This window comes from Nipponia nippon, unplaced genomic scaffold, assembly GCF_047370975.1.
Source record: "Nipponia nippon isolate SJK-2023a ecotype South Korea unplaced genomic scaffold, ASM4737097v1 scaffold_2, whole genome shotgun sequence".
NCBI classification, from domain to species: domain Eukaryota; kingdom Metazoa; phylum Chordata; class Aves; order Pelecaniformes; family Threskiornithidae; genus Nipponia; species Nipponia nippon.
The window spans coordinates 47,939,678-48,083,856 of record NW_028262336.1 but is presented as its reverse complement, the minus strand read 5'-3'; the positions used below and the strand labels follow the sequence as shown (position 1 = coordinate 48,083,856).

The 144,179-nt window shown below is 40.4% G+C and overlaps 2 protein-coding genes across 9 annotated transcripts; one reads left to right on the top strand and one right to left on the bottom strand.

Moving 5' to 3' along the window:
• Positions 1 to 23,011: 23,011 nt before the first annotated feature.
• Positions 23,012 to 116,678, bottom strand: CTPS2 (CTP synthase 2). Of its 8 annotated transcripts, XR_015705177.1 has the most exons (23): positions 116,541 to 116,678; positions 113,603 to 113,808; positions 111,092 to 111,262; positions 110,706 to 110,806; positions 108,761 to 108,877; positions 107,277 to 107,360; positions 100,614 to 100,694; positions 97,301 to 97,452; positions 96,915 to 97,047; positions 92,614 to 92,702; positions 91,726 to 91,820; positions 90,832 to 90,894; positions 90,157 to 90,200; positions 58,955 to 59,051; positions 56,812 to 56,867; positions 55,022 to 55,118; positions 51,469 to 51,613; positions 43,035 to 43,145; positions 41,305 to 41,347; positions 35,040 to 35,171; positions 34,254 to 34,362; positions 29,791 to 30,291; positions 23,012 to 26,847 (listed from the first exon to the last, which is right to left on the bottom strand). XR_015705177.1 is itself a non-coding variant. In XM_087759408.1 (19 exons), exons 2-18 carry the CDS (start codon positions 113,766 to 113,768, stop codon positions 43,076 to 43,078), a joined length of 1,761 nt encoding a protein of 586 aa, XP_087615534.1. In that variant the 5' UTR covers positions 113,769 to 113,808; positions 116,541 to 116,678; the 3' UTR covers positions 39,758 to 41,347; positions 43,035 to 43,075. The 8 variants fall into 8 exon arrangements, 3 of the variants coding, with proteins under 3 accessions (XP_087615534.1, XP_087615535.1, XP_087615536.1); XR_015705178.1 differs by lacking the exon at positions 29,791 to 30,291 and having other exon boundaries at positions 23,013 to 26,847; XR_015705176.1 differs by lacking the exon at positions 23,012 to 26,847 and having other exon boundaries at positions 35,040 to 35,117.
• A 178-nt stretch (positions 116,679 to 116,856) lies between these two features.
• SYAP1 (synapse associated protein 1) lies at positions 116,857 to 141,282 on the top strand. The gene is made up of 9 exons (XM_087759412.1): positions 116,857 to 117,200; positions 122,840 to 122,958; positions 125,275 to 125,341; positions 127,046 to 127,119; positions 127,471 to 127,610; positions 129,977 to 130,122; positions 135,258 to 135,316; positions 136,327 to 136,474; positions 138,026 to 141,282. The coding sequence occupies exons 1-9, from the start codon at positions 117,005 to 117,007 to the stop codon at positions 138,151 to 138,153; spliced, it is 1,077 nt and encodes a 358-aa protein (XP_087615538.1). The 5' UTR covers positions 116,857 to 117,004; the 3' UTR covers positions 138,154 to 141,282.
• The last annotated feature ends 2,897 nt before the right edge of the window (positions 141,283 to 144,179 follow it).

The window sequence follows — 144,179 nt, the reverse complement described above, 5'->3', positions numbered from 1 at the left end:
AGGGGGCTTATAAGAAAGATGGGGACAAACTTTTTAGCAGGGCCTGTTGCAATATGACAAAGGGTAATGGTTTTAAACTAAAAGAGGGTAGATTCAGACTGGATATAAGGAAGACATTTTTTACAATGAGGGTAGTGAAACACTGGAACAGGTTGCCCAGAGAGGTGGTAGATGCCCCATCCCAGGAAACTTTCACGTTGGATGGGGCTCTGAGCAACCCATTCCAGTTGAAGATGTCCCTGCTCATTGCAGAGGGGTTGGTCTAGATGACCTTTAAAGGTCCCTTCCAACCCAAACTATTCCATGTTTCTGTGAAAACCTTCAAGGGTCAATACACGCTTATTCCTCAATAAGTGATATTTCCTCCCCTCGAACCTCGAAAAGAAAATACAAACTAGCAAGCTCTCTGACACAGGTCTGTGTGCTCCTGAGGGTGTGCAACACCTAGCACAGCTGAGCTCAGTCCTGATGGAGTTTGCAGACACTAATAATAATTAGTCAGTTAAAAGCTACCGTATTGAAAGAATACACATTAATTTAAGAAATTCCAGAAAGAAATTAAAAAAAACACATTAGCTTTGAAGCTGAACTCAGTCTGTCCAGCAGTGTCAGAGCCTGTAAGGACCTCCCAGGCATTCACCTGCCTCTCGGGGGTCACAGAACCATGGCTAAAAATGAGCTGCCACCTCCCTTGCAGCACTGCCATCTCCCGAGTGCACCCGTCACCGGGGCTCTGCACACTGCTTCTTGCTCTCTGTTTGCCAGAGCTTCACAAACTCTTTGTGAGGCATCAAAGCAGAACCTTAATTTCCGGAAATCAGTTTGCTCTTCGAGCAACTGATAACTTTAGCTTGAGTTGCAAATAAGGAGTGAGCAATGTTTTTAGTAGAAATGTTCTCTGGGCTATACAGCAACACAGTAACAGTGGAAATGTTCACAACAAGGTGAAGTTGTCTGTAATCTACTTCACTGGTTTCAACATTGAAATTTGGTCTCCCCCAGCAGACATGCTAAGTCCTTACAGTGCTGAAAAATTAATATTTAGTGTACAGTTCAGAGAAGGAGAAGTTTTGCTGTTTAGAGGCTTAAATTCATACAGCATGTCTAAGACAGACAAGGCTTGAATATCTATGGATTCAAACGTTTAATTTTCTTTTCCAAGTATTTGAATCCTATGCTTAAGCAGTTTACTCTACATACAGTTTTCTAAATCCCTTTTAACAGACATAAATAACCTTATTTTTAGTTCACAGTGTTCCAAGTTTTATCAGCAGAATACTGTGTCTCATATACCCTTCCAAAGTCCAAACACAAATACATGCTGAAAATAAACTCTGCTTACTTTGCTAGCTCTACTTACTGGGACATTCTTGCCTGTTTTTTTAACTCTAAGTACTGCTGCATATTCATGGATTTGAATACACACAGCATGAAAAGGAAGGCAAGTGGATTTTCTAAACACCTTCTGTAAAGACCACTCCGAAACAAAACTCGAGGAAAGCCTGGCCTTGCTGCAGGTTTGCCTGTTCATCTGCCATAACTGCACAGTGGAACAATTTTTTAAAGTCGGAAAAGACATGCTGGACAAAGGGAGCTTGCTCCTGTGGTGACACATGGGGTTCCCTTTCCTTACAGGTGAAGTTAACCAAGTGCTCTGCTACGTTTCATCCAGTTTCCTCCAGAAGTCTCAGGACTTCTTCTAGAGAAGCTGCTGCAAGGAGTGCAGACAAACAAATCAGCATGTGTTACGCAGGACTGCAAATACCAGTAATCCCAAGGAGGGCTGTTTTGGGCACCCCAGGAGCAGAACTGTTGTGAAATAGGATCAGCATCTGAGACGAAGCCACACTGGGCAGTGAAGTTACCATCACAGCTGAGCCCTTGTCCCTGCAGCAATACAGGTTTTCCCAGTGTGGTTCCCACTCCGAACCAGAAGAGTTTTTCCCAGTTTGCAGCTAGCATGTGCTACCTGGACCGCAGGCACCGTACCGCTACCGTGCCTTGCCGTGCTGCGGGCTGCTTCCCTGCCAAGACTTCCCTGGCAGGACTAAGGCATTCTCCCAAATGAGCTCAGTCCTGAGAAGTGGTAGAGCCTGGCCCAAGTTCTTACATGCAATGCTTAAAGAGTACTTTCTGCTCTGTTTGGTAAAGCATTATTGCCCAAATGGTCTTTTGAATCAGGAGAGAAGGAGGAGCTGCCCCTTTGCCAAACAGCTGCTGCCAGTGCCTAAGGTGCAGGGAAGAACCTGCCATGGCCTGCAGAATGGAGTGACAAGAGAGCCCGAAACGCGTGAAGACAAAAAAAAGCTTGGAATTCCAGCTTGCTACAGCCTTCTGGAGGTCATGAGCTTCAGGTCTCCGGAGCTGAGAGATGACTGAAAAGCTGTCATGAGAAACCTGGCCCCCCAGAGGTGACCACTGAAATAACCTTTTGTCTAGAAAATTATGCGTATAGTCTATCCATTCCTCCTTTCGGATGCAAAAGTGTCTGCTCCCCAAACATGAGCACCTATAACCTCCCAGATCTGCACAGATCTAGGAGGAAGGCTTGATCTAGCTGAAGAAGCTAAACCTGTGGCTAAAGAGGGTGCAAGGTAGAGGAAGAACAAGGTCAGAAGAAAGACGTGGGCTTTCCAAATTGTACCTGTGTCCTGCAGGGCTTTGCAATGCCTCAAGAGGGGGAAAGGATCGAGTCCCCACTTTGCCTCACCCCTTTCCCTAGGGTTTGCCAGCCAACTAATCTACAGCAATATCTGTTCAATTCTGCCACTTCTTGGCCCTAATTCATCCTTTTTATAGCAAACTTTGGCTTTGGCAATTACTGATTTCTCCACAATTCCCAAAACAGTACAGAGGGCTCCTTGGAGGCTTCAGGGTACAAGAGCAGCTGGATACATGGTTTGGAAGAGAAATAGGGATGGGCAATTTCTGGGAGACTGTGAAGAAGTAACAGTCTTTGGGCCAACAAGGGAAAAGCCTTTCTTACTCTACCAGCTGCTTTTCTGATCTCAACAGTCGTTCCTGACTGCCCACGAAGTTAATGATGAAATTACTTTTTGCCCTGCAGTTCGCTCAGTCCCACTTGGCAAAGCGCGTCATCGCGCTGTAGCTATCCCCACAAGCGAGTGCAGCCCCACACCAGTGGTCCACTCTCCCCAAGCCCCGCAGGCATGGGTCCTCTGTCAGAGGAGCAAGGGGAAAGAGAGCAGGGGCCTCGGGATGGTGGAGGAGCCGCTCCTGAGCTGGTGATGTGAGGAGAGATGGGCTTGGGGCAGCCTCACTGAGACGCAATGCTGCGCCAACAAGGATGACCAGCGATCCCCACTTGAGGAGTTTGGGTCAGAAATAGCATTTGGCTGTTTTATAGACATTTGACCCCAGGAAAGGGAGTATTGCTTTAAACATCCCAAACCTGTGGGGAGAAACAGACCCAGTCTGTGGGAAAGGACTGCCCACAGCTCTGGGGTGGGGAGGGAGCCCGGCTGTGCCCCAGGGAAGGGGAGAAGTGCAGGAACAAGAGCATCTGAGAGCCAACGGCTTTGCTAACGTATCTTCCAGCTATGAAACATCACAATGATGTCAGGTATCACCGTGATAAAATAGGCTTTTCACTGGAAGGGAGCTAAAAGGGACCTAGAGAACATTTTTTGCACTCTGTTAAAGTCTGCATGCTTTATGGTAATTTCTGTTGAGTTTCATTTTCCCTGTAGTTTTAAAACTTATCCCCCAGAATTCTATAGTTAGTTTGTCTTTCTTTTAAAGACATAAATTGGCTCAAAAATCCTCTTCAAATATTATAATTTTCTATGAAGACTATTTAGGGGCCATCCAAAAAATCCATAATCACAGAAACTCTGATTACATAAAGAGCACACATGGATATTTTACAGGTATGTATCTATACATAGTAACTCATATTATGCAAGTTTCTCAAATCAAACAATCCATGGGAGGGAATGAAGAAATTATTTTCTTTACCAAATTTTTTTTTATTTTGTTTTCTCTGGCTAATGGAAAGTAAACATCTTAATACACATCATGTGTTCTAATAAATACAGAAATTGACTTATTTCCTACATCTTCAAAATACCACTCATTATTGTCAAATCCTGCCACCTCATACCAAATAATTTATTAATTTATAAGCAGCCAAAGGGAATGGATTTAGATAATACCTTGATATATAATTGATGACCTCAGCATTGCAGATACCTTTGAATCAAATAGCTGGACCAAGCTACTCCAGCCTGGCTGAAGAGGTTTTTAGTGAAATGTCACAAAAGCATGCGATGAGTTATTGCCCGTCAACACTGTATATTGGTTGGTCCGCTAATTGGACAGCTACACACTGCCTGCAGCTGCTGCAAGTCCTCCGTACTTGCAGCTTTTAATATGGTGCAGTGTCTGCAGGCTCTGATTTTCAATAGCTTGCAGTGAATTACATTGTCCCAGCTGTGAAGTTTACAAAATCACAAAAAATAATCTCTGTTTTCCATTTTTAAGAAAGAGGTTGGGCTTTGTTACATTCATTGAAATCATTGCCCAGCCTCACGCCTAATGTTTTTTCTAAACTTCGTTTTCAAAAAATCCTAAAGGCTCTGACATTTTCTTGCACTCTTAAAAGGTATGAAGTCTCCCAGGTTTTTATTCTCAAAAGGAGAGAGATGGGAAAGAACAGACGAAAATCTCTTCCTACCCCTTCCTCCTATTTCCCCAAGCTCTCCACATCTCCCCCATAGTTTGAAAACCAGATGTGGCTGCAGCGGCAATGGAAGCAGGTGGGGGTAGAGACGGTGTCTGAGGCGGCTTTGATGTCTTCTAACTCTCATGCCCGTCAATGAGCAGTAGAAGTGGGTACGCGTTCTCAGGCCTCTCCAGTGCAGCCAAGGAATGGCTGAGCATTTGCAGGTCCATCTCATGGCTCCTGCTCCCTGCAGTGCTGACCCCAAGGCAGCAGGACAGGGCAGGGATGCTCTGAGTTGTCAGCATGCTGGGCTCCATGTGGACAGAGGAGTTCAGGGGCTTGCCTAGTGGTGGTGGTCCTCACCACCAGTCAAAATTTCTCCATCCTCCCCATTTCTGTGAGCCGGAAGAGAGAACCAACCAACCTGAGACATTTCCAACGTTATTGGCCAAGACCGTAATGGGAAGCATTTTTCCACTGGCAAATCCTGACTGCGCTTGCTGTTACATAGCATGCCACAGAATAAAGGATACACTCCTGGGTGGCCTAGAAGGGAAAATAAGGTGAAATTTCTTTTTATACTGCAAGATATCTCTTGTGCAAATCAAAGCCATGACTGTGGGATTTAAGTTGTACTGAAAAGACCTTTAGCTAGCACATTAAGAACATTTTCCTAACATTAGCAACCCCCTTTTCAATTCCTCTGCCAGTTTCTCTCCTATGGAGCCTGAAATTTAGCTACTACAGAGCAACGCAGAGACTGTCCCTCACAGCTGCAAACTGTTTGGTTTTTATTTATACTTAAGCCCTATTGTCAATAGTCATACAGAGAAAAAGGCACATATTCTTTTTCCAGGCCAAGGGCGCACTGCTGGGTGTGACACAGCCCAGGTGCAGTCCTTTCAAAGAGAAACTGATTCAAGTTGAATCAAATGGGATGAGAGAAAATCATGTAAGACACTCCACACCACTTAAGAGTTGATCACTTTTCTTGGGTAGGGCAAAGAGGGCACTAAGGGGAAGAGAAAGCTCTACCTTACCCCTGTTGGCTCAGTTTGGCCTGACTAGTGCCATTTAAAGCAATTGCTCTATATTAGCCCAGGGAATGTCCATTAAGGTCACTGGGAACAGGTGATTTCACGGTGTTGTAGATCAGATCCACATTCATTAAGCTTCAGTGGTCTCCACGCGCTCTGTCTTCTCCAAGCAGTGTTTGCTCTCACCCTGCCCTGCCCCCTAACAGCCAAAAGTCAGTAGAAAGCCTCCTGTGGTTACCCGTCTTTAAGATGATGTTACAATTCTCTCACTTCCATTAGCAGAATAAAATATCTGGGAGCTGTTTGCACTAATACCAGTGTGGAAAATGTGAATACATTTTGTCAGCAGCATAGGAACAAACTCTGACAATGACTTGGCTTTGATTTGGGTGTGTGAGGTTGTATCAGTGAGAGTAAGTAGATGTTTTAATTTTCATCTGTAGCAAGATTTATACTGAAGAGTTAAAATATATGCTGACGTATGCACACACATACACATGCACACAGACCGCTGCCCACAAAATTTGGTCTGCTTAATTCAAAGCATATTAGAACATTCTGCCCTTGGGTCTACAAACAGTTCATCCCTGAGGGTATCAACATGTATTATGCAGTACAGAGAATTAAAAGTAAAAATACCTGTACTGGCATTGCACAAGAACAGGCACTGATACTGTAAACAGCTGAGCAAGAAACTAACTCCCCTTGTAGGAGCAGACAGGGATGTGATTTTTCTCTTGATGCGGTATCTGCCTCTTTTTAGGATCCTATCCATTCGATTCCCTTGGAGCTGTTTCATTCCAGCAGTGGATGTCGCACAACTCACCACACAGCTGTTGCTAATTAATAACAACAGAATTTTATAATAAAAAGATAGCCTATTAGTTCACATCCTGCTTTATTTTCACGCCACACTCTCGAGAAAGCCAATAGGCAGCTGCTCTGTGACTTTAAACTGGTCTCTATTCATTTCCTACAGGGTGTGTCTGGACATTGAAATGTATTATGCATGCACACCAATACAAAGGAGCCTAGTTCTTGCTTCGAGCGTGTGAAAATAATACATTGGATTTGATGGTTATATAAATAGTAGAAATTATGCAGAAAACAGCCCATGTTCCCTCGGTAATGGCACCTCATTAATTTTGCTGAAAACTCACTAAATTATAGCAATGAATTCTGCTGTCAGGTTTTGATTTGGGTTTTTTTTGTTTGTTTTTCCCTTTCATGAGCAAATTGTGCCCTAGAAGAGTAAGACGGGAGCATTTCTGCTGGGCTGGAACGGACAAATTGCCCATCATATAAAACAGTGGTGGGAGAGAGGAAGAGCTGTGATGGATAGTACACACTAAAGCTGTGCTTGCTAACAGCTGTAGAGAAAGTATTACTTTGACAAAAAAATTCAAGAAGTAGTTTCCAGAAGTGGTGGAGCCCAGTTTCAAATGGATTTGTGTCTTGTGAGTAGCTGACTTGTGTGAAGGTTGCAGCATGGACTCACCGTGTCAGTATACATGAGAGAACCCTCTGAGGAGAAAGAAATAACATGAATTTTGAGAAAAACTGCAATTAGCCAGTTGGGTTTTTTTTAAATATTAGTAAATGCCAGATAATCTCCTTAGGAGCCAACAGTTGATAGAGGAGAGGACTCTTCACTTGTTACTGACCCTGTGCGTTGTGCAGCTGAAAGTCAGCCATGAAGCACAAATCACTGCAGGCCTTGAAGGCAGCCAGAGCATTCCTTTGGTCTCCATATGGATCCTCTGGCAACTAGTACAATTTGAGCTCAGGCTGGAATATCTTTCCCCCAGTAAGGAAATGAGTGGAAATGTAATGTCTTTGAGGCCTTCAGCAGTCTGTCAAATCTAGTCAAAACTCAACAGCAAGTTTGAAAGTTATTGAGAAGGGAGCTGATGGTGGACATATCTGTGCAGCAATGAAGCATGAGCTTAGTTTCTTCAGAAACCAGGCTAATAAAGAGATACACTTTCCTTATTGTCACCTTTCTGGTTCCCAGGGCTAGCTGATAATAGTGTCACCAAGCTGATGGCCTCTTCCTAAAAGTCTAAATGTATTCCTCTCAACCTCTCTGTCTTTGGAGGTCTAGGCCTTTAATATATGCATTTATTTTCAATGGACACACTCTCAAGAAGTAGCCTTCTACTCTCTAAAATTAAGTATCAATCACATAAATTTTCACGTGGAAAATTGCCCCAACTCAATGGATAAAATGAGTGATCAACATCAGGACAAGACACCATTGGCAAGTGCATTGTTAGAGATCAGTTTGCTTGTGTGCTGAAATAGTCAATGAAAATGTATCTCCGTATATGTGGCCAGTGTTCACAGTGCGGCCTGGGAGCAGGAGGTCGCAGAGACTCCTTTCTCCTCAGGCATGGAGATGGAGCAAGCAACTACTGCTCCAGTGACATTGAATCCAAACAGCCTCAGCACTTTTCAACACATAATTATCTCAAAACATAATTATTTCAATCTTTATTCTCACTATCAAAGACTATGAAGAGGCTTCTTCAAAGACTGAGAAAAGACTCAAAGCTATTTTGATTCTATTTACAAAATATTGGCTAGATAACTAACTGCTAATATATACACTACAAATCCCAAGGGTGTGTGAAATTTTGTATCCTAAAAAGGGTTTCTTTCGCTTTGCATTTGGAAGGAGGGGAATTGTAATTGTAGAGCCTCCTATACAAACTAACATTGATTGTTAAGTAAAGTGATTTTAATGCATTTAATTTTATTCTCTGTACTGGATGCAGTAATAGGAACAGCTAATTGGGTTAATTCTCCATTGTTGCCCTGCTGCACATACAGAAGCATGCTGATTCAACTGCCATTTCTCAAGTTTGCAACTTCAGTTAGTTATTGGTGTTTCTGATTTATTTTTTCAATCCTCTGTTAGTTTTACCTCATTTAACCTTGTAACTCCTGGTGAGGAAAGTTCCCAAAGAATCCCAAGAATCAGTTATTTCACAAGTGTCCCTCACTCCCAACTATGTCCCAGCTTTCACCCTGTCTGATTCTCATAACTGAAAGTGTTGATGAATGCTTTAGTATTCATGTACGCCATGTCTTTCTGTCTCTTGTGATCTGCAAGGTGCGGCTATACAACGTCACTGTTTTACTTCGTTCTGGCTTATTCATTTCTTTCATAAATTGCATGCCTGCGATGTGTTTTCCCAAACACTTCTCAACAAATATGATTGTGGTAAAGAATCTTGATACAGAAAATAGTTAATAAAAGTGTAAAAACAACTATTAAAATATAATCTGAAAATATGAAAACAAAATTTGTGTAGATGAAGTAATTGGCATGAGTATGTGGTATTTCTAAGAAGGCCAGTGAGAAGGTCGGAGAATAGTAGGGAAATCCCTGGGCCAGTTCTCCTTTCTATTGCAGGGCTAGAAGTGTACTGTTTATTACAGCCAACAAATCTGTAGAGCCAGGTCCTCGCTTTCAACTCAGTTAGTCTGACATTTAGAAATATTGAGTATATACAGACAGTTGACTAGAGGTAGCAGTTCTTAGTGACTGTAAAAAATAGTGTTTTCTAAATTAAATCTCCAAATGGGAAAAATATCAGTCAATGCCTTTTTTAGTAGCTGTTTCAAATTATTCTCTTATTTCATTGTACTGGGTTTACGTGGCAAGGTTTTGGTAGCAGGCAGACTGCAGGGATGGCTCCTTTGAGAAGACACCAAAAGCCACCCCCATGTCAGACAGAGACAGTTCCAGATGACTCCAAGACAGACCTGCTGCTGGCCAAAGCTGAGCCCATCAGTGACATTGGCAGTGCCTCTGTGATAACATATTTAAGAAAGGGTAAAAAACACTGTGCAGCAGCTGGGAGAGAGGAGTGGGAAATTGTCAGAAAAACAGCCCTGCAGACACCAAGGTCAGTGAAGAAGGAGGGGGAGGAGACGCTCCAAGCACTGGAGCAGATACCCACACTGCAGCCTATGGTGAAGACCATGGTGACACAGGTGGTTGTCTCCCTGAATCCCATGGAGGTCCATAGTGGAGCAGATATCCACACTGCAGCCCATGGTGAAGACCATGGTGACACAGGTTGTCTCCCTGAATCCCATGGAGGTCCACAGTGGAGCAGATATCCACCCTGCAGCCCATGGAGGACCCCACACTGGAGCAGGTGGATGTGGCCTGAAGGAAGCTGCAGCCTGTGGAGAGCCCGCACTGGAGCAGGCTCCTGGCAGGAGCTCCAGCCTGTGGAGAGGAGCCCACACAGGATCAGATTTTCTGTGGCCACAGGTGACCCATGCTGGAGCAGCCCGTTTCTGAAAGACTGAATCCCATGGAAAGGATCCATGCTGGAGAAGTTCGTGAAGGCCTGTATCCCATGGTAGAGGCCCCACACTGGAGCCAGGGAAGAGTGTCAGTTCATCACATGTTGTCTCTGCCGCAACCCCCATTGCCAGTCACCCTGTGCTACTCAGGAGGCAGAAGAGTGAGGAGTGAAGCTGAGCTTGGGAAGAAGCGTGGGTGGGGGAGACGGTGGTTTTGTTTTTGCTTTATTTCTGTTTTATTTCTCACTATTCTAGTCTGTTACAATTAATTGGCAATAAATTAAATTAATTTCCCCAAGTGGAGTCTGGTTTGCCCATGACGTCAATTGGTAAGTGATCTCCCTGTCCTTATCTCAACCCATGAGTTTTCTTCACATTTTCTCCCCCTGTCTTGTTTATGGAGGGCCTTGGTGGGCAGCCAGCAGCCAGCCAAGGTAAGTTCACCACATTCATTTATATAATGTTTACTCTTTTTCAAAAGTCCTTCTGCGTCTATTTACTCTGTTAGTCTCCCTATCTGGTACACCTTATTTTCTCTCTCTTCTGTTGCAGTGTTTCTTACGTAAATACATAACCACCCATGTTTTTACTAAGCTTTAGTTGCTAAAATTGCTTCATTTTTATTCACAAGTTGTGCTACTTAATAATTTTATTTCATTTTGCTTGACCTTTCCAAGTCCGTATTCAGTCTTCACTAGTGCAACACATTATTCATTCAATTCCTGAGGTACGCATAGTACTTTCAACAAATGCAACGATAGTCTGTCCTCTAACAAGTTTACAGCTGAAATAATAGATGACAGAAGAAGCCTGAGCTGGGGGCAATCAGGGAACGATAAGATTTGCACAGTATACACTTGACAATGAATTGGCCACAGGATATATATAGATCATCACATCCTTGATGGCATGTAACCATGTAATCAGGGTCTGATAAAGGCTTCAAGACATCAAAGCGATGAGGTTTTAGAGCAACTTTCTTGTTAGAGTTGTGGGGACAAAAAAATAAGTCATCCTTAAGCTGGAGCCTCGTGCGTTTCCAAAAAGGACTGCATGATGCTGTTGCTTGCAAGCAGCAGGACAGTGGATCTTTTTTTTCCACAGTTTTTTTGGAAAGGAAAAAGGGAAGGGAAGGGAAGGGAAGGGAAGGGAAGGGAAGGGAAGGGAAGGGAAGGGAAGGGAAGGGAAGGGAAGGGAAGGGAAGGGAAGGGAAGGGAAGGGAAGGGAAGGGAAGGGAAGGGAAGGGAAGGGAAGGGAAGGGAAGGGAAGGGAAGGGAAGGGAAGGAAGGAAGGGAAGGGAAGGGAAGGGAAGGAAGGGAAGGGAAGGGAAGGGAAGGGAAGGGAAGGGAAGGGAAGGGAAGGGAAGGAAGGAAGGGAAGGGAAGGGAAGGGAAGGGAAGGGAAGGGAAGGGAAGGGAAGGGAAGGGAAGGAAGGAAGGGAAGGGAAGGGAAGGGAAGGGAAGGGAAGGGAAGGGAAGGAAAGGAAGGAAGGAAGGAAGGGAAGGGAAGGTAAAGGGAAGGGAAGGAAAGGGAAGGAAGGGAAGGGAAGGGAAGGGAAGGGAAGGGAAGGGAAGGAAGGGAAGGGAAGGGAAGGAAGGGAAGGAAGGGAAGGGAAGGGAAGGGAAGGGAAGGGAAGGGAAGGGAAGGGAAGGGAAGGGAAGGAAGGAAGGGAAGGGAAGGGAAGGAAGGAAGGGAAGGGAAGGAAGGAAGGAAGGAAGGAAGGAAGGGAAGGGAAGGGAGGAAGGAAGGGAAGGGAAGGGAAGGAAGGGAAGGGAAGGAAGGAAGGAAGGAAGGGAAGGGAAGGGAAGGGAAGGAAGGAAGGAAGGAAGGAAGGGAAGGAAGGGAAGGAAGGAAGGGAAGGGAAGGGAAGGGAAGGAAGGGAAGGGAAGGGAAGGAAGGAAGGAAGGAAGGGAAGGAAGGAAAGGAAGGGAAGGAAGGGAAGGAAGGAAGGAAGGGAAGGGAAGGGAAGGGAAGGAAGGGAAGGAAAGGAAGGGAAGGAAAGGAAAGGAAAGGAAAGGAAAGGAAAGGAAAGGAAAGGAAAGGAAAGGAAAGGAAAGGAAAGGAAAGGAAAGGAAAGGAAAGGAAAGGAAAGGAAAGGAAAGGAAAGGAAAGGAAAGGAAAGGAAAGGAAAGGAAAGGAAAGGAAAGGAAAGGAAAGGAAAGGAAAGGAAAGGAAAGGAAAGGAAAGGAAAGGAAAGGAAAGGAAAGGAAAGGAAAGGAAAGGAAAGGAAAAGAAAGGAAAGGAAAGGAAAGGAAAGGAAAGGAAAGGAAAGGAAAGGAAAGGAAGGGGTCTTTTTAGAGTGTAGGTTTGCAGAAGGTGAATGTCAAAGCTGCATGCGTGAATGGATGAAGAAGTGTTAGCACAAGATCTAGTGAGAGAGCAGGTTCTTATTAAATGGCTTTCCAGCGGCTTTCCCATCTGCTGCTGTGCTAGCTCCTGTCCATGCTCAAGAGGTGAAAGTATTGAATTTACAGCACAAGAGATAGACATTGTGCATTAGGCAGAGTATTGCTGTGGAACAGCCGATCACGGACTAACCCAGCCACAGCTGCCAATGTGCTGTGCAGAGCTGTTCGCACGTGGCACCAACCTTGCTAACTTGCTGAACCACATTAAAATAAACGATAAACTACTTTCCAAATAAGCAGTTTCTCTAGCTTTTAGAGAGCTAATAAAGGCAGAAAGAAGAAGGAAGGTGGTCTGCTGGGTGGGTAAGAGAAGGGGGGCATGGCCAGACAAGATCTCACAATTGACTGTGATCTGATTTTCAAAAATAGTTTGTACTCCATCTGCAAACAGTATATTTCATAATAAATGGCTCTGCTGGTAGAGTGGCTAGACGTTTTAAGAAAAAATTAAATGGTTTATTTGGTTATATAGGCATAAAGGATTTGCTCAGGCAAAGCATAATTAAATACCAAGTTCTTTACAGCCCTCAGAACATTGCTGCAAGGTTAAGGTACTGTCTTTTTCCCTTGTGCACTGATTGCTTTTTGACTACCCACACACGGACACACACACACACACACACGTTCCCCTAAACCTGTCAGCTTGCTGGATTTGCAGTTTGTTTCCTGATTTGAAATAACCTTTTCCTGCTGGAGAAAATATTTTTATACCACTGCTGGTAGCTTCTCAAATACTGGTAGCATTCAGGAAGCAATGACAGGTAATGGTTTATTCACCCTGTGTGCTTCTGTCACTGATCATACCTAGAGACTGAATCTTGTTTAAAATACAGCTTTATTTCCTAACTGTTTGCCTAGAAAAACAGATATCTGAATGAAAAAGGCTAACTTAGGGGGAAGGTGGGGTGTGATATCAGCCTTTAAGTTTTTTATTGGATTCCAAGTAGTAAGAATTTTCCTATGATGCCAGATGACAGGGAAATCCATGAGTGTGCAGTTACTGCACAGCACCTCCTTGGTGGCTTCAGAGCCCCAGGTCCCAGGAGCCACGCTGGCATGCAGTCAGGCTGTTGACTTATGCCCTGGTTTCTGCTGTGCCTTGATAAAAACTGGGCTGTCTCCACTGAATGTTTAATTTTCTGTCTCTCTGCAGAAGCCAGGCAATGCTGTTTTTTTGGAATTTTTCAAGCACCTCTAGGCACTCCAGCACATAATTATTTCTGCAAAAACCTTCTTCAGCTCTTTCATTCACTGCCTACTTCACTCTCCTCCCTAAGTCCCCTTTTGCTGCATGCCTGCTGAAACCTTGACACGGCAACGGCACCTGCTGTTTCTGCAATTGCTGTCTACTGCCCTGCCCATCTGTCCATGTCTACCCATGGAAGCTTGTCAGCTAATTATGTTGTCCAATGGGGGTCAAGGATGGGCTTTGGCCAGCACCCAGCACGCTGAGATCCTGCTCTGTGTGTCATGGTTTAACCCCAGCTAAGCAGCACACAGCCGCTCACTAGCTCCCCCCCGGTGGGATGGGGGAGAGAATCAGAAGAGTAAAAGTGAGAAAAGTCATGGGTTGAGATGAAGAGAGTTTAATAAGTAAAGCAAAAGCCGCGCATGCAAGGAAAGCAAAACAAGGAATTCCTTCACTATCTCCCATCAGCAGGCAGGTGTTCAGCCATCTCCAGGAAAGCAGGGCTCCATCACACCTAACGGTTACTTGGGAAGACAAATGCCATCACTCTGAACGTCCCCCCCTTCCTTGTTCTTCCCCCAGCTTTATGTGCTGAGCATGACGTCCTATGGTGTGGGACATCTCTTTGGTCAGTTGGGGCCAGCTGTCCCAGCTGTGTCCCTTCCAGCTTCTTGTGCACCCCCAGCCTGCTCGCTGGTGGGGTGGGGTGAGGAGCAGAAAAGGCCTTGACTCTCTGTAAGCGCTGCTCAGCAATAATGAAAACATCCCTGTGTTATCAACACTGTTTTCTGCACAAATCCAAAACATAGCTCCATACTAGCTACCAGGAAGAAAATTAACTCTATCACAGCCAAAAACAGCACACTGTGCAAGCACTCCTGAGCACAACAGCAACACAAACGTATCGACAAAATAGTACTTGAAATAGAAATAGGACTCCACCACAAACATTCTCAAGAGCTCCTTTCCCCTCTCTCTTGTTGTGAGAATAGGATTTTGACCTCTCTCCGTGCACTGCCTTCAGCAGATATCTTTCGCAGCACACCCAGAGGGTCAGTGGGCCTGGGTTATTTCAAACAAAAGTAGCTGCCTTTAAAAGCATTCCTCTCCAAATGTGTATCTTGAATGCAGACACAAAAGTAACGTCTCCCCCTTGATTTTCTAGAAGAGTTTCGTTATTGCAATTCATACTGTTTTGACTTGCTCTCTGTTATTTATTCTTAGGTGTCTTTCTGGCAACAAAGATGTATTTTCCTCCATGAGAGAGCAGAGAGTGTTTATTCCTCAACTCTATAGATCTGCTCCCCCTTACTCCATCTCTCTCGGGATAAGCCATTGCTAGCAGGCCTGGGGAAACACAGGACATTGAACTTTCTGAAGCTAGGCAGGAGCAAAAAATCTTGGGTGCGATGGTTCAAGCACAGGATGTCACATCACTTGTGCCATGGTCTTGGTGAGGGAAAGGAGAAGAATTCAACAGTCCTCACTGCTGAGGCCTGCAGAGAAACTTCTCGCTCAAATCTGGGGGTGGCATCCACAACCTGTTCTCCCGAAGACCACTGATGGTTGCAGGCCTGGCAAGCTATGGCATATGCCTCTTAATTCTTGAGGAAAAATACCCAAAAGCCTTTGTTTAGAGACATAACATGCTGAACTCCCTGAAAGGAGGGAGAAAAGGGGTAAAATGCAGGATGGAAGAGGAAGTGAGAGGACTGGATGGGACAGCCATCCTGCCAGCAAGAAGCATGGTCAATGAAAGATTCTCCAGAACATGGGGCTACACCATTGCCCTGGGCATCAAACGTCACCTTGCTGTTGAGCAGATTTTTTGGCAGTCGGTTCTGTGGGGAGGTTTTGTCCTGGGAACTGTTCACTCATTGCCCCACCTCTGGAATAAAAACAGAGAGCCTGAGAGAAGTTTCAGGTTATAACCTGATATCTTCAAAGGCCTTCCCAGATAACATAATTGTAGGTGCCATCAAACAAAGTTCTCATTGTCCAGCCTTTGTCTGGAGAGACAGCTTCTCCCTTGCCACTCCAATCAACTTCATTTCAGTCACCTAAAATAGGTAATGCATTATTCCTTCATGTTCATATACAGATAATGGCACAGAAGGTGCAGGCACTGTAATATCTTAGATTTGTTTCCAGCTCAGCTTTGTTTCAAAAATAATTGCAGTTTCAGATTAAGCCAAGCTTTGCTTTTGTCCTGAGTATGGACTTCAGACCAGAATCTCTTTTCAATATGTGGGATATTAGGAAAAACTGATTCACACTGTTACTCTAGGCAATTAAAGAAGTCTTATCATGTTTTCACAGTTTTAAAATTCCTGGCTTTCAGTTACTGAAGCGTCTTAAACTACACGTCATTCCCTGTAGTTCTAACAACATCTGTAGTTTCCTTGGGAATACTTCACTTGTCAGAAATTAAAATTCATTATCACTAATGAGATATTGCGATTTCAGATTGTCATTTCCGTTTCTAAATATAAAAGTAATTAACAGCACATACAACACCCCTAATGGAACAATTTTATCATCGTTCCCGGAAGTAACATCAATACTTTTGTTGTTTCTTGTAAATGAGAACCCTTTCCCATATGACCCCCTGATAGTCAAGTAGAAGCTATTACAGAGATACAAAGGAATGAAATAATTGCATCAGCTATTTAGCAACATTTTCTACTTACAAGAGCAAGAAATAAATACAAAAGGGCAGTTATTTAAGTTATTATGTACAGTTATATAATGCAGCTTTTGGTTTTGTTTCCAAACTCATGGAAAAAATGATGCAAAATATGCAGCTGAGACTCGGAAAACTGCAGCAACACCAGGCAGCGAAGAGAAGTTGGTGCTATTTGTAAATCTCAATAAATAAAATGTTCTTTCCTTTCAATTCATCATGCCAATATCTCACTTGGTAAACTATACAGCTATTCACAGGAGGCCTTTTAAAATACGAGCAGCAGATTCAGAAATGAACTGGATTTCAGGGATAATCATCTTGTCAAGGGCAAACCTGACATCTGTGTCCTGAGGTACCTCTCCTTTTTCAGCATACCTTTTGTAGTAGGGCAAAAGTTTCTGTTAGCATCACCATCCCTTTTACCATTTGGCCCTATCAACCCTGTATGCTCTACATTGAATTTCCTGTGTTTGATCTAGAATATCACAAGGTGTCTAAAAAGAGAGTCACTCAAGTAAACAGACATTTATAGACTCTACCTAACACTCATAGTTAAGATTATCTAAATAATTGCTGCATTCTTATACAACCTGTTCCTGCTCTGTAATTGCACTGGGTATCCCTGCACATGACTATACATTATAACATACCTCTGTATAGCCCCATCCATGTTTTACAAGTTAGATTTTTACACTAGTAATATTGAATATATTAAGAACAGTGGTTGATTACATAAGTTTATCAAGGACATTTCTTCATTACTTACTACTTTTTACTGAGAAACTCTATTTTGTACACATTGTTTGGGTTTATTCTAATAGGAAAGTTTTTCAGAATAAAGCACCCTACTGGGTATCTGATGAGAACAATACTTAGACATTAACTATGTCCCCTGTTCCCATTCCCATTTCACACCCATTTGAAAGACAGCAGGACTTGATGGATTTTTACCCAAATTCTTCTCCTTTTCCTCAGCAAAAGACCATGGGAGGAGATTGATTAAGAAAAGAAGACTGGAAGGATGTTCTTGGATCATCAGATCTAGTCTTCTGTCATCTCTATCAGCCATGTCATAAATATTTTTTCATAAAGAGACAAGTACATAACATTTTTTTTACTCCTATCGGAAATCAGCTACTGGTTAGGAACACTGGGCTCATTTCCACTTTGAAATTATTCTTGTCCGTGTTTATTTGCAGTCGTTCTTGTACCAGCATTTAGGTCAGTTAAATGCAGCAAGGTCCTTTGGTTAACTGCCAGAAAAATGGGTTTTGCTTTCTTCTGATCCTCCTCTTCCTTTTGCCCCAGTCCTTACTCCTCTTCAGAAACAAATGATCATCACAACTGTGCACAGTGTTTTGGGTGGGAACTTACCAGCAGTTCACACAAGGTAAATAAGACTTTTCCAGTCTCTGCTGGGGGTACTCTGCTTCATCCAGCCAAAGGCCCCTTGTTGGCCTTCCTGCAGTCGCATCTCAACCTGTTCACCCTACAGCTGCTGAGTATAAAAAGGGCTTTTTCCTTCCTCCTTTGTTTCCAGCTGATGAATTCCAGCTTACAGCAGGAATTTTTGCTACTTAGCAACCTTATAATTTTGACTTTTACCATTTCACTAGTTCGCTATTATGTCAACATTTAAGGTCATCCTGTTGTTCCTGTACAGCTCCTACCTCCCAGCTGTTACCGTCAAGAGTTCATCAGCATGTTCCTACTTTTCCTGCCAAATTCTAAGTCATTTCTGAGTCCCACATCCCAAGGAATTCAGGCCTTCTCTTTCCTCCTATTGATTAGTTCCCCTCCATTGCAAGCCCGCTCTCTGCTTCTTGGCCATTTCCTTAGTTATCATATACTAACTGATGCACAAAACTCCAGACTGATCAATCATTTCCAGTGAGGAAATGTTTTACTGAAGTACAGACAGATCGGAGCTATTTCACTTCCCTTGTATCAAAAATTAATTGACTCACGAGAGATAAGTATTAGGTTAGACTGGCACAATCTAGTGTCGGGAGAGTGTAAATCTGTGTTGTGTTTTATCCCATTCCACACCTAGTTCCTTGCCTTTAATTATTCTTTCAGACTTCTCGGATTAATATTGTCTGACTTTCTAGTTTGACTGCATTCAGCATTTTGAATTCATATTTGGTTATGGGAATTAGCGTATTTTACCATCGAGTTCAGAATTACTGAGTTCAGCTGAAGATAAGGTAACACTTAATTATTTGTAAGGCTATCTTTTGATTTTATAATATGTCTATTTCAGCATCTATACTGCTGAAGAAACTTTTCTTATATGTTTTGAAGTTCATTACATAGTCTAAATGAGTGCCATTTTTCTGCAGTTCTGACTTCAGTCATAATATTCTTGATTTCCAAATTGTCTTTTTTTTTGTTGATCTACCCCTTCTGTTTTTGCTGATCAGTCTGACAAGTGTCTGTCTCTCCATACAGATTCTAAAGTGACTCTCAGTGGCTCAACTGTAGCAAGTCTTCATCAGCATTGCAGATGCCTGAAGCCAGAAAAAATAAAAAACAGCCTGAGGATCTTTCAAAATACACTGTAACTAATTCAGAAGCTATGGACTTGATGCATAATATAAGGCTCTAAGGCCTGTTTGCGAAAATCATGTATATGATGCTAATGGTCCCGTTGGATTTTTTGTAGGTAATTAATGAGGAAGCTTGTCACTAACCACATCCAGGAAAATTGTGCCCCACTGTTATTACCATGGCTCTTCATTCTGCACCTGAGAAGGCAGCTTCCTCATTCATATTGCAATTCTTAACATGTTTTTAACTTGAAGAAGTACTCAAATATGAATGTACCCAAATGCATTCACACAAGCAAGCACAGAGATAAACACTGGAAAAAAAAAGGCAAAGATGTGTGTGAAATAATTCTGCAGCACACTACAATAGCACATTTGCTTTAGTAAAATTAGTAGAAAAAGCCCTTCTCATTGCCATTCTTACTAACATCTCTATAGTCACCTGAAGCATTTAGCTTCAGCCTTATTTCTGGTGTAGTAAGAAAACTAGAGAATTTGACCTAGTTGCTAGATTTAAGAGAAACAAGACAGACGAAGAAGCTGGAGGTTTTTAAGGCAAGATGTTGCCAGGGTTACAGGAATTTGCGCACGCAATGCTCTCCACCACACTCAAACCATCCCAGGGCTGTTTCCTGGGCCCACAAATAAGCGCATATGCACAGGTCTTGAGAATGTCATTTATAGATGATGGGAAATACAAGATGCTGTGTTCAACATTGCTTTCAGCTCATTTTGTTCCTTATTCCTTATCAAACTAAATATTCTATGTCAAAAAAAAGAATGAGGTGACCTCAGTTTGAGGAAGTTAATTGGATTGTCAGGATGTTTCAGTACTGTTCCCGGAATGGCATCATTTGAGTAGACTCTTAATATTTTGTAATGGACTTCACAGCAGTGCTGAAGAGTTTCAGAAAAGCAGACCTACTTTTTAAGTCTGTATTGATGCATATGTGTTCAGTTTTGGGCCCCTCACTACAAGAAGGACATCGAGGTGCTGGAGCGTGTCCAAAGAAGGGCAACGAAGCTGGTGAAGGGTCTAGAGAACAAGTCTTACGAGGAGCAGCTGAGAGAACTGGGGTTGCTTAGCCTGGAGGAGGCTGAGGGGAGACCTTATTGCTCTTTCCAACTACCTGAAAAGGAGGTTGTAGCCAAGTGGGGGTCGGTCTCTTCTCCCTAGTAACAAGCAATAGGATGAGAGGAAACGGCCTCAAGCTGTGCCAGGGGAAGTTTAGTTTGGATATTAGGAAAAACTTCTTCACCGAAAGGGTGGTCAGGGATTGGAACAGGCTGCCCAGGGAAGTGGTTGAGTCTCCATCCTTGGAGGTATTTAAAAGATGGGTAGAGGTGGTGCTCGAGCACATGGTTTAGTGGTGGACTTGGCAGTGCTAGGTTAACAGTTGGACTCGATGCTCTTAAGGATCTTTTCCAACCTTAACGATTCTACAATTCTATGATTCTATGATTCTATGATTCTATATTTCACCTTATCAGCATCTGACCAAAACCAAATGTTTGTTACAAAACAGTACGCTGTAAAACGCCCTCAGAGAAAATCAAGTGTTAAGATTTGAAACATGTAAACCAGGAGCTTCCCTAGCCCTGCCTGTGCTACACCATAGGTCCCTTTCAGCTGCGACATCCCTTACCAACTGGGCATCCTGGTCACCGTGGTGTCCTAAGTCCTGCCTGGCCCTGCCTCCTCTGTGAACCTCAAACCCACATCACAGCCCTGTCTCTGCTGCTGCCAGCTGGACTCCTGACCTGACTCACTACCTTGCTTCATCTGGGACTGTTGGTGGATCCTGCCACTGTCACCAACCCGGACCTGATTAGACCCTGCGGGACAGCGCCCCATCGGGGAGGGCAAACTAAACCTGAGCTCCAAAGGCAAGAGGGCTGACAAATTGGTGCAAAGAAAGCACAAGCCCTGTAGGAGATGTGATGAGCATGAGCCTTCCCTGATTTTTGGTTCTTCTAGACTGCGCTGGCCTTCCAGGCTGAGGATCAGTCCAAGCAGGCAAAGCCTGGCTGAAGCTTGCCTACGCTTCTGCTACAGCTCTTCTTTCGGACTATCGTCTGTACAAAAAGTATTATGGTGGTGCATATGCAGTAATTAGCTTTGCATGGCAGCGGAGAGTTTACTTCTGCCTGGGAACATCCTTCTCTTGCCAGATTACACCCACCATACCATAGCAGCTACCAACCACACTCTCCAGGGTCCCCTGGGAATCCACAGGGCCCAGGAGAAGCCAGCAGTACGTAAAGCTGGATTTCATCTCAGACATACCCAGGGAGCTCTCTGAATGCTGATTGCTACAGATTCTTACCACACCACAAGGTGTTAGAAACTAATCTCGGTTTCCGTGAGTGCTCTGTAAAGCATTCCTCTCCTTCTCAGATCGTGCCGCTCATTCTAGTCCTTGCTTTGTTTTTCATGGCTAGTCAATGATTACCCTGTTGATCGATGCAGACGGCTGTGAGGACAGGTTGCTTTTGACATCAAGCAACTTTTTAAAAAAAAGTCTTTATTAAGGAAAGTTGAAGATGTGGTTTGTCTGAGGCCCATATGGGTAGAGCCAAAAGACCTGTTAGACCCATAAGTAAAGTTGAGACCAGAATGATCTCATAGGCTATATTTTCATTAATAAAGTGCACTCCAGCAAAGGGTTAACATTATTTGAACATGTCGTACCTGGGTTTTTGTGAGAATACTTAGTGCACTTCCCAGCACATCTTAGGCTTTGAAGTACTCTGCCATCACACAGAACGGGGGCAGGAACAGGTTCAACCTGCTAGCGAGCAGTCTGCCATCGCGAGCACATTACGGTGTTAAACAAACGTACTACCAACAGTCCCAACATTGTTCAGACATGTATGCATAAATAAAATGCGGAGCGTTCAGAACAGAGGCATTACACCCTGCCTTGCATCACAGTGCACAGCCCAGCACAGCCCAGCTGCCTTTTGCGCAACCCCGCCCCACAGCCTCTTAATTCCTGACTGCATAAGCAACTCCTAACACTCAGCAGCAGGGAAGAAGGGCAGCAGGCAAGCTGTGCTTTCCCCACCTGCCCCTAAAGGCGGCTCTCCTGGCTCCCAGCCCTGCCTTAGAGAGGAGCAGGTTTCCTGTTTCGTGTAGGGGAGGGTGTCTTAATCCGTGGAGGAGGAGGAGATGAAGGAAAAGATTATGACTGGGTGAAGAACTGGGGCAGGAGAAGAGAACTCGTTGGATGACCTTGAATAGCAATATTTGCTGTGGAGACACATCACCTCTCCTTTGTTCCTGTTCCAGCCGGGCACTCAATGTACCAGTTCTCTCCTAATCGGCATCACCCTTTGTGAGCAACACAGGAAGTTTCCCATTTTCTAGATACAGCAAAATAAGGCCTTGATTGAATTTCCTCCTTGGAGAGAGGCAGAGGGAGAAAGACCTTCTTCCATCTCTGCCCCTACACTAAGAGCCCCTTAGTGCAGCATTATCTACAATACTCAGAAACAAATTTAGCTTGCTACCTCCAGAACTGAAAAACAGGGCCATCAGGAATAGCATAAAATCCACGCTGTCGCTGCGTTAAAACACCCTTTGACCGACAGCTCTTAAACCCGCCGTCAGAATGGAGGCATGTCCAGGCACTGAATGACTTAAGATGCTGTGTGACAAGGTTACAAAACGTAGACTCCTCCATCTCATTTGTTCTGAAGTTTATCTCCATAGCATTTGATTTGCTAAGTAACTGTAAACACCCACGGCAGCTAGTTTGTCTTTTTAAAGTGAGAGCCTAGTACTGTGTGAGCCTCAGCACTAGTAGTACCATGGCTAAAATACCCTAATTGGATAGGGGTAGTATATGCCTGCCAGACAATAAATATATCTTTGCCAGCAGTTCCCATTGGAAGTCTTGGAAATCATTCAGCGTGGTTACTTAAACACTTGGCTTAGCTACCGTAAAGAGACAGCATTCAGGTATAAAAAGACAATATCGGTTTGTGGGAACTTTATTCCATGGTTTAATGGTGCTTGGGGCAGCATAAGTGAAGCTATGCATAAAAAAAGAAAACAGGCAAGTAGGCAGTGGTCCTGGCAAGTGGCATAGTCATTTATTCTAATTAACTGAATTAAATTACAGGAGTCAAACAAACTGCCTTTCTACAACCAGCCAACAAAATCAATACCAAGGATTAGTCATCGCAAATTTAGTAGTGTTGCTTGTTTTGAAGGTGGCTAGACATTTCCTATTAGAAGACTGACTTTTGAGCTAATTATTCCTTGCAAAACTTCATCTGTCTGGACTGAAATTTTCCATATGCAGTATCTAATTTTGACTGATCTTTCTGGAAAATTTTAGCAAGAAGAGTCCAACCAGTTCCAAGAATGAAAATAGTCAGTACAATACTGCTTGGCCATCTTACTTTCCAGGACTTTTCTTTCCACCTTCTTACCCTTTGCTTTGGAGGAGGGATTTGAAATGCAGTAGAAAGTGGAAGCTAGCGTCAGGAACCGGACTTGTGCCTCCCCATAGGGTCAAGCCAAGCCCAGCTAAGCTTCACAGTCCTCAGACACTCCACAGATGCTCTGGAGAGTTTGATAGGTGTGATGCCCAGAGGTCCAGCCCTCTCCAAGTGCGCTGCACCCAGCTCCCTCACTGACACAACCCAGAGGAGCACTCGACATGCAGGAGCAGTGGGAAACTCCCCTCAACAGCTGCTCTCAGCCATTCTGGACCTACCTGGGATAAGCAAAGAATCTGTACTTAATTGTGCCTTTGGTGGCACTCAAGCAACCTGAAGGAGGGACCAGTCCCACTTTCAATAAGGAAGGGATGGAAATCAAAATAACAAGAAAGGAAAAGACTGGGCAGGTACAGAAGATTCAGAGGACCTAGGCCTGGGACTGGAAGAAAAAGAGACTGTCACAAGAGGAGCAAGAGGACCACGTTGAGACAAGCACCCAGGCAATGGCCCAAATCCATACTCTGTAGAGGCCCCGGCACATATCAGCATCCTCTCCAGGGTGGCTTTCATGTGGAGAAAGCTCCCTAGGTGCAAGCCAGACAGAAACTTCACTGCAGTGCAAGAGGTGCCGACCCAGTGTGATAAGGAAAGCCAGGACAAGAGGAGGAAGGACGACTAGAAGGCAGCGGAGGATATGGCACATCACCAGGCAGGAGAGAACGGTGCTGTGAGTGACAGAAAAAAGATGAATATTTCTTATAAAATGAAAGTTAAAATCAATAAATATTAAAAAGACAGTAAGGCAAAATTAACACACTAGTTGTTATTAATCCTCTTGCTCTTCTAGCAGGTGTGCTGAATATTCCTGGCCCACAACACAAGAGGTAACCAAGCATTATCCAGTCACGCAATGGAGCCATCAATAACTCTGTTGCCAGGATGCCTAAGGGAATTCTCTCCTAACCTGTTTAAGTCCCAGTGAGCTTGGGAGTAGCTGTCAGAGCAGACTTTGATGATCTGTTCTAATCATTTTTTCAGGCCACTGGGAAATAAATAAAACTTTATTATCTGACTTGCTGTGGGTTTGGGCTTGGGGTTTTTTTCATTTCTTATCTGAGAAATCCAACCTCCAAAAACTTTCTCCTCTCTTCCTTGGGTTGGGGCTTCAGAAGCTAATCCAACCGTGGTCAGATGTGGTCTGCAGAAATGACTGTCAATCCATAAGTTATTGCTTCCCTGCTGGAAGTGAACACTTCTCCATCTGAATCAGGAGAACCGACTGTCAGAGTTCTCCTTAATCAGTCCTGTGCCAGCTGCTAGGTTGATTTAATACTCACTAGAAGGCAGTTTAACCCACCCTGGCTTCCTTTGCCCTGAGGCGGATGAAGAGACCTCATGTTTCCTCCGGCTGGGAGAGCAATCACCTCTGAAATCATCACAGGTATTCCAGCAGGAGTCGTCTGCCTCCAACCTAAACTTATGTTGTGCAAATGCTTAGTGCAAAGTTTATGTCCCAGAGCATGTTTGCTGCCACAATTTAGCCCACATAATGCTGAAAAAAAGAAAAGTGAGGACAACCCAGGTGCTGCTGTGTTTCAGCAGCTGACATTCGGGTTGGAGATGTTGGCAGGGTGGCATATAAACACCTGTAGATGAGCAAAGTAATGTCCACTCTTTATCCATATTAGGGTTTCCTATAGTGGCTATCTGTCATGCAAGAAGGCTGGCCTGTTCCCTGTATCTCCTCTCCTGTGAATCCGAATTCTGAAAATGCATGAAGAAAAACAAAGGCAATTCAAATATGCATTAGGTCATGCTTTGTAAAAAAATGATGTAAATTTGCATGGTTTTGACACAAGGAAAGTATCTGAATGTGGCACACAAATGGGCAAATCTCTCTCGGATTTACATCTCAAAATAATTTGGCTTCAGTATTCTTAACAAGCAGGTGTCATTGTACAATACTGAATCAGACATGCAGAGTTGTGACTGATGATGCTGTGATGCTGATCAGCCAGCAATCCAGCCTGGCATTTCTGATATTTTCCTTCATCAGACAGAGCCATCGATGCAACTGCTACCTGTCTATAGCCGTCATGGAGACAGGCAGGGTGGCTGTGTAAGTATTACATCATCTCCCTTCAACTTCCCTATCCACACTTGTGGGAAAGGAGCTACAAAACAAGTGGAAACACCCTAAACTCTTAGGATTCCAATTCTTTCTTCACAAAATAGATTGAAAACCAGAGATCTTGTTTCAGTCTATGCTAGCTATCAGATATCCTGATTTTTTCAGGGCAGCTTTTGAACTGACTCATGTTTTGTGGGAAAACCATGGTGCGAGGACCACTCCCCAGCCACCTTTAGAAAGCTGTCACTGTGGTTCCAGCCACAGCAAAGGACTAATCCCATTTCAGGCAAGTATAAGGAAGGGAGAGAAGAACAGAAAACCACTTTCCTCTCTTCATCTCAAGTTGCAGCATTTAACGGTGTCAGCAGTGCAGTGGTCAAGTCTGGCCGGGAACCCCCACCACAAGTTGTTCCATGGAGAAGAAGGAAACTCAGGAGATAAAAGCCAAGATAGGCATCGCACCTATGATCCTCTTGCCTTGGCAGGCACAACTGGCTTTAGAGAGTGTATGGGACTCCCTAAGGAGGCTACAGCAAGAAGTTTTAAGTATTAATAACTCTTCATCCCCTGCACCAATTCATTAGAGAATTGCTGCCTTTTTTTTTTATTTGGGACATTGTTGTAATACTTTGATACAAGAAAATAATCACTGATAGGAGCTGGCAATTACCTGTTGCAGAGAAGACAAGAAGAAAAGAAAGAAATGATAAAATGCTGGCGATGGTGCAGCCCGTTACCTTGATACCTTCTGGTTATCAAATTCTCCTCAGCCTTCATTTCTTTTTATTTTAGTTGCTGCAACTTATCTCTGTGTGGCCTTCTATGGTTCCTGCTCCCTTGCATCCAAAAGGCATATATTAAACCTCAGAACTGTGTTAGGCTTTTTTCCCCATGAACAATTGCCAAAAAAGAGAAATACAACAAATTGCCAGTTTTTTAAAGGCAGTGCATAGCCTTACCCTCTGGCCTCTCATACTTCCAGCCCCAAACTTCTATTCATGTAAGGATCAAATAGACAACATTCTTGTTTTCATACAATGTGTCTTCCTGGTTTCATTCCAACATGCATTTATTCTCGTACTTGTAGAAATAAAACATGCAGCTGTTCATGACAACAAGAACATGACTTTTTAGCAGAAAAATAGCTCAGGGGACTCAAATTTCTGTGTTCCCTCCAGTCCTAGCCTCCTTCTTTCACCCTTGGGATGAGAATACAGACAGTTTGACCATTTGAAGGACATTACAACCTTCTCTTTTTGAATCCCAGGTTGTTACACTGCTTCCCAGCTGACGCCTTAAGAAGTCCTTCCTTGCAGCTGTCTTGATGCTGACTCCCTCCATCGGACTGGCTTGCTGGCGAGGAGACAGCCCTGTGCTCTTCACCACCCACTGAAAGCCAGCAAAGAAAACCAGCGTGAGTATTTGGATATTTAAGCAGCACGCACTCTCTAACCCCGAACCCTGTGACAAACGGGGAAGTTTAAATGCCAAAGCTCTCATAGCCTCATACCTATGGCATCATGAACTATTTCACTTCGATAAGCTGCGTTAGTGCTTCTGTGTCTCTCGCGGCCAACGCCAGCCTTGATCTAAAGACCCAGCAACCGTTTTGGTGACACCTGTGCCCAGATTTTCACAGTGTGCTAAACTCTTTGAAATATCTGGTTCCATTTACATCAAAGAGGAGATCTGGCCTCTTAATGGGTGTACCATAGTAAGAAAGTCTAATGAAATCCATGCTGGGATATTTCATTATCTTGCAGGCAATAAAGCCATCAAAACAAAGCCATTCATTATCTTTCCTATTAGGGAAGAAAACAAGTGATCTATATAATTTAGATTATCTCATTGTCCTCCCTGGTCAAAAATGATAGCAGCATAATGAACACTAAAGCAAGCAATGTATATTATTCACTTGTTTGTTTCCACAGCAAGAAAGCAGTGCCTTAGAAGTAAGAATAAGCTTGAGGGCTCAGCTGCATAAAAACAGTCTATTTTACAGCTCATTGCATTGTTAAGTAACATTACAGTGTAATTTGGGCTTTGGGATGTAGTTTTACATAGGGTAGACATAGCACTTGCAGATTTTTTTTTAATGTCCCATTCCCCCAAATACGTTACACATAACCAAATTAAATATTTGGATTTTTAAATCTGCACTAAATGGAAATTACTATGAGCATACACGACAGCAGGCAGCTTCTGGACTCCAATTCTGAAAACATAATTGTTTCTAAAGTGATATATTAAATACTTTGGAAATGCTTGTCTCTGTTGTATATCTTGTTAAAACAGATTATAAGCTCTTTATGGTAAGAGCTCTGTCACATCAACATGGCATAAGGTTGTGATCCTAATAAGAGATCTGGGATGCTAAAAAATAAAATGATAATAATAATTTTTGTCCTGTTTCATAAGAAAAAGAGAATTCTGTGACTGCACCATTTTTTCCCCATCTCCTCTCTGCTGGTGAGCTTCTCTTTACTTTGGGAAATTTTCAATCATCAGGTGCAACAAAGAAACAGGGGTGTCAAGACTGTTAAGTTCCTCCAAACTTTGTGGAAACAGGCCAGAAATAACTATGTAAAAGGCAGTTATTAGTGTCAAAAAGCACCAGAGAGCCGGGCAAGTGCATCAGCTAGGTGCAGGCTGTGCTGACCTGCACTGCTACCAAGCCAAGTCATAGCTGGAGCTCTTCTGGCCTGGAGTCACAGGCGACTGCTCTGGGGCTTATCCCCTCATCTCTGATGGTAATGAGAATGCTCAAACAGGGCACACCTTGCTCCAAAATACACGTCTTCCACAGCTGTCTAGAACACTCGGGACAAATAAAAATAGTAACTCAGTTGTTGCAATGTTTATTAGACATGTTCTGCTTAAGCAGCAGAAGAAAATATACCCAGTGAGGTGTTCTCCCAGATGACACCTTCCTGCTCCTCCTTTGCGTTCCCTGGTACTTACTGCAAGAAAAATTATATAGATGCAACTTCTGTTCTTGCTTTATTCTTCCATATAAATATCTGATTAGATAACACTGTATTGTGCTAATAAGCCATACTAGCTTATCAGGACTTGTTTTTCAGGTCACCCTCTAAAAAGGCTTAGCCATGTCCAAGGGAGTACCTGTAGCCAGCCATCAGATCCTAACATGCGAAATGTGTCCAGTCTGAGACGGATAGTTCTCAGCTTTCCAAGCTTAAAATGCACCTTTACCACAGCAGAATCCCTATTGGTTGCATATGGAAGACACTGAGTATAGACACTGTATTTAATGATGATTAAAGTAGACCAAGGCAACCGTGGAGTAGGTTTATCCAGTATTTGGATTCAACAAGGCCAGGATTTTACATCTAGGAAATGCTTTTTCGCAGTTTCCATGGCATTTTTATTTCAATTAAGCCAGAATGAGATTCTAGTCTCCTTGGCTGTGGGGAAGTAATATGAAGCCAGAATATATGGCTCAGAGGCACCAGCTGAAATCAAAGGGAAATTCAGAAGAATGTGTCATTATGATATTGCCCATCTCTAGACAACTAAAGAAAACAGCATCTAAAAGAGGAGCAGCATATATTTTACTTTCAGACTGGAGTCTCCTACAAATAAATGGCAAAGAAAAAACTGTTGGTAGTAAAGACAGTCAGACTGTGTGAAAGCAAGAAAGCTCCCGGTTCCCCCTAAAAAGGAATTTCCATACAAAGAATATGGCTAGCACAAATAATTTTTAAAAAGCTTACCTGTAAAAAGACTTTTTTTAATTTAGTAGAAGAAATTAAAACTAGGAAGAAAATTGTGAAATTTCATTTCATGAAGGGAAATTCTGCCTTATGTTCTGGAATTGAATTCTTAATAAACAAACTTATTATTGAATAGCTATTCGTTCAGGCAAGTAAAATGGTTATCCTGTAGTAGTGCTTCAATTCTGTATTATTAAACAGATGGAATAAAGGTCATTCTCCAAAGTTGGACACTTATTTTCACATTCACCATAATGCACAAATCTTTACTTGTAGGCCAGCAGTAGATGATTCTTTGTGGTAATTTAGCTTTAAAGCAATTAAGTTCTTAATGCCACTGTAACATAAATTTTCCCTACCATTTCCAGCTTAGCTGAAAGGAGAGGGCCAAATGTTGCCTTTGGGCACATTAGTGTAAGTAAGTTACATAGCCAGATGAATGAACTTCATTTGGTATTTGAAGTTATAAATTCTCATCTGAATCCAGAAGAGCTATATCTGACTCTGAAGCTGTTATCTAAAATATATCTCAGCTTAGGTCATTATGTATGAAACCATAATCATTCTTAAATGGATTTTTATCACACCAAATACTTACATAGTACTTTTCATCCACATCCAATGCTTTCAAAAGGACGTCCCTCTGGGTAAACTGAGGCATACACTAACAAATTCAGTCACTTAAGGTCGTGCTGTGAGGAATAACATCCCATCTCTCAATCCTCACTTCTGGGCTCTAGCAAGAAAGCATCTTCTCCAGATCGTAAACCAGATATGATCATATATCTATCCGACAAACTACAATACAGGTCAGAGATACTAATGCTACCTTTAAATAAGATCTCACAGAAACTGCAGACTCACAGCGATAAGGAGCAAGACATACAGCAATATTGGGAATGAATTACTGGTTCCACAGGTACTATGGACAAAAAGGTATCATTTTCTCCACTGTAGATTGCAGTTTTACAAAGTAATAAAACTAAGAAGAGATGGGGTCCATCTGAGAAACATGGAACAAAGCATACTAGACATCCAGTTGTTGATTCATCAAAGAGGACTTCCAACTCATTTCAGAGGGAATTATGGCTAAAAGCCCCTGGGTAAGAGAAATTAGAAACAACATATAAATAAGTAAGCCCTCAGATAGCTGGTCAAAAATCTGCAATGATGTGTGAGAAAATTCAGCAAGAATATTTTGCCAGAAGCAATGTTTATTTGTCCAAACACAAAGCCTTCTTCCTTTAAAATCCTCCTCAGGAATCTCACTTATTCAGTGATGGTGAGAGTTGAGATACCTGAAGTGCATGACTTGAGATAAAATAAGAAAAAGATGGCATAATATGCTATGTTACAATGCAATCTTTTGGGAAGTAGCGACCCTCTAAGTCAAATAATTGAAAACTCTATGGGGAAGAACATAAAGTAAAAGAATGCTTTCTCTAATATTGGGATATTTTTAATGATCAAAAAAGGTAGCCTGGGAGACTATGTAGGGTGTCCTTCTGTCTTCTGTTGTGAAGCAACAGACAGAGACAAGCACAGCAAGTCTCAGCATGAAGAAAAGCACTCATAGTGTTGGACTTTGCATCACTGATGCAGTTCTTCAAATCCAACCTGAGCAACATCAAAAAAAGTCTGGTTTTATTACCAGGCAAAATTTCTCAGTTTCAGACACGAAAAATGTCTTTGCCTTTCAGTATAAAGAATGACTTCACCTTGTCCCCAACCCAAAACGTCCATACTATTGAAAATAATTATGGGTAGCATTTACTGGCAGACACTTAGGAATCCATGAATTAAGGATTCATCTTCAGTGTTTATTTTGTGACGATTATAAGTCAAATAATTTTCTGGCTGAAAAACAGTAATTTTCAACTGCCAGAGCGGTAAAAAGTGCAAATATTTAGCTTATTAAGGGAGTGTCACAGAAACACGAATGAGAAACTGATGATAGATCTATTTATGGTTTTTATACTGAAATACCTAAAAACTTACTTAAAAATCTGTTTACTTCTTTAAAGAATAAAAACAAGGTAACGGAGCATCACAGACCACCCTAGAGTAGAGAGAGAGAAATACAGCAGAAAAATGCTGCTAAATTGTTACAGGGTTGTTGTCACAGCAATGATGAACTGAGGGCAAAGTGAGGCATGATTTCTGGGGAGAAGTAGTAGTTTTATTAGATCAAGTTATATTGGTGGGAAAAAACAAACTAAATTTCAGGTACACAAGCTCTCCCTCAGATGACCCAAAAGCTTGTCAAAACTCTTCCAAATAAATCTTTTCATTTCATGAAGATTGTTACATCTGCCTTCAAGTTTGTTTCTCCTTTTTAACTTCACAAAGTGTTAACCAACGTGTCAAAGAGCCAGCAAAGCACAGGGTATTAGTTCAGACAGCAGCAAACACCTGTTCTTTTATCAGGTTCGTGCTGCTGAACACTGCCATAAATATTACCAGAATTTTTACAAGTCTCTGCACTAGAAAGGAAAATGACATAAATTAGGACCCTTGTCAGTTAAGGCTCCTTACTGTTAAAGAACAAAGCAAGCAAGCAAGCAGAGTGGGTAACAGTCTTTTACCCCTTTCACACCCACATATTCCTCTGCCTCACACAACGAGATGACCAACAGATGTTGAAGGTATCATCTTAGAAAAAGCAGTTTCAGAGAACTGCCACTGGCACATTTTATTTTGTACCTAGATTTTTACTTTACACAGTCATATTTTAAGCTATGTATAGGCTCTTGTTTAAACTTTTACATTTGCATCACTGCAACATTAAATATAAAAGCACATAAGCATAAACTTGGTGCGATTGCTCTCAACTAAAACAACCCCAGGAGTTCTTCCACACACTTAGAATCATAGAATCGTTAAGGTTGGAAAAGACCTTTCAGATCATCAAATCCCACCATTAACCTAGCATTGCCCAGTCCACCACTAAACCATGGTCCTAAGCACCACCTCTACCCGTCTTCTCAATTTAACAAGCAATCATGTCTTTGTTCCCCAGTAAACTCAGAGCTGCATTACCCTGAGTAAAAAGCAGATCATTACATGTATAACCTCATCCCTAATTCACTTAGTTATGCAAGTAGCGAATCTCCTCATTCGTGCCTCTCAGGAGGTCTGATTCTCTCCTGCTCACAATACTGTGCTATCTAACTTCACGCAGCCAGGAGAGCTTTCTATCTTCAATTAGTTGGAGAGAAATGTTTGTTGGTCAAAACCTTTCTTTCCTGAAGCTTGTGTAAAACTGAAAGAAGATGCTCCCAAGGCTGGTATCCTTCTAAGTCTGTATACACAAGTCTGGCAATAATAATGATGTTACCAGTAAGATAATGTACACAGAAATAACTCTAAATTGGGAACCTGCTTTATACTCAACTATAAACTAGCACTGATCAAACTTTGTAAAAGATGTCACATTATGCTCCCAAGACTAAACACAAAGAAAGTACATTAGCCAGCCACAAGCCTTAGAAGTTAATGTTTTGACTGTTCAAAATTTTGGATGCCTATTCAATTTCTCAAACCTTGAGACTCAACAAAGGCATATTATTAGGCAGGTATGTTAACACTAGTTCAAGCTCTTCCAGGTAGTCCTTGCATTGGAACTATGCCGAGAACAGTTTTCTTTTATGTTTACAAGCTTCCTTCTATCCCTTTGGAAAAAACTAAATTAAAATCCTGTGTAGGACAGAGGAATGAGTGGCACACCCAGCAGAGGAAAAGATAATAACCGTTCCCCAGCCTGAGGCTGGCACTAGCAGAGGCAGAAGCTGGCACGGGCTCTTACGAACCAGCAGGGATAATAACTGGATGGACAAAGCAGTGATGCAGCAAGTTCCAGCCATTAGAGAGAAAAAAGAGGTGCTGTCACTTCTTGCTGCTGAATCTGTGCCACCGCAGAGAATAGGGTTCAAGGCTTATTCGGTCAAAAAGACAAAGCAAGAGGGCTTCTTTAACCTATTTATTATGGCACTGGTTTAGCAAACAGGAGTCCTGTGCTCTGGCTCCTTTGACAACAACTGTTTCTGTCTTTTGTTCAATAACTACTTAAAATACATACACAGTCTAAAGACCTGGGCTCAGGTGCTCTCCCTGCCTCCCTCCCTCCCAAGGAACCTCCTGTTGCCTCAGCTACACAATCATATACTTGCTGTTTCTCCAACACAGGACTGGTGGGTTTTTTTGCAGATTGCCCTAACGTTGTGATGACAGCAATGAACATCGGCATTGAAAACTGGTTTTAACCTTGTTGAGTGAGCAACACTCCCCCAAAGGAGAGGGGGCCTGGCTGCCTCAAACTCAGGAGGAAACTGGCCTCCTACATCCCAGGGGAGTGCTCTGGGAAATGGATTATTATTCAGCAAAGGAGGGAGGCACAGTACATGATAACACACAACAGCAGATGCTGCTGCTGCGTCTTGCGTGGAGCTGGGCCCAGCAAGGGCACTCAGAGAATGCTCACCTGAGCACCCACACTGGGGAGACACTGGTACGGGGTCCTGGCTGGGCTTAGACAAGAAAGAGTTGCTAAATTCGAGGCCTTGCCTAACATGGAGATGGCTTGAGGCCCATGGGAAGGATGACTGTTGTACTCTGGGGAAGTTTAGGCTACCCTGGGGTGAGTCTGCTTATCTGAGCCCCCAAAACCAAGGGAGCTAGTTAAATCTAGCTGATTAGAAATGATGAGCTGGTGGTAGTGACTAATCCTCACTGCAGCACCTACCTCCCATCAGGAATAGGATCACCTGACGTAACATAGATATCTGAGCCATTTGGGCCAGGATCTTCTTTAAGGTTCATGACAAGAAAGAAGCAATCACCCACAGGTGATTCATCCAATCTGCTAAGGATGACTGAAAAGCACCTGGTTTTTTTCTGCTGATTATAAAAGCAGCCTGTGGTGAGTAGCTCACATATAGGCATTGACATATAGCTAAACTGATACCGTGCAGGTCCTTAGATGAATGTGGTTCACCTATTTTAAAACAAGGACTGTGGTGCTGCATTTTGCATAATGTCGCACCACTCAAGTAGGACACTTACCAAGCTCAAAGAGGACCCAGATCAGGCCATCCGGGGTGGCTCGAGCACTGTGCTGCCTGGTTTCTGGTCTCACGTGGGAATACAGCCCCAGCAACTCAGAGCAGGATGTCTGTGTGGAAGTTTGAGGAAGCTCTCAGTGAAAAAACGGCCAATGTGAAGGTGAACACAACACCCATACAGGAGAGGAACCATTTTTGGGTGTCACGGGAACACTCGATGGTTTGAGAGACGTCTATTGGCACACACTCATTAGAAGCATGTTGGAGGCACCCACGGCAGTGTGCTTCCCCCGGTGGGTTCAAAATTGAATCATGCCAGTATTTGGAATGGATCTTCAGTTTTATTTTCTCCAAAAGAAACTGAGGTCTGGTGCACAACTATTGTTGCGGGAAACCAATCACGTGTAGTAAAGGGAGAGGGTTTGCTTCACAACTGCACTATTCCTCCAAATTGCTAATTTAGACTTAGACAATGAGGAGCATGTTCCAAAAGTAGCAAAAGTGATATTCAAACTAAAAGACACCTGAGGTCATATTTTTATTTCTCAGATTGACTCTGTGAAATCAGGAGTTTATTGAAGCTGTTATTGCGTGAGGTTATGTTATGCAGACTATCCTAACTATTCCTTTAAATATATGGAGTTTTGGATTATGCTTTAATCCAAGACTTGAGTCAGTTCTTAGGTTATCCAAACTACGCTACTGTTAACTTCACTAGCAGCTTCCAACTGTTAAGTTTCTTAAATTATTAACAGAGAGCCCATAGAGGTAGAGAAGATAGACTTACCTTTCCAGGAGCACTCCTGGAACGCACAATGTTGTCTACACTTCACGCAAGGCTGGTTTTCTAGGCTCTGATCCAAATCTGTGAGAGCATGTTATCAGGAGTCCAATAAGGCAACCAATTTCCTCAACTGAACTAGGATGTTACAAGCAGAGAAAATATTTCATATACAAACAAACCATCAAAGTGTAAAGATTAAAGTACACAGTTTTTACAAGATGAAAGAGAGTTTAACAGACATTATTCTAGCAGCAGGTCAGCTAGGTCAGACCAAGATGTTACATCCTGCAATCCACGAGGAATTTTAAGGAGCAAGGAACCAGACAGTACTGAAGATGACTCACATGTACACAAATAAAGAACAGAACTGGTCCACCTCTGTGCTCTATGAAAAGTTAATTCACATTAAAAAAAAATATAGGTTTTTTTAAAAAAAAAAGCTTACAGATAAAAAGCAAGGGAATCAACCAGAGACTGGAAAATCAACATTTCTGGAATTGCTATTCAGAATGAACTTCCAACTGAGACAACATAGACATTTTCTTTGGATATCTGATAGATGCCTATGTAAATATTCTGAGTCATTTTAGGGGAATTACACAAGTATGAACTTCTTACATAGTAGAAAATAAGTAGATTCTTTTCATATCCTTATTTCAGATGAGTCCTTAATTGATTTCACCCTGTCAGCACATGGTAGCTAACAATTCAGATACAGTTGAATATCTGAAAAATCTAGACAGTACTGAGAACCTGATACAGGGAGAAATATATGAGACACTAAGTTCATTGCCATCAAAAATATAAAGGCTGCTAATTGGGAAAATGAGTGAAATCCTTGAAAGAAGCATTGTCAACAGTGGGGACAGGGTGAACGGGTAAAAGAGTGAGTCTGTCTGGAAGTTATCACAGAGCTAACAGCTACCAATTCACTCACATAGGCAGACAGTGAAGTTGGGGGAAATGAGCTTCAGCCAGTCCCACACAGGCTTCCATAGCCCCTGTTCACTTCCATGCTGGTCTGGCTTCACTGCCAGCTGTAGCCACGCTGACTCAGAAGTCCTATATGCTGTAATTACACTCCCTATTGTCATCAAGACACACACAGAGCTTGAGGAGAACCTTTCATTTGCATTGCTATGGTAACTGTAACATAGCTCCCACGAGGAGGTTAGCTCAGGTCGGTAAGCCACTTGCTGCTCTTTTGCTTGATCCTCCCTTAACCTCCTCCACACCCTTGTGGGCAGCAAGTCCCTGCCGTCACCATCACTGCCAATCTGCCTTTTCTTTCCTGAAAACTTTGTTTAGCTTAGGGCTGCAATTCCTGCTCTACACAGGTTCTTGCAGAGAACTCAGCCTTTACTTTCAAGCTGTTGCTCAAAACCTCCAGTGTCTTCCTGGCAAGCTAGGGCTTAGACACCTGCAGAGGAATTTAGGAGAACCATGCCTGAGTCCCATGAATCCCAGGTGACAGTGAGCACTCTTTGGTACCACTCTGTAATCAACAAAGTCACACTTTGTGTGAGATGAATGTGGCATCACTTCAGTGGCTTCAGAAAAACAGCAAGCTAGCGCAGGATCTGGCCCACCCTTCCACAAGTACTCCCTAATGAGGAATAGTCTGGTTGGCCAAGCAAATCCTCCTCAGCGTCTCAGGAAAACTTAGATATATGCCTCTCCATTAGATTCAACCTCTGCAGGCATTACATTAGCACATGAAGGCTATCTCTCCAAGCTACTAAATAAACTAAAAAGAAAGCTCAGCTTCAAGGTAGTACATGTTAAAGTATGTTGAGCAGATGCTGAAGGACTTCACGTATAAAGCTTACAGTGAAACAGGAACCTATGCTGCTAAGATGCAATACTTGACTAGAGATAATTCAGTAAGATACAGCTTCGTCCACAGTATCAGTTAAGTGCAATACCTACCCCACATCCAAACTTGGATGCTGCTCCCCTTGTTTACAAACAAACACAGCCTCTGGTCCAACTCAACCAAGCTACTAAACTTTCTGTGAGGGAAAACCTGAGCGTAGCTGGCGTATCAGCACAGGACCACTTTCTGCATGAGGTAGGAATAGATTTTACGTGTCATCCTCCAACACACACAACAGATCTTCCCAACATCCAACAGATCTTCAGCCCCCAACACCCACACCCACCGGACCTTCAGTCAGGTTTTCCCAGACAGAGCGGCTTAGCTGTCTCTAGGCTGTGAACTATACAGGCTCACAGAACATGCCAAGGAACAGGTACACGATCATCCGCTCTGGCAAAATACAGCACAGCTTTGTCCCAGGGTATCTAGCGCTCTCCCCTAGGCACCCTTCTGAGAGTTAGCATGCACTAGGGACCTTTCCCAGCAGGCAGCCTGAATGTGGGCCCCCTTCTTTAGAGGTGAGTTTCATACAATCACAGAATAGTTGAGGTCAGCAGGGACCTCTAGAGATTGTCCAGTCCAAACCCTGGCTCAGAGCAGGGTCAGCTACAGCAAGTTGTTCAGGGCTGTGTCCAGTTGGGTTTTGAGCATCTCCAATGATGGAGACTCCATCACCTCTGTGGGCAACTTGTTCCAGTGTTCAACCACCTGCACCATAAAAAAGTTCTCTCTTACCTTTAAGCAGAATTTCCTGTTTCAGTTCCTGCCTGTTGCCTCTTCTTCTGTCACTGGGCACCACTGAAAAGAGTCTGGCTCTGTCTTCTTTATTCCCCTCGCATCAGGTATTTATAAACATTGGTAAGATCTCCCTTGAGCCATCTCTTCTCCAGACTAAACAATGCCAGCTCTCTCAGCCTCTCATCATAGGAGGGATGCTCCATCTCCATGGTCCTTCACTGGACTCACTCCGGTATGTCCACGAAAGTTTAGCCGTATGGAAGCAATCTCAGCCACTGCAGTTGGGCTCAAAAGAGACTGCTGTCCCTTCCCTAATTTACTATTACAAATACAGCCCTTGAGCCTAAGCGACAGTCAACTGAGCCAACATAGGATGGAAAATACAGATTTCAGATCTTGCTATGCTCCAAGTATATGCTAAAGAGGAGTTTTAACCAGTGGTACTGACCTATACAGCTTAGTACATTAGGTTACCTGCTCAACAGTTCACGCTTCCCAAGGAGGAAGAATGGATCCAAGTCTATCAAGACATGATCACGCAATGTACAAATGCAGATCAATCCTCTCAGAGTAAATATCTTTCTTTCTACATCTCGTTCATTACATACCCCATTTTGGAATGAAAACACCAAAACAAACTGCTTTGTTTCATTGTTATCCCTTACAAGAATCCAAATTCCATTATTCACATGCAAATGAAAAACATATAAGCAATCTTGCTTTGTTAAAATTTAGTGTGTGTTTCTGTATTACCAGGCTGTCTTTCTTCTCCTGCCACAGCACTAACAAAATACTGCTCTCTGCTAGATTGCTGTATTAGGTGTGAACATAAAAATGGAAATGAATACATTTCCACTGAAGGACCTTACTCGAACAGGATGACAGGTCTGAAATAACACAAAAGCACGCTTCACAAACATTTTGCTTCAAAAGGATAAGTCAACCCTCAAACTTTGCCCTCTACCCATGCTTAGGAATTATTTCTTCAGACTTCAGACTGTGTGTGTAAGGTTTGGCTTTTTCACATCCTCCTCTCTCTTCAGTGAGAGAAGCCTAGCTACAGGTTGCTTGTGACAGTCATGCTTCATTTCACAGAATGGTTGAGGTTGGAAGGGACCTCTGTAGGTCATCTGGTCTACCCTTGCTTCTCCAGCAGGGCCACCTACAGCCAGTTGCCCAGGACCATTATCCAGGCAGCTTTTGAATATCTCCAAGGGTAGAGACTCCACAACTTCCCTGGGCAACCTGTGCTAGTGCATGATCACCCTCACAGTGGAAAAAGTGTTACCTAATGTTATAAGGCATGGGATATGCCTTTGGTCAGTTGGGGTCAGCTGTCCCAGCTGTGTCCCCTCCCAGCTTCTTGTGCACCCCCAGCCTGCTCGCTGGTGGGGTGGGTTGAAAAGCAGAAAAGGCCTTGACTCTGTGCAAGCACTGCTCAGCAGTAATGAAAACATCCCTGTGTTATCAACACTGTTTTCAGCACAAATCCAAAACATAGCCCCATACTAGCTACTATGAAGAAAATTAACTCTATCCCAGCCAAAACAAGTATACTCTCAGCCTTTCTTCACAGGAGGGATGCTCCAGTCCTTTAGTCACCTTAGTGGCCCTTCACTGGACTCCCTCCAGTATGCCCATGTCTCTCTTGTACTGGGCAGCCCAGAACTGGACACAGCACTCCAGGTGTGGCCTCACCAGGACTGAATAGAGGGGAAGGATCACCTCCCTCGACCTGCTGGTAACACTCCTAATGCAGCCCAGGATTTGGCTGGAAAAGGCTCGTTTGCCTTCTTCCATTTTGGAAACGGCATGCTGCTGCTTCTGTCAGCTCAAACAGGAGACGGATCCCTTGTGGCAGTGAAGTTTGTCTCCCGGATACTGCTTTGTGTAGCACAGTTAGCACAAAGAGGATTGGTAAGGGCACTATCAGGTCAAGGTGCTGTTTCCAGCTTCACTCCAGGTTGTACGTCTTTTTGTCCCTTCAGTTTTTTGATAAATCACAGCTTCTCACAGACAATACCACTGAGACACAACTAAATGAAAAATTCCCTCCTTGACACCCCAGTTCACAGTTAGCACCATGATTCTTTCACACAGTAGCTAAACACTTCTGAATAACACAATTTAATATATTTGAAAATACATTTGCATATTACAGGCAATCTTAGGAAATGCTTCACCTTTCACAAACCAGTGGCCCGCGTCTCTCATTGGGGAAGACATACAGTGACACCAATTCTGTCAATACCTGATATTTCTAAGGCACGCATTTGCAAACCACTTTAGGAAAACACTGCCATAGGAATACATTTTATATTTCATTACCATTAAAGCTTCTTTCAGTGAAGAGATAAATTGGCTGTGTAACCTGAGATTTTCTAAAGCAATGCAAAGCTCTCAAACTTACTGTTTTAAAAGCTGCAATAAGGGACACAGTGCTTTTTATTTTTGTACAGATATTTACCTTTTGATGAATCAAAAAAGTCACTTTGCCCAAAACCAAAATGAAACACAAAGCTCAAAATTCAAAAGTTTTCTCTATAGGAAAGGGTGCCGCAGGCATTTGGAGCCCATCAGTTACATAGCTCAGATCCAGCTTCTGTGACAGGTCTGATGATGCCGCATTGCTAATGTGATCCAGCCTTAAACATGGTACAGCACCTCTTGCCTTCCCCTTCTGTCTCAGCAATTCAGGCTGCAGTCCTAGCTTTGCAGGGCTGCCTGCAATTGTCATGCAGTGGAATAACTTGTGATTTCTGAATTAAAATACATCATACTGTTCTATTGGGGAATGAGTGCCATGACCATGGAGTGGTCACTGGGTGAGGGAAAACAAGGGTGAACCTTAATTTACCTTTATACTAATTTATTGAAATTAACTGAGTGTTGCACGGCTGGAGCCCAGATAATGCTCCAGGTTTATGACTGGTTCTTCTACAACTTTCATACAAGTGTTCAAATTACATTTTAACATATGAGTGTATTTACTTTCTCTCTTACAAAATACAAATACAAAACCACCTTCTAATATCAGTTCTGTAATTTTGTATTCAGAATTATGTTCAGTATTATCAGACATTCAGGAGAAACAGAGCAAATGAATTTTTGTAAAGTGAAATCACTTATAAAAGCAAAGTGAAAAGACGTGTATCCAACATCAGTTATTATAATCACAAAGAGCTGAAATATAGCAACAATGTCTCATCTGTACATATTGAACAGCAAAAGAGTAAAAAAAATATATATATACAACAAGCCTAATAGGGAAACAAACCTGAAAGAGTTCCCTACTGCTCATGGATCAGACAACTTTCCCTTAAATTTTGTAGTGCATTCCCTCTTATTCACAAGAACTAATGGATTTTATCTTCCTGTTCTAAGGCGAACTGAAAACAATCAAATTTTCCTTCAAATCAAGAACAGTTGTGAACTAGTGAATTAATACATATTCACCTGAGATCATTCTGAAACGTAGGACAAGATCAATAATGATTAACAACTAAGGTGCACAACCATTTTGTCATTTTTAAAGAGAAACAGCATTTATGCAGAACAGTTTTTGCTACAGGACAGTAAAACTACCATCTGTAAAGAGAATTATTGAAAACAGCATAGGAGGAGACACTATGAGGACCGTAAGCAGCTTACTCTTCTACTTTCTTCTATTCAATATTGTCCTGCTCCCAACTTTCTGTAACATAAAAAGAGGGAGGGGAAGGAAGGATAAATGGAAAAAAATAATGACTAAAAATATTTCTTCTGTAACTCAGTTTATTTCATGCTTATGTCAGTTTCTCTCAAATCCACTGACTGACTTCAAAGTAGTTCTATCGTAAATACTACAGGTAGATGCATTTCATCTAGGTCAAACAGCATAAAGCAAACCACAAAGCTAAATATAGTTTACATCTGTATCCAGCTCTGATTAATGGGTGGAATTAACCCTGAGATAAAAATAAATGAGCCAATGCTTCTATCTTCCTTTTATACCTGGAATTAGTTATTTAATCCTTTCTAGAGTAATTCTGTTGAATACAATTGGTATCTACTAGTGACATGTTCAAACAAAATCAGCTTGCCTACTGATAACTACTTAAAAGCATCACAAAAGTACATTCATCCAGGCACTGAAAAAGTCACATCTGCAATGGTAAACAGAGAATAACCATTCATAAATTCCACTGAAGAAAGCAAGGTCAAAGCTAAAGGGGCTGTCCTGTACTATGTTTTCGTCTCAAGAAACAGAGCCATAGTGATGTTTGGAGGTGGGAAGGATCCAGGCAAAAGTGAAAAGGAATATTTTGTCTACTTATTTTTTGGTCACTCTAGGACATGCATCAGTACCGTATATGCATGTACCAGGTCATGAAATCATTTAACATTCAGTTCTCCACTCTCATAATTTGGGTATGTATTATTATCTTTAACAAGTGGTACATGAGAGGGGAAAAAAAAAAAAAATCACAGAAGAAACCCATGCTGCGGCTAAGGACTAAATTCCAATTTCTAGCATCTCATGCCAGTATTTTAATCAAGAGACCATCAGGCAGAAATGCATCATTCATATGCAGCCTTAATTGTCTGTTTGGCACAGCTACTTAGTGACTACACCATGTGAGAGCAATAAAATCAGAGGGGACAGTTGTGTCCTGCTTACAGAAGTGCTCAGAAATACTGAGAAGAATGAATGCACACATGTATCAGAGTACCACAACACTGATGAATCTGTGTAGGGACAATAAGTAATAAAATAAGTAAGACTAAGATTCAAACACAGATCCTGCAGAGATCAGGTGTGTCACAGGAAATATAACCTCCAAATTGAAAGGAAATCTATGGCTACCATGCTTACAGGCAAAAAAAACAACCAATCCAAAATCACTTTGGCACGGCCTATGGCAAACAAAGCTATGATTTTATAAAACTTGTATCTCTATCACTGCAGATTAAATCCAAGTATTTATTTTGGGATGTCTTCATTGTATCAATGCATCAAATACAATTACAGGTGAATATTAATGCAAAATAAAAAGCCATGTCAACATAGTGTACTCAAAGTGATCCAAACTTGCAAACTGAAGTAACAAAAAAAGAAAACACAATTTTTAAATGTATTTTCATTGTATCTTCAAACACTAACACAGCTTGATTTTGTACAGCATCCTACATATAAGCTGTACCCAAAACACTTAGCAGACTTTAATATCACAATTGCAGATTTAAGTAGCAGAAAACAATTAAGTGCTGCAGACAAGGAAGAAAACATAAGCTCTCAGATGGGATTTGAAACAAAAGGGAGAATCAAGATAACTTTGTCTCCTGTTTTAAGTCTAGAAGAAATAAATGCCATAAAGCAGTAACAAAATGATTCAGTTTACCTCAATAGCATAATCCATTTCTCTGATCTCATATAATCATTTCAGCTTGTTTCTGAATTGGGAAACTCTTTTTCTGGAGAGCTGTCATCACTGAGGTCACTGTAGCTGTCACTGTTAAAAGCAATACATAGTCAGAAGGATCTAAAACAAATATTTTATTTCAAACCCTCCAACGCAGATGATGCATATGACCAACACTTTCCTCAAATGCAACCCATTTCCAGAAAACTACTTTAAGCTCATGCTCAATTTTGGTATTTTAGAACACCTTCCTCTACAGGAATGGGCTTAAGTTTGGAGTCCAAGACCTGATGAGAAAAAATATTCTACCTGATAAACAGTACGTTCAATTTATTTTTGCTTGGCTCCTGTACATTAATTCTACAGTTTGCTGTAGAATTCACACAGTTTGTGTGCCTGGGACCATGATTAACTACATGGAGAATAACAGGTATTCAGAGCAAGACTAAAAGGAATTTCTCCTTTATGGTAAAGAAAATGATTGTTTTGACCAAAGAAAAAGTTAAGACAACTTTAACTTTATTTACTCAGAATGCTTCAATTTATACTTAAATTACAATTCTTGCTTTTCCAGTCAGAACATAAATCATTTTCATTGCACCAAGCAACATCCTGACAGTTTTTCCTGATGTTTTATCCCCTTCTGCTGTTTCCTGAGAGAAGCAGATTGGTTTTCACAGAACAAACTGCCATGCAAGTGATCATTTTATAAGTGGCCAGAACAAATAAACAGTGAAGGACAGGAATCACCACAGCGACTGAGAGAAAGAAGTGCCCACAAACCACATTTTCAGTCAGCTGTGATGTCTATTTGGTCTCCAGGTTTATCTTAACTCTAAGTGCACAAACTGCACCTCTTCAGAAGAACCTCCAGCCTCAGCCTCCCCCAACTATGCTTCACTTCAACAGTCTGTTTTCCAGATACGTCACTTTCCCAAGATCAGAAGCCAGCAAAGGGAGTCCAGGGAACTGACAAGTACATTCGAGCAGCAATAGTTCTGGCCAGTTCTGTGACACTTCAGAGAGCAAGCTATGGTTAACATAGTACAGGTGGGGATCTCAGACCTCATTTGTGTGGGTACACCAGTGTCAGCCTTAGGTACCAACTCTACTCCAGCCACTGCACGCCTGTCTTGTCACATCTCGCTCTTATCACATACACCTTCATCCTCCAGCCGACAGGACCTCAGTCACGTCACGCTCCCTACCTCTGGCACGGTCTCCCACTGAGACATCAAGCACATAATCAGCCCATGGCCCGCCTAGACACAGCCTCATCAGTTGATCCACGGTGACTGACTGCTGTGTAATGCTTCGAGGGGAACTATGTAACCCCGCAGCTGGAGATCTTTGATTTAGACTGCAATGTGGAACAGTGAACAAACTGCACTCAGTTATACTGGTGCTTGTTATGGAGCACTGCTCTGTAGCCTGAATTTCACCCTCTCTCCTTTAAAAAAACAAAAATTACAACAAAAACCCCCAAAGATTAGGTAAAAACAGAGCCATTTTAATAGAGTGGGTCAAGAGAAGTGGCACCAACAGTCATCTCATTTAATTTCTACTTCTGACTGTTAGGAAAGTCTCCCACAGTTACAGCAAATCCCCGTGCCAAATTCTGTACAAGACAGAGTAGATATTCCGACTGTTCTAACATTAAGACTTTGTCTACAGTATTCTGCCCTTTCTTTGCATGACAGGCATGTTGTGGATGCAGTTCTTATAAAGAGTGTGTCATATCAGGCTAGCGAAAAATGCTCAATTTGATCATTTCACCAGCTGGCAAACAATTACACAGTTCAAGTGAGGAAAGTGTTATTAACAGTATGATCAAGCATGCCAGATGCACACAGACAAACACAACATCACCGACATTGTACTTACTTCTTTCTGAAAGTACCCATGGAAACATGGAATAAAAATTCAGTATTATTAAAACAGTTTTGCATTTTCACATCACAGCAAAATACCAAAAATTGTCCCCAGAACAGAGGGTAAAACTGTGATTGCAGAGAGCTGTGTAATCTCATGATAGCCCAAAGTCTTCAGAGAACTTTTTTTCTTTTTTAGTGGGCTCTGCTGCCCAGTGGCAGTCACAGCCCAAAAACATATGCCAGAGCTCCATATACAACACAGTATGGGAGACAGATGCTTAAGTAAAAATGCTCAAGGACCAGTGAGGTAAGTGGAGAACTGCCCAGCTTGATCTCTTGAAGACAGTTAGGTGCTGATCCCCACCCAGCACTCTCATCATCAGTCCTCCCCACTCAGTGACATAGGTTTTAGAGGCATTTGCCCATAGAAGCAGTCACACAACACTGGCTGTTTCTGTCATTTCATTGACTTATCACCCCAGCTTCTCAGGCCTGTTTCCAGTTTCCAGAAGCTGAGGGTCACTTGGCTAGCCACTAGCCCAGAGGTTAAAACACTTACTCGGCCAATGACAATTTTGTTCCTATTCCCACACTGCCCAATTCAGTACAAGGTTTGACTCCACATCCCGGAGTAGGGCTCTTGTCACCACATTATTGACTGTTTTGCAGTAGCACTTCATGGCCTCTCCTACTTTAGGGCTGTCCTGCTGGGTGTAAGTCAGGTTTGTTCCTAACAGGCAGGCCACAGTGGCAAGAAAGGTAGGGGAAATGCCCAGGTAAGGGTCAGCCCTTGGGCTTCAGAGTCAGGTAACTGTCAGTCTCTCAGTTTCAGTTGCTTGAATGGTATCTCTAAGCACCACCAGAAGCTGTGGCATCATGTTAACAAGAAGAACTTGGGTTCCAAGGAAGCCTGAACTTCTTCAAGAGCTAAGCTGCCAGTGTCTTGAAAACAAACAGGGACTCATGAATCTTGGCATATCTGCACCCAGGTGCTATAGCTTCAAACCAGTGCTGATGTCCAGTCTGTAAGATTTACCGTGATATGAACTGTGTTCAACTGGTAAGTAATCTGAAGAAAAACTCCAGGTGGTATTAACCACAAATGAGTCATCACCTCTCTTAGGAATAAATGTGTACTTCCTTCCAAATTACACTGAGCTGCTACACAGATATTAAACACAAAAACCAAATGCATATTTTGTGCTCACAGTTGCTAATATTACATAATTTTACTGAAATGTGCTGGCTATGAAAGTGGCAGTGGTGGAAAATCAAATAAGTCCAGCTTTTCCTTTATGAAATTCTTTTTCACATTGAGCCCTCAACTGAAAAAATATGCTGACATTTCCTTCAGCAAGTTTTCTCTCAGTTTGTGTACAAATTAATTAGCAATTATCTTGGGCAGGAACCCGACAGCCACTTCATCTTGTTTGTAACCATTCCCACAACAGTGGACCCCAACAAAAAGGAGCTAGTGAGCAGATCTAAGGCCATCGCAGTGGTTCTAGTCTTTTTTTTTTCATGGCATCTGGAGTAGAAAGATGCGGGCAAGAGAAAAACAACAAAACTGAGTATGCAGTGTCACTGCATCTAGTCAGTCACTTCAGACTTTAAGATGAAGAATTTTAGTCACTTTGATCCTTACACCTAATCTACTTGTAGTTAATGGAAATACACTCACTGCAAGGTGAAATATCAACCAGTACCTAGCTGGCATTTCATTTTGCAGTGAACTGCAACATATTTCCTGACTGGAGCAAGGAAAACATCCTCTGTTGAGAAATTACATTATGGGATTTTGTTTTGTTTTAAAGTTCACTCATCCTCGGATCCCCATCTTCTCAAGTTGTAAGCAATAAAAAGAGCTTCCCCCTGCATGTACTCCATTATTACCAAATTCATGCCCGTTTCAGATCTCTCTGTTCTACTGACGGAAGTATCACCATACCTCTGCTATGCATCCATCTAAAGCACGGAAGCAGGCAAGATGAGAAGATTGCCCATCGGTATGGTACGGAAGGCAGCCACTAGCTGGGGCCACATGGCATGAAGCTGGATTGCATCACCTCAGCCACCAATCTCAGCTGCAAAATCACTAGAATTAAGACTCAGGATCAATTTTAAACCTGTATTTCTCAAACAGCTGCTCAAAAGCACCAAACTGCCTGCTTTCAATACTTTTATTAAGAAACACAGGCAACTGTAAAATGGGTACTCCCTGAAAGTTGTTTGTTTCATTTGGAAAATCCAGATGAACTTTGTTTAGAAATGAAGCGTTTGACAGTTTCAGAGGGGCTTTTTTCATCCTTTTTTAACGTATAATTGACAAAAGAGTCCTTTTCCAGAAATGTAAGCAATTCAAACAATTGTTACAGTAATGCTATTCTGTGCAAAGGCAGGAGCCAAGCTAACTGCATTTCTTCCTCAATGCAAATGCCCCCCCTCACCTGGGGCCTCCACCAATGGGCCCAGGAGCCCTGGCTCCCAATCCTTGCCTCAGCTATGTCGCAGGCATGCCTGTACCCATCTCTGTAGTTCTGTAGTCACTTGTTGACTGGACTTCCTGGATTGACCTCAGACCTAACTCATCACTTTGCACTTCTGCACTGCACTGTCTGTAGGATATCGTGACTGTCACTGGAGCCAGTCCACTTGCCTTCTTTGGCGACTGTGGTACTGACTCCTGCTGGTGAGGACACTACCCCTACCAGTACAGTTGCCACCCCAGCTCCTGGATTGTCTTCTTTTGTGGAGCAGCCCCTCTCTTGCTGCTCTCTTGACAGACTTCAAACCACAAGATTTCCTTCACTTTCCTCCGAAATGTCTGGATTTGGCCAATGGCAGAAATACGATGCTGTACTAGATGTGTTCTTGGTTGGGAACAATGTACAGGGGACATCAGAGATAGCCCTGCCCATACCTTCTTTGTCCATCATGCACCAGAACATGTCACACAGGCTGCTTCCTGTTCTGTTTATAGGTGCTTGCCCAAACCTCCCTACCCAGCTGATTGGGGCGATAGCTGGACCATGTTAGTGCAGTAAGCACCATATGGGAAAGTCTTTTGAGTTGTTTTTTTTCTTTATGCACCACTCCTTCTGTCCTCTGGCCACTTTTGTTCCTTGTCTCTGAATTCAACTCATAACTCATCTGTTACTAATAACCTGCCCAGAACTTAACAGAGTACTCTGTGACTAGATGGCACTGGATTGGTGCCTCATATTGGCATATTCACTAATGACTTGCAAAAATGTCTTTTGGCAGCAGTCCTAGTTGCCCACACTTTCTCACCTAGCAACGTCTCTCACTTCCTGCATTTCCTTCCATCTACTGGACATTTGTGTTTAAATTATTTATCTTTAGCTTGTTGCCCTCTTCCTCCAAAGAAACACAGAATTTCATTAGTTTCAGCACAGGTATCTAAATTCCCAATATATTTTTATGTTATTTCTTTGTTCTGAATAGTGCTTTCAGCTCTTATTTAAATGGCATTATTTGCAAATATTAATGCACCGTGGCCTACTCTTGCAGGCCATTAATAAAGATGTTGGTTGAGGGGAAAGAAGAAACAAAGCCTGCTGATTCTAAACTTGCTATGGGGAAAAAAAACCAGCAACATGGCTTTATTGTACATCAGTAGTTTTGCAATCCATATAACACTGTTCCCAAAGATAAGCCAGTTTTTATTACTTTTTCCAAATGAAACTCTGCAAGACTCAGTAAAAGCCAACAGCATTACATGTGAAGCTCCCCTCTTCATCCACGCGTTTTCTATCAAAACCTTTTGGTTTCTCTTAAAAAGCAGTATATTTGTGGGTGTTGTACACTTTCTGAGAGTCTCCCGTGGTTCTGGTTTCCTCTGTCCTTTAAAATGAAACATGTAAACTGGTAGCCTCTCACCTTCCTCAGCTCCGTATGAAATGGTGACTTCAGTATTTCCATGGAAAGATTTGGAAAAGGTCATGATTTAAAAGCATTCACAAGGAAATGAAGTGCATGACTGTCTGATGGTTAGGCACTAATGCCATAATGCACTAGAGGCTGAAACCACAGAGGCAACTTAGATGCCCAACTACCACTTCAGGTAACTAAGTAATAACTCATCACTGCGTTACTCCAATCCTTTGCTCAGTTCTTGACTGTCTGTGTACACACCAAAGCTCCTGGGAACTAAGTTTACCCCAGAAGATGCATTCCAGTCTCCAACTAGGTATGCTCCTGCCTATGTGTAAGCATTCTCAGGCTGCCTACCAGACTAGGCCTCACAAAAATTTAAGAGAAGGTTTATTCACTTCTATTTATTTAGGGCACTCTCCTTGGAGGTGTGATGCATCTTTAAATTTACTGTTTGCTTTGCTTAGAAGCTAGGGCTTTTGTCCAGGTGTCAGATGTTCTAAAATTGCATCCTAATTATGGGGCTGTTAAATGTTCTGGGGTAATGATTTGCTGTTAAGAACCTCATGCTGAAATATGTATTTCCTTTTGTCTCAGGACTTCATCATTAACTCTCTTTTTAGTGCTTTTAATAGCCTAGTTTAGGTAATCTGCTCAAGTTGCTGGCCTCCACAAATTCTCTTTCAGGTTACATCTTTGCTCTAGTCAACAGCGTGACTACAACTCATGTAGGCAGTGCTGGATGAGGTGTGCAGAAAATCCTCTCCTCAGATTTGTTTCAGTCCTGTTACGACATGCCTTAGCTTTACTGCTCAGTGAAATCACTAGCACTCTGGGGTTTAAAGGTTTAAATTGGAAATCCTTTCCGCTCAGCAGGTGGATATGTTAATATGAGTGGGTGTGCTGTAATTAGCACTGAAATTCCCTCCTGAACATACTTCCCTGCAAAATGCTCCTCTTTTAGCCTCAAAACGTTTTTCTATTCCAATGCTCTTTCTCAAGACAGAGGGGTTTGCTTGATTGCTGTGTAACTAAGTAAATGGTAAAATTTGTATTTTTATATTTAAAGTTTTGGGGTATGAATTTTTGTCTTTGCTAAATGTTTAAGTGGAGTTTATTGTATGAACATGAAGAAAAAGAGTTGGGTATACTTTTTATTTATTAATTCAAATAAGTGTAAGTGTGGCACATTCAGTAATTGCTGAAACTTAAAGTAGAGGTTAGAAAACATATTTGCTATAATGCTAAATTTAAATTATCAGGACACATGCAGATCACTCATTCAAAAAAAGTAATTTTTCTTTGCCTCAGAGAGGCAAATAGGTATACTTATGGGAGGAAGCAGTAAAAAAAAAGGATATTGGGACCTGGGAAGTAAGATGAATTGTGAGGCAGAGAGTGCCCACAAGAGGAAAAGACTGAAGATCACTGTGCCTGAAGACTCCCTCCTGCCAAGCACCACAAAAATTTGACCTGTGTAACACACTGGCACAGATTTTAAAAGGTGGATAATGTTACAACTGCTAATAACAACGACAGGCTAAGGTAATAGGAGTGTTTCAATCCAGCTGTAGTTTGCAGATCCAAAAGAAATTCTCTCTGTATGTACATCATTGCACAATTGGCCAAGGTGAGCAAAGATGAAGTGCATTTATCAAAGAAAACTGATACCCATAAGGAGCAGGGTACCAAAATAGATTGATCTGGTCTGGCTTGGCTATTTTCCATTACTACTGAAACCTGAATAAAATTTCTATTTCTCAAGAAAAGGACCTCATTTTAATAGAAAGCAATGCCCCCCCCCAAAAAAAAACCCCCACAAAACTAGTAAGTTTGGTGCCCTGTTTAGAGGAAAAGCCAGTAAGCCAGAGTTGGATCTGTTCTGTGTTATTATTCAGTCATTCTGTGACTTTTTTTAATAACTTTTTTTCTTTTTTGTTATTGTACCCTAGGCTTACCTCTGACCTCTTTATTGTTGTAATGAATTTGTAACTGTTATTAATATCATTGAAATAAACAAGAATGAGGTAACACTGGCTAAAAACTATTGCTACATTCAATAAACCAAAAACTCTGTGTCCAGGAAACTGGGATAATGGATTTTAGTTTGGCTGAACCATCCAGTTTTGATCTAGATCCAAACCCTTCCGTAAGTGTAAAGATATACCAACTGTTTTGTTTCAGGCCTGTCTTTGCTAGATGGTATTAATTATTTAGCTACTGCAAAATAAAATCAGTGTTTTCTTTTTTGTTACTATCATCATTCAAATACAACTAGGTAAGAATTTCACTTCATTGCTTGATCCTTTACCAAATCTCTTTCCCTGTGAAGTTACCGTTTATGAAAGTTAACACAGGAGGCCACTAACTTCACGTGAATTTACTAAAGGTTTTTTACTTCTTTCTGGTTATAGTGTATGGATCTGGCTTTAGCCCTAATAGCCTCTGAAAAGGTGAAAGTCAGGAACTGTGCTTACTGCTTACAGACACTTTTACATCAGCATTTATGTCAGGCATGCACAGGAACAAGTAAATCAATACATGAAGAACTCCTTTTCCTCTTCTGGACTTCTGAATTGAAGGACAGGATAGTCCCTCCAAAAACATGACTGGCAAACCACAGGCAAGTAAGTAAGAAACATTACCTTGGAGACAATTTACATCCACGTTGCAGGTATGCATTGAGTGTCCCAGTTGCTGCTAGCAACAGTCCAAGGTACGGAGGTGAAGGTTTCATAGGTCTCGAGGAAAACTCTGGGTGGAACTGAACTCCCACAAAATATGGGTGATCTACAAGACAGATGTCAAAGAAAATTATAAGATGTTGGAAGAAGATAGCAGAACAACTGTTACAGAAAAGTTTATTGAAGATTTCACACAGAAGCCAGATCAGCATGCGTGAATTTAAGGGCGAGGCAGCAGGAACCTTAACTTTTTCCATGAAAAGCAACTGACAACAGAGGCAGAAGGTTAGCAAGGCAAATTAAGGAAAAAATCATCCTGTGATTCAACCTTAACGTGCACAATGATGTAATTAAAAGCTGGTTAACAAACCTGTACTGACATGTAAGGGCAGGGGGAGGGGAACAACCACAAAGTCTACATTTATCATGTTATTTTCATAGTATTTTGGTTTCCAATATATATTTATACATGTATATTCAGAACATGCACCTATAGATATCTGAGGGAAAAATAAAACAGTTCCTAAAAGACCAAGCATTACCATACAGCAACTATTTACATACTAAGAGATGGATATGAAAACAACATACAGAGAAAACTGGGGAAAACAAGCTTCAAATTATTAGGCCTGGAAGGGATCTCCTGGGACATTAAGTCCAGTCTCCTGTTATTGGATGCAGCTACATCATGTGGTCTCATGCACAAAGGGCCAAGGCTCTGCCGTAACACTCCCTAGGTTTTTTTTGCTCCCACTAGAAAGCCCTTCTGATACTCTTTCCTTTTGCTTAGAAACCTTTTCTTAATTCATAGGCCATCTTTGTTAGAGCCAACCTATATACGTTTCTTATCATGCTCTTCTTTCCTGCTGTTTGGCCTGTGTGATTAAGGATGGCAATATCACCATCATTCAACTCCGCCTGCTAAGCTAAACAAGCCATGCTGCTTCATCTTCTCTTAAATCTTCAGCGCTCTGTTTCCCAATCAAAGCACCTCTTTATTACTGCTTCTGCTTCCCTTCTGTCTTCTTCAAAAGGATAAGGAAGGAAAAATGTTTTTGTACTCCTTCATGCCGTGCACTTGTTCCTTCTTTGAATATTGTTTCAAAGGAGCTAACATTAACCACTTCTAGTGCCAGGACACTGAACAAAATCAACCACTGAACTCTTCCAGTTTGACAATCTCCAAAATAATCCCAAGCATTCAAGGAATTTCTCTGCAGTACAGAATAACTGATAACAAGAAAGCTGTGTTTTTCTTCTATGAATGTAAAGATAAACTATATGATCTAGTATACTGCTCTTCTCTCTGCTGCTATGTCTTAAAGAGAACCTGGATCCTAAATTTATCCCATATCTTCTTTCTATCTACCATGCAATTTAGTTCCTTAAAGCTGTAAAGCAAGACAATGACAAAGCATCAAATATTTCCTGCGGGGATATTTTGCCTAAAAGCTTTGCCTAAGCTATCTGGTGTACTCTTATTTCTGTGCTTCCGCTCCAACCCACCCTCCTCCCTATGATGACTGTTTTTCTTTAGTAATCAGAGTCTCCCTGCAGCCCATTGTGAAATAATGCCAGGTTTTACTGCTGCTTTTATTCTTTTCACAGCAACATACAATTTAAAAATTCTGCCTGATTTATTTCACGATGCTCTTTATAGAAGTTGTTTCATGCAGGGCAGAGAAAATAGCCTCCCAACACCAGCATGTGTAACAGAGGTAATCTATCAGGAACAAACTAAGAAAAGAACACCATGACAATTAGTAGTTTATGAATTCACATGTATCCTTTGCTCTCAGATTACTCTCTATGGTGCAGTTGCTTGACATTATAAGTAACTGTCTATATTCAAACCCTGGTTCAAAATTACAGCACTGTTCTTCAACATACCATGGAGTATATAAAATGAATTCTCAGCAGCATCATGTCACAAATATCACTCCATAGGATGATAATGTATTCTTATGATAATTTTATGTTTCTGTGCATGGAATTTATCTTAACCAATGGCAATTAGGGGCCACGTAAGAAAAGAAAAAAAAAAAATCTTGTAAGGTAGCCTGCATCTTCAGGTGCCTGATACACATCTAGCCAGCAGCAATTTAACAGCAAGGAGTTAATCAAAGAATCAAGCAAAATCAAAGGGATTGTTTCTAAGAGCTATTCTGTGTAGTGTTCAACAAATATATGTAGTGTAGCTCCTTTTTATTTCAGAACCTTTTAGAAAAGGCATCAAGTCTTACTTGGTAAAGCAGTCCAAATCTACCAGATTTCCACAGTATCAAACCCTCATCTATCTGAATCACTTCTGTGAAAGAAAGGAGCTTGCTTTCTATTTGATTTTCATACTTTTTTTTGTGATTCTAAACTGAGGGTAACTGAAGGAGACACAGACTGATTGGAAGGCACCTTGGGAGGTCTCTAGTCCCACCTCCTGCTCAAAGCAGGGTCAAGTTCAAAGTTAAATCAGGTTGCTGCTAGCTTTGTCTAGTCACGTTTTGAAGGTCTCTGTCTGCAAGGATGGAGATTTCACAGCCCCTCTAAGTAATACGTTCCAGTGACGTTTTATACTTTGGCTATATTGCATGCATACATATTTCATATACTCAAGCAAACTGGACCTATACTAGTTATTGGGACCTGACTAAGAATATTTGATGGTGCTCAGGGAGCAGACCAATGTCATTGTGAAGCTGGTTTTTATCTCTAAAAGGCCAAGGTGATCATGAGAGGTCCCTGATGACTGGAAAAAGGTAGTCACCATGCCCTTCTTCAAGAAGGACAAAAAGAAGGATCCAAGGAACTACAGGATGGTCAGCCTAACCTCAGTTTATGGCAAGATTATGAAACAAATCCTCCTCCAAGGCATTTCCAGACACATGAAGGACAGGAAGACAATTGGGCACAACAAGCTTGGAAACAATCAGTCTTTGGAAGCAGGGAGAGCAGTAGCCTTCCTTTATCCTGACTTTAGCAAGGCTTTTGATATGGTTTCCTAGCATCCAAGTTGGGACCTATGGACTATGAACAGACTATAAAGTGTGTTAAAAAATTGCGGGACTGCTGGGTTCAAAGAGTAGTGGTGAGTGGTTTGAAGTCCAATGAATAGCATACTTGGAGATACTCAAAACTTGACTGATACAGCTTTCAACAACCTGATCTATATTTGAAGGTAGTCCTGTGTTGGAGCAGACCGTTGGATAGATGACCTCCCAAATCACTCTTTGATTCTACATAGCCAAATCCCACTGAGCTAGAATTATGACCTTTTGGAAAAGGAGCACATCTCTCCCTGATAATCAAACACACGCACAATCCTTGAGGAGTGTAAGACTTCTCCTAACATCCTCTGAATCTTCACCCATTGTGATATACAAGTGGAGTCAGCAGTATCCCCCAACGTGATCTTGGCTGCTACAACAGCTAAATATTCTGCCTATACGCCATTTAACAATCTATAGTTTACATGGTTTTAATAGATGCAGAAAGTACTACAGACAAGTAAGACACTCACTTTCCAGTTCAATCATTTCCATTCTGTTCCCTTCCGTATCATGGCCAACAAATTTCAAACCTTTCTCTTCAAAGCAGTGAGTCAATTCTGGATTCACCTGAAATATTGAAAGTAATAATAATTGTAGTTCTATTTCTTTTTGGATTTAACAAACAGTAGTAGTTAATCGTAATGTTCTTAGTATGCATACAAGAATGAAAAGAATTGAGAAAAGAGTTGGGAACTTTTGCTTTCTTGTTTTAACAACTCTCTGGTACAAATTTGTAAAAATGGGCATGCTTATTTAATAGGAGATGAATCAGTAATTTTAAAACTTACTACGTAACATGCAAAAGATTGAAGCCAGGGTCCCTTCTGCTTACTGTCCTGATTCTGAGCAGCTTGCATTCCTCGGTTTTTAAATGGCCCACTACAATAGGCATAAAGGCTGACCTCTTCTTTGAACACTACATTTCAGTGGTTATGACACAAGCTGTGGTTCAGCTCCTCCTTTAAACTGAGGAGCTCTGCAGTGAGCTGTTTCATTTCCTTGGTGATGTTCTAACCATTCAGGTAATATTAAAACTCTGAGCACCTTTACCATCATCACATCTCCTCCCAGCTTTTTAAGGAAACTTAACATTGTCTGAATCAGTTTGTAGCATGCACACATCTCATAGCTCAGGCCCCTCTGGACATACGGATGGAGTCAGGTCCCTTCTGAACTATCTCAGAGATAACTCTAGGAGTCCAGCTCTTGCCCGTCTCCTTGAATGACAGTATTTTGAATGTACACAGACATCTTGGCTCAGATGTTCTCAAAGACAGGAGTGGACCTATACAAGGGGCCTACAGAGTTGGATAGTAGGAGCAAGTGATCTAAATTAGCCTCCTATAGTTGTAGATGCCTTAAGTCTGCCTACATTTAGACTACAAAAGAATGTGCACTACCTGAACATAATCTAAGCCTTTAAATAAGCCAAATGGCCAAGGAGCAATGCGTTTAAGGATTATAAGCTTTTACCTTTCAAATTCTTCACAGGGAGTCAAGTCAGGTAATCTATGACATCACTCTCCAAGACCATTTTGCTAAGACACTGCACCTTCTCTACCACAGAAACAGTACACTACATTATTCCCCTCTATTGAACACTTGCAAGAACACCTCTGCGATACTGTGTCTAGTTTCAGGCCCCTCAGTACAAGAAAGAGATTGACAAAATGTTGCGAGACCATAGGAGGTGCAACCAGGATGGTTAGGGGGCTGGACCACATGCAACACAGGAGAGACTAGATGTGCTGGATTTGTTCAGCCTGGAGAAGAGAAGGCAAAGAGTGGATCTCATTGCTGACTTCAAATATCTAACAGGACAGTATAACAAAGACTAATGCAGACTCTGCTCAGAGATGCACAGCACAAGACTGAGAGATAAAAGACAAACTGCCCAAGGAAATCTCCTATTAGATATAAGATAAAAAAGGGTTCACAATGAAGTGGTTAAGCATTGGAACAGATTGTCAAAAGATGTTGTGGAATCTCTCTCTTCAGAGAGATTCAAAACTAGATGGGACAAAATCCTGAGCAGCCTGATCTAATTTTGAAGTTGGCTCAGCTCCGAACAGGGAGTTGGACCAGAAGACTTACAGAGGTTCCTTTTGATCTAAATTATACTGTCTAACCATTACTAAATTTTGGGTTATGTTTATGTAAGAAATGTCCCATTGGCTTTAAGGAGAATCGTGCCTACCAACAGAAACACAATTTGCTTAAGTTTTAACTTTTGAGCACAGAGTACAGTAGCAGTGCTTACCTCGTATCGATGCCTATGTCGCTCCTCTACAAACATTTCATCACCATAAAGTTTCCCTGAATATACAACAAAAAAGAAATCAATGCTAATGTGTTGCTTTAATAGTTGTTACTACTATTTCTTGTAATTTAAACCTCAAAAAAATTTCACATGTAAAACGTAACAGGACACTATTCATCTCACTCCAGCTTCCTGTTTTTCTGAGTGATGACTAGTTTCTTTTAATTTCCTGTTACCTGCGTTTATTCAGGATTCATATTCAACATTCCTTGACCAGAAATAGCTTAGCCAGACTAGAGTCTGAAGCACACGCTTAAACTAATTTAAATTGTAATGCTCAAAGAAAAATAAAAAATGTTTGAGTGAACAAGCAACATAAAATCCCTTCAGGGTTTTACAACAATTGCATGTAAAAGGTGCAGTGAAGGAAGCCTTTTAGTAGCATCTGTTCCATTTTAATAGATTATGCATGGCAGCTGGCATAATACCTCCAATGACAAACAGAGAATATCGTTTTTCTCTGTTTTCCTGATCTCGTTACCCAAATGACTCTTGCAGTCCTCTGAGCCTAATCTGGAACAGTCTACATTCCAGAGCAACAAAGAGTAAGTCAGAGGTACGCAGTAAACCAGAATTTAATCATATCTCTCACTTACAGTCATGGCTCAAACTTTGCTCTCAATTTATCCTAGTGTCATTAGGAGGACTATCTCGCTTAGGGGTTGGTACAAGAACCAGACTGCCAAGAAGATCTCCAAAAATTATAGAGTGATAGTACTGCAATTTTACAAAAAGTGGTATATGTGTTCATTTTAAAGGAACCACCTTTTCAAAACCATTATTTCCATTCAAGTTGTAAAGCATTAGAAACAGGAATCAGATTTCCTGAGTAAACTACCAGAGCTTACTATGAGTCTTTGCTAAATATGGTCATCTAAACAACTCATAATACTGGCCAAGAGTCACAACACATGTTAATTTTTATTAACTTTTCCAAAAAGTTGTTAGGGCACAGAACAATTTGTACATTGTGATATGTGTATCTATATCACACCTAAGCAAAGTATCACCCAGGTCAGTCAGATCACTAGCATGGGCATTCTCTAGAAAGGCAGATTTTTCATTAAATGTGCGTATGTATTACACTTTGGTCTCCTGCTGAAGTAGATGTCATGTTTAAAAGCTCAGAAGGACACATTCCATAAGTTCAACATAGCTAAACATAGTAATAGCTCAGATCAATGTAAGGGGCAGGGCAATATAAGAAATATGCCCATATTTATTGATAGACGAGAAACCATTTTTTACACATTTTCAGCATCACTTATATTACTACTGTATAATAGGCTGATTAATAGGAGACAAGTATTACTTCAATTTTAAAATACATATAGATCAAATTGAATTATTTGTTCTATATTCTGGTTGCTTTTATTTTGCCTTTTGAAGCATCCTGTTACAGCAAATCATTTTCCTTTCCTACAACAAATAATTTGCTTTCCCAAAACAAGATCGTTTCCAGGGCTGGGCTAGGCCTAGGGCAGTGCTGGATCAGAGACTGGAGTTAAGCAGGGCCTGGCTACAATTAGGATACAAACTAGCAAACACTGTCAAGACAATGTGAGGACTAAGGCAGCGAGGCCAGATGACATTTAAGGCTGAGCAACTCTAGGGAATGACAAGCAATGTTTAGGTCTAGCAAGAGCATAATGAATGGGAGTTTGGGTTAGTTCTACCAACAAGCTTCAGGGGTAGAACAAGAAGCTCTGCTTCATATGTCCTATCAACTTATAAAGAAAATAGGAAGAAAACGCTCTGATCTTCCCAAGAAAATAATGAATTAAACAACTGAAATGCATTTTATGGTAATCTCAACAGCCTCCTTGTGGTTATTTAAAGCGTTGGACCCTAACTGACCTTTTCACTGGGACTTCCAGATGTCTCTTATTTCTTTCTTTACATTCTGATCCTGGGTAAATGTATAAGGGAACAGGATCAGAGTGAATAAGCTCAGGGAAGCTGCCACCTAACTGCTTGCTTGAGGTTGTAGTCCTTCAATAAAATGTGCTTTGGCATTTTTGCTTTGCCGTGTTATAGAGTTCCTACCCAAAAGGCAAGTCATAAGAGCAGAAATGTAACTTACTTAAAATAGAATTTTGTGTTTTGAAAACAGTCCTCCTCTTCCCCAGTCTCATTGTTCCACCCATATCTCCAGGATTGTGTTCTGGCATGTCAATAACCTGTAGAGAAAAATTGTTTAAACACTGTTCCATCCAAAGAAAAAAATATGCAACAATTGTCTAACAGGCTGCATAGATTTATAAACAGTAACGTGATTTATTTTCCCTCCAAGCACTGCCACTTGTGACTTCTCTTTGGTTTTCCTAATGCTTTGTTTTCAGTATTGGGACTGTAGCAGACTGAGGATATTAACTAACTGGTATGAAACTTTTTCATTTAATGTTAAGATCAGCAGAAGCAATTTATTAATTCCTTAATTTAATTTTTGAGGTGGAAAAAACCCTTTCTTTTAAAAAAGATTGCAAAATGTTAGCAACAGGATAATTCTGCCCAAAGCTATTCTTGGCGCTATAAAGTACATAGATTTTTAAAAACTGATAAACTTGTAGACGAAAAAAAAAATCTACCAAGTGATAAAGACGCCATCTCTGAAGAAGCGAGTCCCTGAACCACACAGTGACAGAGACTGCAAGATTATCCTGGTTAAATATTACTGTACACTAGGCCCCTTCTTATGCTGTTTTTTATAGACAATGTTCGTTCTTATGCTAAGAGGCAGACGCAGTTGTCTTATCAAGACAGTGCAAGTCCTCTTTTTTGGGAAGTGGGGAGAAGAGGAAGACATGGAGCAGCAGAGTGAAGAGAAAAGAAGAGGGCACTTGTAACAAGACTATAATCTAATGTTGTAAAAGCAGAGTACTAAAAGAGGTGACTCCAACATGTGTGTGCTATTTCTGTAACTAATTTATCACAGGGAGAAAACAGAAAAACCTTCCCCCCTAATTCACCTTTACTAAAGTGTTTCTCAGATTGCTTGAGAATCCACAAAATACTGGGTTGCCTTGTATGAAGAATATACTAATTAACATAACATTCAAAGAAGACGATATACAAATACTGCTTTTGAGGACTGAAGTGGATGGGTCAAATGGCTGCTATGTGGGTCAAGTGGAATTCAGGATAGTGGGATTCAAGGGATGCGAGACGCAACAGCTTAGTGGAAGGAATGCGTTCAGTTCTGCTCAGTTTGAAAAATCCTGCTGGGTCTCACACTCATGTTTAGAGGAAGTCTGTCTCAGAGAGCTAAAACAGTTCAAAATTGTAGAAACACGTGAGCCGACCTGCGTGCTTGTATTCGCATACACAGTCAGTGAGGAATGTAATTGACAACGAAAGGTTCTAAAAATACAAATATTCACACATACAGGTAATCTGCAATTGCATTTTTATTAACCTTAATTTGCCCTCTGGGAGTAATGAAAACAATTTCTGGTGATACACTTCATAAAGTGAAGTTATTCAATTTAGAAGGGATGGTGGAAAGTGCTTAGCCTTTGGCCTTGTGCCAATGCATTTCAGCTGTGCAATTATCTCTGTATAACCTTATACCTTCAAAATGTTATTTATAAGCTATATACTCATTATAAAATGTCATGAGCAGAAGTTGTGATCAAACCAGTGGGATATTACAAATCCTCTAATTACCTACCAAATCATGAAGGCGAGGACTATGCAGCACATTCAGCTAACAAAAGCCCACAAACTCCCCCACCCAAAAAAAAAAATCATTCATTGAATCCTTATTACTTCAAAAAAGATGAGGTTGTCTGCTTTTACTTTATTTCCTTGTGTTTACTTTCACTTTTTTTTCTGAAGCAGTGGCCACAAAAAAACCACAGGACATCAGAAGTGGTTAGAATGTATACAGCAGACTGTGTATATATGTTAAACACTCTGACCCTCTGAAATCAAACACAAGTTTTCCATGAGGTGTTATTTACTTGCCTACACCCATACTACAGATAACCTTAAAGTTGTGCTCCTGACTCTTGTCAAATGGAGATGAAGTGGTAACAAGCAGCTATCAAGTACTTCAAGTATATGCTTCTCTTCCAATTACAAAAATTTCATTTTAACAGCTGTTTAATGAGTATTTGCCATTGACACGAAAAACAATGAGCGTTTTGTTTGTTTGAGTTTTTTTTTAAATTTGGAGGCTAAAGTCAAGATTAGACATTCCTTCATTCTCAAGTGTATCAAGCACCTAAATACTGTCCCCTAACCTCAGCTTTAAATTTTTCTTCCTAAAAATCTGGGGCAGGATGTTTTGGTCTAACTTTGCTAACTGAATCATGGTAATACCCAGATGTTTGGGGTTCCCTCCCTCCCCCAAAAAATTAGATTTCACTATTTTCACCTTTCAGTATTTGCTGTGCTAAGATATTCTCTCTATCAAAACATTTCAAGCGTAATGCTCGAATAAATGCTCGAATAAATAGAAGGAAGCATGGGGATACAACGAGTGGCATGGTAACTTCTTGAAGGACATTGCTCAGCTCTTAAACTCCTCAATTAAAACACTGGCTCCAAATGAAGTGGACCTGTCTATGCAGTCCATAGTAGATTTCACTAATTTACTGTGCTTACATGTGTTCTCCAGGAAGACTCAAAAACATCAGTTAGCAAATATATGGTCTCCTGTTCATTAAACAGAGCATAGCGGTTCAAGCAGGTTATGGCCACACTCGCAGCTCTTCCTTCTTTCATGAGGCAAAAACCAAACACTGGATGCTCATGAGTCCCAGTGACGCTCAGGGTGATAGCCTGGAACGAAGGCAGGCTGTGAAAGCACAGCTTCATCTGCTCTGCCGAGGGCTTCTGCCGCCCTTTGGGTCAGAACCCAAAATGGGGCTGCAAGCCCAACAAAAATTCCACTGGAGAAATGGTCTCGCCAGGAAGATTTGGGCATTTTTCCCCAACTAATCTTTGTCTTCTAAAAGGCCTGCTTCCTTCCCTCAGCAGTTACATTAGTGTGGGCAGGGGCACATATTTGGAAGAGGATCCAACTCTTGAAATTTTCACTAATGTCTGCTAAGTCTTAATTGAGGTGTCTTTTAAGAAACATTGCATGATACAACTGTTCAATCTTACTTCTATCTATGGCAGATTTTCTGCGAATATGACAGCTGTATTGAGTTTCAACATCAAGCAGCTTACTGTGTGTGTTCATGTTTTGTTATTGATATGTGCATTATAAACCAGCTCTCCATCTTCCCCAAGATTTTTAGGTTTATGATAGCAAGAAAATAGACAAGGCTTCAAGTATTAATTTTTGTAGTTAGGTGAGGAAAGGAGCTACTTGTGAAGTAATACCTCAGAGCTTTTTGATATGCTCTGTGGCTCTGATCAACTTCAGCAACTACCACAGCATGACCCTCAACGTTTACGTATTACATGAGTTTCTCCACAACAAAGTCTGTGCAAGCAGCTTCGAAAGCAAAGTGGCACTGCTGCCCTACAGCCCAAGGACAGTAATAAGCATCAGAAAAGCAATTTTGCCATATTTTACAGAATTTATTTGATCAGATAAAAGACGAACCTTCAAGTGGTGGTTATTTTGAACAACTATGCAACTGAATAGATTCTTCAAAGAGCTTATGCTTCCTGCCACAGAGTAAATCAGCTCTTACTATGCATTAGTTCTTTGAAGAGCGGAGAACAGCATAGAACAACAGGCACCGCAAGCAACAAAAAAGCTTCAGTAGGGAGGGTGCAAGAAGACATAAGACATTAATTAGGTCTTTCTTACCCAAATCTCTGAAAACTGCCAACACTACAGGGATTTTACAGAGATCACTTATTACACACCAGACAGCCAACATGAAATAAATAGTGAATCACTCTGACATAACACAAAGCACATTCTAGATATAAAACAGTCTGATCAGTATTAAATCATGCTACTGATGAACAGTGACTTTAACTACTCAAGAACTGCGATCTTCTTTCAGAAATCTACATCTTTGGATCGTTTCGTTGTTGTAAATAAGGAAACATATAAAAGCTAATGAGAAAACCTCTCAAGCCCGGACAATCAACACAGAGCAACCAAGGCCCTGAAAACCCAACACCTATCGTTTCAGTAATCACCCCAGGACCATTAAGTTGTTTTTGTATTGCCTCACATCCTGCAATGCCATCTAGAGAAATACCTTGGTTACTGTGGGGGGCGGGAGGGGGTCTATTTGGGTTTCGTTTGGGGGGTTGGGCTTTTTTGGTGGGGGGGAAGGCAAGGAGGGAGGGAGGAAGGGAGGGAAGCATTACTTGGTTTGAACAACTCATTGGTGTATCAGCTTTGGAAGCAGGTTTTTAGGTTTTTTGCCTTTTTACTCTGCCCTTGTCCCGTGAGCAAATGATTTGTCACTCCTGAAAGAAATTGCTATACATGTAAGCGCTGATCAAAGTATCAGGAGAAGCCCCGACCCTAAAGATTAATCAAGCACTGATAAGAGGCTCTAAGACACTCAGCACAGAAGAGATGTGCAGAGGGAAAGCTGACAGGAGCAGGGAATACAGTGACAGGTACTGATGAATATTAATCCCTGCTGAACACAGCTATGAATAAACCCCAGCCACACAAACTGACAAGGACTCAACCCAAACTAGAGGAACCCATTCTTTTATTGACTCTTCCATCATTTCTCTGCAGGATTAGTCAGTACTGGCTGGATTCAATCTGATCTGTTTCAATCACAAGTTCATCAGTAAGCAGACCCAGCCACCTACAAATAGGATGTTTATACTAACATTTTAGAAACAATGGTACAAACGTTTTAAAGAAAAAATTGACAGATGGAACACTAAGAGTGGTACTGACAGCTTCCAACTTGACAAGTAAACCAAAAAGACGCTCTTTCCCCGTTCATTCAAAACCAGGGTTTTAACATTTTCAATTACTGAAAGAAGGTGCAAGGATCACACATCTGCCAGAATCCCTTGCTCCCTTAAAGATATCCTAGTTCCAAGCAAACCCCATCATTGTTCACCTATCTAAAGCAGCCAGACCGCTAGGATGTAACTAGCTGCCATAAAGCCACTTGCAGATTTCAGACTACTCAGTGCTCCATTACTCTGACTGAAGTAATGCTTGTTTTCAAAAAGATGATCACCATCATGTATAAGATCAAAGCAGAAATCATCAATAGCTGATTCATGCAGCTACACAGTGATATGAGTAACCAGCTGGAAAAATCCTTTCCTCTACTCTCTTCACCAAACTACAGCACAGTATCCAAATATTCCAACAACTATCAGCTTACATTTCTTAAACTCTTAAAATCCCATAGCACGTTACTGTCGACCATTTTCCAGTTTGGGCAATCCTCTTTTCCAGGGATTTGTTGTTTCCTATTTTAGAAGTAATTTTAAGTAATTGCCCTGGAGCATTTATTTAATTAAAGCCTAAAAAGCCTGTAAGAAGGATTCTGCCTGAATAAGCAGAAATTCTGGTACAGAATGTTTTGTAACATTTTCTTCAGAAAAAGTCATAAAGGGTGTAACTTCTTTTTCAAACAGTGCTTACTCACTCATAAGCATAGTGCAGTGAACTGAGAAAATTAATGGAGATGTTGATATGTAAAGCCCATACAGATATTGCTTAACAGCATTTTAGAACTCATTCTAGTTATTCCAACCACGTGTCCCAGAGTCAGCTTAAAGGCTTAATCAAGCAGAAATTTTCAGACTGTTAGTGTTAGTGAAAGGAACAGGGTCAGATAGTGCTGGCTATAGAAATACACTGGAGTGCCAGTCATGCCACGCCAGGAAGCGCAGGATTTGCCAGGCTTGAATAACTAAAAGAAAGTGGAAGAGTGTTCTCAGGCTTTGGACTGGTCCAGCTCATATTACAATTAATGACCAAATACTCACTAATTTAATTTCAGAAAGACCAGCATATCTGTAGTTAGGAGAAATCCTTCCCTTCCTACCACATACATCTATTAAAAAATCAGAACTCTGTCACTGCCTTTGAGGGGGACCTCTCCAACTGAAATTGCTAGTAGGTGAAATTTTGCCCTTACCAAATTCACTTAAATCCACATGAGATATATCAGAAGTAGGAAGGCGTGAAGCAAGTCTGTGTCTCTGAGCATTCTAAAGCAGAGGGAAGAACCTAGAGAGGGAGACAGAACCTGGTGCTCTCTTCATCAAACACCCCAGCCACAAAGATGAGACAGGGATAATCAAACGCTTACAGCCTGAGATTGTTTAGTAGTATGCTTGACAGTCTCTGACTCAGAGAATTATTATATCCTACAGGCAACCGCCATGGAAGACTTGGCCACAGATAAGCCCCACTAGCTAAGCTATGCAAAGCAGCCAAGGAGACATGAGATTGTCCTTAGTAGAGATAGAGCACAGCACATGGTTTACCCACAAAACTGTCCACCATGTTCTGCACTTCCTCTACCCTGAGTTATCACACATGCACAAGCATCCATTCCACTTATTTCTCATTCATTAACAAGGTAGCGTTAGTTAGAATCACTTCAGTATCAGTTATCTCTGCGTTCAGCGAGCAAGGCAGAAGGAAAATTGTTTAATTCAAGGAAAGTAAGCAGGAAAATTGCTTACTTCAAGTGCTCACTACTCCAGACCTTCACTAAGGAGAATTTCTGGTATCAGCTTCCAGGCAGTGCCCAGTACCATGACCTGCACTATCCTAGTCTTTCTTGAAGAAATTCTGTTCATCTGCCATAAAAATCAATATCCTCATAGGGAAGATGAGGAGAACTAGCAACTGTTTTCTATCCCATTTCCCTAACATAATCAGACCACTTCCAGCCTTGCGAATAAGTAAGACTGCTTGGATTCCAACCACTGATCCTTCTCACAGACGGTGTCACCAATCATCCTGATATCCTTTCCATCTTCCAGATCTGCCCAGCGGTGATTTGGTACTTAATGATCAGGGACGCAGAAACTGACTCATTTGTTTTAGAAAGGAAGTGAGTGGGCAGCAAGTAGAAAATTATAGATTGCCCTATTTTAATTTTTATTCTAGTTGGAAGGTACCTTTGTCATGGTGTAAAACTTTCCAGCTAACTTCAGAGCTGAGAAGAAATCCCTGGAAAGGTCCTGGATCAGTTGAAAGATTTCTTTTGAGTAATCTCTCTCAAATACTAATCGGAACAGCAAGCCACAGCCATTTATTTCTAATTATTTTTTGTAAGTCCTCCTCCTTTTTCAGGCCTGCCAAGACAGGTACGGAGGCACGTTTGCCACAGATTTATTGAAATTGTGTGTGCCCATGCTAAAGTATAACAGTTGTTGCAACGGAAATAAAATAAATCTGTGGACTATTTCTTTTATTTATTGGAAATGGAAAAACATCCTATCGAAAGAATAGCTATTCGAATAGAAAAAAAAGGTAATGGTACAATACTGTACTTTGAAACTGAAAAACAGACTGGAAGTTTTCAAGTAAGAGCTTGAAATCCTTGTCAGTTATAAGAATACAAACATAAACATATCTATATTTTTTGTGGTTTAACTTGCAGTTTAAGAGAAATGGCTTTATTCTGTCTGTGATTCAGCCTGATAAATCTTTTTTACATTATCTGAAAACACATGCTTGACTGAGATTAACAACTTCATGTAGTTTAAGATGATTTCACCAACTAGCTTTAGCTACAGTACATTTGATTAATATATCATTAAATTGAGGTTTTAAATTGAAGGAAAAAAAATATACTATCAGATTGCTTGATACTGCCATAAGAAAATGCCTTATTTAGAATTTGGAGTAAATGAATGAAACAGAAATAAAGGATTCTAGCTCCATAATGATTTCTGTGCTACAGATATGTAGGAAGCAGCCCAGTACCACACTTTCCAATTAGGATATCATGCTTCATATCATGCCCAAAGATCAGTGGCAGACCATGAGCTTTAATGATTGATTGATCACCTTTTGAAATGGACACCAGAATTTAAAACCTGATATTTCTACGTCAAAAAGAGAATTCTCCACTAGCTGAGCTAAATTAATATCTCTGATAGGTGAGCATGTTATGAAAATCAGCTGAATAGAAGGGAAAAGAATACATTTACTCGGCAAAAATTCCCCAATGTTTAACCCTTAACTTCTAAGAACAAAAAAACCACAATACGATCCAAGATCCCAAGTAAAGGCAACATAGCAAGAAAGTATCTTGAAATGTTTTAAAGACACTGCTGAGCAAACATGTTAAATTTCTACAGGGTATTTTGCAGGTTGTCTATCTTTGCAAAAAGAAACCCGCTAAAGTTGTAGACAACTGCAGACAGCTGTGAAAGTAAATGTTACTTTACTCCCACTGCCAAAATCTTGTGCCAGTCTAATTGGTTTAACAAGCAGCTCAGCTGAGTCCACTCTGCAAAACCACACGAAACAACCAGCTCATGCCAACCACTATACCCTTTAATTGAAATAATTTGTTCTGATGAGCAAGTCTATTTTCTTTTCAACTCTTCTTTTACATTTAAGCTGTAACTTTGTAGAAATGAAGATAGATGTAGATAATGAAGAAATGTAGATAAAGAAGACTAGAGTAGTTCTCATACTAATTTACAGTATAGTCATGCTTCTTCCTACCTTCCATCCTGTTCTTTTCTTTGTTTTCATTTTTGCATTTTGAAATGGCATCTCACAAAGGATTACAACCAGGAACAACACTGTGCAAGCTAAAGTAACTGTTTTTGGAAGGCAAGCGGGATCACTTTTACTGTTTAAATAGAGATTCATATCTACTATATAGATATCTTGGAATATTTTATATGCATTTTTGTATTGCCCTCCTTCTCTCTTGCTCTTTGGAAACTTCTGGTTTGGTTTAACTCCTGTTTAAATGTCGTGCCAGTTCCCTCACCTCTACCACCTGGTAACATTCTGGTCCCCATAACAAAAGCATACAAAATGAAAGGACCTAGAGAACTGAAGTTGGCCACCCCATTACGTAGTGGTCCTCCCACTTAGTTTACTAATTTGAGACATTCTAGTAATGATAATCTCGTGGACTAATAGCAGAACAGACATGCTATAACAGGGAATTTCTAGGCAGAAAGCCTCTGGCACAATCACTGTAATTTTAACTACTACTACTAGTCTTCCATGGCATGCCCAAGACAATAAAAGTACCTTGGCCTATCTGGTCTTTCATGCCTGTAACTTTTCCTAAATTACAGAGAACAATCTGAATGCTGGGTATCTCATTAGGCATACAAAATGGACATCTAGTCCTCTGGAAAGCTCTCCAGCAACGAGTAATGGGATTTTCTTTCCCCCATGAAGTCAATAGCAGTAGTGGAGATTACTTCCATGAGTCATTATCCTCCCTCCCACACCTACATCACAACATTTCTCATTCCAGCGGGAGAACCGAAGTATTAAAGCAAGTGCTGGGTATCATATTATTAAGGCACTGAATTCTAAGATTCCCTAAGAATGCTGTAAACAATATTAGAACAAAAAAAAGAAGACAGCATAGGGACATAATTACAATGATACAACTTTAACCAGTTAGATTACCTTGCAAAAAAATACCTTGGCATTTTCATTATTGTCTATCCAACAACAGTACACATCTCATCAGCTTCAGAAAACCAAAAGGAATAATATATATTAATATCATAGCAGAGATTAGGTACCTTAATTACCTCTGCCAGCCATTTCAGGGATGCTTTGAGTCACATGCTCTACATTACATTTAATAGTTTTCTGCTTCCACTCAGAAAAGCTTCAGCCGGCAAAGCTCATCTTGCCTAGAAGAATCTTAATTCTGGCAGAAGATTTATGACCTACAATCCAAATCTTTTTTATTTCAAGCAGAAACCACGATGTCTTCCTTCTGAGCAGGATCCTTCCTGTCTCGCTTTGTCTGTTCTGCCTCCTCCAAAAACCTGATAAGCATCACTGTCCAGATCTTAATTTAATTCTGCACTCCTTGTGATCCTCCCCCTAGCACATTAACTCTATCCCCTTCAACATCAAATGACAAGAATTCTTTGGAATTTGCTTTCCTTAATTGTGTTTATACAGGTATCAGGGTCAAGTTCAGACTGCGTTTAAAAAGACAAGTGGCTTGACCAGTTGCATCCATGCCACCTACATTGGCAGAGCTCAAATGTTGATCACTTCCTCCCCCAACAAGGCACCAGAGAGCAACACTAGGATACTTGGATTCAACTACGAGGTCAAAGTTAATGACAGTACAGACATACCTGTGCAGTTCTTATTTGCTAATGGATCATAAAACCAGAATTGCAAATCTACATATTCATTTTTAGAGATGAATATGGAACACATTTTTAAAACATAATCAGATAGGAAGAAATACATACGAGGAAGTAAAGCAGAGAGGATGTGTGCATGCATGTGGAGAACCATTAGCAAAAAGGCCAGAGAGGAAGAGAAACAGATCTTCAGGTCATTTCTTATTTAGCAACAAGATGGTGAAAGCCTACAGGAAATACTTCACCAATATTGTTTCTAAGAAATAACATCTATAGAATAATGTCACCTTTATACTACCACAAATCAAGTAGGCACTTAATTATCATGACATCAGACGAACACACCCAACATAATTCAGACATCCTCTGTGAAAAGTGTGGGTGGCCAGGTACAGATCAATTCAACAGATAATGCAGTGATCCATTCAAATGCTACAAATGTTTACCAAGCAACCAGCAAAAGATATTGCCACATAGCAAAAGTTCCAGGCTGTGTCACCAACCAGCACAGTACCACACAACATGCAGCTAGCACAGCAGCTAGCTCTCATACAAAGCAACACAGAGCAGCTACAACCTCGCGAAGGCAAAGTAATCAGTTACTTAATGGTGCCCATACAAAAATCATTTTTATCCTTCACCTGCACCTCTAATAGTTTACATCTCCAATGGCAGAATGAAGAGTCAGAGAGCATGAGAAACAATTTTTACTTAAAAAGCACAGGTATACAGTGAATCACTGTTGAATCCATTGCAAATGCAGTTCTGTTGTTCAGTGCCTAACTTCACAGTATGGAATACCTTATCATCACATACAAGTCAAGGATGGGGGGCAAATAAATACAGAATTAAGAAAACTTAAAACCTCATTTAATAAAAAAGCCTTCCTTTTGGGGGAATCTTTGTATTATTCTTCTACCTTGCTTCCAACATATAATTTGACAGGGGGGGTCAGAGCATTTATTAAAAATAAAACTTTGGCGAATAGTTTTTCTTCATTTTTAATTAAGATTACATCATTCAGAACATAATGAACAGACCAGTCACATCTCATTAAATACACCCTCCAGTACAACTATGCAACTGATTCGAATTCCTCTGTTTTTTCTTGCCCATGCACTCTTAGGCACATGTTCAATTCCAGTGCTCCTTCCTGGATGTCTACAAGACTGTTACAAAAACGGTGGAAGCCCTCAGCTGCTGCACAGACCTTTTCTTTGCAGGTAGCAAGCCACTTTACAAAGGCAAGTGTGTTTCATTACCTCCATTTGGTATGAGAAAAATAAGTCAGATTAAGCGATTTATTTAACCTAGCAGAACCAGGACTTCTGCGACACCTAATATTGTTCCTACACTTTAGAAACAAGGCAGCTAACGATACAGAAACTCACACGTTCCCAGGTGAGCTTCTAACAAGGCCAGTATCTTAACGTAACTTGGTCAGTTACCCAGGTAGGAGAAACTTCCATGGAAATGGCATTCATAATATTGGAGGTGATTACAACAGGAGTTTTCAACATATGAACATATACAGGTAATCTATTTCACGTTTCCTAATTTCCTAAATTTCCTTAATTTTCCTAATTTAATTTTTTTTTTTTAATACACAATTTCTGCAAGCTTGTTTGCATGGGTGGTTTTTTGGGGCCAGGGGGTGGAGGAGGTGTTTTGGAGGCGTTATATTCAGCGATATAATCACAGTATTAAGGGATCTGGACAACCCCCTTCCACACTTACTTACTTTATTATATTGATCAGTATTGCATTTTTAACTTGCCAAACAGGGTAACTGTGAGGAACTAGTTTACCACAGTGCTTCTGAGTTAGTCCCTGTGTGTGGGAATCACCTCACATAACTTTGGCTGCATAACTTTCAGACAGATAATTTAAGGGAGCCACCTGAGTGCTCCTCTCCGTAAGGAGCAGAGCACATTCCGGAGGCCAATACATTCCAGCCAGCGAATCACACCAAAACATGTGGCAGCTTGAAATCCTCATCTAAGCCGTAAGGCAAGCAATGCTGTTCTGCCTGAACACGTACAACCTGCTTGCACAAAACGGTTTTGTGAATGGCCTTTCCATGTCCATACTTTGTCAATGCTATATATACCACCCCTGGAGCATCCATAGTTCATACTGAAGTGATACACTATTCAAATATACTGCAGTGTTACCAAGACAGGCTTGGGCACACAGTCCTCCATATTCTCTGCTTGTTAAATCAGACACTGACAGATACTCACCAATGTCCAATTCATCCAGAAAATTGTTCTGTACATAGCATAAATTTCCCTATTTGATTTACAATTAGTTACACATAATTCCTTATGCAAGTACTGGAAAGGTCAAAGACTTTCTGAAAACGTAACATGCAATTCCATTTAGAAAAATCCTTCTTATGAAGAAAACCTTAAGAAGGAAAAAAGTGGGACATTACTAACAGCAAGAAGGCATCCTTCACAAAAACTAAGCCTATGTCCAAATGAAGATAAAGAAACACAAATACTTTTAAGTTAAATGTATAAATACCAAATCATTAACCCCCCCAAAATAGTTGAGAAGCAACTTGCAAAAGGCATCAATAACTAAGAGCAAATTATTTTTCATTCATTTTCATTTAAGAAGAAAAATCTGGCATTGCAAAACTAATCAATTATCAGGATAAAAAAAATAAAATAAAACTCATACTCAAAAAAGCTATGACCATGGCATAAAAAAAAATGAACATTTTGCTTGTGTGCACTGTCAAGGAGCTTGAAAGACATTCCCAAGCTAAAAAACCTTCTTCATGGGACACTCTGATGCACCCATCTCAAATTGAAGTGTTAAAAGAAGGGGTTACAAAACAAATAGACAAAATAGACAGTAAGAAATCAGTGGAAATGGATGGTACTCACTCAAGGGCGAAATAGCTGACCTAGTAACTGTGGTGAATAACCTCTCATCAGCCTTGTCACCCAAAGACTCTGAAGTGGCAAATGCTTCAAAGGAAATACAAAGATCTATAGTCTGAAACACCTGATGTCTGTGCCAGGCAACCTAGCAGAAGCTTTAACAAAAATGTAGAAGTAGGGGGCACCTGGGCAGCTGTAACAGGTTGGGACACTGCCAACAAAGATTTTGTAAAGGGAGGTTGTCCGTCTGTCACCAAGCTACTTAAGTTCTTCAGAGGAAAAAGTATGTGGATAAGGAAGATTTGGCTGATAATCAAAGCCCACTTTGATTTCTAACAGATGTTAGAAAGGCATGTAAGGCACGTCATCAAAGACGGAAAAAACTAAGCAGCTATGGGATTAACACACACAAAATACAGTTAAAAGATAAAGTACAAGAAGAAAATGCACTTTTTCACAGTGTAGGAAAGTCACTAGTAGAGTTGAACAAGGCTCTAGTAATAGTACATTCAAATTATTTGATAAAAAGAAAAAAGAGTGAACAGTAGGTGACAGCCTGCTGATGACACCTAATTTACTGAGGGTAATAAAAATGAGGGCTTACTACAAAGAATCACGAAAGGACCTTCTGAAACTTAGTGATCAAAGATTAAAATGCCAGGTGAAATTCAGCAAAATCAAGTATAAAGCCATGCACAGGGGATAAAACAAGCTTAATTTCACATCACAGTTACTGGCTTTGAGCTGATCACAGTCCCTCAGGAACAGGACCTCGAGACTACAATAGATAGTTCTATGAAGACGTCAGTTCAACACTCAGTAACAGCCAAAAGCTATTCAACATTATAAGCAATTACAACAGGAAAAAAGACCACAACGGAGGAGATCATTGTAACGCTTCTTATGTCTGTGCTGGCCACAGTTTATACTGTGCAGGTTAGGTCTTCCAGTCTTCTCTGGCTCAAAAACATCTGAGCTATAAGTTGTAGGAAATGAGAAAATATACTGGGGAAGCATCACCGTACACTTGCTCTACTTTTTTTCCCCACAGATAATTACTCATAGATGACAATGGAGACAGGTGATGGGCCAAATGAGCCTTTGGTCTACATGGAGCTGTGGGCTGACCCAGTGTGCTTTTCTTCGGTAAAGGTGATACCATAAAATGCAGTGGAGAACACCAAATGCATTGCCTACCTGCGATATAACCACAGGTGTGCTTAGTTCACAAATATATTTCATCAGTTCAATCTGGGTTCTAAGAGGAAAGCAGGGTTCTTTCCTTTTAATTTGTTATCTCAAATAAAGGTCCTCCCAGTGCTACTTGTCACTCAAACTTCAGGTTTTGCTGAGTTGGCAAGGACATGGTGGAATGAAGAAGAAATTAAATAAATTCATTGGCGAAAGACTTTTTAGAAACTTTTTCAGTTGTTTGCTTAAGTACTGGCGCTCTAATGCCCCCAAGAAGACAGAGACAATTAAATGTGTCTTGTCACTTGAGTTCCAGCTCAGAAAACAAAGGTAAAAAGCAGTTAAGTTGGGTGAGAAGGTGCTAATATAAATATATTCACCACATAATGTCGCTAATGATACTGAATTTCAAAACCAGTAATTTATTTGGTGTTACAGAATTCATATAAATTTCTGTATACCATCACTTACAGTTCCACATGCACAGTGAGAGAAACGGCAAGACAACACAAACCTTGCAAGAACTCTCTCTACTTAAAATGGATTGAGAAAGCTTAGAATATTTTTCTGCCACAAGACAAAAAAGTTTTGCACAAAGTCAGGCTGTGCAAGAAAGCAATGGTTGCCAATCTGTGTTGTCTGCAGACACAGCATGTCTGCTGTGATTCGCCAAAACCTATTTTTCAGTTTACAGATTGAGTAATATTGAGGCTTTGGTAATTCTGCCAGGCTCTTGGGCAACTGTTGGGCTTCCTCCTCATCAGTGAAGACCAATGTTAACAGTTTCAGGGCAAGTTATATCTCTGATCCCTAAGCAGGCTCTCTGTAATTAGCCAGGCCAAACGATAATCCCAATAGAAGCCACAGCTAATTAAATCTATATTGTCTTTTAGCTGCAATGCGATAGTCAACAAGTGGTTTTATACATATATTTTCATTATTTTCAAATGTATAACTCCAGATTCTTCACATCTAGGTATTAGTGCTTTTTAATCCTAGGATGCAATGGACAATAGAAGGTGAGTGTGCAGAGGCGATGGGAAAGATCAACTTTAGTAATGTCTCAGAGGAAAACCAATGTTTCTCCTTTTTTGATGCTTGGTAGTTCTGACATACAAAGGCCACATAGCATGCACAGGTATCTTGGGGTTACACAGGCCTGTTCCAAATCGAGGCCAAGCTCCACGTGGCACCTGGTGCACACCCTTACAAGCTAAAGACACTTAAAACTTTCTTACAAAATCCTCTCCACTCTTGGTTCTGAATCCTAAGAAACTTGTTAAAGTTGTAATTTATTACAGCTTAGCTGTGAACTTCTGTGTATTACAGGAAAGAAAGTAAAGCAAAAAGCAAAGCCTTTCTGAGTTGAAGGCAAGACTAGTCACTAACCTAAAATAAATGAAACTGGCTCAAAGGTTGAATCTCAAATTCAACCTAATTGATAGTGGGGTTCCTCACTAGCACAACTGAGAAATGAGTTATGACTGACATGGGTAATTTGTTAATTTCAGTTTATAACAAAATGCAAATCTACTTCTTTGAAGTTCTGTTTTACAGTTGTTTATAAACTGCTCATTTGATGCATTTGTGTAAACTGAGAACTTCTAAACTACTACTGCTGTCACTTACTGAATTTATTACAATTTGGCTTTGATTTAGTAATCACATTAGGTAATTAGAACATCTAAAATTAATCTAGGTACACAAGCACTCTCCTTTCTTGACTACAGTTTTTGTTAAGTAGCAATAGGTTTATTTCTTTCAATAGGCCATAATCACATATAAAATATTTAGACAACTGATTGCTCTATACTATTAGTTAGACAATGGCTGCTCTTCTCATAAGCTTGATTAGTTCCCTCTGATTTAATCTTTGGTTTTCCCTCATGTCCCAGGGTAACTCCTGACTTTGTCAAAAGAGGGGGCAGGGAGGGTGGAGGCTTCTCTGGCAGCCTTTTGCTTCCATTGTCCCAAGTTCTCATATCAGAGAGAACTGAAACAAAGTTATTCATGGTAATTTACTTAAAGAACATTTTGACAGTCTTCCTTTGGAAAGAATTTAGCAAATATCTATTATATCTACAAATCAACACATCAAAGATGAGGGATCGGTATGCCAAAGGTAAAGCCGTTACTTCGTAACATCATTTTTGTTATGTTTCACATTGATAATGAAAACATATCCCAGAATACCACTAATAATCTGATTTTACATGGCATAGCACACTTGCAGACTTCTGATGGAAAATTAGCAACTATTGGAGCTCAACCAGCGCTTACAAGCACCTCTTTCTCTGAATCAAAGAGAGAGCTCCCAGGTTCTTACCACTATGCTATTTATTTCTCTGCCTCTGCATTTTGTGCTGCTGAGTCTGACCAGGCCAGCAAGGCTGATCTAGTTGTTCTTACAGAGTGCTGAAGGTAAAGAAATTGAACAGAGCGATTCAGAGGTTGCTACCAAAGAAGCCTCGCAAAAATGACTTCCATTTCTTTCTCCCTAAGAGCACCTCTCATGGTTGCTGCTGTTTTCCCCAAATTTACCTATTCCTGGAGGAAAGCAGGTGGTCATTTCCTAGCACAAGCACCTTTACTCAGTATTGTGGCACTGTCTCAATAATTCCCTTCTACTTCAGCAGCAAGGCCAGCACAGCTGCAGCAGAGTCACAGTGACCTAAAGGGTCACTGCAGCACAATTCTGATAAAAGACCTCAGTGCCCGATTTCTAGGGGCTTGAGCATTGTAGCTGTGCTGAGGGACCACTGTCCCTACCCAGTGTACAAAGACATCCACACAAGAGCGCACACTGGCCCACGTGGCCAAAACCTCAAAATACTCATTCTCCCAGCTCCTGCTGTTTAATGTAAAAGGCAAAATTATTTTAGACAGAGAAGCCAGAACCTCATCTTCCCCACATGCACACAAACAAAATCAAGAGTATCCTATCACATCACTATACCATCTGAAGCTGTAGGCTTGCTTTAAAGGAAAGCATCACTAACTCACATTATATCAGGTCCCTTTCTATCAAATCATATTAAATACATTGTAAGAATATGTTACGTATTAGGTCCTTCCAGGATCGAGACAACCAGATGTGTGATTTCTGACTCACTAGTAGGATTGTGCTGGATTATTACACTGACCGACAGCAGTCCTGGACTTGCATGAAAACAGATGATAGGTATTTCTATGCAAGAAGAAAGCTGGGCAAAGATGTTTCTTACTAGTATTTTCACACTTTGGGATTTAGGCATCTCAGTGCCAAGTAATTCCTACATTATGTGGTTTTATTAGGTGCACCTCTAGACCTCTTTTGAACAGTCCATCAGGTTTGCATTGTTAAGAGCAACAACACTTTGAAAACAAACCACAGAACTCTATTCTCTCTCTCCTCATCGATTTTGTTTTCAGGATGAAGAAAGGTTCTTAGATACAGCTGAGACACCTAGAGAGTCCAGGCATCTCCAAGGTCAGAGGACAGCTGAGAGAAGACTTAATCTCACCAGGGAAATAACAAACTCGCTACTGTCCCTTGTACAGCATTACCTTAAACTTACTTTGCCGTACCTGAAACTCAGCAAAACGTCACTCCCCCGTAAATCCATACGTGCCTTGCTGGAATGGAGATCTATGCATTTTTGAGCACTCTTAAGACTTCCAAAACACAAATTTGAGTTTAGGAAGGAACAAACAGTTTTAGGGTTGTAGCAAATACACTAACTGTAAATCTCAGCTGTGGCAGTAACGACCTTATTGCACGGCTGCATGAGCCAAGGTTCAGAAAGTGGAAGGATAAAACCTCTTCTTGAAATACATTCTCCCTCAAAACTGTCTTGTGTAACATAGAATATCTACATCACAGGGCGTTTCAGTGGTACAATAGTTTGTCTGCCAGATGTGTACATATGACAGCAAAAGCTGACACATATAGTTACAATGAATAACACATCACCAATTTAAAGCTGACTACAAGCAACGCATCATATTAAATCATTCATCCCTGTAGCAGCCGCACCCAGTCCTGTTTAGGGAGACACCTTCAACATCTCATTAGGTGTATGTCATAGTATAACAAAGGAGGGCCTGGAAGAAACTCTTGTCAGGATAACCCATATAGTTCAAGTTTAATCTGTGAGATGAGACAACCCTTTTACACGTCACCACTGGAGGTTTTACAAATAATGGCAATTTTAACATAAGGAATGCATCACGTGTGACACACAAAGGATTTTACAACCCATCCTCAACTTCCATCTAACAGTTCCATACCTCAAAGCAATGCCAGGTTCTCTGCCATGGCTGTAGTGCAGTTTGCTGAACTTCTCGCCCATAATTATTTTATCTTTTTTTGGAAAATTTGTTAACTGGATGTTCCTTCTCTCTCAGTCTGTCCTTTGTCGCCTCCTAGCCTGACAGTAAGAACCCATGGCACTGGCAACATTGAAAAGTTCTACCATACTCTCCTATTTGCACTAGAGAGTTAGTTCCCACATCTGCCAACACACACCTTGAAAAAGGTCCCAGTAGACTGGCTATCAGTATCCCAACTTTAAAGCCTTTTCCTTTTTGCAGACAGCGCAAGAATGTCTGCAGATGACTGCAGTTGCAGGATTGATTCTCTGCAGAACTCACCAAAGCCCTTATAGCCAAAATGAATACATACCATGGTAGCAGCAGCAATCTGCATCTCCACAGCTTTCCTTTTATTATTTGCAAATTATCTACAGTACAACTATCTCAAAAAATGTATTTCTACTCATCTATTATTGTATGTATCCCATATTTAACTTCAGATGCAGCATGGGGATCGGTATTTTACAACAGGCATAGATACATGCACATTATTTATACTAGCATTAGTTTTATACAAATACTCTTCTGCTTCTTTACTCAATAAGAAACCACTTGTGCAAGATTTCTTTGCAAATCAGAGAAGGAACTGTATCTTCCACAGAGTCTGTAATCCAGCCCCATTTACTTAAATTGTCCCATCATCTTTCTCCACTTCTACTCCAGAAAGTAACCAAAGTTAACAAAGGGCTCTGATTTAGTGACTGATGTCTGGAACCTAGAGATGATGCACAAGCAATATCCAAGTAGAAATAAGTGAATACTAAGCACAAAACTACCTCCTGCTCTTTCTTTCCAAATGCACAACATCCACAAATATATGTTCTCAATTATAGCCAGCTTCACCTTGGCAGTAGACATTTTTATACTGTGATCAGGCTGTAACATAAACCTCACAGAGATTCCTCAACTAGCTTTAAAGTAGTTGGGCTCACATACAAGTGACAGTAGTGCTGCTACAATAAAATACACCGAAGAAGGTGGAAAAGTACTGGGGGGTTAGAGCATTAACTCATCAGCAGAGGATTAAACAGGATGACCGAGATAGTTGCTGCCCTCAGGTGACAGCCCCACCCCTGTGGAAGGTGCCCTGTCCCTTCCAACAGTGTCAGCAAATGACATAGAAATCCACTTGTAGGCCAACCCAATTTATACTCCAGCACGTTAAGGTAAACAAGGAGCGCAGATTCACGTACCATTCAGCCATCAATGGTGGCAGGAAAGATGTGACAAGGGCAAAAGACATAGCACCTGAGTTAATCCAGCCACCCACTTAATCCATCATTAAATGTGCATGAAGACCATGTGACCACGATGCCATAAGCTTCACCGCTCCTACCACTAGCAGTGGTGCCCAAACTTCAGTCATCCCTGCAGCTTGTATTCTCTTACTTTCCAATGTGATTGGAATTGCTGGCTCCAAATATGCCATCAATCCAGTTTACTAGGGCAATACTCAGCAACAGCCAATTTTGAGTGAATATTGAATCTGCAGACACCATCACTGAAAGAAAATGACACACAATCATCACAGGGACATGTGTGTGATGTGCATCCCTAAACAGACTTATAACACATCATCAACTTAGTTCTTTTTTTGCTAATGGCTTTGTATCTAAGCTACAATAAAAATGTCAATTCCAAAAGGATACGGTGCTTACTAACATGATTTCTCTAGCCCAGGGCAAACCCAATTGAATTATGTCATGAACTGCAGGAACGATATATACTCATAGATCCAACAAAGAGCAGCAAAACACTGTAACCAAATCTGGACTGCTGCTTCTACACTGCGAGTCAGCTTGCACAGACATCAAAGCTTGATACCAAGTGTTGCTCTTCAGCACAGATAAATGCTGCTAACGGCTAGTCACACATCATCTTATATATTACTGTTGCCACTATTATCTTTCCCTACTTCTGTTCAAATTCTTGGTCAGCGACCAGAATTCCTTACCCCTGGATATCATTCTGCCATTGCTGGGTTGTGCTGGATAAACTGTACCTATTTCAGAATAGCACTTATGTCTTACAAAGGGATCTTCTGGCAAAGACCCTGTACTGGGGCCTGTCAAACTGAGTTCTGTTGTCGATTCTGATAGAGTTCAGAGATGCCACACAAATTATTGGAGGAGGGCACTGCAGTCTAAATGAGAGAGAAGAGGACAAAGAGTTGGGAGATCAAACTACAAATCCCAAGTCTGCCGCTCTCTCATTCAGATAGCCTCTTATAGATTACAGTACCTTGTGAATAAAGCTGATCTGAGGAGACTGGATTAATCCCCAGATTTGGCATACAACTCTTATGCAACTTAACTTGATGCAACTCAACTCTTATGCTCAACTTGAGCAGGTCACCTAAATTTCTAGGCATTAGTCTCTCACTTCCATGGGATGTTTCATTAAAACTGGTTATGCTATTTTGCAATTAGGTAGTGTTCTTTAATGAACCCTTAGCAAATTAACAAGGCTAATGTGCTGAATTCCTTGAGCTGTGATCCCTCGAAATGCAATTCTTCTTCCATACTACTAAGCATCTTACTACTACATCTTCAAGACAGGGAGGTGCCTTTGGTACAAGTAAAGACAAGTCATTTGAATACTTAAAAAAAAGTTTCTCAAATACTGTAATGTCAACAACACACATCAGGCACACCAGCTTCTTGACACTGCTTCCAAAAGGGATAAAGCAGTAAGCGTGGTGAGGCTACCACAGGCAGGTGCTGTAGGCAAGGAGAATTAGCAGATGGAGAGCAGAAGCCTTAGCAGAACACCTGATCATGCACTACTACTAAAATTTCACCATCTACCAAAAGTGGAAAACAGGATGGAAGGAGAGAGATGTTTGTTTTTCATTTTGTTTGCGGAAAGAAGAGGAAGAAAAAAGGACTTATGCTTATCTTATTGTCATGCATGACCATAGAGTTCATGCCCCAGTTTGGTGTATGGGACTTGCCCTAACCCATACAATGCATTCTAGACCAGGACTCCCAGGCTTGCTTGCACTGCTACCACCATCCACCATAGCAGCAGCAGAGGTTCTGCTCGTGATGACAGCAGCAGCTCCCGACTTCCTGTTGAGCCAAAAAGCAAACATCGGAGAAAGTGCATTTCCAGCTTCATCCCTCAGTTGGATTGGACAAAGATTGGGGGATGCCTGACCCCAGTTCTCTGATCCTCAAGCTAATGCCAAGCTTTTGTGCTGAATTTGAAATCAGTGTATTTGTCCTCCCCACAACAAGCTTGAAATAAAGTGTCAAGAAACTTGACAAAGTCTTCCACTATTAAAGACCTGTAGCCTGCCACCTCCCTGTAAAATGACATACAGGTTCTCCTCATCAACTAAGTGCTTCAGGCCCTATTTAAATCTGCAACTCCATGAGCACCCAGAGTGGTGAACAAGCTGTACAGCTTTGGACACAGCATCTCAAGAGGGTGGGAACCAACTGGAGAAAGTCAAGAAAAGATGAGTAGATCCAAGAAGCAGGACTCCCAAAGAAAGACTACACTAGTGAGGACTTCTGAAATAAAAAAGGAAGACAGGGGATTTCTCTGATATGTTAAGGGCCATTTTAAGAAGCAAGACGATAGGTCTGTTCTCCCTGTCTGTGGAGACAGGAGAAGCAAAGGGCTTAACTGCAGCAAGGCATGTGGATGTTAGTAATACCATCTAATAGTAAGATAAGGAATCACAAGGAATGGAACAGATAATGAATCACAAGGAATGGACCAGATAAGGAGATTGTGGAGTCCCCATTATTTAAGGCACTTAAAAACATGTTAAGCAGACATCCAACATAAATACCGGTGATCCCACTCTAGGGAAAAGGGAAGAATGAATTATATGATCTCTGCAAGACTCTTCTAATACTCTTCTCTCTGACACTTTGGGAAGTGAATATAAGCACATGCAAGGAGGCTGCTAACGCAAGGCGTATATCTCCATGATTCATCTTGCAAAGCTTGCCTAGTCTTCTCCTAGTTGCCTATCATGGAACCCTAGACCCATACACCTGCAGTTCCAAAACCACCCCTTCCAACCCACCCATCTCCTACAGACCCACAAAGCTCTTGGCTCAGAGTTATAAGCGATGCAATGATGATTGATTCTCAGTAAGTGAGGCACAGGGTGAAAGATCTAGTAAGTGAGCCTGGAGCTAAGCACCAAAAAATGACAACAGCAGACATCAGGGAGATTAGAAACCACATGTAGGAACGACAGCCAGAGTCAGCAACTCAGCAGTTGCAAAACCAGCAGTGTTGGATCATGAAGCATCAACCACGGGCTAAATACCACTCAAAAATGCCCCACAGACCATCAACGGAACATGATTTCAGAACCTGCAGAACACGATACTCAGTTATGAAGGTGTTCCCAAGGAGGAACCGTTTTTCAGAACCTTCGGTTCACCTTCAACGTCTTTTTCCATTCACGTCATGGTGTTTTGATTCTTAATAGTAGCAACCAAAATTTTATCCCAGAGGAAATTCATCACTCTCCTGTGCTGAGAAATAGAACAAAATTTGGAGAACTGGCTTTGGCATTGGTGATTACCAACTCACACAAAGGGCAAGTAGCTTCTTCATATTTTATTTATTGATCTGGATCTTTTTAAAACAAATTTATATTTACCATTTTCCAGAAGTCCATTACAATAACAAATGCTACACATATCCCCATAGGAGCCTTTTTCAGGCTTCTTTGGGTGTGGTACATCTTGAAGTGTAAATTACACAAATTTAAGAGGGAAAACCTCTCCAAGATAGCCAAGTAAACCTGCATCAAGTGCAATGGTGGATGCTGATGCCGACACAATTCAGAGATAAAAAAAAAAAAAAAAATTACTCATTTCTAGTGCTGAAGTATCCTATCCCTCTGACTATTGAAAACACAATAGAACTAGTGCACTGACTCAATGACAAATGCTAGTTTCATAATTAGGGTGGAGCATGCAAGCAACTATAAAGGTTGCCCCAAACTGAGACACTCACTTCTGCTGGATATATTTGAAAGCTTTGGATTTTGAGTGAGGTAAGTATAACCTAAATACGTCGGGTGTTTCAAATCTTTGAACCAAACTTAGATTATTTTTTTTTTCTTGGGAGAGCTGATACAGTTTTACAGAAAAAAAAAACCAACAAACTCTCTTCATCTAGGTTAAGTATTAATCATTTCACATGGTTAGTAAACCAATGAACAGGGTGTCAGATGTATTTCAAAACTCTGATGCACAGGATTGTTATTGTCTGCTTTGTTTGCAGTTATTCTTCAAGACAACATCTGAGAAACATGGAACATTTACTCAATGATAACCTTCTGAAGTATTTTACCCAGTATGCTTTAATGGAGGGCAGCACCAATGCACTGTCCATTGGTGGGCTGAAAAATCTACTTCAGAATCAATTTGCACAGTACCTGAAGGTAAGATTCACTTTTATTATATTCACTGTGCTTCCTAGGAAAAAGGAAATACAGTCAATGATGTTGCAAGGCAGATTATTGTGCCCAAATGGTTTCACTGACTCTATAAATAATCCTTAAATAAGAGTCAGCTTATAAAACTTCATTCACATTAATGAACAGTAGCTCCAGATATCTGAGTAGGGAGGTTATAACAAGGACCTATGAAATAAAACGCAAAAATCTAAGAAGCTGTTTTGTTTGCATTTTTTATGTAAGCCAAATTTCACCTAGAATACTGCATCTAAGTCTTATAAAATATTTTTTGTGTCAGTCTAAATAATAAGTCTTGAATCTAGAAAATACATAGGGAAAAAATCTATAAAACCAAGTAAATCAGCAGGACAAATTTAAAAGTAAGAGACATGAGCCAATTTCTATCTAGGTTAAGTTCCCACCATCACAAAATAAAAGAAGGTTTGCTGTTCCAGAAAGATGCCAAGTAAAGAAAAGAGATGCCACCAAGCTAGAGAAAGAAATACCCATTTTCTGTAGCTGGAAAAAAATCTAGGTTCTGATTTTGTATTTATTCTCTGCCAGACCTTTCCTGAACTGGATTAGGACTCAATTTAGATTCTTTTGTTAGACAAATCCTTAAACACTGTGTTTTAGATTGCTGACAAAAGCAATTTTTGCTAAAGGTCCGAAAAAAGTTGCACATCAATAGAAAAATCCAGTATTTTGAGAACTACAGTAATCCATTTCAGTGATTTCATTGACATGAAGTGGCTAATTAAAAAAAAAAAAAAAAAAAACCACAAAGGTTTTTTGCCTTAAAAAACATGTCAGAAATTAATTGCCAAAAATTAATAGGAAATGTGATGGCAAATTCAGAAATGCTTTTTCTATTGGCTGTAGCCAATTTAGCACCATACCCATTTTCCCAGATACGTGGAAATGGAAGTGTTCAGGAAAAGCAATACTGATGTTTTCTGTCTGGATATCAGACATTTCTAACCATCTACGCTGTTTGCAGAAATATATGGCACCATAATAAATCAACATAAAAGCAGGACAGGATATTACAAAACATGCATAGACATAAAGTATGAAGACAGAAAACATTTTAAAAATTTAAATTATAAATCAAAACTGTTTTTATATTATTTAACTAGCCTGATCAGGGAGGTAATCATAATACTCACTGCATCAGGATGTTACATGCACTCTTACCAGACTCGACAAATAAAGGGAGCTAATAACCTAAACTAGATTTAATACATTAGCAAGACTTTTTCAACAGTGAATACAGTATTCCTAGTAAAGAGGGGAAAAGGGGAGGGAAAGAAACTCTCAGGTCCTGGTCCAAAGCCTAATGCAAGTAGCAACACATTTTCAAATAGTGTATGCAGGGCCCAAATTAGTATCTAATAAAGCAGTAGGTGGTATGCATGTTAAATTTTATTGGTGACTAGGTACATGCTGCAGCTATTCCACCTGCTCCGTTTCCTAAATTCCAAATTTACCGACAAGACTGAAGTAACCTGCCTGAGTAATACTTGATACTTCTCAAATGGTTATCATATCTTTGTTAACATTTTTGGCAGGCATTAGCAGGCACTGTATTTCTAGTTTTACCAGTAAAACTGGTAAGTACAACACTACCAGTAACACCTTCAAGTAACACTGACTGTTATTGACTGCATCATTTACTTGGTAATATTCCTCATAGGAAAATAGTCATGGCAATCTATTTATTTCACTCTTTTTTTTTTTTTAATTCTTTTCCTATAAAAACAGGATTCATTCTCACTTGATAACATAATTAAATCGTTGGACAAAAATAATGATGGAAGTGTCAGCTTTGATGAGTTTGTGATGCTTGTAAAAAAGATAACTGGTACAGGACAGTAAGGCATCTGCAAGAATGAATATCACTGCTTTGAAGGAGAAGAGTCTGGCGTTCATGTACATTATATGTTCACCTAAACCCACGGATTTCTTACGATTTTAAAACGTACAGAATAAAGATTTGACATATAACAAAGCATGTCTTGTATTGTGTTTTCTGCACATTAGCTAGCTATACTTCCCAGCTAAGCTGCCTTACAGTTAGTTCAGAACTACCTGTTTCTATTTCACGCTACATTTGAGAAAGTGTAGTTTAACAAACCCTGCTTTACCTGAGCTATTATTTTGACCTCTAGAGCAATTCAAATCAAATAGTTTCTAAAACACGCAAAAGGAAAGAGGTATCATTTCATTTGAGGAGTGTCCCCTAGTGTATACTATCCAATACTCCCCCCAGTTAAGTTTCATCATTCACATGACACTTCCATACAGTAAACAGTTCAAATTTTTATAACAAAGTACATATTTTCAATAACAATGTAACAATGCTAAGTATGATGACTGCAACATTACATGTTCATTTTAAACTATATTTACATAAGTATGTACTTTTTTTGTTATGACTCTTGTAAACGGGAATACATACGTATATATAGGAATGGAGCGATTGCTGATGCAAGTAAAACATTCATTACATTTATTTGGTGCAGGTTTAACCTTTTCATTGCATGATTCCCTGTGACACATGTATTTTCACACACGTAATTCATGGGCATTATTATTTACTTTAAGAGGAAATCAGTGAAAAAGAACAGAAATGAGAAGAACGGAAATTTTGAAGACAAGTAATTCAGTGGATCAGGCACTAATCCTACTAGATAACTTGGAATTTTGGACTGAATTTTAACACCAACATCAGCTATTATCCTGATAAATCAATTAGATCTCAGAGCTACTTAAGGACTTAAAGACTCAACTTAATTGCAAAGTCTATCGAGTGCATTCAAGATCCCATACTACAGTGGTTCCTATCCCTGAATTTCCCCTCCATGAAATGAGGAATAAAGTACTCCATACCAGTGCTACATGAATAGAAGCCTCAAAAATTATGATATTTAAACATGATATAAATGTTCTAACAGGGTCCTGGGCCATTCTTTTACACAAACCCTTCAGTTGTTAAAATGTGTTATGTTTCTTGGAAGAAAAGAAAAGAAAATCATATTTATTACTTTTTTCTGGTTTATGAAAAAAAAATATTCTAAATTAACAATATGCTTTGATTTCAGAACTAAATATACCCCACACACATTTCCTTACTAAGCTATGTTAGCTACTTTACACACATAAGTAAAATCACAGAATTTTAAGAGGTGCTTTTGCATTACTGGGACATACATTCCTTTTCATCTCTTAGGCAACCTTAGAAGTTTTTGAATTCACTCAGGTTACTGACATCCTGAATAGGAAAAGTGGGCATCAAGAAACAATCACGTTGTAAGAGTGTCACCTACTGGCAAAATGTGTTTCTGCACAATTGCTGGAGTTCATAGCAAATAAAAAAAGTGTGTTAGAATTATTTCTGGAGTCTTTTTTTCTTTTTTCTAGAACAGTATTAGATGCAGTTGCAATAAAATTGACAAAGAACATAAATAAAAGGCTCATCCAAAAAAATAAATCTAAGTTTAATAATATAGGAAGACGAGCGATATGGAGCAAAACAAATAACTCTTTTGCCATCCAGTGAATCCAGTTCATTAGCATCCAGTTCACAGACTATACACTTTCCCTTTAAAGGAGTTAATTTTAAAATTATCATTTGCAACAGAAAACTCATACTAAGCACTACTCTCAAGCAAATGCATTACTTTTCTGAATAGCTATCTTCCTGCAAAGAACAATAACGATTTACCTATCATTATTATCCAAAAGGCTAGAAAGTAAAGCAGAAAGCTTAAGAATATATAATGGGAACACGATCTGTAAATAATCAACCAAGATGAGATCAAGAACCTGAGGGACTGTGATCAGTACTCATGTACCCTCCCTCATTTTCCCCACTTAAATCAAACCTGTGTTAAAGGGGAACTGAAGCCAAAACCTTAAGGTGGTATTTTGATAGTGTAAATGGTATGGTCTGTTGAATACAAATAACTGCCATATCAGAGGTCTTTTTTTTTTTTTTTTTCTTCAGAGTACACATTTGTAATTTAAGCTTAAATGAAAACATGTAATAGCAACTTCAAATCTCTCAAACACAGCTTATAAATCACAGCTTATTAATATTTTCAAATTCTAGGTCTCATTTCCTTTAAGTTTTCATCACATAGATATTCAGCTTTAGGAATTTGTTTTCCCCTACAGTATTTTAAAAACACAATTTTGCCTGCTTTACATTATTAAGTCATTAACTTCCATTTTTTGCATGTAGAGACTACTATTTTTTCAAAGGTATTTGAAATCTTAACTCTACAATACTTGCAGTCATTTACACACCAATAGAATTGATATCAATACTCCCCAAAACAAGCAATACAGGGTTATACAGGGTTTCCCCCCTATATAAAGTTACTCATGGGTGCTTTTGCAGAATCCAGGTTGAGCAACATTTTTGTAATGATAGTCAGTAGAAAGAGATGAACAGCTAAAATGGAACAGATATTCAGCATTGCAGGCAACTCTCTACATTTGCACGTTCAGTTGTGCATTCACTATTGTTCAAAACAGAACAAGTCACAGTTGCCTGATCACATCAAAACCTTTTACGATGCTCAAAACTTTTTACTGATGCAGACAATGCTGTTCTATAGTACAATAACTTGTGATATTTTAATTGAGAGACAGCTGCCAGTAATATAATTTCTCATTATTTCAGCCACCTGTTTCCTCTGGAAGCCTAATTCTGAGTTACATGATTACTAGTCAATCTCAGTTTTTATTTCTAATAAAAAAGGTTCAAATTTCCATAGATGCAGACAAAAGGAAAACTAACTAGACCAAGATATTTTCTATGTACCTTGGAAGAAACTATCAGCTTTGGTGAGTACAGTTCTGAGTATTCAAATGCTTAGCAAATTAAGAAGGAATATAAATAGCTGCATATTTTATGGCTGCCCCGAGTTCCCCTGCCAAACTACATATTTGAAATTTTGTCTTTTTTCCTTTGTCTTAAAAATAAAAGGAAACAGAACTACTGCCTCACCAGTGCCTTTCTTCTACCTCTTCAGTTTCCAAAGGAGCAGGAACTAAAAGAAAAGTACGCTGCTTTGGTCTTAAGTTAGCACTCAGTTGAACCACACAGTGGCATCACAAAATATAATCAGTGCTGATACAGTGTTTCCAATTAACTTTTCCTTGGATAATGAAACATCTATATCAGTTTAGTAGTTCACAAGCTTCACTCATCTGCTTCTCTTCCAACCATTTTTATTGATTTGTTATTATATAGAATACCTAAACAGTTTTTAGCACAAGAGGGACTCTGGTAAGACAGATTATTTAGCAGTTATAATTATTGATAGTGCAAATTTCCCCCTGGAATGATTTACATCTGTTTCTTGCCCAGAACTGAGATGTCAAAGATCAGATTAAGATGCTGAAATATGACTGGTAGTAACCGATTTCAGAACCTTAATGTAGCTCAGAACAAAAGAATATCCATTATACATACTGCAAGCATACTGCTTCAATTGTAAACACTGTATTTATCTTCTATGACACATACATTCACTCTATTACTTTCTTAATTTTATGTCCACATAATTTTCTCTTTAACATATATACCTTACTTGCCCTTGAGTGCAAACTGCAAATCACTCCGTTAATTACTTGTGGAATAAAATTTTGTCTTAGATATATTCTAGTAATACACACTACAATTTCTGTAATAGAAGAAACCGCCGGTAGGGCTGCAGCAGACAAGCATCCATGTTCCTGACTTCAGCTAAGTGTAGAGCTCTGCATCCGAGCCAGTTACTGTGAACAACCCGCAGAATAATGGAGAGAAACCAGCAGTTCCAAAGGGTGACTCACCCCCTTCTGATGATCTGACTGCATCCTGAAAAGGTACCTGAGACAACTAGCTGAAATGCAGTCATGAGAAGTTAAATAAAACTGGCAGTAAAAAGCCCTAGAAACAAAGATGCCCCAGAATCAGTCTTCTGTACTATCCCTCTTGCTTCCCAAAAAATTTACAGTACGTTTTCAACATCTTCCACATTTTACAACTTATTGCTATTATGAAATTGACCCCTCCAGAGAAAGACTATGTCTTCATACATTCAAGAAGGGTGAAAGAAGAGACCTCTTACGATGGCAAACCCACAAATTTGACACCAAATGCAAAGTTTACCTTTGTTCACCTGAGGACATTTCCAAATGCCAACAAGTTTTAGCAGCAAGTCCCACACTGAAACTCTGAAGGTCTCTCTAATGTACCGTCAAAAGTTCAGACTAGATTATCTCTCCTATGCATATAAACAACCTTGACAAACAGGTCAAATGCTTTAAAAACCTCCTATTTACATGTTTCAGACTAAGCAGATGTGAAAAAAATATATTTTACTTACAAATCCCAACAAGGCTCTTCTGAAGGATATCGATACAGAAACAGTAGGTCACTATGAGCAACCCACTTAATTTATCAATAGAGCAGATGTTTGCATCTTACACCAAGATGCTGCTTTATTTCTCACACATAGTTTTCTGTTCTTTTTCATTTTCTTAAAAACTCTCTCTTACTGATCATTTTTAAGTTTTACTATTATGACAATGTGATACCATACTCTCCCGAACTAGGAGATAGCTGGAAGAACTCCACTCTAAAATTCTACCATTGACATATGATACAGAGAGCCCTGTCATATCTACAGCATTGAAATTTTTCTCAAAAGGAGGACTGAGATGCATGGGGGAGGAGGGGTGTAGTGGTTACTTATACTATTTATATAAAGGAAAGACAAGACTTTTTCGACAGCTTTCCATCTAACCCTTATCCTTTTATATACATTTATATTTTGATAACAGCTTTGTGCTACACTTTCCAGCTTCCCTTTATATTTTGTTCTCTAGTAAAGCCAACCTAATCATTGTTGTCTACTCCCAGAATCAGTCTACAGCCAAGTAAACTATTAGAAAAATTACAAAAATAAAGCTAAAGCAAACCACAGAAGCAGGCAGGTGAAGGCAAGGGACTATTAAAAGAAAATACCGTTTTAAACAATACTGAATAGGGACAGCGGACACCTCTTCATGTCCTACCATGTAAAAATATAGATAGACCCTAACTTACACAAAAGTAACTCCCTTTTTAACAAAAGATGTATGTTCACAGAACACATGCAGGAAAAAAAAATCAGTACTTACAACAGGGTTTTTTGTGTCTGGGTCAAATTCTGTAGAATTTGCATCTGAAACAGAAGTTCAAAACAAACACAGTACATTTCCATTGTTCTACATGCACTACAAACGCGTCATAAAAGTTCTGTGGCATTTTAGGGCTTGTCTACATTTAAGCTACAATCTTGTATGTTGAAACACACACTGCACCACTTTTGAAGCAATCACAGGAAGCATACTACCTCAGTCACACACACTCCCTTTCCTACTTCCCAAAACCTTTTCCTCTCAGCTCTTAGTGGTAGAAAAATCATTGCTGAGTTAAATCTCTTCATACTACTACTGCAATGGCTATGGTTTGGCTACTCTAATGACAGCAAGTGAGAAAACCACTTCTCACTTTTTACTCCTCACCATCTGCACACTCCAGAAAGAGACTACAGAGGTGAACTGTAAGCACACTTCCTCCTACACTCCTTAGATCAAGAAGCAGGTTTCAAGCAGTTTGCATAATAACAGTTCCTACTCCCTTGTACAGAAAGGTAGCACAGGGTGCTTAGCTGAAAATGATCATATTGCAAGAGCTAAGTACCTAATGATCGTAGATCTATATAAAAGAGTTCTAATAACAGATACATATTTCACATACAGAATAAAATTTCTTCTAAGCAAATCATATTCACACTAGCATACTGAGCTCACCTTTCCAATTCAAACAGTTTCTTGCAAATTCCACAACTGCTAATTGCATTCCCAGGCAAACTCCTAGAAGAGAAAATAAAAATCCTAGAATTTAACACAGTGAAGATCAAGACTGACAAAGCACTTGCTGTTCTATCTGAAACTTGGCTGCTTAGAAATCTTGGTACCCAGCACATACACACAGACTTACCAAAAAGCTAAAACAAAAATGGCTGCTCAATGTAAAACTCACTCTTCAAACTTGGCACACTGTAAATACATGTGACACAATTAGGCACTTTAAGCCCTTTCAAAAATATTTTTTTTTTCCTCCCATATATTTTACCAATAACAAAAATAAAGACAAACAGAAGCTGAAAGCCTGTGTATATCCAGATTCAATTTTTGCTTTGGCAACTAGTCAAAGTAGTCACTTTTAAAATTGTAAGAAATGTGGACTAGGAACCAAAGCTTCAGAGGCACTTACACAAAGAGCACTTAGCTTATAGGCCAGATGGCATCTTTAGACTTTACCATAATAAAATATACCAATAAATCAAAAACAATAATTTCATATAGCAAATGTGTCCAAAGACACCTACGTTTTCTGCACACTGACTAATATCTATAACGATGCTGATTTAATTATAATGAGAAGCAAAGACTCTCCACATAAGGGATAGTGTTTTTCTTCCTTCCTTATACAGTAGGTGTAGCACATGACTATGACCCTGGGCATTATTTACAAGGCAAATATTCACAACAGCACACGTACTTCTCTAAGACAGGATCCTTCCCTAGTGTGTGTTGGTTGGTTGGTTTGTTTGGTTTTTTTAATCAAACCAATTAGCTTGCTATCAATTAGCTTGCTATACACCTCCAAAACACAGTAATTTCTGGCTCTAATGATCTTACCAAGAAAAGGTTTTTTCTTTGTTCTTGCCCAAGAGATAGCTTGGAGTTTGCCTTCTGTTCCCCTAATTCCAAACCCTCCTGGGACCAGAATGCCACTGTAATGACAGCCATATATAAAGCAACCAACATGTAGAATCAAACCAGCAAAGGAAGTCCATACAAATTGAAGAAAGACTTTTGAGGTTATAACAAAGCAAGCACAATGCACAAAAGGCATGTTTTGCATGACCATTCAGAATACACAGAATTTAACTCTAAATTTGGAGATCTGTCTCATCTACTCACCCCAATTCTCATCTGACCAACCTCATGCTTCACAGTAAAATTCCTACTGTTTAAATACATATTGCTTAAATAAACTAGCTACATAGTCACTTCTCTAGGATCTTAACACCAAAACTTTTTGTCTACTAAGTAATACTGAAGAAATGAATGCATTTTGACAACAAACAACATCCTTTTACAAATACAAATTGAAATCCTGGCAATGATTCTTAACAGAGACGTTTGCAGAGTGTCACCATCATTTACTAAGCTTTTATCTAACTACCTTCCACCATGATGCATGTTGAAAAAGAAAAATCTTTGACAACTGACCTGCACTGTAAAGAAAGTCTAGCTATCAAAAAAAAAAAAAAAAAAAACACCAAACCAAACAAACAAACAACTGCAACTTGTCTAAAGAGATTAAAGGAGAGAGTTTGAGGATATAGGTTGATACTATAATTTGCTGTGTCTGAGGCTTGTCACCAACCATGTACATCTCTCCCTTTACGTAAGTAACAGAAGTTTGGATGCACTGAGAAATTATTTACTGAAGCATTTTTCATCACATGAAATAAATATCACGGTCTGCATCTGGGATACAGAATACCTGGTGCCACTTACTCTGCTTTGCACAGTTTGTGCCATGCCTGGTGATATTTCACTGAGTTCTCTGCTTCTGTAGAACGTTCAAGTTCTGTTGAATCTATGTACTAATAAAGAAAAATATGAAATAAAACAGTCATTTCTTCCACAGAAAGAGCAGCATACGCTATATAATCAACTTTTTAATAGCATTAAGACAAACCTATTAGAGTTTCAAGTGAATTTCCCAATAAACTCGTAACAACTTCACTGAAGACCCAGTATTTGCTCTAGTTGCAGTAATCCATGCCCCCTTCTTTGCACATAGCTCCAAAGCTCTGCATGCCTCCAGTCCTCTAGGTAAGCAGTCTTGGTAGAATGCTCCATAGCTGTGTACCCAGGTTTTCTTCCTATGGAAATGAGGGCACCAGTCAAGGGGTGGTGCTGACCTTATCCTGATATCCAAATGAGATGTGGCCAGGGTGTTCGCTTTCCTAGCTCCTGGGTGCGAGTTTATCTAATCTTATCACAGACTGGATAAACCTGCATTGTCTAGCCTGTGAGAAAGGCATTCCTGGGGACTGACATGAAAGCATCAACTGTAGAGAGGGAGGCAGAATCATTATCTATGTCATACTAGAAATACTGCATTAGAATCTCTAGTGCCAGTAGTAAGCATGGGTCCTGAGGTACCAATAGAGCAAATGAGTGAAGCAGCTATGTACTGCACTGGGGACACAAGAGATCAGAGTTTGATTCTTGGTTTTGTCAGTCTTTTCCTCGGAATAACATAATTAATAGCATCCTGCTGTAGAGTCCATTCCCCATAAAAACATGATCATCTGAAATGACAGAACTCATTTGCGTGTGGACACATGAAACCAGCAAGAAGATTGCTGTAAGTTTTCCAGATAGGATTGCCTTCTAGCAGTTTCTACTTTTTCCACACTCCAGAAGGCATCAAAAATACAATCAAAAAGTAACTACTTATGAATGTTGTTATTCTATACTAGTAGGATACTACAGGATAAACTAAAAGGACACTTTATCATGCTGGGAGGTTGGAAAAAGAAACTAATTACAGTTGAAGTTAATTGTGGTTTCCTTGCCAAATATATTGAGCCAGCACATTTACCACTTCAAGCAGCATCAACGTTTCATCATTCAGATATGTAGATGCTAGGTTATGAGCTGGATGCCACACAAAATATTAAGCAGTTCTTTCAGAACATAGCATTATACAGGGAGCCTTTGGACTAAAACACTAAAAAGAAGATTAGCACATGCAGTTAAGTACAGTAGGAGCCCTTGTCTGTCAACATTTCAGCACTGCACTGGAGCTCCAGCAATCATCGATTCACATGCTTGTTAATGCAAAAGCTCCACCGAACTTAAGACTAGCTGCAGACAAAGCTAACTGCGCATTTGCGGGCTTGGTGCCTTTCATTTTTTTGCTAAAAGCAAAGTTATTTTATGTTTCATAAAAATTTCCCACTATGCAGCTGCCAGTATAAAACACTATTTAGAGTGACAGAATCGTGTAGGTTGGAAAGGGCCTTGGGAGGCCCAACTGCCTGCTTAAAGCAAGTCAAATTAGAGCAGGTTGCTCAGGGTCATTTCCAGTCAAGTTCTGAAAATCTCCTGGGATTAACTCTGGCTGTTCCCACTTTCTTGTTTTTCATGCACACAGAAGCAACTTTTTGGAGTATTTGCTCCATAATCTTCCCAGGGAATGAGGTGGGGCTGACCACCTGCCACTTCCCCAGATCCTCCTTTTTGCCTTTTTTGAAGATTGGTGCAACATTTGCCCTTTTCTAGTCTTCAAGAACTTCCCCCAATTGCCGTGACCCTTCAAAGCTGGTGGGAGAGTGGCCTCACAATGGCACCAGCCAGCTCCCTCAGAACTCTGGGATGCATTTTGTCTGGTCCAATGGACTTGTGTATGTCCAACTGGTTTGAGTGCTTCCCAACTATATGTGTATGTATATCATGGAAGAAAACTTATTGTGAAGGAAAGCTTATCTATTTCCTACAAATGTATTTTTTTTTTCCTCCATGATACCTCCTCCCCTTTCACTTCAAGGGAAAGGAGACAGCTTAAGCCTTAAAACATAAGCTATTTCTTCCCTAAGCTGAGTTTCTGCTGGTTGTTTTTTGTTTTGTTTTGTTTTTATATTTTCCATGATAGCTACCAATTGGCTTCTTACCACATAAACACATAAAGTTTACTTGAAGTCTGCTTAGTCCTTGTAATTTCAGAGATACGTTTCAGCAGTGAACACTATGCTAAGTTCCTTAGTATGTAGAAAAATATCTCCTCTTATTAAACACGAAGTTATTTTGTCTTCTTGAGTGGTTCCCTAGCTGTTTTACATTATAGGTAGCAACAAGTTCTCTGTCTCTATACTACTCAACATTTGGCATACCTTACAGAGGACAAGAGTAGAATTACACTAAGATAAGCAGTTTCTGGTTTTTTTCCTTTTCTCTTGATAGGGAGGGCCTCTTCCCCCTCACCAGAGAACAAAGCAACCCACTTCTGTCAGTAAAGAAGTCCTACAGAAAAAATAATTTGGATTTGCTTTTGTTTGTGCATCTCTGCATGCCTCCCCTACTTGGTTCTGGGATGACATCAATAATGAGAAGCAAAAGATGAAGGGTTTGCAGCTGACTGATGTGCCCGACAAGTGGCAGAATGATATTGTGAGGAAACAACAGGGTGATTTCAGAGCCCACAACAGCTCAAGGCACAGTGAAAAGTACATTCTACATCATCACAAGCTGCTGCAACTACTTCACCATCTGATTAACAGTCCATCAGAACCAAGCAGTGATGGGAGGGTACAAAACATAATTGGTTATCTTGGTACAGGGCTAGTCACCTTCTCCACCAAGTCACCGAAAAGAAAACACCTGAAGAGATACACTCCTGGTGACCTGTGTTCTCAAGCAAACAGAAGTATCTTACCAGGTTTCTGACATGAGAAATTCCTTCTTTAGTAATCAGTGTTCATGGTTTAAGGAACTTATCATCTTCTCCCAAAAGATAGTGGGAGACTCCCATGTATTCATTACTCTATGCTTCATTAAAGAAGTACATATGCACCCCTGGTTGTTCTAGGTGCTCCCATTGCTTCTTTCTGGGGTAGACAGACTGGGACAACAGAACGGTGGCTATGTCTTTGGCCTGCTGCCTTTAGCGACCTGTTAAGCCATCCTGGATATTAACGACCCTCCTCGTCAAAAAGTGGTTAGTTCCACTGAGAAACTTTCTAGAGCTGAGTGGAAACAGCCTTGCACAAGCATTATCTAAGCAACCCATGCATAGCTTTTGACACGCTGAAATTTTCACTCTAATACCTTCTATTCTTATATCATGAAAAAGGAAACAATCAACAAAGGTCACAGTGTTTAGCAATTTTCAGCAGTTACCAAAGTGCATAAACACGCAAACTTGCCTCCATCAGAGACAGGCAAAGACCAAAACTTACTGAGTGCAGTACAGCCTGCAGCTGCCCACTTTGATCAATTTATCTTATATCATTTAATGAATCACTCTAAAGCACCATGTTGTTGCTGATACTTTGCGACCATTTATTACTGTTCTGCTGCTGCAAGTTGCTAAAATGTCCTCTGCACCCATTAAGTGCTAATAATGCACACTTCCACACTGCTTCTCTGCCCCAAACTTGCCATCCCTAGCAACAAAACTCAGCAATGGAAACTGACAGTTCCATCAGTGAGAAAGCCAATAACAGTTTTTCCATGTGTAGTTCAACTTTTTATTCTCATTAAAATGAGACAAATTAGATCCCTAAATAGTCCTTTATTCAAGGAACTACTGTCTTGGAGAAATTAAGTTTATGGCCCAATTCTGATACCATTAGAATCCTGCTGAAGATAAAATGGATGGCTCTCAGAATATTAACTGAAATAAAGAGCGACAGCTTCTGGCACTGGAGTTTAAAAAGAAACTAAACTGCTTTCCAGTTTACCTATTTTGTCCTGTCTTTAAGCTAATGTCATTAACATGATAAGTAGTCTCATGAGAACAAGGGAAACCTACCTTTGACAGTAATTATAACTTTGCAGGCAAAGTCTGTTTTTTCATCAGATCCAGTTTTGGGTAACTGCAGCGTTCCTTTCAGATAAGTTTAGTTCCAAATAAAATAATTAAATCTGTAAACATTTCCTTAAAAAAATAAGATGCTTGGCCAGTCTGTATTTATCTGCATGATTCATTTTCTGATTTCCACATGAATTAAAACTGCCTCACATGATGGGAACTAGTAGAGTATATTCAAAGTATTCCTGAAAGCAAAATCCAGAAATATCCTCACCATTAAATCCAGTTTGTGATTAATTGCCAGTGCAGAGTGTTCCAGAGCCTTGAAAACAGATGCATAGCAATCACTTAGTTTCGTGTACTTGCCAACGAGAGCTATAGAACACACCTTCAGCAACCTTTCATATCTGACAAAAATAAATTTTTTAGTTATTACATCAATTTTCACACAGAAAACATTTTAACAGTGTTTGCTTTTTCTTTAACTTCACAAAACATTTTCTAAAATCTCAAAACTGACAATGTTTTTAAACCCAGACCATTCACAGGTGTTGATCAGCAGCACGCTACTGACCCCAGTCCAGTTTGGTGACTTCACAGCAGCCAAAAACCTAACCTGAATTAAAACACTTTGAGAAAAAGCAACACGAGTTAGAATACCTGTCAGCCATTTTCTTCCATTTCATTAGAAGATCACTTGGCTGGTCATCAATAGGTAAATTTAACCTCTGTTTAAAATACTTAATGATGCCTTGCTCCTCCAACAGGATTGGTACGCGATAAGTGGAAGAAACATCATGGATAAATATCACCTAACAAGAAAAAGCATAACATAAAAGACTTCCCTAAAAATTTTTCATAGAAAACACATGTTCTATTTTTTGTATACTACGTGCGTTTTGTATTCTACATACATTCTAATTTTTAAATACTTTTCTTCTGCATGAGCAGGGCAGCACAGCCAATATTTAAGGTTCCACTAAATCTACATGGAAAAAGCTACCCAAAAGGTAAAAACGTGTTTAACTTCTTCATCACACCATCATACAAAAATAGCTTGTCAAGCCTATCAACGCATCAGTTTTAATACAAACATCTGGCCCCACAAGCAGTCATGCTTGCTAACACTTCTTTCTCCCTCTCTCACAAACTTGAAGATATTAACTGGGAAAGAAAGAACACAAATGGAACCTAACAAAACAGATCCTATTAAGTTGCGATAAAGTCTCCTAAAAGAATTTTGTTAGTGAATTAGGTTATGTAATTAATGAGCATAGTCCATTCAAGGACTGTTTAGTTAAAAACACATTTATAAACCACATCCAAGCTGCTGGCAGTTAAGTTCATTGCACTTGGCTTATATGAGACCACAGAGTTCAGAATCCTGAGCACAAGCTTTCTCTTCCCTGACACACATGAGAAGTAAAGGATATTCGCTTAGTTGTTCTTGAGTTACTTCTGTTCATCGCATAAGTATGTACGCATGCATGCTTTCCCATGCTTACGTCGCTTTCAGTGGCAAAAGGAGGGCCAGGGAGAATCTCCCTCCTTTGTTGGATGCGGAGGGAAACATTGCCATGAAGGATGAGGAGAAGGCTGAGGTACTTAATGCCTTCTTTGCCTCAGTCTTTAATAGTCAGACTGGTCATCCTCAGGGTTTTCAGGCCTCTGAGCTGGGAGATGAAGATAAGATGCAGAACGAAGCACCAGTTGTCGAAGAGGTGGCAGTCACCAACCTGCTCCTCCACCTGAATGCTCACAAGTCCATGGGGCCAGATGGGATCCACCCGAGGATACTGAGGGAGCTGGCAGAGGAGCTGGCCAAGCCACTCTCCATCATTTATCAGCAGTCCTGGCTAACCGGGGAGGTCCCAGATGACTGGAAGCTAGCAAATGTGACACCCCTCTACCAGAAGGGTGGAAGGAGGATCCGGGGAACTACAGGCCTGTCAGCCTGACCTCGGTGCTGGGGAAGGTCATGGAGCAGGTCATCTTGAGTGCCATTATGGGGCAAGTGCGGGACAACCCAGGGATCACGCCCAGCCAGCATGGGTTTATGAAAGGCAGGTCCTGCTTCACTAACCTGGTCTCCTTCTATGACAAGGTGACCCGCTTAGTGGAGGAGGGGAAGGCTGTGGATGTTGTCTACTTGGACTTTAGTAAGGCCTTTGACACCGTCTCCCACACCATTCTCCTGGAGAAGCTGGTTGCTCATGGCTTGGATAAGTGCACTCTGCGCTGGGTTAAAAACTGGCTTGACAGCCAAGCCCAGAGAGTGGTGGTGAATGGAGTCAAATCCAGTTGGTGGCCGGTCACGAGTGGTGTTCCCCAGAGCTCAGTATTGGGGCCGGTCCTGTTCAATATCTTCGTTATTGATCTGGATGAGGGGATTGAGTGCACCCTCAGTAAGTTTGCAGATGACACCAAGTTGGGTGGGAGTGTTGATCTGCTGGAGGGTAGGAAGGCCCTGCAGAGGGACCTGGACAGGCTGGTTCGTTGGGCCAGGGTCCATTGTATGAGATTCAACAAGGCTAAGCGCCGGGTCCTGCACTTGAGTCACAACAACCCCATGCAATGCTACAGGCTGGGGGAGGAGTGGCTGGAGAGCTGCCTGGCAGAAAAGGACCTGGGGGTGTTGGCTGACAGCTGCCTGAACATGAGCCAGCAGTGTGCTCAGGTGGCCAAGAGGGCCAATGGCATCCTGGCTTGTATCAGGAATAGTGTGGCCAGCAGGACTAGAGAGGTGACAGTGCCCCTGTACTCAGCACTGGTGAGGCCGCACCTCGAGTACTGTGTTCAGTTTTGGGCCCCTCACTACAAGAAGGATATTGAGGTGCTGGAGCCTCTCCAAAGAAGGGCAACGAAGTTGGTGAAGGGTCTAGAGCACAAGTCTCGTTAGGAGCGGCTGAGGGAGCTGGGGTTGTTTAGCCTGGAGAAGAGGAGACTGAGGGGAGACCTTATTACTCTCTACAACTACCTGAAAGGAGGTTGTAGTGAGGTGGGGGTCGGTCTCGTCTCCCCAGTAACAAGCGACAGGACGAGACGAAACGGCCTCAAGCTGTGCCAGGGGAAGTTTAGGTTGGATATTAGAAAAAACTTCTTCACCGGAAGGATAGTCAGGCATTGGAACAGGCTGCCCAGGGAAGTGGATGAGTCTCCATCCCTGGAGGTATTCAAAAGATGGTAGATGTGGTGCCTGAGGACATGGTTTAGTGGTGGACTTGGCAGTGGTAGGTTAACAGTTGGACTCGATGATCTTAAGGGTCTTTTCCAACCTTAACGATTCTATAATTCTATATTTGAAATACAGCATAACTGTTGGCATCTATTGTCCCTTTAATATCATCCATTATATTGAAGAGTAAAATGCTCTCACTTGCAAAAACATTAAATAGCCTTTGATTTATCAAAATTAATATTTGAATAGCAATTTATCACAGAAATTATTAAGGCCAAAATCACACATGAATTATAAAAGGATATATAACTACACAGTAGATGTCATAAGCATGTTAAAGGGCATGAATAGCCTGTTGCATATTATTACAGTAAGAGTGCTCATGTGGCTGTGATGATCTATGGACATAAGCAAAACGCCTAGCTTTAACCACACTTTGTTCATCCATTATTATAACCACCCGAGATGATTTATGGACAATAACCAACCATAGCTTGAAACTGCACAGTTTCCACAACTATGTATAGCAATTAGCTATGCACTCAAAATCTATTCCTTTTATTAACTTTTTACATAACATGCATTTAAATTGTTAATGACCATTTGACATAAAATTTAACAAATAAACTCCCAATATTTTTAAAGTGTTATAGTGTACATGACAGCAAGATAAAAATTGTGAAAACAATTACATATTAATGAAATAGTCTGAACTTGAAAACAGTAATGCACAGAAATACTTGTACACTTTCCTACATGTTTGAGTAACGATGAATAAAATATTAAAGTACTGACCTGCTCAGGCTCCACATGGCAAAACATGGAAATCTTTTCCTTCACTGCCATCTCTATAGGTTTTGCACTTCTGCAGACAATCTGTCATAACAGAAGGAAAAATCTTAAACATTTACTAGGCTAACCAGTAGAAGATCCTCAATACTGTTCATGGAGAAATTAATCTCCTTTGGAAGCACAGCACAAACAGTTGTGCCTTTTTTTCTCTTCCCTTCTTTTGGAGTTGACTGAAAGCTTATGGGTCAGGATTAAAGGGAGGGCAAGGACAGGTGACATTATAGTGGGGGTCTGCTACAGACCACCCGACCAGACAGACTGAGTGGATGAGGCCCTCTACAGACAGATAGGAGCAGCCTCACGTTCACAAGCCCTGGTCCTCATGGGGGACTTCAACCACCCCAACGTCTGTTGGAGGGACAACACAGCAGGGCGTAAGCAATCCAGGAAGTTCCTGAAATGCTTCGATGATAACTTCCTTCTCCAAGTGACAAGGAGTCAACGAGGAGAGGTGCTATGCTGAACCTTGTTCTCATCAACAAGGAGGGACTGGTGGGGAATGTGAAACTTAAGGGCAGTCTTGGCTGCAGCGACCATGGAATGCTGGAGTTCAAGATCCTTAGGGCACCAAGGAGGGCACATAGCAAGCTCACTGCCCTGGACTTCAGGAGAGCAGACTTTGGCCTCTTCAGGGATCTCCTTGGTAGAGTACCATGGGATAAAACCCTGGAGGGAAGAGGGGCCCAAGAAAGCTGGTTAATATTCAAGGATCACCTCCTCCAAACTCGGGAGCGATGCATCCCAACAAAGAGGAAGTCAGGCAAAAATACCAGGAGGCCTGCATGGATGAACAAGGAGCTCCTGGACAAACTCAAACTCAAAAAAGAAGCCTACAGAGGGTAGAAGCAAGGACAGGGAGCCTGGGAGGAATAGAGAAATTGTCCAAGCAGCCAGGGATCAGGTTAGGAAAGCTAAAGCCCTGATAGAATTAAATCTGGCAAGGGATGTCAAGGGCAACAACAAAAGCTTCTATAATTATGTCAGTGATAAAAGGAAGACTAGGGAAAATGTGGGTCCTCTCCAGAAGGAAATGGGAGACCTGGTTACCCGGCATATGGAGAAGGCTGAGGTACTCAATGACTTTTTTGCTTCAGTCTTCACTGACAAGTGCTCAAGCCACACCACCCAAGTCACAGAATGTAAAGGCAGGGACTGGGAGAATGAAGAACGACCCACTGGAGGAGAACAGGTTCAAGACCATCTAAGGAACCTGAAGGTGCACAAGTCCATGGGACCTGATGAGATGCATCCGTGGGTCCTGAGAGAACTGGCAGATGAAGTTGCTAAACCACTATCCATCATATTTGAGAAGTTGTGGCAGTCTGGTGAAGTTCCCACTGACTGGAAAAGGGGAAACATAACCCCCATTTATAAAAAAGGAAGACCCTGGGAACTACAAGCCAGTCAGCCTCCCCTCTGTGCCCACAAGATCGTGGAGCAGATTCTCCTGGAAACTATGCTAAGGCACATGGAAAATAAGGACACAATTGGTGACAGCCAGCATGGCTTCACTAAGGGCAAATCATTGCTGACAAATTTGGTGGCCTTCTACAATGGGGTTACAGCCTTGGTGGATAAGGGAAGAGCAACTGACATCATCTATCTGGAATTGCGCAAAGCATTTGACACTGTCCCGCATGACATTCTTGTCTCTAAATTGGAGAGACATGGATTCGATGGATGGACCATTTGGTGGATAAAGAATTGGCTGGATGGTCGCACTCAAAGAGTTGCAGTCAACAGCTCGATGTCCAAGTGGAGATCAGTGACAAGTGGTGTTCCTCAGGGGTCAGTATTGGGACCAGCACTGTTTAACATCTTTGTTGGCAACATGGACAGTGGGATTGAGTGCACCCTCATCAAGTTTGCCGATGACACCAAGCTGTGTGTGCAGTCGACATGCTGGAGGATAGGGATGCCATCCAGAGGGACCTTGACAGGCTGGAGAGGTGGGCCCATGCGAACCTCATGAAGTTCAACAAGGCCAAGTGCAAGGTTGTGCACAGGGGTCAGGGCAATCCCAAGCACAACTACAGGCTGGGTGGAGAATGGATAGAGAGCAGCTCTGAGGAGAAGGACTTGGGGGTGTTGGTTGATGAAAAACTCAACGTGACCCAGCAATGTGCACTTGCAGCCCAGAAAGCCAATGTATCCTGAGCTACATCAAAAGAAGCATGACCAGCAGGTCGAGGGAGGTGATTCTGCCCCTCTACTCTGCTCTCGTCAGGCCCCACCTGGAGTACTGTGTTCAGCTCTAGGGCCCCCAACATAAGAAGGACATAGACCTGTTGGAGCGAGACCAGAGGAGGGTCACAAAGATGACCAGTGAGCTGGAGCACCTCTCCTGTGAGGACAGACTGAGAGAGTTGAGGTTGTTCAGCCTGGAGAAGAGAAGGCTCTGGGGAGACCTTATAGCAGCCTTCCAGTACCTCAAGGGGGCCTACAAGAAAGCTGGAGAGGGACTTTTTACAAGGGCATGTAGTGATAGGACAAGGGGTAATGCCTTTAAACGGAAAGAGGGTAGATTTAGATTAGATATAAGGAAGAAGTTCTTTACTATGTGGGTGGTGAGGCACTGGAACAGGTTGCCCAGAGAAGGTGTGGATGCGCCCTCCCTGGAAATGTTTAAGGCCAGGTTGGATGGGGCTTTGAGCAACCTGGTCTAGTGAAAGGTGTCTCTACCCATTGCAAGGTGGTTGGAACTCAACGGTCTTTAGAGGTCACTTCCAACCCAAACTATTCTATGATTCTATGGAGTTCTACAATATATTATAGCTCACAATGACCGGCTAGCAAGGCAGAAGTAAATCAGTCATCTGCCCATACTGACCCACTTTTATTAATCTTTCTTTCGCATTCTCTGTAATACTGCTTCCTCATGTTCTCCTTTATTGTAGCTACTATTATAACACTCTTTACCTAAAGACTAACAGCTCTGTAAGTATGAATAATATGATGAATCAAAAGAAATATTGTGATTTCATCAGCTAAATTTAGAAAAATAATACTTAGCTTATATGCATGTTTTCTACTATTTCAGTACTTCAGCATCTTTTCGTAATTCTTAATTTGCCCATCATGATAAAAAGAAGGAGACTGAAGATGAGAAAACTGTTTCATAATTTTGTGGTTTTTCTCCTGGTGCAATTATTCTGCTATTACTTTGCTGATGCATGTAAAACTTGAGAATTTTAGAAAATATTGACAACTTTTATCAACAAAAAAAATAAGCATGTGTTTTGGTGTTTGTTGGAAGGGGTTTTTTTTGCATTATGTAACTTCAGGCAACTAACTTGAAATGCAGAACTGCTCTCTCAACGTGCCTATTGATTACTTAGTCTACTTCCTTAAGTTATTTTGAATACTGAAAGTATAACAGAAAGTAGCATGATCCTGTTAAAAGATTAAGTCATTATTTTCCCCGTCTTTCTAGCAAATGCAACTACTTAATGCATTAAGCCCTTTTTTGTTCAGAAACTTGTAGCTGATCTTTGATCACCTTGCTAGAATGCAGCTTAGCTACACTGATATTGATGAAGTCTAATTAACTTCCCCTACCCTTGCAAGAAATTCTAGAAACAGAAAAAACAATGCCAAGTACAAGGGAAAATTAGTGCACATTCTAATAATCATAAAAAGGATTATGAAACAATTTGTACATTCTATTCAATTAAGCACAACTTATACTTAAAAACTGGGTACCGTTTGAAGACATAATTCGTAAACCTTGATAACATGAGCACATGATTAGATCCACTTTGAAATCTATCATCCATCTTGCTGAGACAAATTTCAAGTTAATGAAGCCACAGAAACCAAAACCATCAGAATCAGCATGAAAATAGGAAACTACAATAACAGTGGCAGAGACGCATCTCAAAGAAACCTAATACAAAGAAGACGAGGAACAATTCAATTGAATAGGGCAGCACTGACAAGCATATATTCAGTTTTCAAAATGCTGTAACAGAGTCCATTAAATCTGCAGCTATAGCGTATTCACTAAGCGCTTAGAACACCCCATGGAGAACATAAAGGCTCCTGTACATACACAGCTGAGACTGGCCCAGCATGCCACCTTGGGGAAGCCTGGGACCAAACAGCAAAGCAGCAGGTATTAAGAACAGGTCTAGCCAAGTTTAGATCAGGCAGCCTGGCAGCACAGCTTATGCAGGAAGCCCTCCTGACTGCTGTTCTAGGAGCTTCCCCATGTGCTGTCTTGGTCTTGGGTCCCTGCCCAAAAGAGCAACTATTTAAAGATTTTCTTGAAGCAGTGCCCAAGCAACTCTACAACAGCGCCAAGAAGCTTTGCTCAGAGTATAATCTCTCTATGCTTTAGTTGTCAACAGCAGCAGCTGGGGGGAAAAAAAAAGAAAAAGAAAAGAAAAAAGAAAAAGTACTGTGCTTCTGGCAGTCCCAGAACTGCCCCAGGCAAGAACTCAAGATGTGAGAAAGTGACTAAATTAGGCTGTTTTCCTTTTATTACACACACACACATACTTAACAGGCTTTTAAAAATTTATTGGGGGGGGAGGGGGGGGGGGGGAAGTCAGGCACTGGCAATTATCTTAAAGGCCTTCCAAAATCACATGCAGCTTTCCATATGCAATTAGCACCTCAAGAGGGGTTTTGAAACTTAGGCCCTGAAGCTTGGAATATGGAAGAGCATTGCATTAATAAAAGTCTTTCCCTCCACAAGCTGGTTACAGTTTTAACACAACACAGTTCACAAGAATGTGAAGCTACCTAACACATCTTTCACAGAGCCTATTTATAAAGCCATTGGTTTTGTAGTTATAAACATACTTTTTGATAAATGTAAAATGCAAGAGTTCAAAAAAAATCAGAAAGAAGCACAACACAAAATTTAGCTGTGTGACTATCCTTTTAAGAATCATTTTTCCTTTTTGAGGATGTAAATATTATAGAGAAGCAGTGACTATTCTCACTACTCTCTCCTTTCTGAGAAGGGCTAGGAAGCTTTTTCTCCCAGTGGACTTTATGGGAATGGAAAGTGCTCAATGACTTCCAGAATCAAGTATGGAAAATATCCTTTGACTTAACAAGCAGCCTCACACGAAAGAACAAAATTGTCCTTTTCTGTTCCTGAAGCAGACCTAGAAACAGAATGTGTCTTCAACTGAGCCTCAATAAGATATGAGCATCAGTTTGAACTGGGGTTGTACTGGCATTTGAAGCTGTACTGCTCTGGCTTCAGTGCTATCAACACTTGACCAAGGAGATTAACATCTCCAATGGCAGACAGGAAAGTGCCCTGGAAAAGTGCCAGGGAGGGAAACACTGCATCCAGGGAATAAGCACATATTCAGTACTAGAGCACTGGGGAGGAAGAATGGAAGGAGCTGAGCATTTGTCATCATTTGCCAACTGGCATGAGGCTGGCTTTAGGTTCACTATACTATGCAGTGCAAGAAGGGATTGAGAGCAGCCCTGCAGAGAAGGACCAAGTGGTACTGGTAGATGAAAAACTGGACATAAGCCAGCAATGTGATCTTGCAGCCCAGAAAACCAACCGTATACTGGGCTGCATCAAAAGAAGTGTGGCCAGCAGGTCAAGGGAGGTGCTTCTCTCCCTCTACTCCACTCTGGTGAGAGCCCACTTGCAGCACTGCGGCCAGCTCTGGAGCCCTCAGCACAGGAAAGACACGGATCTGTTGGAGCGGGTCCAGAGGAGGGCCACAAAAATGATCAGAGGGATGGAACGCCTCTCCTATGAGAAAAGGCTGAGAGAGTTGGGGTTGTTCAGCCTGGAGAAAAGAAGGCTCCAGGGAGACCTTATTGCAGCCTATCAGTACTTAAAAAGGGGGCTTATAAGAAAGATGGGGACAAACTTTTTAGCAGGGCCTGTTGCAATAGGACAAAGGGTAATGGTTTTAAACTAAAAGAGGGTAGATTTAGACTAGATATAAAGGAGACATTTTTTACAGTGAGGGTGGTGAAACATTGGAACAGGTTGCCCAGAGAGGTGGTGGATGCCCCCTCCCTGGAAACATTCAAGGTCACGCTGGACAAGGCTCTGAGCAACCTGATCTAGTTGTAGATGTCCCTGCTCATTGCAGGGGTTTGGACTAGATGGCCTTTAAAGGTCCCTTCCAACCCAAACTATTCTATGATAGAAACTGAGGAACCTTACTTTGAAGATTCACCCACACGTTTTATATTTCCAAACAGGAATATTTTTAAAGGCTGTACTTCAACAGCAGGATTGCTTCTTCTTAATCATGCATAAAAAGAAATCTGTGAGAGAATGTTAGAAGCCAGAAGCATTCTAGGTCTTCCCACAAAGTGAACTGAGACGTTAGATTATTTTTAGCAGTGCAGAGTGATTTTTCTGCAAAGATTCCTTTAGAAGAACATAGCTACAGTCCCAAGATATTGCAAGGAGATAGCTGAGTTAAGTTAACTTAAGAGTGAATTTGAGTAATTTGATTTCCTGTGGCTTTAGTGAAGCAGTGTAGCATATATGTTGCATTTCTTCTAAAATTCTTGTCTCTCATGGGAGACTAAGGCTTATTCTTTGAACACAAGTTATGCAAGGACACTTCTGGATGACCTATAAATAAAATTCTGTATTTATTGACTCACCAAATCTGGAGACAAGCCTAGACCCCTCAGTGCTCGAACACTGTTCTGTGTTGGTTTTGTCTTCTGTTCGCCAGTGGCGTTAGGCTGGAAAGACATATTTTGAAAGCTGAAATAGCAACTAACATCTACTAATAGAGCAGTTACATGTTAAAAGAGGAAAGTCATTGCAAGTAATAATATTTGCAGGAAGTAAACATATCCAAACAGAATCACAATATGCCAGAAACAGAAATGGCACCACTATTACTTATATAAGAAATTCCACGAAGAAACCACATGGCCCTAATTCAGGTCAGGTTTATTTTGTTTTTTTCTTTCAGAGAAAAAGTTTCAATATAATTGAATCAGGTAGAAGAAGAATATTCCAAAAATTAGATTTTGCTAATAAATGGAGAATGTCCAACATAGCACAAAGCTTTCAGTGACTGTCCTTGGAAATAATCAGATGTAGTAAATAATTCTGTTCTCAAATACACAGAAACAATCCTACCAATTGCTGATCAATCCTCTAATCCATAGCTGCAGTGGTTAATAATTCTCTTTTGATCTATACAAGGTGCAATCATATCATCATTACCAACTTTTGCTTACCAAAATCTCCCCAGTGAATACTTATCTTTTAAAATAGTAAGAAAACCTATTTGTGAAGTAAAATTTAGAGTTCAAATGGAAAAATACTTTTAGCCCTGTACAAAAAGTTGTAGTACTCTTGACTGGAAGACCATTGTACGTCAAGGAGTTCATGATCCACACCAGAGTTCACCTAAGGAAGCCCAGGCCTGTGCTCCACAAGTCCCTTGGCAGCAGGACAAACTCAGCCAGCTCGCCATTAACAGAGGAGCCTGCAAGCAGCTCCCACTCAGCACCTGCAATTACATCACCTGCATGGCCTTGCCTTTATGCAGGGATGTGGCAAGAAGTTCTCCTGAGAACATCCTTTCTGTTTGACAGTAAAAATGATACAGTTGTTTTCTTGTAAGAAAATTATCTATTAGCTCAAAGGACCGAAAGGGGAGAATCTCTTCTATGAATGTGGTCTGCCCAGCATGCTGCATGTCGCGGCCGTTCAATGCTACACCACCTGAGGTTCCCACCACCTAGAGAGACCTAAGGTCATTTACAGTATTCTCTCCTTATAGTGTTATCTCTGAAAAATAGAATTTTAAATGATACCTTTGAGAGTTTGAGTGCCTTTCTTACTGGGTTCATAACGTACCAGCACCTTCCAGTGAGAAGAACAACCATATTTAGCCTTCTAGATAAATTAGTGTTGATAAGGGTTTTTTTTGGTAACTTAGAACATTAAAACAGATTGTCACATCAACAAAGTAATTATCAAGGCCTTTATTTACCCCAGTGTGGCTGAGTTTCATACCTCTGTCTCTAAAACCCTCCAGCATGGAAGGGTTAATGGGAGAAGTAAACAAATATAAAGCCCAATACAGAGTAAAATCTATTCTATTTTATTAATTTTAATAACTTACCTGTGGTACTAGGCTAACATGGATATTACAGAAGTTCTCTCTTTTTGCTTTGAACTGAAACTGTCTAAATGCTTCAACAAATGGCATTCCTTCAATATCTCCAATGGTCCCACCCAGCTGAAAAAGAAAGCTTGGATATGTCAGAGTGGCAGAAAGCAAAAAAAAAGAAAAAAAAAAAAGTCTACCTCTTACATACTCAACAAGTTTTCCAAAATTTTTATCTTAAAAAAACCTGACAATTGAAATTTGCAGGCATACTCTGCAAAGAACCCTCATCTATTCTGCACATCTTGTTTCCTGTGGAAAACATAAAACAATTTTCCAGTTTTGTTATATTCACTTTACACCAAACACATAAGCTTCCCATGGGAAGATGTGTGGTGCTACTGAATAATACATGCTTTCACACTGCCTTCACAGTGGTGAAAAAGTTATCAATAGTTAAGCTGATGTGAAAGTTTTTGTACAGAAAAACTTTATTTTCCTGTCTGTCAGATTAATGAACAGTTGTGACCAACAAGATACAGATGTTTAGCAACATGAAATTTCACATTATAAAAGACTTTAAATATTTATTACCAAGCCAAAACCTAAGACTAAGTCCATGATAAAACTTATTTATAAAGACAGAAATTATATGTCTTTCAAAGACATAAAGAGCTGTAGTGGACTAAGCACTGAATAAAGCAGTGTTTAGCACATAAGTCTTATGAAGTAGCTGTATTTCAGAATGATCTTTCTGTGCCACCAAGTGGCTTTTGACAGAATTGCATATTTGTGTTCACCCAGTACCAGAAAAACTTCTAACAACTACATTTGCATGTGATGCACCTATTCAGTCTAACTCCTTCAGGATTTTGCCATGGAAAAACATTACAATTATCCCTAAGGTCCTGAAGAAAAATATTTTTATCAGGCTGGAGCTATAACAAAAAAACCCCGTACATGGAGGAAACAGAAAATCAAGTTTTAAGTTAAAGATCTGACGAGCCCATCACTTATTAATGATCTTCTGCAACTTCTGTATTTACTGTTTTTACATTTGTTTTAAATGAAATGTTCGACTCTCACTGTGCACATCATAAAAAAGATCTACAGCTATACCAATAAGTATATTTTAATCAAGGCAGATTCTTCTGTGAAAGAAATACTGAGCAATTCTGTGACCTGGGTCACAAAGTTTATCACACTACTGATTGTGGCATTAAATCTATGACATATTCTTCTGTCAAATTCTCAGGTATAATCTTTTTTCTGTAATTTCCACTGTAATGGTAATACTAGCAATTTCTTTTTTCTGTAATTTCCACTGTAATGGTAATACTAGCAATTACTGCCTTTCCTCCAGTTGTCCCAATGCCCTACTAAGGACGGGTAAACCTCATTATTCCCATTGTACAGAACATCAGCAGGTTAAGTGATTAACAAAGTTGCCTCCAAAGATCTTAAAAATAAGACCAGAAAGTGGCAAACTACAACATTTAAATATATTCCTTTAAACATGACACAAGCAACAACATGGACATTTGAAGCCATATGGAAAACTAGAATGTTACAGGCTCTCCTACTGACTATAGGAGATTTCAAGTATTACACAAGTTTTCTCAATACTAATAACAGTATAAAGCTTCAGTCAAATGTCTCTATCTTGGAATAGATACTGCACATTACAGTAACTGGCTGCTTTAATTTTATAAATTAATAAACTCCTAATCATCTCAGTTTCAGCAGTATTCTAGAAGGGATTTAGTCAACTAAACAGAAGCTGCAGGGATAAGACCATGCCTATCATTCTCAGAACAAATCAAAGAATATAAAACATGTCTTTGCATTGGTGCTCTCCATAAACCTTCAGTCTGACTTTTTTACAGTAAGAAGCACAAAGAAAGCATGCTAGTTCTTTGTGTTCATTGCGGATATATAGCCTAAAAGGTTCCATACTTGCCTCGATTACACAGATTTGTGGCTCCTTTCTGTCATCATCCACTGGAACTTTTGCCTGATTCATTACCCATTCCTGAACTGCATCAGTGATGTGCGGAACAACTACAAGACAGAGCCAAAGAAGGCAAGCATATCTTACTTTAGGCCCATATACCAGTTTTTGCATGCAAAAGGGGGAAAATAAGCAGAAAGTCAAAAGGAAACTACTAGCTCCTTTTTCTATTCCTCCTTTCCTTCAACCCAGAAGCCCAACATTACAGGAATATGCCCATATCTCTTGGGAAGGAGAAAGGAATAAGATAATGCAGCAAGGAGCAGCTTGTTCTAGCTGATCACTCTTTTGTGAAGACTGAATGGACCAGTATCCCACAGAATTAAAAATATCACCTTGAACAGTTTTTCCCAGGTAATCACCATGTCTTTCTTTATTAATGACATGCTGATATATCTTTCCAGTGGTGATGTTGTTATCTTTATAGAGATTGATGTCCAAAAATCTCTCATAATTTCCCAAATCTAAGTCAACTTCTCCACCATCATTCAATACAAAAACTTCACCTGAAAAAAGAAAGTGAAAACAGACAGAAAAGCAATAAAATAATCAGAAATTATTAAACAGACAGCAGGAATACCACAAACTCACCTTAAAATTGAAGAAATGTTTTTTAAAATGACATATCACAATGATTTATCAATAAAGTACATGCTGCAACTCATCTGCATTGTCATTCTGTGTGACTTAATACCCGAGTCATTACTTTTGCAGCGAATGCCTATCCCTCAGTCTATACATACAGTTTTGCAAATAAATTTAAGTTATATTACCAAAATATTTAAGTGACCTAAAAATATTTAACCAGCATTTCAACAGCATGCTACAATCCTTAATTGGAAGAATCCAATCTCTAGGAATCATAAATCAGCAACAAATAAAACACTAATTTACACATGGCAGGCAAAACCTGCTTTTATAAGCACAAATTATTACACATGTTCAAAGTGTTTCACTATAAATTCGTGTTGTTTGGATCTTAATGATTAAGGCTTGGATCAGGAGTAAAGTTATGATGAACATAAATGTTTCTTCAAACATGATCACTGTTTCTTATTCAGTTGTTTCATCTTGTATATTTAGTTCACTATGTCCACAGCGAGGGTTATTTCTGACCCTGAAAAATCTAACAAAAATATCCTTCAGGTTCAGACTTTTCTTAGACCTCTAAAGAGTCTCTAAATTCTGAATCTAGTCAATTTCTGAAGCAACTGAAGTTGCTAGATCTTGAGGTAAGGCTGGAAAGCTCTTCAGAAAAATTCAAAAATATTCTGCCATGACCCAATGAATCAACAGCTAAACAAGCTAGGGGACAAATGCACAAGAAAAAAAAAGAAGCAATCCCCCTGAAGGTATAGTGTAGACTACAGAAATATATATCCCACCAAGATACAACACTCGACTTCAATGAACAGTTTAAAAAAACCATCTCTATGCGTACAACAGAGTGGAAGATTCATGCCTGATGCTGTTAGGCACTGCGTACCTCCTCTGTACTAAGTTATCATTTAAGCCTACAGATACAGAGTAGAACCAACATTTCTCATAAGCAGGCCTTGGAATAATAAAAAAATACATTATTTAAAAAACCTCTTCAGTTAACTGGAAATCACCAAATTAAAATCCTTTGACTCAATCATATTTCTGCCAAAATGTTAACAAAAGAGGTTTGCCATTCTGGCTTGTGTGAATTTCTACTTACTACCTAGCAAGCCACTGTTTCTTCACAAGCAGCAAGAAACTCTTAAGTGAACAGAGGGGAAAAAAAAAAATTGTGTGGGAATTACAAGCCATAGTATCCCCTCTCCCCTGTACCTGATCCAGGGGAGGAACACATCCTCAGAATCTCAAGTCATCGCAGGAGTCTTACCACCAAAGGTAAAGACATAACTTCCCCGGTCAACTGCCTAAGTAGCACCAGATGCGTTTCTGAAAGTGCAGGACTACTGGATTAGTTAAATTTGGCTTTTTGAGAGAGGTCTGACGCGTTGCGCTCTTCCTCTACTTAAAGAGCAAAGTGGTCTTTTTTAAGTTCAGGAGATAAACATGTTCATCTCCAGTTCCAAAAATTTTGGTCTCAACTAAAAGTGAGCAGACAAAATCTGACAGATAAAAAGAATTACGAATGTCTACTGGCTGAAGGTACCTTGGAACGTTGAAAACTGTTGTTTTCAGTAAATGTACAAGTAGCAAGACAGACGGCTGAAGAACATTCAAAAATATAAATGCATCTCAGACTGTCTTGTAGCTCATCAGCAATGTAGTGAATACAACCAACGTAGCTTAGAGAACTAACCAACCAAACTAAGCATCTACTTTAAAATGATATCACTAGTTGGCTCTCTAAGCTTCACTGATGGTTTTGGCTTGATCCTCATTGTCTAAAATCAGACCTTAATCTAACTCTCATGAAGACACACTAGAGGCACTGACAACTGACATCCAGGTAAAAGCATTCACAAGTAACCATTGAGGAGTTAAGTTTCAAAAAAGTTTTATAGTACTATTCCATTTTTTCTTTTTTAATCAAGTTGAACTCAAGATAGCATTGACTGAACAAGGCCTAGAGCTAGGATTTTCCCAACAAAGTGGTACTTTATAGGAAGGAAGCATCTACTCATAAAAGTATCTTCACCAAAGAGGATTCTCCTCTCTCTACTTAGAGCACGCAATGCCCTTGAGAACACATAGTAAGGAACAAATTTGCATTGCCAAATAGATTATAAAATTACTAATAACTACCATGCTGTTGTTTTTTAAAAAAAAAAAAAAAACAACCAAAAAACCCACCACATTATTGTGAATACAAATATTTATGCAAAAGGGAACAACACTGCCCTTCATACCATGTTCATATGGTGAAAATGTTCCAGCATCTATGTTTATGTAAGGATCAATTTTGATTGCAGTGACACGTAGACCACATGATTTCAGTATGGTGCCAATGCTGCTTGCAATGATCCCTTTGCCAATGCCTGAGATGACACCACCAGTTACCAGGATGTACTTCATCGGAAAATCAGCACCAGCACACTGATCTCAAGCTGGAAATCTAAAATGACAAAGATGTACATCTGATGAATGCAAATTCATGCCAGGAAAGAACACAGTCTCAGCATGCAAAGAATCTAAGCTGAAATGACCTTCAGAAACAGAAAACAAAATCACCATTTCGGAACCTGGGAGTAGGATTCATCTCTCCCAGCCTATACACCAATACGTAAGCTGAGCACCTAAGTGCACTCCGCAGTCAGTGGAAAAACAGATACCATTTTGATTCATTGCCCTGTGGAGATGCCAAAGAGAAGCACAGTTCACCTGGCCTGTTCCTCTCCTGTGACAGGAAAAGCCAGCTAACTTTTAGAACCACAAGTCAGGCAAGATGAATCTCACCCTGGTTTCTTTCTAAATTAAAGAAGTTAATCATTTCACATGTGTTTTGAGAAGTTAGCTCACACATTGTTCATTGCTACATTAGCCAGAACACTGACATTCTCTGCTCAGTAGCTTTACCTTCAAAAATAGTGACTGTAGCTTCAAATATCTATTAAAATCAGAATGTTATAGCATCCACTCCATTTTTCAGCAGCTTTCGCTTCTCCAACTCACAGTGTATCAAGTATTTAACGAAGTCTTACAATATCCTACAGATCAATAGAACATGAAACCACAATAGAAAAACTGAACTAAAATGTCCATATTTATACTACAGTATATTACTGCTCAAGAGCCTAGAGTCCTTTCTTCACATGTCTACCCATTCTCCCTCTCCAGGTAATTACTGTGTGAGAAACAATCAGAAAAAGAATCACCTAGCATCTCTGGACTATGATGCAGAGTAAGATTTGATGCGGCTCTAGAAAACAACATTGTATCTGTTTAAAGTTTCAGATTTAGAGAAACATCTGATGTTATGACCCACATTAGCATCCTGAATTCAGAACAGCAACCCTGGATAGCGTAGCTCTGAGAGCTATGGCAGGTGGCCTTCAACATGCCCAACTTGTCAGAGCCTCTGCTTCCCTGTCTAGACCGTGAAATAAATGATTCTTCACAAGAAGGAACTGCAACTATGAGTACTCACAGACACTATATCCTGAAGACATAAACATGATGGTTAATGCATGTTATGGTGCTGAAGCCTTGATCAGATACATCATATTTCACAGTGCTCTAGAATACTACTAGCATAAGCAACAATGGCTATTGAGATACAGAAACTTCCTCTCTTGAAAATTTGTTTATAAGAAGCCTGGATAATTAAAATGGAGAAAAAAAAAAAAAAGGACCCGCTATGAACTAAAGAGATTCAAATATCATACTAGGCAAACCATAGGATTGAGGGGGAATAATCTAATAGATGCTAATATATTTATGACAGCTTGCACTGTGTAGAGGTATGAATGGTAGGGGATCCAGAACTATTAAAATAGATGATGAGGAGACACTCCCACCAGCTTTCACCTGGCTTTGACACAAGCATAGATTTTGCCACCATTTCTCAACCCCATCTGAAACAGGATGATGTTGTGTGTATCTCATCCATAATTGCATTCACATTACATTCAGGAAGCTGTGGAGGCTAATCACTGGAATAATTTTTGAACAATGACAGCATGGCTCACCACAGAGCAAAAATTCTAGGGTCAAGAAAATCTTTCCTTACTTAAGTACCTAATTCATTCAAAGCAACATGCAACAGCACATGATCTAACAGTGCTCAGGATAAATCAAAGCAGTAGGGTTCTTCAAACACTGCCAGTAACCAGCCGCTAGTGGATGAACATTGCAGCTCTTCCTCTTACTATACTGAAGTAACATAAATAAGGCCTGGATCTTCAGGAGGCGGAGTTCAAGAATGTAACAATGCTTGTTATCAATGCTCTTATGATTGATAACAGGAATTAACAAACTATTATTTCCTTGTCAACATAGACAAAAAGACTACAATCATCAAAAATATTTAAATTGGGAGAAAAGGATCATCAGGAATTAACTTTTCCCTGCTATTTAATTTTAATATGTAACTTTTTTTTAATAGCATAGATTTTAAGATTTGGAGCCTACCTCCTCTGTTTTAGACTCTTCTTTCATCAGCTAATGTGGTTGTCAACATTAACATTTCATAATCACCTAAGCCATTTTCAAAGCTACTTCCAGAAAAAGACGGGGGGACAGGGGGGAGAAATTAATTCAACAGGTGTAAATCTTGAGTATGTGCCACTTCAAAACTTAAAGCCGATCACCTTGCTTACAGGAACCAAAATGGAAAGTCCGCTGTGATTTTAGCAAGAACAGTGGTTTCCCAGCAGTTTAAGGAAACACGGTGTTTACTTGCAACAGAAGCAAAGAACTCCAGGTGGTCTGGGAAGTCACTTGTCAAAGGAGAAAGAGAGAGTTAGGGGAGGGAAAGCAAAAAGAGAATCGTGGAAGCAAACATTTTGCTGGGAACTGGAAATCAGCACAAGCAGAGAGGAACACCAATTACTCCGTTCGGTCTTATCAACAGCCGCTCGCTGTCTTCAGTGGGGATTTCGGAGCGCTCCGCCCCAAGCGCGCCGCACTACAGCAACGAGTGAGCAGCAGCCGAGCCCCGGAGGGGGGCTCCCCCTGCCCCTCGCCAGCAACCGGGCGGCCGTCACCTCACGGCGGCGGCGGGCGGCTCGGGCCGCGGCCCAGGTGCGGGGCGGGAAGGGCCGGCGGAGGGCGGCCGCTGCAGGCAGGCCGGGCCGGGCGGCAGGACAGCGGAGCGGAGCAGGAGCAGGAGCGCGGCCTGTGACTTACCGCCCGCGCCGCCCTTTTGTCTTTAACGGCGGGCGCTCCAGGCAACGGCCCGAGCGCCAAGCTGACGTGCGCCCGCCGCCCGGTAACGGCCGCGGGGTCACCGCCGGGGGCGGCCAAACTGAAACGAACCCCCGGGGGAGGAGGCGGTGGCGGCGGCACCACCTCCCCGAGGAAGGCGAGGCCCCGCGGCAGCGCCCCTCACCGCAGGCGAAAGGCCGGGAAGGCCGCCCGCCGCTGCCCCGCGGGGAGGGAGAAGGCAGCGCAGAGCCCCGGCAGCCGCAGGGAGCCGCCACCTGCGGCGGCGCGGGAGGCAGGCTCGAGCGCCGCCCTTCCCCGCCACGGGCGGAAGTGGCGTACGCGGAAGGAGCGGGCGGCCCGGGCTTCCGCATACCGAGCGGCTCGCCCCTGGGCCTTAGGAGCGCCCGTTAACGGCCGAGCGCGGCCGCTGGCGCTGCTCCTGCGCCATGTTGCGCGGGCTGGGCAGCTGGTTGGGGCTGGAGCGGGCGGGCGAGGAGAAGCTGCTGTCGGCCGAGGAGAGGAGCAGCTCGGCGGAGGAGGAGGAGGCGGCAGCGGGCGCGGAGCCGGCCGTGCAGAGCTCGGAGCAGGCAGAGCCGCAGGTGGACTCGGAGGCGCTCCTCAGCCAGGCCAAGGGACTCGGCAGTGAGTGTCCAGCCCTCGCAGGCCGGTGCTGGCGGGGGGAGCGGGGCGGAGGCGACCCGGCACCGCCAGCCCCGGGGCAGGCCGCACCTGAGCAGAAGGCCCCCCCGCGCTGCCCCTGCGGCTCCCCGCGGGCCAGGTGCCCCCGCCGCCTCCGCTCCGCTCCCCCGCCGCGCCCTGGGCCGCAGCGGAGAGGTGTGGGGCACCTGCCCCTCCCGCACAGATTGCTGCGGGGGCCTTCGTGCAAGCAGGAGGCTTGAGAAAAAGAATAGCTTCGCTTGTTGGAGGGGTGTGTCGCGCCCAGGCATCTGTACGTGGGGAGTGTTGCTATGGGTCTGTTTTAAAATAATAAAACAGTAGTCTTATCCCACTAAGGGAATTTTGCTGCTGATAGCAGGCTAGCGACTGGAGAAGCAAAGGCAGATCGGTTTAATGCACGTTTAGGGGTTGGAGAAGTGACCAGTACTTACCATTGGCACATAAACCAAAGCTTTAGTTGAACTAAACAGTTATAGATAGGCTTTAAGAGGAGTTAAGCATGTTTATTCTCAGTTCAGCAACTGTAAAAGAAAAATCACTTTTCATCTAGATAGCTACAACTCCAGTGTAGCTTCCATAGTGATGCAAAATGGGGAACACAGGTTTGAGGTGACCAGAATACTCTCTTAAAAAACCAAAACAGTTCTGAAGCATATCTTTTCAGATGTAAAAGGTAATTCAGGTCAGTTTAGCTAGTATGGAAAATGATCTCAGTGAAGAAGTGTGAAAAGTCATTTTCCCTACCCTTTTTTATTTTACATTTTCTCATATCTTTGTTTTGCATCTCTTTTAAATGATGTTTGTTAACTGCAGTCTATGGCTTGCATCACTACCGCGTAATTTTTCATGGAGCTTGTGCAGTCCCTTCCACAGTTCTGAAGCAATCCCATGCAATTGCTAAAGCTGGAAGTTTGGAAGTGACCTAGTCCTCTAATTTGATCTTCATTTTTCTGCATTTCTGAGATTCTTTTTAAATAGCAGTTAGTGACAGTAAGGAGTATTTTACTAAGTTGCTAACGATTCTGTGCACTGTTAAAGGATGTTGCCTCACTGGAGATAAAAAAAAAAAACAAACAACATTTTAAAAAACTTAGATATTAAAATATGAACCAAGTGAATGGCTGCAAATGTTTCTTTAAGTTATTGTCTTTTTCAGAATTGTTACTAAATGAACAGCATTTCTTTAAGTATCTGTTCTGTTGTCACTGTGGGAGAAATGATGTATACATATAGAATAACATACTTCATAAATTGGTGTGGGGTTTCTGTGATTTTTCTTAGGGAAGTAATGGGTTTTGATTATTTTGTTGAACTCGTGTAATGAGGCAAGGCTGTAATTTGCTATAGGTAAGAATTCTGCCTTACTACAGTAGATTCTTGGATAAATTAATCCAAAGTACAGCTCCATGCTTGTTGCTAAAGTGTCTTCATACTGGTGCTCTGAAATGCTGGATCAGTATCATCTCAAAGGTTAGTCTGAGATAGTTCTTTACTGTGTTTTGCCTTAGGCTACCCAAGCTGCAGCAGATTATCTGTGTAGCTTGGTCAAATACTTGTCTGGTTGTTGTAAATTGATCCTAATCTGGCAGTCACTCTGGTTGTTCAGGAAGGAAAAAAGACTTTGAATTTTCAGGGGAAGAATAAGTACTGACTGTTAGAGGTATAATTTGCTCTGGAAGTCATAATTTGGTTTAGTGATTCATGGATTCATTGTCTGTGACACCAGAGAAGACTGTGGTGGAAAGGCTTTTTTGTAAGGATTTGGATGTCACTGTTGCAACACATGATTACTCTAGAAACATCTGCATAACTAATCACCAGGGTAGCTGTGTAGAAAGACTCCCCTAGCACATAAAGAATTCTACTGGTAAAACTGAAGCCTTACATACATTACTTTTTGCTCATTATCACATCATTACAAAGGTTAGGAGAGTTTGTCAATGTGAACTAATAATAGAAATATTGCTAGATACACATTCTTAATACAGACATAGATTTGTAAGAGGGAGGGAAACCTTCTTGGTCATTTGAAAGTGGAGGTGTTGCTTTTCAACCACTGATTCTATTTTTCTAAGGCTAAGTACCACCTCTTACTGAGGTTTACAAGTACCTCGGTTCAGAAGAATATTGGCCCTTAATGGAAATAACAAGCATTTTGTTCTTCAGACTGGTTCCGGGACTGGCCAAAACCACTTTGCCCAACAATAACACAACGTCACTGGACAGCAACTGTTTTGGCACCTTTTGCATCTAAAACAATAGTATATGAGAAAGTTTCCAGGTATACATGAAATGACTGGTAAAAGCTGGTAGGGAGGAAACAATCCAGTAGGCTGCTGCTTCCTCTACTGTGATAAGGGGAACAGTATATATTTCCCTATCTAAAGTGTAGAAGATAGGCTTATCAGGCTTTACAACGCAACACATGCTTCACATGGTATAAAAAAAAAAATATATATTTGTGAAGCTTGTGGTGTGTTGTAAAGCCTGATAACAAGTATGAAAGATGCTAGCAAGTACTTCAAGGAAGTTTGGTTGCCACCATTCTGTGACTTATAAATGCAAGTTATATATAAAATACTGGCTTGCTTGAGAGCTGGCTAGACCTCTGCACTTGGCAGTATTGATTTGCTGATATTGTTAAAGAGAAAATATTTTATATGCCACAAAGAACGGTCAGCTTTCCAAAAGGTGACATGAATGTTCCAAAGTAACTCATTCTACCAGTGGCTAACAACTGTGTGTTAAAACAACTTAATTTTTTTTGCATGGTAAGGTTATTTGTTACATTTCTAACCTGTAAGGAAACTGGAATTTTTGTGACATCTTGAGAAGGAAGGTGGGTTTATGTTTGTTTGAAATGGAAGTGCTGGGTTGTTTTTTCTTTTTAAAATCCCCTGGGTAAAAGTCAAAGTTGATTTTCTCAAATAACTAAAATATTCTTATCGTCCCATGTGCTTTGCATTCTTAACTAGTGCCTCAAATATATCTTTGGTAGGTACTATGCAGTTTAGATCCACTATTACTACTTCTAACCCTATAATCAGAATAGAATAGAACAGTTCAGTTGGAAGGGACCTACAACGATCAGTTAGTCCAACTGCCTGACCACTTCAGGGCTGACTGAAAGTTAAAAGTATGTTATTACAAGAAGGGTCGGAAGGAGGATCCAGGGAACTACAGGCCTGTCAGCCTGACCTTGGTGCTGGGGAAGGTCATGGAGCAGGTCATCTTGAGTGCCATTATGGGGCAAGTGCGGGACAACCCAGGGATCAGGCCCAGCCAGCATGGGTTTATGAAAGGCAGGTCCTGCTTCACTAACCTGGTCTCCTTCTATGACAAGGTGACCCGCTTAGTGGAGGAGGGGAAGGCTGTGGATGTTGTCTACTTGGACTTTAGTAAGGCCTTTGACACCGTCTCCCACACCATTCTCCTGGAGAAGCTGGTTGCTCATGGCTTGGATAAGTGCACTCTGTGCTGGGTTAAAAACTGGCTTGACAGCCAAGCCCAGAGAGTGGTGGTGAATGGAGTCAAATCCAGTTGGTGGCCGGTCACGAGTGGTGTTCCCCAGGGCTCAGTGTTGGGGCCGGTCCTGTTCAATATCTTCGTTATTGATCTGGATGAGGGGATTGAGTGCACCCTCAGTAAGTTTGCAGATGACACCAAGTTGGGTGGGAGTGTTGATCTGCTGGAGGGTAGGAAGGCCCTGCATAGAGACCTGGACAGGGTGGATCGATGGGCCGAAGCCAACTGTATGAGATTCAACAAGGCCAAGTGCTGAGTCCTGCGCTTGAGTCACAACAACCCCATGCAATGCTACAGGCTGGGGGAGGAGTGGCTGGAGAGCTGCCTGGCAGAAAAGGACCTGGGGGTGTTGGCTGACAGCTGCCTGAACATGAGCCAGCAGTGTGCTCAGGTGGCCAAGAGGGCCAATGGCATCCTGGCCTGTATCAGGAATAGTGTGGCCAGCAGGACCAGGGAGGTGACAGTGCCCCTGTACTCAGCACTGGTGAGGCCGCACCTCGAGTACTGTGTTCAGTTTTGTGCCCCTCACTACAAGAAGGATATTGAGGTGCTGGAGCGTGTCCAAAGAAGGGCAACGAAGCTGGTGAAGGGTCTAGAGCACAAGTCTCGTTAGGAGTGGCTGAGGGAACTGGGGTTGTTTAGCCTGGAGAAGAGGAGGCTGAAGGGAGACCTTATTACTCTCTACAACTACCTGAAAGGAGGTTGTAGTGAGGTGGGGGTCGGTCCCTTCTCCTAAGTAACAAGGGATAGGACGAGAGGAAACGGCCTCAAGCTGTGCCAGGGGAAGTTTAGGTTGGATATTAGAAAAAACTTCTTCACCGGAAGGATAGTCAGGCACTGGAACAGGCTGCCCAGGGAAGTGGATGAGTCTCCATCCCTGGAGGTATTTAAAAGAAGGATAGATGTGGTGCCTGAGGACATGGTTTAGTGGTGGACTTGGCAGTGATAGGTTAACAGATGGACTCGATGCTCTTAAAGGTCTTTTCCAACCTTAACGATTGTATGACTCTATGATGTGCCCAGCGTTACTGCATCCTAGGTGCAGAATCCAGCATTTGTCCTTGTTAAATTTCATGCTATTGATGATTGCCCGATCTATCTAGATCCCTCTGCAATTATTATATTATTATATTTACTATGGTACTTACTGACATTGTATCATTGTATATACTGCAACTGTGATATTACAGTCATAATACACCTGTTCAAATGTAAACAGTGCTTGTGACATCATGTCATTATCTGAGAGATAAACAAAGCCAATGTTGTTTTAAGATCCTTTGTCAATAAACTGATATTTAATGTTTCTGAAGGGTTGTGATATACATCTTCCTGCTTGCAAGTTTGTTCTCCATATTAAAAACAAACAATACAAGGCAACCATTCATGCTACGTAGTTCTTTCCCTGCCACCTTTCTTCACTTCAGCACTTCTAATATAAAAAGTGCTAGTTAGTCTTTGAAAATATTTTTGAACATATTCAGAAAAATAAGCAAACAGGGCCACAGTGTTTCTCACGGAGCTATAAAGAGGAAGGCAATGCAAAATAGAAGAGGGCAAACATCAAGAGCAACCTTCTGTCTTAAGACTTTTGAAGGAATCTCAAGTGTTACTTGCCTAAAATTTTTCATGCATTTGCTGCCTTCATGAGACTTTATTGTGCATGTTGATTTTCTTAAAAAAGTATAATTCTGTTTTAATACTGCTGGTAAAGTTACTTTATTGCTTAATGTCTCTGAAATACTTAAATTAGGAAAGACACATCTTCAGAAAAGTCATTGGTAAGCAATTTTTCAAGGACCATTAGGAAATTTCGATATAGTAAACAAGGTTCATGTATCAAAGTTTGTTTTACAGAAAGTTGTGATCAAACATACAGTTTGATCATGATTTAAAGAATATGAACTAGAGAAGGACAAATAGGATTTTAGTTCTTTGTAGGTCAGAAGCTGGGTTAAATGAATTTGAAAGAAGACTTCAGGTAGCTATCCAAATGTCTAAAGAGAAAGGAAAATCTAGTCAGAGAACTGGATGTACAGAGATCTTTTTTCAGCTCCTTCTCTTCTCATCTGTGAAAGGTTACCTCTTCAATTTTGCCACTGCTGCTACAAAAAAGATATCTGAATCCGTTGCCGAAACAGCACATACGATAAAGAAGTCTGTAGAAGAAGGAAAAATTGACAGTATCATTGATAAGGTATTTTATTTCTAGATACTTGATCTGAAAGATCTGCTTGCTTACTGTTGTTGTAATGTATAGCAAATCTGGCATGTAATAACGTTTCTTTAAGCTGGCTTTAGGAATTACACGTTTCAAGAGCAGGTATCTCCTGTCATGATAAATGATGTAACTGAAATATTTACTCAGAATAAACATGCCAAAAAAATGGTCACTCTGCTTTACTCAGTACTGCACCTGTGTTCCGTTCCTTCAGGATGTAGATACACTGGAGAAAGACCAGAAGAAAATATGAAAAATGCTGACATAGGAGGAAAGGTTGAAAAAGTTAGTAGAGACAGGCAGTTGGGGATATCTGGGAGATGTGTGGGTTGGGTTTTTTTCCCCCAGTTTATTTAGGTGGAAAGAGGAATGCCATAGCCTGTGTCTTAAATGCATTTCTGAAGCAAGATTCAGCTTTGTGGATATTGTATCCTAAGACCCTAGAGCTATGCAGGTATGGTTTTATAAGACCTAGCGAGTTAATGAAACGGCTTACTATTGTCCTGTTCTTCCCCGCCACCTCTACCATGCCACTTATCTCTTGCCTTCCCTGTTCCTGGCTGCCAGCTCCAGTTGCTTAACTTCTGCCAGCAAGTGTTCTTCCAGTGCTTTAAGTCAAGAACTTGGCAGAAAGAAAGAAAAAAAAAAAAGCAGCAATAAGAGCTATGTAATGTTTTGTGTTTTTAGCAAGGGTAGCTTGGAAGGGAAAGGGAGAGCGAACTGCCCAAAACCAACCCAGCTGTAGTAGGACTGTGCATCCCAGACATGGGAGATGCAGCCAGACCCCTCCTCCTGCTCCTGTCTCTCAAACAACCCCTCAGCGGAACTAAAGTGTTTCCTTTTCTTTTTTTTTTTTTTTTTAAATACAGTGAAATTAAATTTCTTGATATAATTAGTTTTCATGTTGTCTTCCAAATTAGTCATCAAATGACACTTTTAAATTTCTGTTATAGTCAAATTTTGTCTCCAGGTTTCATTGACTTTTTAGTGACAGCTGTCTATATATCATAGCAGAGTTATATTTCCTACTGCAGTATATTAGAGTCTAACGTAATTTTGATCCACATCAAAAAGGAAAAATCCAGTAAGAAGGTTATTTGGTAATTTAATACACAAATAATAATGCTTACAAGAAACTGTAGCTAAGTACTTACAGCGTGTTTTATGCCTAAAATACTATTTTCTTTTTTTCTGTGAATGCCTTAGAGTAATATGAATTCCCTGTTTTGACTAATAAGTTTACATAGGGGAGAAACAGATTATAGCTATATCATTATAAAGCTTTTGTCTTACACCAAATAAATTATTTTATTCCATAAATACCAAAAATTCATATAACTTACAACCAGGAGGAACCACAATGATCTGTTTGTATAACAGGCACTACAGTAGTTCTCTCACTGATGTTAATCTTAAACAGAAATGTGGGGTTATTGAAGGAAAAAAAAATACGGGACTTTATCAGGATTTAGTTTGAAGACTTGCATGCTTTATGGCAACATGTTAAGCCATAGACCTCACTGCTTAAAATTTGTATTTTGCAAGTGGTTTAAATATTAATTTCTAGCTTTGTGGTTTTAATATTCATTTCTAGCTTCATGGTTTTTTGCCTCCGCTTTCAACTACAGAACAACATTTGCATTGTTACTTCTAGATTATGGCATAATGACTTCGGAGACCATTCTCAGTTTTTTAATTCTGAATTCAATATAGGACATTTCTCAACATATTTTTTTGATTAAAGTTTGTCAAGAACATAAGTGGAGAAATGATTTTATTTCAGCTAAGCAGACATTCTGAAAATCATACTTAACAATTTTACAAATCCAATTTATTGCAATGGATGTATTTCTTAGGCAACTCTTGAAACTTACTGTAAGGCCAAGGATATCTTTAAGTGTTTAATGCTTTAAAAACATGTTTAAATAGGTCTAAACAGTTAGTCTATGCTGTCTGTATTTGACATGGTAAGGCGGTAAGTGTACATGCATAGTATGCTGATGTGCAAATTATCAGCTAGGATTTTCCTTCTTTTTTTTTGTCCCATGAATTTGATAAAACTATAAATATAATTTTGCAAACATACACAATAGTTTAAACTTTTAAAGGCAAAATCAAATGTTTCAGTAAAGGGGAACGTATGATTTACAGGAAACACCTTTAACTTACAAAAAGAGCCACCAGGGATATAAGAATATGATACTGCAGTGTATTTGTAAGTACTTTCAGAATGAATGTGAAACAAGAGGAATGGCATTTTTTTTTATTTTGGTTCCCTAATTTTTATTTTAGACAATTATTGGAGATTTTCAGAAGGAACAGAAAAAATTTGTCCAAGAGCAGCAAACAAAAAAATCAGGTAATGTATGCTTTTTTTGATCATGCATAACATTACATAAGCTAAAACTTGCTGGAAGCTGGATAATTGAGGTATATCTAAACCTAATCTATCAAAACTCTGTTTAATGAAACACATTGTGGTGGAACTTAACATATATTGTGGAATAGGAAGATGACATTTTTAAGGTTAAGGTTAGTGTTACATTACCTAGTTGGTTTAGATTTGCCTTTTTAGCCAAATTCAGCTTTATGAAATTAACTCAAAGATCACTGTGCTTACAAAGCTGATCTCTTATTGCTTTGAATCTTAAACCTGTGTATTAATTGAAAACAAACATGCTGATTACCTTTCTTTTGAGCTTTAGCAATTATGTCACATTTTCATAATGAAATGAAAAACGTGGGTTAGGGTTTGCACTGTAGTATTTAATTAGGTTCACTGTAGGAGTTGCTCTGCTTACATTAAAGGCATAATTGCTCTTCTGCTTTCCCATAAGTCATTTGCTTTATAATTATGTGTGATCTAAATCCTTTGAGTTACCCACCCATGTACTATTGACATCAGTGCATCTATTTGAGACTTTAAAATTAGCACATTTTTTTTTCTACGTTGCATTTCATCATTGGCTTTTATCTCTTTCAATGTGTTACCTGAATGCAATAATTTCTGAGAGTTTGAATAATTAGTGGCTCTATTATTAATTTTGCAAATGAGCTGGTTTTAAATGGATCATGATAAAATTTTTCATGCTGTCCGTAGTTAGTACGTTAGTCTGGTTTCTTCTTGCAAGACTGCTTATGTGATTGCGTTGTCTGTATTTCTATCTTTTTGTCTCTGTTAGTAAACTTTGGCATCTGTTACTATATTTCTGCAAGTTTCATGAAAATAGGTAGCTAGGTTGACAAAAGAAAGAGTAACAGATGGCCTAACTTAAAGAAGTATTAGCATCAGATGTGAATTCGTGTGGGTGAAAGATCTTGCTGATCTCAGGTGCATAGGCAAATAAGCATTGTTAGTTTTATATGCACAAGAATTATTTGTTAACTGTTACAGATGCATCATAATGTCTCTGTAGGCTGAATTTGCATTGACAGTGAAGAGATTAATAGATTTCTATACATCTACAATAGTTTATTTTCCTTTATGTACAGCCTACAGAACTATTTTGGAAGTATCTGTGTAAATATATAAAACAGCTGAACTCAAGTGTGCTTATCCAGTATATTACATGTTATAATTTATAACAAATTTATAACTTATTTTTCTCCATCGTTACAGAGTTGGTGTCTTCTGGGTGGCAGAAAATTAATACAATAGTAAATGACTTGGAAAACTTAATTTAGACAAAGTTTACATGTTTAAAGGGTATCTAGACATTCCTATTTGCAGGCGGTTTAACCAGTTATACAGCACTACTTCAGTAACTAAACAAAGAGGCACCAAGTTCTGACTGTACAGACTGCAAAGAAATCCCCACAGTTTTCATTTTAAAATAGCAGAAATCAGCAACTTTAATTTTTTTTTCCTCTGATAAGCAAAGATCCATTCCTAGAGTTTCTTTCTTATGCCATGAGCTTAGTTTAGGAAAAAGGAACAATGAATTGGCTTACTGATGTAAGTCTGCTTATTTTTGCGACATTATATGTTACTTTATGTAAGGTGGGGTTTTTTGTTTTTTTAAAAGTAATACACATGCAATTATTTTCCTCCTTTCGATAATAGAAGCAGCAGTGCCTCCCTGGGTAGACAGCAATGAAGAAGAGACAATTCAACAGCAAATACTGGCCTTATCAGCAGTAAGTATTTCATTTCCTGTAAGATTTGAAATTTTTCTGTTGAAGAGGTTAAAACTTCCTTTTTTTTTTTGCAAAGTAAGTTTGGCTGGCATTATTAAATTATGTATTTTCAATATACTTCTTTTAATGTGTCTGTCACTGCACTGACCATGTGCAAGAGTAAATAGTTCTTTCAGTATTAACTTGAGCCAAAGTAGATTCCCAATATAATTTTTTATTTTTATAAAGGCTTTACAGCTTTTTGGTACGATAGGATTATGTGGGAAGTGGGATTGCTTTGCTGGTCTTGTGTGTGAAATATGGTATCCTTTTTCTGATATCAGTTAATGACCATAAATATGTTCTTCAAAGGATAAACGAAATTTTCTGCGGGATCCTCCAGCAGGTGTGCAGTTTAATTTTGACTTTGATCAAATGTACCCTGTTGCAATGGTGATGTTACAAGAAGACGAACTTCTCAATAGGATGAGGTTTGATCTCGTTCCCAAACAGTAAGTAATTTCTGCTGGTAACTATGTATGGTTGTACTTTTAATGTGTCTGTAAATATTCGTAAATTACTCCTTTTTCTTTTCACTTCCTTCAATTTTTGATTTATGTACTTCCTCTGTATGTGTTTTATATCTGCTAATTTCGAATGCATGGAATATTGCATGTGCATTGCAGCTTAGCAATTAGAGGAAAGAACAGAAGTAGGTCTGTTAGACATTCAGAACTAATAAGGACCTGTTGACTTAAGTATGGGAGAGACCTTAAATTTTTCCATGTCCAGTGTGCTAAATTAATTGAAAATCTTTTTCCCAAACAGAGGTAAATGCAGCAACAAAAACATTCAGACCTGTTGGTGTAACTGACACCCCAAAAAGGTTATTAGAGATAGTCAGAGGCCCCATAGAGAAATGGTAAAAGAATGCATCGCAAAACAGCAGCAATGCAAGCAAGAAGAACTGGTTTTGAATAGGCAATGGGAAAAGCTATGTGTTGTGACTGCCTCCTTCTAGTGGACCTAACTAAAAGATCCGTAAGGTCTTTGTTCCAGCAGTTATGGCCTGTTCCAGTATGGCTTCTTGATCCCACCTTTATTCCAGTACTGTTCTCCTTCCTTGCCCAGTCCCAGACTCTGCTCCTTAAGCTTGTTTCATAGGTCAACATTCTTGTTAAGCAGGAGTTCCCAACATTAGTCTCGTGTCTGAGGATGGAAACAGGAAAGAAAACATCTTTCTTTGTGCGCTTTTCTATCTTAAATCTCCTCCTTTTATAAGCGTTCCCAGCTCCTTATTTTATTTACCCCCTTCCCCGCTGTTCTTTGTTGCTCTCAGTCCTAAAGCTCTGCCCGTATTCTAGGTCTTCATCAGATCTGTCTCTGATGCTCTGTCTTCAGCCTCTGGTCATGCTATCCTTGCCTATCCTACCCCATTGCTTAATAGGTTGGGTTTTTTTCTGTTCTTAGTCTCAGTAGTCACTGTTTGCGTGAATGGGCAGGAAGATAACTTTACTCTCTTCTGTCTGTCTTTCTGTCTGTCTTTCTGTCTGTCTTTCTTGACCTACACACATTCCTCCCCACAGGCCTTGCCATTTCTGGCTTCTCTTCCCTCTGGGTTACAGTTGGGTCTTTTCTTGCTTACTGGAGGATTATCAGAGGGAAGTGTTACCTAAGAAGTGGGATAGACCCGCTTATCACAGCTGGTCATTTCCAAGATGGCAGTTTCTAGTTACTGAAGGTCCTTCAGACATGCTGAAAGGTGTGAAGACAGTGAAATAGTTCTGCTGCAAACTAGGTGTCATGGTTTAACCCCAGCCAGCAACTAAGCACCACACAGCCACTCGCTCACTCCCCTCCGGTGGGATTGGGGAGAGAATCAAAAGAGTAGAAGTGAGAAAACTTTTGAGTTGAGATAAAGACAGTTTAATAAGTAAAGCAAAAGCTGCACACGCAAGCAAAGCAAAGCAAGGAATTCCTTCACTACCTCCCATCAGCAGGCAGGTGTTTAGCCATCTCCAGGAAAGCAGGGCTCCATCACGCATAACGGTTACTTGGGAAGACAAAATGTCATCACTCCAAATGTCCCCCCCTTCCTTCTTCCCTCAGCTTTATATGCTGAGCGTGACATCATATGGTATGGAATATCCCTTTGGTCAGTTGGGGTCAGCTGTCCCAGCTGTGTCCCTTCCCAGCTTCTTGTACGCCCCCAGCCTGCTCGCTGGTGGGGTGGGGTGAGAAGCAGAATAGGCCTTGACTTTGTGTAAGCACTGCTCAGCAGTAACTAAAACATCTCTGTATTATCAACTGTGTTTTCAGCACAAATCCAAAACATAGCCCCGTACTAGCTACCAGGAAGAAAATTAACTCTATCCCAGCCAAAACCAGCACACTAGGAATGGCTTCTGCCTATAGATCAAAGATGTTCCACTTCCACCTGAGGTCTAGGGAATATGTGAATGAATATAGTTTGACATTAATAGAATGTTGGTTTTAGAGAGTAAGTGAACCGAACAGGCTTATTTGGCTTGTTGGGTTTGTTTACATAATTTGGCAAGAGAGATGGAACAGCATAATATTGCTCCAAATTATGTATCGCTGCATGCTGTTAAGCTTTTTCTAAATTATTGTTGTTATTGTTGTTGTTATTATTATATTATATGTTCAAGTCTATTGTAACTGTCTTGTAAGAGATGACAAACTTCTACAATGACGGATTTTTTTTAAACTGTGTTAACATCACAAATTTCTAAGTTTTTACTAAGAAGGCAGCTATGTCTACTCCTTCCATCTGTGTATTAAATTTTATTTCATTGCTAGATGGTAAAAGGAATAATATTTCCAAATGTAGTAATCAAAATCTGTTTGTTCTCTCTAGCATAAAGGAGGAGGTGTTCTGGAGAAATTATTTCTACAGGGTGTCCCTAATTAAACAGTCTGCACAACTCACCGCGCTTGCAGCTCAACAGCAAGCAGTAGGAAAAGAAGAGAACAAAGGCAGAGAAGAGGACAGTCAACTGAAAGGTATGGAAATGATTTGATTTAGCACAGCTCATCAAGTAAGTGTCATGCATACTGACTGTATACATTGATGTGACATTGAATTTTTATCCTGGATTTCCTATGAAATCAGAGCTTCTCTCATGATACTTGGTCTGTTTGTCCAGATGGGGAAGAGGGGGCTCCTAGTGCTTTTAAGCCATTTTCCAATTTCAGCCAACTTTGTCAGAAGAGTGGAAACCTCAAGAGATGAAATTTTATACTTGGCTTATAACAGCTCAAGACCACTCGTGGTCTCTGGTGTGCTTTTTTGTCTTGTCAGAAAGAAGTAGGAGGTACCTTTGGTTCACCTGATAAGACAAGAGGTACTAGCCAACCCAGCCAGCTGGCATATGGTTTGCTCTCGGCTTTTGCTTAGGCCTCGGGCCAAACAAAGTTAGTGATATGGGGGCAGAATTACTCCAGTGGTGGAGGCAGAGATGCATGCAGGATGTGGGAAGGCACACAGTGTATTATAGAAATGGAGGAAGATGGGGGACCAGGAGGCTACCTGGGATTCAACCTTGAGATGAAAAAGCCACTTCAACGTAGGCATCTTCAGATACACTGATCAGTTTATACAGATTATTCTTACTGACCGTCTTATAAATCATTGGGCATCTTTGTCTGCATGCAAACAAATTCTGCAAGCAGGAACATATACAGCTTAAAGAGTATAAAGCAGTTACTGGCTAAGACACAAAAGATAATAGATAAAAGATAACTTTATGGAATAAAGTAGCTCATTAAATCTTAGCTTAAGCGAGTTAAGCTCACCACCCCTGGTAAGACATCTGAAGAATCTTGGCAGGCTGGGTAGGCATTACGCAGAAGGAGAAAGCCTTCGCTGCACCTTGGACCAGATTCTTATATCCCCAATATCAATAAATTTTCATCATCCATGAAATCCATTAATGCTGATGTCGTGTTGACACTGCTGGCCTGACTGACAACGAACTGATCACTGCCAAGTGGACTTCTTTTTCCCCCTTTGCGAATACAATATCTTTCCATATTGGTATTCTTCCTCTCGAGTCCTTGCACTGCTAATGATCCCATCTTTCTAACCCTACCTCAGTTTCTAATTTCACCTTATCTTTTTACAGACTTTCTCACAGCTCTTTTGCACAACTTGGTAATTTTCTGCACAGCCTGAGCTAAGGTTACTCAGCTGAGCCTTGGCTCCTTGGACACAGGCAGCTGAACCTGGGTGTGAAGGGGAGGTTACAAGGGGAATTACAAAGCCAGGCTTGCATGTTGCATAGAAAATACATTTTCAGAAAGGAGTGTAGTAGTTTCCTCAAGCTTTTTTTTGTGCGTGTGCCTTTGCTGTCAGTTTGTGCCGTACTGTTTCTCATAGGTTCTGTTCAGAGTGTGCATGTGTTCATTTAAAATGAACAAAGTCGTTTTCTCCGAGTTAAAATGCAAGCAATGCTGACAGGACAGAATCTGCTTCAGACCAAGAGGCACCAATTCTGACTTCTTTTATCCAGGACAGTTGTCTGCTGTCCCAATGAGCTATGTACGATCAAACATTGCAGCATGTCCCCATGTTGAACAGCATGCTGTCAATCAGAAACACTACTCATGCTGTTTCAGGCTTTGTAAGCTTAAAAAAAATCATGGCCTCACTTGAGCATATTACATGGAGCACAGAAGAGATCTAGGCCGAATCTATGCAAAGTGACCACAGGCTATGTGCCCTCCAGAGTATGCTAGCCGTTGAGGAGAGTAACCATTGCCAGCACACACCAGTGGGCTGTGGGGACCAGGGTTCCCTCCCTGGGAAGATTGACAGAGACAGCATAGGAATAGCCCAACATGATTTATGTGTTTACTATAATGATGTAATTCTTTTGCTCAGTATAGTTCAGAAGACTGCTTTAAGCAAAGGAGTACAGAACTTGTGTTGTTTTTTTTCCCGTACCTTTAATTGAAAATATGTGCAGGTTAAAAAATGAAGTTGAGAATTACATGATAGTGAATCTTCCTACTATTTTCATAGTTTTGTAAGCATGTTCTTTTCTCTCTGTAGAAACAGAAAAGCAATAGAGGAAATGTGATTATATGGAGAAACAACTGATAAGTTTTGTGGAAGTCGAGACTTAATTTATTTTTTTCTTTGTGTAAAAGAACTACTCTTAAATGTCCTACACTAACTCTTTGATCATAACAGAAAGCTTTTGTCTTGACCTTTCAGTGCAGACTGTATTTAGACTTGTTTCCTACTTACCTGTTCATGTCATATAACTTCTACACTCCCATCATATTCAGCTCCCATTTTTGTCATTTTCTATGAGCAAATTGTGTTTACTGTTCCCCTGTGCAGGCACCATCAACTCAGGAAATCACTGGGATTGTCATGATTTCATAAACCTTTGCACCTAACTGGCATCTAAATGCATTTATCTAATTTTCTTTCTTTCTTGGATTTCTTTATTGTTGTGATTTTTTTTTTAAATCTTTTTTGGATTTCTGTTCCTCTAGGTTTTTTATTACACCAACTGATAGGATTATATTATAGACTATTAAGGGCAGTGACTGTCTTCTCTGGTTTCTGTAGTGCCTCACAATAGATCTTTGAGTATTGGATCCTTTCATTTGCTACTGCATTTAGTCCTTTGTATAGAGGAAAAAGTTGTGTTTGGAAAGATTAGAAACATAAATTCTGCCAAAAGGTATTTTCTTCACTGTTGTTTATAACCATATTCTCTGTGAATTCTGTTTACTGACAGTATGCTTCCCCTTTCCACTGATCTTTTTATTTGATTTCTGTTTCTGCATATCATTGCTTCAGTAAACCAATTTCAGAAAAAAAGAAAGCTGACACTGTGGTGGCTGATTGGCTAGACAAATAGAAGTTACTCTGTCATTAATTACAGTGCTGAAGGTTTCCTTTATGCAAGCTAAATATGTAGTTCAATGGGTAGTCTTAAACTCTAAGTTCCTAGGGCAGCATAACCTCCTTTTCTTTTTTAACAGTACAGTACTCATATTTGCCAAATTATGTGTGTTTTAATTGAAGTGTCTCAACTCTACAGGAGAAATGGCAACTGATCCTATTGACCACCAAAACTGTTATCTTTGAGTCATCCAAACCCTTGGAAATTGCCAGTCAAAGAGAAAGCTGCTGGATAATACCCAAAGAGTTATTCTAGTAAAATTACCATTGTGACTGAAAACAAAACATGTCTTAATTTAAAAAAAAAAATAGCACTGCCTGCTGATCTGTTGTGGAACTTGTACAATTCAGAAGACCAGTATAGCATATGCAGATAAATTTACTGTCCTAATGACTGTATATTTCATACATTTACCAGACCGTAGTAAATACAAGTTTTGTTTGATTTGAAAATTGTATAGATTTGGGAAGCTCTGAATCATCTGTGTTATTTTTGATTTAAATAACCTTTTTGAAGGTTGGATCTCCTAATTGGAGGCTAAAACTGGGAGTAATTTTTTGTTGGTAACTCTTCATAATGTTCAGAGTTTCTTCTTAAAGATGACTGATGTCTATAAAATAGAATTAATTGCCTTCCATTTTTATCTCTGTCTTGTCTCCTCCTTACCTGCTGTTTTCACAAAGTTAAATTAGCATGGTTGATGTGAAAGGAAAAAAGAAAGGACAAGGTGGAAGACATTGCACGTATTAGCGTAGAGACTATAAGATCTATAACAAAATGCCAAGTTCTAGTCCTTCTCCAAGTATTAGTAACTATTTACTTGGGAATCAAGTTACCTCAGGGGCAGAGAGCACATCAGCAGTGGAAGAGGTGATGCCAGGCCAGTAGATGCAGAACAGCGCTGATGGTATGTTGGTCACATCAGACTGGTGCATGGCCAGCGCAGAGCTGCTGCACCGCTTCTGCATGAGAGCAGCAGGTGGAGCTTGAGGCACCTTTCCTGCACGGTGCTTTGGGCACTCGGTGCTGAACAGCGAAGAGTTAGTGCCATGTTCTACAGCCTCCCCAAGCAGGGAGTGCTGGAGCGTCTTTCGCTGTGGTGTTGGGTGCGGTAACAGAGCCTCTGAAGACTGGGAAGGGGAAGGAAGAGAGAGGATGGGACAGACCAGTGGGCATTGAGTAGATGAGCTGTATAAGCAGCGACAGCTACGAATTAGGGAATTATTTTCATTAGAGCTGATCTTAATTTTAAAAATTAAGCCTGAAAAAATCCCCCCCTTCAGAAATTGCTGAGTCAGCAGGAAGGGTCCACCTGGGCACGCTGCCGTAAGCAGAGCTGCAAGCTCGGAGCTGCTTTGCATGTTTAAACAAATAGAACTGCTAAGCAAGCACTCCACCACTACCACAACCTGCCCAGTATGTTAATCGTTCTTGCAGCCACCTGGCTCTTTCCTGTGACTCCTCTACCCTGCTAGTTGCATGCGGAGGAAAGCTGGGGTGTTCCTTTACCTGCCAAGAGAAAAGATCTGTCCTTGCTTGTAAACAATCATTGTCTTCCTAGCACCATGCTACTAAATACAGAATGCACAGTGAGTTTTCTTAGGAAATTGGGAACGGCTTCTAGGGTTTAAGTTTTTCAGTGACTTCCTTTGCCTGTGTGAAAGAAGGTAAGGCTGCATAGCACTCTCCTCATGTGCATTTCGGGGTGTGTGTACAGATGTAGTCCCATATACCTAAGAGCTAACTAGTGCCCATATCAGTAGTAGTACCCCCAACCAGGGGAGTTTGGGAACTTATATGATGGGCAGTAAGTGGATTTCATGACCAAGTCTACACCTTTGTAACTTTAAAGATCTTGTGACATGGGTGCAATCTGTAAGTGTTTTATAGAAGACGTTCTTTCAGATTCCCAGCTGTTCCTATTTATGTAGTTCTTTGGATCATTTTGAGGGGCAGAGAGGTTTCTGTGATTTAACTTTGGAGTCATAATGAGGAAATGGTTTGCTAAATTTGCCTGCCTTAATTAAGAATAGAAAATTGCTTCTCTTCCGTTTTATTGTTGCAAATGCTACACCTGTGGCTGAATTCAGCCTTTAACGACCAGGATTCCTTAAAACTTAAAATACGATATTTCTTTGTACACTTAATAGCTATGCAGATCAAATGAGATCTTTTTATATTTAAATGTAATCTACCCTTTTTTTTCCCTCTTGATAGAAACAGTACGGCCAAAAACACCACCTGTTACAATAAAGCCTCAAATAAAATCTCAAGAGGTAAAAATGCTGTTATATTTTATCTGGTATTTAGTATGTGAAACTGTTACTTAATAGGTAATTATGCATCCTTTTGAGTAAGTTGTGCTATGAAACCATAATAATATAGTATCTGACAGTCCTAACCCGCTGCTGTTCTGCTGTGATATTAATTTTTAGTGCATACATTTTAAACTCATTTTCAGTAGAAAAACAGTAGTTTATCTGAAGAATACTTTCATTAGTATCCTGCACATTATAATAAATCACGTTTTTACTCTGAAGAGCGACATTTCCAAAATGTTTGGAGTAGAAGGTTTGCATTGTATTTAGACACAAGAGATACCTTCATAAAAATATATTCATGTGCCATGTTTTGTCCAACTCTTCAGCAGTTGTCAGGCTTAAGTACTGGAAATCTAAATGATGCATTGCAATAGCAACGTTATTTTATTGCAATGGCAAGAAGAGTTTTGCTTGATACTGCAAAAACCTTTAACTTAAACACGTACCGACCCTTGTTCATTTCTGGATTGTAAAATCAGTGCCAGAGAACACTTGGCAGAAGCAGAGCTGTGCATTCACTTGCCAATAATATGCAGTGGACTAAATTAAGCTAGAAAGATTTCCAAAGAACAGTCGTCTCTTAATCTTATTTGTGTGTAGAAAACTGTTAGTGAATTGCGGTCAAAATTTAATATTAGTCTTAGGTAATGTTCTAAACTACTTACGAGTTTATTATTGTTTCTGAAGATGACAAAAACAGAATTAAAGTTGTTAAGAGAACACAAAAAGGAGCCTAGGATGACAAGCAGATCATTTTCAGTATAACTATTTAACATTTTTGTCTGTACAAAAATAACTCTTAAAGAAAAATAGCCCATAAAGAAAAATAGTTGTCAGAGTAATGCATTTGGTTTGTTTTTTTGCTGATTCTATCTAAAAGGCAGTCAGTCACATGAGTGCAAGTATGTATTGGTGACATTTTTTCCCCTTTTTGGATAAGCTTATACAAAACTATCTTACTGCAGGATGAGGAAGAGATTTCCACAAGTCCAGGTGTATCAGAATTTGTGAGTGATGCTTTTGATGCCTGTAATCTGAATCAGGAAGACCTAAGAAAAGAAATGGAACAACTGGTGCTAGACAAAAAGAGAGAAGAGACTTCAGTAGTAGAAGGTAAAGCTATTATTACCTTCTGTGTCTTAAATACAGTAATTCTAAGATAGGTTGATTTAAATTAAAAAAATGTAATTCAATTTAGGAAAGTAGATTCGTGACTGTTTTTCAAAGTGTATGAAATGACCTGCAATGAAATGTTGCAGAAATTAATGATAATTCTTACCACAGTCGAACCATGTCTTATACAGAATGTTAACTATAAAAAGTTTAAATCCAAAGAACCTATCAATTTTTAGGTGGCTCTTTTATGAAAGTGACAGTGGAGTATTTTTTTCTGTCTAATTCCTCCTTTCCCAGCCTTCTCTTTCATAGGTCCTTATGTGCGTGAATTTTTATTTCTTTAATTGACATTCTTGTAGGTAAAGTGCAGTATTTGGAAGTCAGGTTATGTTTTCTTCTTGTGACACCAGCTAAAAATGCAGTATTTGCACCAGACTGTGAGTTTTCAGATGCCTCTGCTGTAAAATGTTTACGTGCATTTGGAACAGTTAAAGTTTAACAAATAGCTTTGAGAATGATGAGAAGAAATAAAGTGGGGCTTATACTTAATTCAGAAGAACAAATATCAGTGTAAGAAGCATAAAAGCAATCGGTGATGATGTGACTCTGGCCATACACAGTGAACTATTTACTATGAAGACACTTGCCTATGTAGATGCTTATCATAATACAATTTTCAGAATTCATCTTACAACGTGTTTTGGATGTTGCTGAATCCTTGTTTTCTGAAATTGTTATCTTTTCCAATACATAGCCAAGCTTGAGGAATTCTTGAAGTAATATCAGTTCCTTGCACCTAGCTTTTTGATGGAAGTGTTTCAATACGTCATTAATGTGTAATTTGTTCAGAAAAATCTCAGCTGTCCTTACTGACTTGGGCTATGGAATTACGTACCTTCATATCTAGGCTGAAGGTACCCAACATGTAACACATCAAACACCCATCTCCTCCCCCATACCCTTGCATATGATAGGTAGAGCTAATTAAAACAGAGATTAACAACACAGGAATGCCTTCTGACTCATTTTTTGCCCTAAGTATGAAATACGATTACCTTTAACCCTGATTAAATGAGCTTGCCTAGCTACAAATATCAGTGAGGAGAATACCTGTTTCTTTTTTTAAATTACCCACAGTATTTGATCTTTTTTTTTCATAACAGTATACTCAACAAACTTATGAACTTCATTCATTTTTTTCCAGAGCTTTAAAAGTATGAAGGGAGAGTCAGTTGATAGTAAGACTGAAAGACTGTAGGCAATAAGCTTGCAAAGGGACGCTTGTTATGACTAAGCTGCGTATTTGCTTTTTAGATCTTTATTATAGTATGCACATAGGAATATAGACTTGTATATTAATTAATTCCTATGTGTGGTCAATAAGGAGATTAAATTTCTGATCGTGACGTTTCTTTAGTTTTTAAGGAGAATTGTCCATAAAGTTTGGGGGCTATAAGAGAGATTCAGTGCAAATTAATCTAGTTTTATATAAATAAGCAACATTCTATATTATCAGTTTAATTCTTACACATCATTTATCTCTTGTAGAAGAAACTGCTGATTGGGAAAAGGAATTACAACAAGAGCTTCAGGAGTATGAGGTGGTGACGGAATCAGAAAAGCGTGATGAAAACTGGGATAAAGAAATAGAAGAAATGCTGCAAGAAGAAAATTAAGCATTTTCACAAAATCACTATAACCCTAAGCTTTTTCTGAGGACTGACATGGATTTCTGCTTTCATATTTTGCTTACGAAAGATCTTCAAAAGACATAAGAGAATCTCAAATCGTTATAATTCCATATGGGAATACAACCATTATTTCTGTTCTTTATATGAGCAGTTTCTGAACGTCTACATTCTTCAAAAGAAAAAAAAAAAAAAAAGAGGAGACAGACACTGCAGGTTATATGTCATAATTAAATGCGATAACTATTACATGAAGCAACAGTTTAGTTTGAGGCATTTTTAGGTGGTCAAGAAGCTCTGCGAAGAGATTTCTAAATCTGAGAATCTCAGTTTGTTTGTCTACAGCTTTCTGTTTGGGATGTAAAAATGGATGTTGTAAGTAACTTAGTCCTTGGAAATAACTCTCCCGTCACATTTGCACTCTGATCCCTGTATAATCTGTAAATGTGTACTATTTTTAAGGTACTTGTAGCTAGTAGCTTTCATGTGTATTTAACTTCCTTAATGTATGTAGCCAAAGAATTTATAGAAAACCCTATCGAGTAACTTCCAATAATTTGTTATAAAAAAATACTAATTCAGACTCCAAAAGAAGTACTGATTAATTATTGATCAGATATGATTAACTGGCAAACATTTAAGCATTTAAATAAGAACAGAGTTATTAACTGCTTGAATTAAGCTGATGTTTTTGTTAAATCATCATATTGAGATACTGCCTTTCCCCACAGAGACAAATGGTTTAATGCATTCTTTCTTCAGAAGACTGTTATGTTTCCATTTAATTTTGCTGTCTGAGTGAGAGCAAATTAAATGTTTCGCTTTAAATGCTGAAACATTTATGTGAAAACTTCAGCTGGTTTGGACATCTTTATTAAATACTGTAGGTACATATAAAATTGGCTCATTTATTTGGACGGAGGGCAGAGTGAGGGACAAACAGATTTCAGACTTACACAGATTTCAAAAATATACTTTGTCACAGTGCTTAAGACATGGAATTTAAATGAAAAATAGTTTTCTTTAAAAGATTTTTTGATTCTTCTCAGGCATCTGCATGTTTCCTGTAGTTTTACCATTAAGTCAGTATCTTCATGTATATAAATGAAAATTTTATGTTCTATTTGTCATCTATTTCATAAACTTCTCTGACAAAACATTCATGAAATTCCAAATATGAAGGAAAAGGGTAAGATGAAGTAGGTAGGAGCCATTAAGCACAATTGAATTATAGGCATGTTACATACAGTAGGCTTTGTCTTAATGACATAATTCTGCAGAAAACTTTTGTAAAGAGACTGAAAAGATTATAGCTGTAATTATTCAGTCAATATTCATCCGTGGGAACTGAAGAGAGCTGAGTAGTTTTAACTGCTGTTAACTGTAAGAAAGGACTATTTAAAATTGTCTCTATTAGCAACTTGGACAGAAAGCCCTCCTGTATTTCTCATCATGGAAAATGAATTGTTTTAAACCTGCATACATTTGACTTTTCAAAGTAGTTTCTTTATTACCATACACTTTCTCAACTACAATCAATCTTAAGCACGATTTGTATTTTTATAGTGTTTTTCACTTTTAGTTAACAGATGCGAGATAAGTCGTGGTAAATAAAAGAGGTACTTTAGGAGCTTTTATATCTGGGATTAATTAAAGGCTACAAAAGTTAAATCTGTTATGCTCCATAAAAATCAGGGTATTCAAAGCTTAGTGTTTACTCTTGACAAATACAATTGCTCACAGGTTTAAGCTGGAGACATTAGGATCTGTCTACTGTACAGTTCGACGTGACGCCTGCTAAAAAGACGGGCAGTTCTATTCTGATAGTGGCAAATCTTCCCTGGATGGCTCGGAGCTCAAAATCACTGCTCCAAATGTCCGCTTTCTTAAAAACCAGCCTCATCATTCCTAGTGTTTTCAGATATACGATGGGTTTATTTGCATGGGGTTTGTACATCAAGCCTCATCTTTCTTTTCATGTAAACGTAGCCTATATAATGGTTATAGGTATTAAACTCCATCTTTCATAGAAGATGGCTCCTACATATCAAACCTTAGTTTCCCAAGTCTCATGAAAAGCAAGTATGGTTTAAAAAAAAAAAAAAAAGGCTGTTTAAATTTGCATTTAAAAAGGCAATAATGTAGCAAGGCTTCATCTGACTTGAGCTCTGATATTTAAAGTCTCTTATCAAAAACCATAATTAATATTTTCAAATCTGCATATCTGGCTTTAATCTGGAAAGCGGAAATAAATTTTGTGTAATCCTGCCGTTTTCAGGACTGGCCCGTGCCTTTCATTTAGGCTAGTGCTACAAGTGTCTAGCGGTTTTTATTGTGCATGGTAGGAGGGAAGGTGTCTGCCTTCCACTTGTCACACAAGATGAACAGAAGTAGACCTCTTCATGTTCACAGTGAATTTTGTAGGCCTTTGTAGCCCAAATGTATCTTAATAATATACTTTATAAGCAAGCATGCTGGCATTTTCTTAACAACATCATTCCAAGCACTGGGATGGTGCAGATGCTAAAATCCAGCAAAACACCAACAGTACAAAATCAAAGACAAAACCAAAAGAAACCAGGAATGGATCTAAATAATACCAACCTGTGGAGACAATGTAACAGAAAATGCAGTTGTTTGAAACACTGAGGAAAAGCAAGCAAACAAACAAAAAGATGGTTAACAAGTTTTCTTAGACGAAGCTAAACATGCAGATTTTGGAATTAACCTTTGAGAAACAGGGAAAAGATTACCCAGGAATGATTTAGGTTAGCTTAGAACAGCGATACAGCTTTCTTCTGAGATACCGACATCTCCAGTTATTCTGTGCACTGAAGCATCCTCTTCAACTATTAGTTTACTAGTCCAGTTGCTGTTAGTTAATATGTTTATGGAATTTTTTGATTCAGTAATTTGTTTGGAGGAAGAGGAAAGATCGTAAAATCCTGGGATAAAAAATGTGTAGTAAAATATTCCCCTACATTTTTATTCAATCATTTACAGCTGTTCTCTAAACAAAGTTAACCAAAGCTTTCAATTTCCGGAATCGTTTCAGGAAACTTTGAATTTCTTTAGTTTGTCACTTCAGTTGGGTCATAAAAGTATTTTTTTCCTCCATGCCGTTTGCTTATCTCGGTGTGTGTTTGGCGGGGTTAGGTATGCAGTACTGAAGCGCAATGTTAACCTCATGCATTAAAAGCGTAACCCTATGTACAGGAGCAGATCACCTGACCGTGAGACGCATCCTTGAACTCTTGGCCACTCGCATATTATTGACTTTTACTTTGCAAACAGCTGTTCGAGAAAAGGGAACGAAGTGCATCTGGTGGCCCACCGGTGCACTGCCAAGCAACAGGAGCCACGTCGGGCCCTCAGTCCGTGTGCTGTATCTAGAGCCTCGCTGTACAAGTACAGCATCAAGAGCCACGCTGATAATGGTCTGGGTTTCGATTCAGCAGAAGTTAGAAGAAAGATGTATTGGATGGCCTGATACTGTATGTCGCAGAAAGTGCTGGCTGGTATCTCTGTAACAACAACTGCATAGCAGCCTAGCCTTAAACGATGTTATCCATAGTAGTAGATTTTAGTCCCAAACTACGCATTTCCAATGTTTTTTTTCCTTTGTTTTAAACATTAGGGTTCTTTTTAGATCAGCATTCCATTTTTTTAAGTGAAATGGTGAGTGAATTAATTTCTTGCTATATTTTCTTTGTATTATATTGAAATTAATTATTTCAGAAAATAACAATTCCTACAAAACATCAGAAGATGTGCATGGCTTCATTTTCTTCTCAGTGTAGCCCAGTATTGGCTCTATATATATACATATGAAGACCATGCATATATACAAATGCAAACCCACATCTATTAGTGTGTCTAAATATATTTAAAAAATCACAATGTACTCTTCCTTTTCAGCTGTTACTTTTAACCAGATACCATTGTGAGAGGAGGAGCAAGCAAAATAACTGTCATTAGTTTGTCACTCTATCATTTTTAATGAGACAGCGCTCTGCAGAAATTATCTTGAAGAATGAATCACTTGCTTCATTTCACAAAGGCCTGGTTTTCATTATGGCACAGATTGAGAACGTTTTCCTTTGCTTATTCAGGGATTCATGAAGCTATGACAAACCTCTCCAGATACACTTGGGAGGTACACTTAATCCAAAACTACATGGGCAGAAAGTTTATTTTTTCTCAATGGAAGTGGTCCTGACAAAGGAGGGAAAGACAGAAATAAAATGCAGTGAATTAAGGGTTATATATAAAATAAGAAGAATAAAGATTTGATGCCTGCTTTGATATATAATGTTCTGAAGAAAACCATGTTGGGGGTGGGGTTTAATTGTATGCATGCACAAAACCTTAATTCTGCAGTTGCTTTGATTTATTCGTTCTCTTGGCTATGGTTTCCATACTCAAACGTGAAGGTTTCAGAGCCAGATAAAGCTACTGTTTCTCTGTGTTTCCTATCCTTCCCGAGGAGGAATGAGCCAAATTTACTCATAGGCAAATAATGGCCAGCGAATAGATTGATTACACCCAGCTTCTTGTCCCACTTATTTCAGGAACGCTGGCCATAGGCCCTTTTGTGACTTTGATGCCTGCAATTTAAACATCAAACAGTTTTGCTTTTGCTGCATCATCACCGCCTTGCATCCTGTATCATGTGTAACAAGACTTTCAAGCCCATCGTGTGTTGGGTGGATGAAAAGTGCTGCTGTAAGAGCGTTACTGGGGTGGAGAGGAGCCTCTGCAGACATTTAGTGTGGATGTGGAAACAACAGTCTCTCTCAGTGGGATGTGGTGTCAAAGAATTAGCAGGCATATGAATGCAAGAGCTGAAACCATCACCTAAGGAGGCAAAAATACCAGCACATGGGATCTTTCGGGAGGAGGAACTGTTGTATCGGACAGACTTCGTGTTTCTCTGGCTATGGATATACTAATCAACTGACGTGGCTGAGCACGTGTTGAAAACTGGACACCTATAAACAGTTAGAAAGACCCCTAAAACTGTTTGTCCTGAGCCAACAACTAGCAATCTCTCCATCCGCTCCTGGGCACTGAGTTATTCCCCGTGGAGCTGGCAAGCAACCCAGCTTTGGAGGTCAGGCACCAAGGGGTACGATAGGGAATGGTCTGCATCCCCTTGGTCCGGGTGCCGGAGGACAACCACCGGCAGATTTAACTCACGATTGCCAGCACAGCTTCTGGCTTGGGTGTCCTGCCCCCAGTCCTGGCTGGTGTCAACAAGGACACGAGCAGCGTTAGGGTAAGCAGCGCTGAGTTCATCAGATCCCCCGACCGACCGACCGCCTGCCCGTTGCGGAGAGCCAAGGCTCGCCTTCAGACTCTGCTGGCTGGCACCCGAATTCTCTTCCAAAGTATGCTTGCACGAACCTGTAATTGGCTATCGTTCTTACCGATACAAACGTCCAGTTCCATTTTTAATCTAGTTCATTATTTCATTGGTATTGTGGGGTAATTAATTTCTTAATGTGTGAGGGGGGAAAATCTTTTTATTGGCATTAAATGCGCCGCTTTGTAATTTAACTTAACTCTGCGTGACACAGGAAAACAGAAGATCCTGACTTTGCCTTCTTTTCATCATGTCTCTCTTGTTGCTTTCCTGAGCCAAGCGAGCAATTTCAGACTTTTCACTCTTGTCATACAGCAGTTTTTCCTATGCCCCCAATAATTTGGAAGACAGCTTTCCTTAGAGAGCATTTACGTTCAGAGTTCATTTTCTGGGAGGGAGGTGTGACGTGCAACAAGCACGTAGGAGAAGGCACCACCCAGCTGACGCACGCTGCTTTCATTTTCTGTATTACTCCTCATCCCATTCCAGGTGTGCTCCGACATCTTGTTTGTTTTTTATTTATAGCTGTATGTTAAGCCAGTATGTGTTTGCACTATTGTCCGCATTGGGCCCCAGGCAATTTCCCTAGTAGCCATCATTTAATTTGAGGGTCCTGTAAAGCAGAAGAGTGGTGATTTGGGTTGTTTTC

Excerpts from the sequence above, each read along its gene's own strand:
- CTPS2 (XM_087759408.1), bottom strand. The coding sequence starts at position 113,768 with ATGAAGTACATCCTGGTAACTGGTGGTGTCATCTCAGGCATTGGCAAA. Across the intron at positions 111,263-113,602 it reads ATTTTCACCATATGAACATG|GTGAAGTTTTTGTATTGAAT; the intron begins GTATGAAGGGCA and ends TTCTTTTTTCAG. Across the intron at positions 100,695-107,276 it reads TAGGCTTGTCTCCAGATTTG|ATTGTCTGCAGAAGTGCAAA; the intron begins GTGAGTCAATAA and ends CTGTTATGACAG.
- SYAP1 (XM_087759412.1), top strand. The coding sequence starts at position 117,005 with ATGTTGCGCGGGCTGGGCAGCTGGTTGGGGCTGGAGCGGGCGGGCGAG. Across the intron at positions 117,201-122,839 it reads CCAGGCCAAGGGACTCGGCA|GTTACCTCTTCAATTTTGCC; the intron begins GTGAGTGTCCAG and ends CATCTGTGAAAG. Across the intron at positions 135,317-136,326 it reads CTCAAATAAAATCTCAAGAG|GATGAGGAAGAGATTTCCAC; the intron begins GTAAAAATGCTG and ends ATCTTACTGCAG.